The 122,279-nt window shown below is 43.5% G+C and overlaps 1 protein-coding gene across 1 annotated transcript; it reads left to right on the top strand.

The window, feature by feature from the left end:
* The first annotated feature begins 13,328 nt into the window (after window positions 1-13,328).
* Window positions 13,329-118,960, top strand: znf385d (zinc finger protein 385D). Its single transcript, XM_030102034.1, has 8 exons — window positions 13,329-13,560; window positions 25,024-25,166; window positions 65,429-65,536; window positions 85,710-85,878; window positions 104,841-105,203; window positions 107,768-107,949; window positions 113,336-113,437; window positions 117,931-118,960. Exons 1-8 carry the CDS (start codon window positions 13,539-13,541, stop codon window positions 118,183-118,185), a joined length of 1,344 nt encoding a protein of 447 aa, XP_029957894.1. The 5' UTR covers window positions 13,329-13,538; the 3' UTR covers window positions 118,186-118,960.
* The last annotated feature ends 3,319 nt before the right edge of the window (window positions 118,961-122,279 follow it).

Raw genomic sequence — 122,279 nt, forward strand, 5'->3', positions numbered from 1 at the left:
CTCGAAGTGCGCACCAACAAAAGTCGTTCTGGGCGCTCGCTGCCATTCATGTTCTCACCGAGTCGGTGTTTTGACTTTCCTTTCTGGACGGCCGGTGGCTTCATCGCCGGGTTTTTGATTGCAGTCTTATGCGTCCACGTGAAGTCCAAACACATCAGGAGGGAAAGAGCTCCGCCGGCGCCGACTTTCACGTCTCAGAAAACTCTTCCTGCCTCCTAATCTTTAAACTTTGATGCCTCTTTTTGTCAGAGCACTTTGGTTAATCTCGTCTCTTCCGTCAGACGTCTTTCGAGCGGCGGTAAACATTTATCTAAGGCAAACTTGTCTTTTAGTCCAGTGATGAGCTTTTGACATCAATTTGTGTTCGTTAGACTGCAGCAATTCTCCCTCCCCCTGAGATCAATACCTCGACTCGTCTCTTTCTGCCTGCTCGGCTTTACAAGCTGTAAAGACAGATAAAGTGAAAAGAAAGGGGGGAGAGTGGGAGACTGCGAAGAGAGGGAAATTGAGGTGGAGGGAATCACAACAGCCGAGCTGCAGAGTCAATCTGGAATTGGTTTTATTGCTGGAGCATGACTTCCCTGATGTTTTCAGCTTGGCCAGTGTTCAGATCAATGTTTCTGGACTTTCTGCACCGCAGTAATTCCATAAAATAAATATTATCGACGAATGTTTTTCACTAATTGGGATTTCTGAGCTGAGGCTTCATCTCGAAACTTCTTTCATGCTAAAACACGAATGGTTCAGTGTCTCTGGTAAGAAAACTCTTTGAAAGTCAGACTAATCTAAGTTTTTCTTCTGAGATTAGCAGCTTTTCAAAGGAGGGCGACCCATATATTGTCCGATAAGGAATCTCTGCAGCAGATAAGGCTTTTAAATGAAGGGTTCCAAAACATCCAGTTTAATTGAAGTCTCCCAGACTGATAAAAGCACTCAGCTGAAGCGATGGGAAGGGAAGAGTGTCTCTTTCTGTCTTCTTCGTTTAAGCCTTCGGCCCATTGTTTTAACTGCTCTCATCTGTTTCAGTTCCGCTTCGTCGCTGCAGACTCGGCGTCTTCCTTCCCGATATGAGCGAACAATTAAACGAACAAATGAAATGTGTGCTGAAAATTAGATTTTATTTGGGGGCTACGGAGCAGAACCTCCTGTTGTATCAGACATTATTGACATGAAAAGCTGATAAAAGGTCACTGTCACATTTTAAGCCTGAATTACTTCCTTGACAAACTCACTGCTGCAGATTTTAGGACCAAATCTTAAGCTTCTTGCTTGAGGTGCAGCATATGCTCCGATAATCTCTGCAGCTTGTTTGCTTTTTTTTTTTTTCATTACTTTGATCTCTTTTATCACTCTTTTACCAGCTCGTACTGTTACTACTTTGTCTGTTTTACTTCGACTCAGTTTCTGCTCCAGTTCTCTCCTTTTTGCAGATGATGTTGTCCTTTCGGCTTCATCGCATGACTGCCTCCAGCAGTCTGCGGATGAGCGCGAAGCAGTTGGGATTTGGATCAGTCTCAACTTCTTGGTCCGTCCTCTCCAGGTGGGGAGGTGGAGGCACTGTGAGTGTCCTGGAGATCACCCACAGGGTGAAGGTTTTTGAAAAAATTTCACTAGTTTTGGATTTTTTTGAGCAATAATATCAGCCAAAAAATGTGTTGCTCGCTTTAATGCTCACAGTGGTTTCTGTGTGTCTTTAAACAGCATTCAAAGCATATGAAATGTATTACACACTCGGCAGAAAAAAAGGGATAACATCACTATTCGCATTGAAGTGGCTAAAGCAGAAAGGTCAAGGCAAAGTCATAAATAAAAGGAACATCTCTTCACTTCTTGATGTTACAAACACAAATAACGACTGCAAACTGAATGAGAAGACGCAGACTGGCTCTTATGCACAGACGTCCAGGTGAACTGCATCAACAAATGACCCTCCCTCCAGCTGACCTTCATCATCATCAAACACTGAGGCTGTGTTCGAAACCACATACTGCCTACTACATACTTCCACACCCATACTGTCCATACTGCATACTGCATACCCAGTCCATCAGACAGTATGCAAAGCGTTTACATTACAGCATACTACATAATAACCCACAATGCATTGCACTCCGCCCCAAGCAGAAATCGACAGGCTAAAGCTGATTTCACTTTAGCTCTAAACTCTTCAAATGTATAACTTTATCGAGATTTTTTTTTTAAATTAGGCGACAAAGTGGTCGTTTAAAGCCCGAGTGTGTCGTTTATTTGTTCGAATACCAGCCGTTTATGATTTTGTTCGGACGAATTCAGCGAAATTTAAACCAGCCGCAGTGAGCAATGCACTTCCGGTTATTTTCACAAAAATAAAACACCCCTTTCCCTTTCTCATGCAAAAAAACCTCAGTGATAAATCTGTGCTTTTACTTTGAAAACAAGAAGCCAATATTTCAGCAATATATCTCGCTTAGCATCGCTGTTTGGACCAGTGTCCCAGTAACGGACCAGTTACGATGCCTTACCGACGGAGAGTTTTTTCAGCTCTTCAACGAAGATTGGCTCGCCGTCTTCTGTACATCATGGTCGCTTTCAGCATGGACTTGTTGTCAGATGTCAGTGTTTTTTGTTGTTGTTGTTTTTTTTTTTTTTACTATTTTTAATCAATGTAAATCCAATCAGAAATCTCTAACATAACATACCTACTAGCACAAAAATTGGAGGGAAAATTATATCTATAACTATACTCAGCTTGGTAAATATACATCATTAGGAAACAGTCATTGTGAACTGAATAAAGTTTATTAAAATAAATAATCCATCATGATGCTGCTGCTGTTGTTGCTGCTGCTGCTCCGTGCTCATCGACTCCCACTCTCCCGCTGTCCGTCACATTGCATCTTGGGAAATTTCAGTATGTCTAGTAAACCCACGATGTATACTCAACATTTCTGGCGAATGCAGTATGCATCCAGGAACTTCTCGCATACTGCCAGTGTAAACGCACTGCATACTCAATAAGTTAATATGAGTTGTAGGTAAGTATGCGGTTTCGAACACAGCCTGAGTCAGAGTGAGGGTGAAGCGCTCAAAATCTGCATTTTCCCCCAGGGAAACCTGCATTTAAGGTTCTGTCACAATGACATTTTCTAAGACTTATTTTAGTTTAAAGGCCGATTTAATAACTGTGAAGATCACTGCTATGTTTTTTGTATTGTTTTGCATTATTCTTGCCCCCAAAATCATGACTTATTTAATCCCAGCAGATGAATATTTGTGTCAACTTGCCCACCCTGACATGCAGCAGCTGTGCAATATGCTGTAATACTCTGCAACATCTCACACTGCCACACCTATCGAGCGCAGTCGAACCGAAACGTCATGACAAGAGACATCGTGTGAGGGGAAGGGGGAAAAAAAAAAGGGGGAATTAACAAGCTGAAGTGTTCAGTTGTATCTGCTTTTGATGGAGGACCAATTATGAGTCATTCACGGAGAAAAACACAACCGCACAGCTCGAAACTCAACACCAGATGAGAGAGCTCTGGCCCAGGCTGACCCGACCGCAGCGAGCGCTCCGCTGATGGCCGGCGACGATGATGGAGCGTTTATGAACTGCGCGGCTACATTAAACTGAACCATGTCAAACGCGCGACCCGCGTACGAGCGCCCTGAAGGCACCGCGGCCCGATCCCTCCCCACTAAGCCTTCTGGGACCGAGTCTGGTTTCCCACAATTTCCCCTCCATGTGTTTTACATCAGGCAGTGAGCGGAGGGAACAGATAACCGCTCATACCTGCGGGGTACAGCTCCGCTAAAAACAGACGAGTCGGGGGAGCTTTCGTTCTGAAATCCGAGATACATCACGGAGAACAAGTGGCAGCAGTCTGAGACCGACTTGGCACGGGAGGGAAGCGCGTAACTGTTTCCAGTTACCGCAGTGAGTCATGAGAAAAACCTCCTCGCCGAGAATTGTTTTACTTTTCGAGGATATCATCAGTGTTATGCGAGGAATTGACTGAAGGTATGAGGCACCTCTCTCCCCTGTGAGCATTAGCTAAGGGTGAACAGCGGCCTGCGGCCGTTAAGGAGTAAAATGACACGAGGAGTCGCAGAAGTAACACTTGCAGTTTCTGTTCGATTGGAAATGGGGTTTCAGGTAATCAACCTTAAAATGCTGCCGCTGCATATACTGTGAAATGCTCGGCCGCTCACGAAGCCGTTGATCTATCTTCCATCCTGTTTTTTTTTTTTTTCAGCTCTCTCTTTTTTTTTTAAAGCCTTCAAGTTTCTCAGTAGAGAGGATCAAAGCATCCCTGCAATGCTTTTTCAACATCCAGCACCACACCAACCCCCTGCTTTTACCCAGGGAAGTAATTGGAAACAGATAGCGGAGTTACGGCGCTGCAGATAGATACAGTGATTGTTACCAAAGAGATTTCGGAGCAGAAACAAGAAACCAAAAGTACAGTGATTGCAAAGCGTTTGAAAGTTTCCCACTGACTGCCGGGTGCTTGATTTTAACATCCTAGTTAGGGGAGGCTTTGTTCAAGCGTGGTCTTCGAGTACTCACATTTTGTATTCCTCCTTTTCCTTCCTCGTATGACAAGGTGAAAAATGATCAAAGAGGAGAATATGCAAAATGATAGAAATAAAAATCCTGCTGCGATAAGGCCTGAAACTTTTTGTTTTCTAAGTCAGTATAATGTCAGTTTTAATGAAGGTTTGCATTCACAGTGACAATGCATGGATCTGTTAAATGTGTATATTTCTGAATAGAAAAGAACGGTTTAAAGTATCTCACAGGAATCTTGAAATTTATTTCAGGTAAATCTTAAACTCATCTTGAAGGCAGTACCACTCCCCCTCCCCTCGTTCTCAATATTTCAACCAAAGCTTTCTCTTCTTTTCTTCAAGCAGTAAAATAATTTTGCCTGGATACATCAGAGTTTTGAGAGGGAGAAAGCTAGCATGAAGGTATTCAGAACTCCGTCTGTGTGAAGTTATTCAAATATTTTGTCTCTCAACAGTGTGAATGTTGTCGTTAGCACTCTCATCTCATTATGAGAATGGCAACAGTTTGAGTCCTGATTGGCTTCTGGGGTCTTACTGGGTGGAGTTTGCATGTTCTCCTTGTGGGCTGGGCTTATTTGCAGTAGGTACCTAAGGTCATGTTTACAAAGCAACAGTTTAAGCACAAACGGTTGGTTTTTGTTTTTTTTGTCAGAAAGTTTCACACTGTACACATTAACAGTAGTGAGTCACTGGCCTTCGTATGGACAGATGATTGGTTTGTTATTCCAGTGATTCTCAACAATAAAACAAGTCTCAGGAGTCACGACACTCTGGAGGGAAGTATTTTTCTCTTTGTGCTTCTACTTGTGCACAGAAGAACGATTTACTGCCACCATGGTGTGTTTCGGAAAAGTTGCGTTTTCGTCCATCTACACAGAGACGAAGTCTAAATGTTACAGTAAGTTTCATTTTTCCCTCAATCACACAGAAACAAATAATTTGCAAAAGGTTCCACCGTGGGAACCATTTTCAGTAGCTCTGATCACTGTGGCCATGTAAACACACACCTAAAACGTAACAAAAGTTTTGCGTTTTCACTTGAAAACGTCATTGTGTGAACGGGGCTCAGTTTCCTCTTATAGTTCAAAAGCAGCTTAAGTGTTGACTTTCAATTGCTAATAAGCACAAATGTGAGCATCAGAAGTCCAGAAGTCCAGAAGGTAAAGGACGACAGTGAGTGTTGGTTGTAAGAAGTGTCTCAACATGACTGCCTGGGTTTAATTAAAACTTTCAGAAAACTTCTTCTATTTGCAACAAAAACAAAACTCTCTTCTCTTCGGACAATCTGACAAGTTGTTGTTTCTTTCAAGAAAAAAAAAAACAGTGTAGCCACGATTTTCCGACTGAACATTCTGAAAACAGATTAGTACAAACAGGCAACACGATCTTGGAAGGAATTATTCTCTAACTGACTCCGTCTCACACCGTGTTTCTGATTGAGGGTCAGCTGGTTCGTCGGCGGGTCGAAGCCCCAGAAGAGTCTGATTTGTTGGAGGCCAAGACAATCAGAGGGTCTCCTTTGATTCTCCAGGAGCCCGATTCGCCTCGTCTCTGTCTCTTCTCAAACCCCCGGCTTCTCCCCTGCCTCTCTCGCTGGCGGACGGCTCTGAAAAGTGGAGAGTGTGCCTGTTGATCAGATAGCCCTATAACTAATGAAAAGCGTCATGGAACTGACAGCAAGATTAATGAAGTATCCCTGGCTGCACTCGCACGCCGCGCGCCGGGGCTTTTCCTGCAGGGCTGCCGCCGCTGCTTAACCGCTATTTATGGTGACAAATAATGCCCCGTTCTGCCACCAACACCTGCGAGTCAAGGTTAAAAAACACATTCTCCAGAGGCGGCGTGCGGCTGAAGAGGACGGGAGATGGAAGGCAGGGGGAGGACAGAGGCGAAGCATCGGCGAGGGGGGGGAGCTGCCATCTCAGATAGAGAATAAACTTATTTTCTGAAAGTGGGCTCAAGGGGGGTTCGGGGGAGGAGGGTGGGAGGGTGGACAGGGAGAATGGGAATTCAGGATTAATTGAAAACATCTGTGCAGTGCAAAATGGCCACAGCAGAGCAGCCTGAAGGGGCTGATAGCAGAGAGGAATCTCTCTCCGCTCACCACAACATTTATTATGTTTGATTCTGGATTTCACTGTAAAGAAGACAGCGTGTGATGTCCCCGACTGTCTGCCGCTCTGGATGGATAGATAGTGTGTGTGTGTGTGTGTGTGTGTGTGTGTGTGTGTGTGTGTGTGTGTGTGTGTGTGTGTGTGTGTGTGTGTGTTCGGGCAGACATCGCTTTGATCAAGAAAGTGTCTCATTTGTAGTCGATACCGGCGGCCAGAGCTCAGGAGCGGTCAATTCTGTCTGACCTTCAGCAGCGGCGTTACAGTGGACCAGCCAGACCGTCTGTGTGTGTGTGTGTGTGTGTGTGTGTGTGTGTGTGTGTGTGTGTGTGTGTGTGTGTGTGTCTGTGAGCATGTGTGTTGCATGAGCCAATATGGAGGTTTAAACACGTGTGGGAACACACACAAACCGGGCTTACACAGTGACAAGGCCCAAACACTAAACAGTAAACATACACTCACACACAAACACACACACACACACGCACACACACACTGGGAATGATCCAGCTGGGATCTTAATTTAGACCAGAGTTGTGAAGCTGCACAAACACAGCACATCTGTGCAGGAACAAAGGTGCTAATCTATGCACAGATATTGTTTCTTACCCAGAACGAAGGTTTTTCTCGTGCGTTCGTTCACATTCCTGTTCATCCTCCTGAAGCATCGTTTATTTGAAACAAAGTGTTACGAGATCGCTGTTTTCTAACTGTGGTAGAGGATGTTGCTCCACTGCAGGTACAGAACTCCACTCCATTGCATCAGTAATGGACGATATCATTGAATTTTTCGGGATACGATCACCAATACAATATACTGATGCTTTGTATAAAAGCCTGATACGTGAAGGCAGCTCTCAGGGGGAGTAGCTGAAGGTTTTCTCCATTAAATTTTAGGTGTTGAAAATAAACCTCTTGAGCTCCAGCAAGCTTTGACAGAAAAAAAAAAATCATTTCAACACAAGAATTTACCTGAAAACAAACATAAGTGGTCAGTTTGGGGGTATCAACATTTTGACATCGATCTGCACATCACAGGTTTGTGTGTTCTTCCTGTGTATTGAGTTTCCTCCAACAGTCAGAAAGATGCATTTGAGGCTAATTAGTGTCTGTAACTCATCCATAAATGTGACGGTCTCTGTACCTGCCCTGTGATCCACCTTCATTTCTTCCTCAATCAACCGCATTGCCTTGACTGCCCTGCAACCCTGAGCTGGAAGATAGAAAGAAAGTAAATTAATCATTTTTTTTTTACCATTAAATGAAGTGAATAAAAAGCCTTGCTGGCATAAAACTTCAGATGTACTTCGTTTTACACCTTAACCCGAGTGTGTGGATGTTAATTGTATTGTCATGGTGACATTCGCACGAACGTTTATACATAAATATGGTTTGATTTGTGGTAAAAGTAGAGAAAGGGGGATGTTTTAAGTGAGAGGCGGGTGGATAAAAGAAAAGGACATCAGATAAAAGAGCAACAGAGTTCAAAACTGATATAAATTTTATTGAAACAGAGCTTCAGAGGTTTGTGTTTGAGAAAAAGAAGTCATGTAATAAATGTAATGATGTAATACAGAAAAGAAAAGATGCAACACCATAATGGATGTTCTCTATCGAGCTGCCCTCAACAGAAGTCATTTATACTGCTGGATCAGCTGGAAAACAGGAATTCAGCTTGTACTGAGACAGATGGTGTGTGAGGAGAAACACTGAGACTTCAGGAGAAAAGATGTATTTGATGTGTTTTTATGTCGCGTCTGCAAGTGAAGTATCTTTATTTGCAATGCAGGATGGACAAATGTCATGACAGTAGTAAATAATAACCAGAAAAGAGAGATATGTGGACCAGAGGAGGGCTTGCCTTGGGTCATTGTTTCTTGTTTATTGTGTATTTTTGTGGTAATTTTGGACAAACATGGAAACTTCATCGTTTTCAGCGTTTCTGCACTTTCTGTTTGAACGTTGCAACATAACATTTCTGAAATGGAAATGCAAAAACGATGCATTTTCCCTGAATTGTTGACATGTAAATGTGGCTAAAGAAAGTTTCATCTGTTGACGCAGGTCAATTTAGCAATGGAAAACAGTTTCTTCAACATTTCAATATTGTGAATTGCGTCCTAGCCCGGTGTAATTAATGCATTTCTTGCGGGTGATGGGCCACTGAAGCTTTGAACGAAGGCAGGTTGAACCCTGAACAGGGAACCGGAGCATCCCAGGGTAAACACAGAGAGACAGACATCCACACACCCTCTAAACACCTGAAACACATGGGAGAACATGCAATCTCCACTCAGAAAAGCTCAGATTCAAATCATAAAACAATATGCATTTCCCAGAATTCAACAATGGCGATGCATGACGTAGTGATTGCTGTGAGGCTATTGCTTCTTCCATATCTGTCGTGTGCACCTTTCGCCGCTGTCCCAGCGTGTTTCTGTCACCATTAACGTCTCCGAGTGTGTGCAGCGGGTAATTCATTTTGTGTTGTTTTGCGCCGGAAGACCCCGGGTGCGTTCGTGCGCTTGTGTGTGAAGGCCAGAGATAGAGCTGGAGCGCCTGTGGGTCTCCGGGCTGCAGAGGCAGAGCAGCAGTCCGATATCACCTCCTGTTGAGTCCGATCGCAGCCGCCCAGAGAGCAGAGCACAAACAAATCAAAACGGGGGAGAAAGAAACAAGAAAAGGAAAAGAGAGAAAGTGACTAATTGAAAACAAGACAGAAGGGAGTGTAACGCAACAGTTAAAAAAAAAAAAACCCAAAACATTCTGGGTGTGAGCGTGTGAGAGAAAACAAACGCACGAGTGTCATCAACAAAGAGTGGTGTAAAAGAGGAGGGTGAGCCAGAAAAAATAAATCATGTAAGGTACTTACATGCACTGGTGTGACTGTATTACCGTCACCTCGCTGCGGTAATTGGATTTCCTTAACGTTATGTAAATAAGCAACCTGGTTTCTGTAATTGGGGTTGGTGATTAGGGAAACTTGATTACCCGTGCTGTGTTTTTCTTCGAGACATCAGTCTGAGCGAACCTCTGTGGGAGAACGAAGACTTGAAGGCTGTTTTTCGCTGTTGAATCCTGCTTTTAAAATGATTGTCAAATGGGGAAAGAGGGGCAAAGAGCAATGGATGGAGTGTGAGAATAATTTAAATTTTGTAGTTAGAAAATAAATGAATGGAGGGTTTCGAGCCCACGACGTCCACCGGCTGCTCCAGACTGTTTCCATACGGCGAACCTCCCCGAAGCAGAAGGAGCTACGGAACGTTCTCAAAGCTTCTCACGGCCGGGGAGGGAAGTTTGGAGTGCGGCGCAGACGCGGCGGCCACGGGTCAGAACTGTCCAAACACTGCCTCCAGACAGACACCATGAAGACTGGAGCTCTGGAGTTCCTCCCTGTGGGAAGGTTCGAGTACGCCAGCAAGACGGACAGACGGGAAGTCGACGCCATAACAGAAGAATAAAGAAAACATACTTTATTAATCACCTCGGGGAAATGATTCCACTGCTATATGTCGACACACTGAAGCTATTTTTTGTATGTCTGGATTATTGTCTTTATTGGTATTTCCTCTGATTGCCTCATGTGTGAATATGTGTAAATAATTGATGAATGAGAGCAGGGTTATGATTTCAGCATCACATGAACAGGTGGGTTGAACTGATGTGTCTCATGGCTGGACTTTACTGATTCCTCTTCCTTCCTGATGGGACGAAGGTCGTCCACTGACACTCAACATCTGACCCCAATTCAACAGGACACAGTGGCAACACTGGTGTCAGTTCCTTTAATTTGCATGTTTTATGGGAGCAGGTTATTGACCCACCGCCCAGCCCCCAAACCTGGAGGGCCGAGGAATTACCCTTCGTCTGGTCACGACCCTTTGACCTCTTTGGCACGGTTGACCCTACCAGGAATACGATACACCAACCGACACAGTCCTGGGGACACACACACCCTCCCACCCTGGTGAGGCAGTGATCCCATCAGGATAGACACGCTAATAAAAACCTCTCTGACTCAGCTCTAAATGGAAAATTCCTAGTAAAACCTCCAGGAGGCAAATATCAGACTGAAAGCAATTGAAAAGTTTTAGAGAATTTCATTTGGAACCTTGCAAGATGAGACAAGTTGAGAAATACAACCTAATGTGAGGCCGTCCAGGATTCTCTGATTCTTCCTGAAACTTCTCAGCTTCATCGACTGAAGTGAAAAAAAGATTGATTTTCAAAACAGTGCAGGCGCAGATACATTTCTGATTACACAGGATAAGTGGAAAGTTATTATTTGGTGTGCAATATGAGCATGAGTTGAGATGTTATTGTGTTGGTTTCACTCTCATTGTGCGAAGGAAGACAGCTCTGATTTAAAGTCCATCCATCCTTCCGTTTTGTGCCACTGTGAATACAAGTTGCAGCCTCCCACCAAACACTATTACTGTGCCGTGAGTCCAAATGGTCAAACACAAACATGGGTTGTGCAAATACATCCGGGGATACGGAATAAATCTTGTTGCTGACCTGCTACATGTAGACATGTTTTCCTTTACTCTTGAACGCCATGCATGGCTTTCATTTCTGCAAGTAAACAGGCTACGGGGGGAAGCTGCAAATTCAAACAGCTACACAAGTACAAACACAGTGGGAGGTAGATAATCTGCTTTGGAATTGAGTGTGGAAAGAAACATAATATAATAAGAAAAACACAGTAGAAATGAAACGTTGGAGGCTCTCTGGTCAGCCGGAGAGGGCGCTCCTGGAGGGATGTGCTGGCGTTGGTCCAGATTACGTTCAATCAATCTGTATACTGCGCCTGCATGCGGACTTCCAACATCAAAACTCATCTTGTTTTTCATTCATTCACCTGTCATTAATGCTCATCGTCCAACTCTTTGTGTGCCAGATCCAGCTGTTGTGTTTCTACAGCTGGTCAGTCAATCTGCGTGTTTCCAGCTGTGTGGAGGTTTAGACGGACGGACAGCTGGATCATTTCTTCATCCCGAAGGAAAACGAAATCGCGAGCAGCCCTCTCAATAATGAAATTAAGAAAATTACAATTGAAATTAAACTTCATACACACAAAGAGAATAAATATGATACTAAAGGTGAAACAAAATCAATATGATTGCATAGGAAATGATACAAATATGAATAGCAAGTATGTTTTCTTTCCATGATATTTGCAAACAATTTGATAAAACAGGGTTTAGTATTCTACTTTCATTTTTAGACACATTTTTTATTGATATTCTGGTGATTTAGCTTCAATGCAGTGGAGGTTACTTTCATCCTCTCTGTGATAAATCTACTTTAAAATGCATAGACCAGAGTGAAGCGGATCCCTCTTTAATCCAGCCCGGCAAACAGCATCCTGTTTACTAACGTTTACAAACAGGTAGGAAAACTTGTAAGCCAAACACGTCAATGTACCACTGAACTATTGTGTTTGATTATCACGCACAGACAGTTTACTTCTGTTGCAAAAGCTCTTAAAGTGTTTCGCCGCGTTTAAAATGTGAGTCGATGCTTTCCCGGCCAATGAAAGCTGAAATGCAGCAGCTGGGTAATGAATCATTAAGTGTTTACCGTGGAGGACGAGGCTCGGGCTGAAATGACCAAAAACAGGCAAGTCCTCTCACAAACAATGAGCTGAAACATTGCAAAACACCGAAGAGTCCGAAACAATGACAACCACCTTCAGATGTCCGATATAAAACTGTATTGATCCGTTTGGGAAGGTTAAGTCAGGGGAATTATGGAAATAAACAGCAGGTAAAAATCACCAGAGCAAATGAACAAATCCAAAACATGACTGGAGAACACAGAATAGGTGATCTGGTGTAAGATAAGTATTTACATATTAATGAATCCAATATTAATATGATGGAAATTTCCAATTTTGATATATTGTTGGTCTAAAAATTGCAGAAAAAAACACCTGTTTGTTGGTTTTGAACTGTATTCTTGATGCCTGAGTACCTAAAGTATTCATTTTTTCGATAAATGATCTCCTACAGAAGCTGATTCCTCCCAGAAACATGTTTTTCTGTTTTTATTTTTCAAATGCATGAACAACGACATGAGTGAAGAGGAAGAAACCGATAAGAGACAGAAAGGCTACGTGAGGAGAAGCACTGAGAGAGGAGGAGAAGAAGAAGCAGCAGCAAGGATATTTACAGAAGTGGAAACGTAGTGAGGAGGATAACGAAGCGAAGGAACTGAGGGAAGAGTCGGGATGGAGAAAAGAGAGAAAGGAGCGAGCTGGTAGATGGAAGCAGGGAGAAGGGGAATAAGATCAAATAAAGGAGAGACAGCGAGGGAAAACAAGAAGTGAGAGGGAGAGGGGGAGGCTTGGTTGACACATAAAACAAAGATGAGACAACTACAGAGAGAGAGAAAGAGAGACGGAGAGAGAGAAAGAGGCATTTGTGGAGAAGAGGCTGTTACTGGAAAATGTAGATAGACACCTCGGAGAGAGGAAAGAAAGAAGCGAAGGGATTCAGTGTGTGGAGGGGCCAGCGGGAAGGAGGAGGAGGAGGAGGAGGAGGAAGACAGAGGAGGAGGTGGGAGGGGAAGAGCTAAAGAGGGGGGGAGGGAACGAAAGAGGCAAGGGAGGACCAGTACGAGAGGAGAGAGAGAGAGAGAGAGAGAGGGAGGGAGGGAGAGAGGGAGGCAGAGACGGAGGTCCACAGACAGCAGCAGCAGCAGCAGCGTGCAGAGTTGCAGCATGCAGACTGACCACTGACGCTGCTGTCGGATTGAACACACATGCACAGGAAACACACACCCCTGAGGAGTGTATGAGACATGTCCATGGACACACACACACTGGCAGGGCAGCAGAGAGGAAATACAGCGAACCCCCGAGCCTGAGGAGCTATGGAGAGCAGCATGTTCTTTGGTGAGTGTTTTATCTTCACGTGTGCTTTTCTTTTTTTTTGTCACAGTGTTTACATCCATCATTTCAACCTTGCATGTCTTTGCACGACTCTTCAGCCGTGAATGTGTGTGATCCTACTTGTGGATGCTGGAATCGGCAGCGGCGGGAGCAGAGCGCTGGCTCCCACTGAAGGAGAAGAGTGTGAAGTTGCACACCTTTTTTTTTTCTTCTGTTTTTAAAACGTGTGTGTTTGCTGCATGTTCCTCATCACAGTCCAGTGCCGAGGACGAGAGCGGCTCCTCTCCTCGGCGCTCGTGCACTCCAGCCTGCCTGTTACTTGTTCTGGAAACTGAAGAGAGAGGCGGCTGCCCGAGACGTGAAGTTGCTCTCTAAAAACTGTTGAATGAACCTGCTCGCCAGGTATAAAGTCCCTCCTCGTGCTGATAATCCCACACGACAGGGCTGCTGGGAATCCGGTGCTTTGGATCTCACGGTGGCTGTTTAACCAGCTGACAGCCTGCAGGAATCCAAATAAGCCGGGAGATGCCAGCCTCCAGAAGCACTTGATATTCTACGTTGGATATTTAGGGAAATGGAAGGAAAGGCCCCGTCCATTAGTTTTTATGAAAGAGACTGGAGGGGGGTGGGGGGGTGGGGGGTTTTGGAAGACTTAAAGCATGAGCGGCTTCCAGTCAAGTGCTCCTCTCACGGCTGGCTTACAGTCACATCGCAGGAATAATTACACAGGGATCCAGACTTCTGAGGGGGTGATTTGTTAAATGAAAGACTCGATTTTTTTCATCCCGGGGATTAAAGCGATCTGAAGTTACAGACCGTGGCTTGTAAGAGTGAGAAGGATTTTCTCTTGTTATGCCATACACACAGCGAGGAAGGGTGGAGGGGGGGGTGGAGGTAGGAAGGAAAAGGGAGCCGTGAGCTTATAAATGAATAAGCTGTCAGGTGCACCGACAGTTCCAGCTCTTTTGAGATCCACTGCCGGCGTCGGTCAGGTGTGAAAATGCTGGAAAGCAGAAGAAAAATAAAGGTGTGAGGGTCTTCTGGGATGGATGGCTCTTCAGCCCGGGCCCGCTTAACCCACCGAATCTCCACCAGCGACAGGCCCCTGCAGCTGGAGACGCTTGTTTTGTCTGTATTCTTGTCTGACAAAGTACTGGGAAGTTCCTTATCTCCGCACCTCAGCGTGAAACAAAACAAAAGAGGAGCAAAGGTCAGCGTCTTCGCTCGGGCTGCGCATCAGTTTAGCATTTATGGTTTGCCGTCCTGAGTGCACTGCACAGGGAAAATAGATAGTATCTCTTAAAAGATTAATAACGCTGTTTGTTCGCCGGCTGCTGCTTTGCTGCTGTTTAACTGGAACATGCTTTCGATTGAAGTCATTTACGCGGAGCGGCGGATCCGGCTCGATCGCGATGAAACACCCCAATCGATAAAAATAAACAGAAGCCTTCAACTCGCATGCATTAAAAAGAAAGAAAGAAAAAGCAGACGGCAAATGAACTGTGACCAAACTGACTAATAGGTGTTGAGCGTGCGCTGCAGTCGTCCGGGCCATTGGGGTTGTTTTAGTGGAAGGCCCGGAGGAGAAACCGGCTGCCGTGGCGTCTTTTTGGTTAACCTCAGATTACAGAGCACATGGGAAGTGATTGTTGGAGCCAACACTCAAAGGCAGCTGTGTTTATCAGCGAGCTACGACGGCAGACAGAGCTTCAGCGCGCTAATCTGGAGGCGATCCTGTAGCTCCGAGACAAATGCAAACCACACGCTGCTGGGATTGATGGAACTTTAAAATAATACAGAGTTTATACAGTAAAAGGTTAATGAGAAAATCAGGGAGAGAGAGTAGCTTTCACAGTCCCAGAATGCTTTAAGTTTAGCCTCTTGTACTCCCCGTGTTGGCATTAATAGGGGTGAAATGATTTTTATCCTCCCCTCTCGAAGGGAAATGCTGATCTCACAGCGTGTTAAGGGTCACAGAATACAATCAGCAAACTCCGTGAAAACACAGAAGTGTTAATCACATCTGCAGCGTCATCGGCATATGAATGAGCTTGAGTGGGATTCAGATTTATCTAATAATTGGATTTGTATTTGACGAAGGGGAAGCGGCTGGAGCTGGCCGCTCGCTCAGCCTCTCCGGGCAGATCTTATCGGAGGATCCAGCAGGTCCAGGACAGCAAGAGGAGGGACGGGTGGAGGAGAGCAGCACAAGATGATTCATTATTAATGCCAGTCGGCGTCCTCCAGACATCGTTTTTACCCTCCACACACTGCCGCAGGAGCGAAAGAGCCTGAGCCCACATATATGAGTCCATCAGGGAGGGCAGGGCGGAGCATCCATACGTCCAGTCGGCCGCTCGGAGCGTCTCATCGCTGCATCATTAAACACGCCGTCTCAAACTGAATGAATAAACAAAAGCCAGTGGGTGAGAAACTTTCATCAATTCAGATCTTCTTCAAATGTTTCCAGAAGTCGGAATCACATCTCAGTCGTACATCATTACGAAAAGAACGGGGGGAAAAAAAAAAGAGAAGCAGCTTCTCTGAAAAGAGCCCCGGGCTCGCTGCGTGTCAACTGGTTTGTGCTTAATTTGATTCATTTACAATTATGCTTAATAAAATAAACCCCTGGAGCATGACACGGCAACTGACATGATGAAGTTGTCAAAGCTGCGTTCGGCTAATGTGTTTACTGGAGATGAGGCCGGTTAAACGGCAAAACGAGGTGAAACGTCTGAGGATTTGGACGATCGACTCAAGTTTTTAATCATCTCTAACAGCATTTTAACGAGGAAGCGTGAGGAAGCGTGTGTGTGTGTGTGTGTGTGTGTGTGTGTGTGTGTGTGAGTGTTTTGTCAGGCGCAGCGTGAAAACAAATGCGTGTTTTGGGTCGGTGAAAACACGGATGGAGCTGTGGAGATATTTCCCGCAGGTGTTGCAAACAGTCTTCGGCCTCATTTACACAACGTTCTCGCGTGAATGCTGAAAACTTTTGCAGCATTTTGGGGGGTTGTTTACTTGAGAACGGAGCAGAAAACTTCTTGAAAACTGCTTCCAAAGTGGGACTTTTTGAAAATACTCTGTCTCCTTAGAAAAGAGGGAAATCGTTCAAGATTCATTTTGACTTTTGTATTTTGGACGAGCAAGGTCTCAATACTTGTATTGTTAGTTCAGTGAATATTGTGCATTGTTACATCTACCATTCAGTGCAGTGGAGGTGTGCAGGGACACAGTAAATCCTGACAGAAGGAGGCTGAACTCCTCTGTTCAGCTCCGTCTTGGTCTCTGAAAGCCCAAGAGGCAGATTTTGAATCTCTCCTCAAAATTTTCCCAGCAAATCACATCATGTTGTAAAATAATAAAGATCAGATCAGACAGACACATTAAGACTCCAAGCATAAAAATATATTGATGCTGTAACAAAGTGAACTAAAATGCATGTATTAGTGTGTCTGTTTAGGGCGGTGGAGTCCGGTCAGTCGTAAAACTGTAAAACAAACAGCCTAAAGAGCGTAAAACTGTCTTCATGATCTTTTCAGAAGCATTATAGAATTTTTATCTTCACCCTCCTGGGACCTGAATGAGATCCAGTTTCTTTGATATTTGTGATAATACCTTTGGTATTTGAGCGCCATTTGTGCCACAATAACCTTTAAATTCAAACTATAGAGTTTGTCTTTGTTGTGTCGCAAAGAATAACCGATGGAAATGTCTCCTTTTTCTTTTACACATTTAAAATCCATCTTGGATCTCAGCTTCCTGTGTCATGTGCAGCATGTTTGCGTTGTCTATTATCAGTTTCTTTCCAAACCAACAGGAACTTCCTCAGAATATTCCACATATCTTCCTCTTCCTTGTTTCCCTGCAGGCGAAGCCGCCCCCGCTCTGACCACAGAAACATTTTTATGCGTTTTTATTAGAATCCGTGCTGCTTCCAGGTTTGTTGTTTGAGAGCTAAGTAAGCGCTCTGCAAACTTCTCCGTGTGGCCTGAATCCCAAATCTGCGGTCTGATTTTCACACAGCCAAACACGATCCAACCCCATCCTCTTCTGAATCTCACATTTAGCCGCTGCATGCTCGGTGTCGAAGAGACTTCCCCTCACTGTGTAAACAGTTCAGCACTGGAGAGATTGTTTGGAGGGGTACCATGCATACAATCACACTCCTTATTCCAGCGACCTTCAGGATTTTTTTATTTGTTTGGCTCCGGCTTGTTTTGATTTGTTTGTTTTTGAATATATCAACAAATGCTGCTCGCTGGGAAAAATGTGCCAGCAGGGCCGGGCTGGAGACAAAACCCAGGAGTCTGCAGCTCTCCGGCCGGTCATGCACTCTCCAGCTAGTTATTTTAATGACAGCGACCCGCTGACCTCTCGACGTGGAGCCGCTCTCCTGACTGACTCTTATGCAGAGTCGACGGCGGCGTCAGCTGATGAGACTCAGGCCGCGTTTTGCTGGCAGAGCCGAAACCGAGAAACTGTCACCGTAATCCAAATATTAACATTCGGAGCTGAACTAAAAGCTAAATATTGACAGACTTTTACAAAGTGATAATCATGTGTGGCATCTGTGTTTGCCCGTAGCTTTTTTTTCCGTCGGCGTGCCGGAGGAGTGTGCAGTCAGTCAGACGCTCAGGGCTCGGGGTCAAGGTTCAGTTTACCAGCCATGGACCCGTTTACCCCTTTCAGCCTTGTAATTTCTGTCTCCGCTGGTGGTGACAGATGCTGCGGACTGGAATGTGTATTTGTTTGGGCATGTTGGCTGGATTGTTGCACTACCTCTCACAACAAAGGACACAAAGGGCCTGATTCAGTCAGATCCTGCATAAAACATGCCCACGCACATAAGTGCACTTTTTGTTTGGGTGCTTTTATGGGTGATTTACTAAAAATAACATCCTGAGTGACATGGTGCTCCACTGGGGAGATCTCAATTGTATAATTCAGAGACTGATTACATAAGAAAGATCTGCTGGAAATGGTGTCGTTTTGGCCCACGGGCCTCATGTTTAACAACCCTGATCTAAGATATCATCTGTCAAAAAGTCAGAAAAATGACCTAACAATAAAGTCTGCTAATAAAAGCTGTGGAGAACCAGCAGAGGCTTGCACCGCCTTTTCAAATGTGGTAAACACAGAGAACACAAACATGTTGAGACGTAGTAAATCATGTGGAACAAAGTTCAGTTTGCAGGCTCTTATTTCAAGCATTCAGCGCATCTCAGATCTGCTGTTCTGTATTCATGAAGAAAAAGGCTAAATCGACAGTAAATCAGCTTCTACATGAACTTTCAGACAATGCTCAAAATATTCACCATTTAATTGTCTGTTGGAGATTTAAGGATGTGCATGAGGTTAGAAAACTTTTGAACTGGTAATTAGAGGAGTTTACAAGAGCGGTTCTTCAGCACATTAAACTTGTTGTAACCCTGTTTCCGGCTCAGCCACCACAGTTACAACTCATTTCTTCAGCGTTTCGCCACAGAGGCGGCGCGACTCCACTCTGCGATCCACATTGTTGCTTTTGCTGATCCGCCACCGAGAAATCTCAACAATTACTATAGATCAGCTGAATTGAAATCAAAATGCTTTATAATCTCTTGACTTTTTGTCTTCCGTCGCTGCGTCGTGACGCGCCGGCTTGTTTTCATGCCACCAGTCTGTATTTGCTCATGACTAAGTGGGAATGCAGTTTTACCAGTAATGGAAAGCATATGCGACTGCACAGTATTTGTTGGAGGGTCAAATTATGAAGAATTAGATTTATTATTATGCGATTTACTGAAATATTCAATGTAATTGTAGGCAGATTTTGACTCACTCAGTGAAGTTTTTTTTTTTTTTTTTCAGAAAATGAAAAAGGAGAGCGACAGATTGACACTTGCGGTTTGGAGTGAAATTCTTTCGTGATTGGATCAGTTGCTATAAAATTTGGTTTAGGCTGTGATAATCCCGGCTCTGCAGGAGCTGTGGCAGCTTTGGTGATCGCTGTACTTCCCCCTGAGTGCCTCCATCAGGACTTCATTTCTTTTTCACGGATACTTTTGGTTCCTGACGAAACATCTGCAGAAAAACTGGGGTCATTTACAATGACATGAGCTGTTTCCCTGTGCGTAGTAAACATTGTAGCTGCTATGAACACGCTGACGCAAGGTTTAGCTTGTGGTTTTTTTTGGCAATTACTTGTTGGAACAATCAAGATGAAGACTTTAAAGGAGATTAATGGATCGCGTGTTTTCATCTCCACTAATCTGTTAACCAAACAAGTAGAATTTTTCAGCTCGAAGTCAGCTCGGCTACATTAATGCTGCAATTATGCAACTGGGAACCGGGATACTTACCAGTATGTAAGGTCCCATTTCCCAGTGTTCATTAAAACAGACAAGCAAAATGGCCGCCTGCAGCGGCACCGCTTTATTGCAGCTTCATACATCAACCAGGACGGGGATGGTATGAAGCTCAGGAGGTGCGGTTTAGGGACAATTCATTTTCCACACATTTGTTGTGCAGCTTGTAAAATATTCAACAATTACCAGAGCTACGGAGCTTGATCGTTACAAACGACAAGCTTGTTTCATTAAAATGGAAAGAGGGGAAGTTGTAATTCATGCCTGGGAGAATTTTGTGAGCGAAACCATTTCTTCACTTTGATTTCTTAAAACTGCCTTAAATGACATTGAATTTGCATCTGGGAATTCTCACAAAGCTCCCTGTTCCTGGTGGGAAACTCCTAATTTGGCCACGTTCAGGAGCATTTTTCCCTCTTGGAAGTGGAGCATCATCCACCTCAACCATTAGCATTTTTTTTTTTTTTGTTTGTCGTGTTCTTTTTGCATTTCCTATAACACAAAATTCACTTTGACTGCATTTAGATAAATCCTTCTTGTCATTCTTGTATTACCTTTATTTTTGAAACTTTTCACCAGAACCACCGCCACGTTTGGTCACTCAGGCCAGCTTCCCGGAGCTCTGTGAAGATTCACACTTCCCCAGTGGGAAGCTCACAGTGTGACGCTGTTCAATTTCCCCACAAAGACACAGAACCGTTCTCACCTCCCACTGCTTTTCACCATGCACGCTTTTGGTATTTTTGTTTTCATTATATTTTCATCGTCGTACTAATCTGATGGATGGATGGATGGATGGATGGATGATAAATTCCTGATGTCCTCCGAGTGTGTCATTGTCTGTCTGACGTTTGTTTCTGTGCAGCACACCCCAGTGAGACCATTTGAATGATAACTGAACCACAACAGTGAAGCAATCGAGCTGTAAAAACCAAAACAAAGAGCTGCAAGGCGATCAAAGGGTCTTGACGGTCTTTTTTGAATTTAATCTCAGTGCGAATGCATCTTTTCTTCATTACACACACATTTTTCTGTCCTTTATGTTTCACTACATTTGCTCCAGTATGGACGGATGAATGGATGGATGCACTAAATCCTGAATTCAGCAGTGGAATTAACTTTTTTTTTTTTTTACAATGAGTTTCTTGTACTTCTCTTGCACTTCTTTTTGTGCCTTTCATACTTTGACGTTTACCAAACTTCAGGGCGCTTGCCAGCCCTCGTAACACTGTCTTGGATGAAGCAGGTACATTAAACGGATGGGTGAAAGCATTTAACAGTGTTTTTTCTTTTCGTGGTCAAACAGTAAAAACCGAAGGTTGTGTCACAGATTTGATTTCACAACAGTTGAAAAAGTAGTTCACATTAGCTTGAAGAGGAGCAGCCGCTCCATTAAAGTGCCGCTTTGTGGTAAAATGTGTTGATAATTCAAAAGTCTTTGGTTCAAAATGACGCTCAGAGGCTTCATTGAAGAGAGTCTGAATACGCAGAATCTTCAAAACAGTTACATTGCGTAATTTCATCCCCTTAAGTCACCGTGTCAGGAGAATAACACGACTTTATTTTGATTTCTCCTTCGCTGGTGGAACAAATAAGCTCCGTGTGATGTTCGAGCGTCGAAGAAATCCCAGACTTTCAGCTGTGACACGCCGGATTTCATCTTCCATCAATCAGCAAACCAAACATGACCCTATCAAGCAAATTCGCTTTTCAGTGTGCGGCTCTCCACGTCGCTGCAGACTAATCCGCCACATCAGGCCCGGTGTGTTTGAACTGGCTGTTCTGAGCGAGCACGTCGGGCTGACGGATGGCGGATCTGGCCGCGAGCGAGGTGAGGCGAGGCGCGCCTGCGGGCTGACGTCAGGCCGGCATGTCGAGCGACGGCACGGTCGGATGAGCCCTGCAGAAGGACATGCTTTGTTAAAGTTGGGACGAGGACGTGTCTCCACATGAGAGACGGCATGTGTTCTTTTTCCAACAGATGGCAGCGCTCCGGCGACTGCAGGGAGAAGACAGAAGACGGAGCAGGAGAAGAGGGGAGGGGGCAGTCTGTGGTTTTTCCCATTTTATGACTTTTGCTTTTTATTTACCCCTAACCACTGCCTGGGGACTGAAACGTGGCAAATCTTGTTTTCATTTGTCCCGAGACAGCAGTTTGATACTGTATCTGCTCCGGCTTTAGAGCCGTGCTGGCCCCGACTCCCACTGCTGTTAAACGTAGAGCGGCATCGAGAGAGGAAAAAAAAGTCATCCCTCTGGTTCTCATTATAGCTTTTTGTGAAATAGCTTATTTAATTCCTAATGTTTTGGAAGACTTGTGACAGTTTTTTTTTTCTTCTTTTTTTTTTTTTCATTCCCGCCGTGTTGAAATCAGACTTGTGCTGTTTCCAATTGGTGGTTTAAATGGCGCTCTGCTGGCGTGGCTCGCTCACATGACAATAAAAGTGAAGTATTTACTTTTGTTTTTCCTGGAGATGTGTGGGCCAGGCCCCTCTCTCTCTCGCTCTCTCTCTCTCTCTCCCTCTCTCTCTCTCTCTCTCGCTGTTGAATCATCCCGTGAGACACACTGTTCCTGCTGCGGGTTATTCCACGTCAGCCATTTGTGGCGACAAATTCAAAACAAAGTAGAATCTGGTTTTCGGAGCGATGAGTATCATCACTTGGTTAAGTGGTCATCTGCACCGAGGAGCTGCTCTCAAAGGACAGGTTGGGTCTGACGGGGGAGATGGGAAGAAGTCAAATTCAAGCGTGTAACCACTGTTCGCCGTGTCGGTGCAAATCTTTATTGGTGGTCGAAGTGTTGAAATGTTTTTCGTAAGTGCAAATAAGTACAAATGAAAACAATACCAGTCACTCAAATCATAATATTACTGTAGTGGTTCACATGATCTCAAATCTGAGTCCATTCACACTTTCTTCAAAGTTTACATGTTCTACCTGTGGGTGCATTGATCATTACACTGCCTATTAGTGTGTGTGTGTGTGTGTGTGTGTGTAAAACTCTGTGTGTTTGCCTTCTGTTGGAATGGAAACGAGGCTGATGACACTAAGTTGGATGAAGCAGTATAGAAGATGGATGGACGGAAGGATTGATATAATATCCCATCATCAGAAAGCAAAGGTTACCATTGATATGGATCGTATGAATTTTCAAGATTGATGACATCTGTCAAGGCATTTCCAAAATTTCTGGAACCAAACGACACACTCTTTCCTCACCCATTGAGATCCCTGCAAAATTCAACCCAGTCGTGTGATTAAAAAGCATTTCAAGGCTTAAAATCGGTGCAGAAAAACAACTTCACATGTATTTTGAGTTCAATGTCTCTTGTGGAGGGACGACTCAGAAAGGAGGGACCCAGCAGGTGTCAAGAAAGCCGCTCTTTTATAAAAGAACAGTGAAACACAGGGAACGCAAGAACAATCGGAACCTTAGCGCAATCGAATGAACTCAAGCAAAACATCTCAGAGAAACACAGACGAACCACAAGACGATACAGAACTCATGGACAACACATCCTGCCATCACCAGGTGAAGATAGTCACACAATCAGGAGGAAACACATCAGGGCAGCGAGCAGCAATCAGACACAGCGGGGAGGAGGGAGAGTCAAGGAGCCTGAAACAGGAGACGGCATGAGAATCCAAATAAACACAGGAAATGTGCTGCTGGACAACATTAAACTAACCAAAATGACCATTTCTGTCTCAAATACCCTCCAAAATGAACCGATTTCTATAAAATGTTGACAACATACATTTAATTTCTACATCGTTCTGCTGGTGGTCCTTTTTAATGGCCTGTTTGCAGCAGTGAGGGTTAAATACTGTAATTTGTTGCTTTTATGTGAACACTGCCGATGTTCAAGTATACTTTTTTGAAATACAATTTTCTTCATTTTCTGAAGGTAAATGCGTTAATAAAGGGCTCTGACTGGGAGAAAAGATGCTTTGCCAAAACAAAGGAGCAAAATTAGCCTGACTGCTTGATTATGCGTATTATGCCATCAGTTTATAATCACATGTTTGGAAGAAACAGGAAGAAATGTGTTGGTTTCCAAATATGACCACTGGCCCTGTAGCGGACCAAAGAGGAATACTGGAATTAAAAGCAGTTTGGACAAAAACAGTGTTACTAAGCGAAAAGAATTACACTGATGATCTCTTTAAGATCTCGTTCATATTTCATGTATGATCAAACAGAGTTTTAAAGTGTGGAACTTGCATTTTCACTCTCCCTGAGCACCGATGTCCTGTGAAAAGAGAAGGAAACTGATGAAAATAAAGCTTATCTTGTTGTGATATACTGGTGACCTGTGTTGGGTGTTTCCTCCGTTTTTACCAGTCGTCAACTGGAATCACCTCTGAATGAGTTGAGGCTGGAGATAAACCATACATTGAAAAAAAAATGATGGATTTTACTCTCGAATGTGACTTGAAGTGAACCCTGAGAGCATGATTAGTTTTTTTTTTTTCCCACCGTGGGATAAAATGAACTGAACTCAAGGTCCACTTACTGGCTTCATCAATGCTTTTTTACCATGGTAACAGTCTATCAGAGTCCTCATCAGCTGAGCTGTGTTTAAGAGGTCCTAGGTCGACCTTGTGGATGAATAATGTAATCACAAATATTAAGTTTTAAATCATGGCAGTCCCAACATAAACAAAAAGTATACTCTAAGCTTTAAATATTGCTGCGATACGATGGAACATTTTAATTTGTAAAGATGGAAACCCCGCTTATGGAAAGACATTCAAGGTTTCATCTAATTTTATACCTCTAAAACCAACTGAATTCGATTTTGCAGGGTTTCCCATGATACCCGATGAAGTACTCCTCTAAGTGCCCACAATTGTATTTCAGTCCTGGCTTTGGTTTAAATCAAATCACCTCGACCTTGGAGGTCTGGAACTGATCTGAGAGATTGTTGTGTTTTGGCGGTCTTGGTGGCACAGGTGCTAAATACCGAGGAGGACGACGTAAACGAATCAGAGGTGGGGACACTGCGCTGCTTTATTCACAGACTAAACAGGCACATGTTCAAGGTTCGCTGTAGGATTTTTGGCTTGAGCCTTTCTGCCTGCTGATCATGTTGCCTTTGCTCTCCCCCCCCCGCAGGTAACACATGTCAGAATGGCCTAATGCCTGCTTTGGTACGTCCCACCCTGCCTGCTGTCCAGACGTCGCTGGGAATGAAGCAGCTATTCCCCATTCCTTTGGATACAGCCTCAGCGGTCAGCCTCTTCCCGGGATTCAGCACGGTGAGTCTCCTCTGCGGGTTCCCGGTCGTCACGCGATCTGCTCGCCAGCTTTGAGGTGTCCGTTTGAGCTTTGCATCATGAGACATTCATGAAATTGGAGCAATCGAGAAAAATACTTGCAAACTGCTGAAGTTGGATTCAGACACGGATCATTTTTGAGAATCCAGTTCTGTCCATTTCAGTCTTATATACAATCATTTCCTTGGAGTTGTGGTTCTTGGAGTCTAACAATTTGTTAGTTTTTCCTTTACAAAAATGTCTTCCATGACTTTTAACCATTGATCCTTTGCTTCCTGTTTCCCAATTTCCTATGATTGTTTTCTTGTAAGCTACTTTATTGGATTTGTTCATTGTGTGCAATATTTTTATTTCTGGGGGATTGTATTTATGTACATTTATCTCAAAAAAACAAACTGTGTCATCAGCATACTTGATGATAATGTGATGACTTGCTCTTGTTTTTTTCAGTAACATATATGCAAACCGAATCATTCCAAGAAAATTACCTATTGAATTGGTCTGTTTTCTGCATATTTTACTGGCAGATTCTTCTATTTTTCTTTGTGTCTCTCACAGAAATGTAGTCCTTTATAAAGCAATGACACTCTCCTTATATCCTTTTCCTTTTATGCTTGACTTATTATTATTAACAATTTGATTCACACCATTCAACTCTCTTCAATCCAGTTTCATTTCTATGTAATACTCACAATATCCTATAATAGTCAAGTGCTCTTTAAAATTCACATATTTTTAAAAGAAAATCTCCACCTGCTTTTCTTTCATCAGGCCAAAACGACTCTTTTCACATCCTGCATGTAATACCTATCCATCTGAAAGACAAATATCTCTTAAATCTGCCCGTTCCTCATGACCTTTGTTTCATTTGTTATTACTGCCTCAAAGCGGCAATATGGGGCTTTTCACTGCGAGGCAATGAGGTCCAACCTCCCTGTTGATGCAGCTGTCTTTTTATTAAATGATGTGTCACACAGTTGGCTATAAAACATCCATTTCAGATGACTCTTATACAACTTCAGTGCGAGAGTTTGAAATGGAAGGAGTGTGTTTTTACGGCGCAGACACTTGGGAAAAAGACGTTTCTATGGAGAAATGTATGTTTTCTTCTGCAAACATTTAGACTGCCTGCAAGTCTGCAAGCCGATCTCTCTAACCGCTTCTGCGCCGCTCCGTTATTGAAACCATACATTTTCTGCTTTAATCCAGCAGCGACGCGGAGCTGATTCGTCGGGACAAATGTGATTATTGTGTTTACTCTGCGGATCGTTTGCATATTCCATTTCATCCACGCCGACGTTAAGATCTCGGTTCAAAACTCATAAAGTTGAACACAGACTGTGTCACTTGGAGGAATTTGCCAGCGAGTATAGTATAGTAAACTCCTCTCCTTGTTAGCATTCACATCTGTTTTTGATTTTTAACCCAGACATGAAAACGCGCTGTGGTTTACCTTATAAATAGTTGAAAACAAGCTTTCGATCCACCTGTTGCAAAGTTCGACCAAAACATGACTGCTGGGCTGCTTAAAGATGCCGTTTAAAAGCAGTTATGGCAGCATGAAGATCCATCACTCTATCTTTCTCTGTGCAACTTTTAAAAGCTATTCTATACATATAGGATTCGCAACTTTAGCCCTCAGACAGAAGACTTTCTGGAGTTTGCATGTTCTTCCCGTGCGTTTTTCTCTACGTACTTCAGGTTCCTCTTCCCACAGCTTAAAAACATGCACTTGAGTTTACTTGGCGGCTCTGAAAGGTGTGGGCTTGTCTGTCGTTCTGTGTCCTGTCCTGTGATGGACTGCTGATCCGTCCACCGGAAAGGGGTCAAGAATTTGATAGTATATCAGGAATCTCCCTAACTCTCTCTCAGAACATACAGACATAGTAACCAGGGTTCCTACCTGAGCTCCCCAGAGTGTCTCGAAGCCAAAGTGTCTGATTTCCTCACACTGAAAAAAATCGCCAGAAAACTCCAGTCTGTTTTAATTAAAAGTAAATTTGCCTCCAAAATCTTCTCTTACATTCAAGACTTTTGTTATTTCGAGGACTCCGGTCTCTTTTCTTTGGTTTTTACCTTCTGTGCTTCAAGCAGGGTCTCTCGCTATAGTGAACAGGTTTCTCCAACTCCATGGCAGCTTTATTGAATTTGCAAGCGGTGAAGAGCTCGCTCTTAAATGGACCTTTCATCCAGCGTGCACTTACTGTTCTGGGACGCACGCACACTTGCTATGGATCTATTGATTTTCCTTTTTTTTTTTTTTTTTTTTTTTTTTTTTGAAAGTAGAAAGTAATTATGAGGAAATATGTGGCCTCACGAGGCTGGATCTGGCGAGGTCATCAAAAAAAAAAAAAAAAAAAAATGTGATGACTCCTGGATAAAAGAGAATCCCTGATAAACAAAGGCCTTAAATGGGTTTTCTTTCAACACCCTCTCCTGAATTACAAGGATGGCTCAATTCAAAACCAGCTTGATGGAGGGAGGCTGAAATGTGGACTGCAGCTGGATAAGACATGAAGGTGGGAGTGAAAGAGTGGCTCCATCAGGGGGAAAAAAAGCCTGCGACCCTCGGGAGGACGGTCGGGTTTCCTCAGGGAGAATTTCATGAGAAAGTTCAGGAATCCTGCGCTCCTTCCCTCCCCCCGTTCTAATCTGTATTTAACACACTTGTCTGCAGATAATGAGAGATTCGCTGGGAAGCCTCCAAACGGTGGAAAACTGATACGAGATTAACACAAAGTAATCACCTCTCGCTCCCCGCCTCGCGCTCATCCCTTCACCTCTCCGCCGCCTCTTCCCGTCTCCATTCTGTGTCACAGTCTTTCCTGTGAGCTGCCGATTTCTTAATCACCGGCAGGATGCGGTGCGGTGCGGCTTTTATAAAGCGGGAGTTGTGAACAGAAGCTTCATAAAAGGGTTCATGCTACTGTTCTGCGCTGCCTATACAAGCCCCTCCGCTGTGCTTTCACTGCCGCTGTGTGTCTGATTTCAAGGGTGCAACAAAGGCGCCTGTTTGCTAGCTTGCAGGTCTGGGTGGTAAAGGTGTTTTTCAATTTATATAGCTGGTGCTGCAAAAGTCAAATCGGGGCAGAGAAGGAAAGTTAACTCTGGAAAAGTTTTTTTTTTTAAAAAGGAAATTCTGATCGAGATTGATTTTTAGACGACTGTGATGTTCATTTTTGCTGCTTCATCGTGAGCCGGAGTTCAGCTGCAGGAAATAGGACGACGTGACATTAGGTGAAAAAACAATGATGACGAAGATGATGATGGGGATGCATTTGAAGTTTGAACATTAATTGATTTTTATCCTTTTGTGCCATCAGGCGAAGTGTAAAGCTCAAATAATGATAATAATACAATCTACTCAACACATGTTGTAGCACAGTCACACACCTGATTGACCAAACGGATGTAAATATTAATCAATGGCATTAATTAATGGTACTTTCAGTAATAGAATCAACAGAAGAAATCACCAGCACCATGGACAAAAAGAAATGTGCAGCTGGAGTGTTCACAGACCTCAAAAAGCTTTTGACACGATCAATCATAAAATGCTTCTCAAAAAATTGGATCGATATGGTATCAGGGGAACGGCTCTACAATGGATTAAAAGTTTTCTCAGCAACAGACTGCAGTTTGTGAAAATGGGGGGTTTTCAGCCGTCATGTTTGGACGTCATGTTCGTGGTGTCCCCCAGGGGTCAGTACTGGGACCAAAACTATTCACTCTGACATCTGCAAGATTCACAACACTGCATTTGCTGACGATAAAAATGCACGTTTTCAAATGTAGTGACTTGATAAAGAGTTAAAAGTTCGTATTTGAAGCACATCTGTTGCTGACAGCGACACGTTTTGACAAATTTATTAACTTATAAACAGATAAACTAAGGACAAAGCTGCATGTGTGTGTGTTTCACCGCTCCTCCCTCTGTGCGAGCGTACAACAAATATTATTCTTGCGCTAATTGTGCTCCAAACACAAAAACAATCCTGCTGACTTTAGCTGCGAAGCTGCAGGAATGGCAGTAGTAAATTGCGTAAAAAGAACGTTCTTGGCTTGAACTGAGATGTTGTTTTTTCCATGTCTGCACGATACGGCTTCACTCAGGCAGTTTATTAGGATGTGAGGATCTTTGATTATAATTGTGCACAGAAACCACACAGCTGTTCGATTGAGGCGAGCAGATTTTGTGATTTACAGATCGGGCTGGAGCTCGTTTCCATCTGCGCTCCCGATGAAAGCAGACGCTTTGTATCTGCTCCGACGGGGTCAGATCTGCGTACGCGCCTCCGGGGCTCAATAAACATTTACGCTCCCGTATTAAGAAAAAATAATACAAAAAGCGAAGTGATCCTATGGGTGACGACGATGACGGCTCTTCCATTAACACACCGCAGCAGTGAGAAGGCACTTAATCTTCAGAAGAGTCACATTACTTGATTCATTTTGCACACAGCAAGAAGAAATGAAAAGCATGACAGCATGAATGAAATGAGAAGAACACCAAAAGCTTCTGGTGGAGGTTTTGTAAAATCTGAGTCAGTGACACAGCCAGGAAGTCTTTCGCCTCGGGGTAAGGAAAGGAAATTATTTGTCTCTTTTCGTCTTTCTTCTGAATTGAAGAAAAAAAACACGGCTTCAAGTCAGTGAAAGACGCAGCATGCATGTTGCTACGTGTGTTCAGAGAAGTCTTCCAGGCATCGTTTCGAGTGTCAGATGATGCTCGATGGATCGATGCAGTTTTCTTTCTGTCGCAGCTGTTGTGACATTTAATGAGCTGAGTGTCTCCGCAGTGAAAAGCGAGCATCGATTTCAACATGTGCTGAACATTTATGAACTATCTGTGCTTTTACTTAATGCCCTGATCCTCTGGCCAGCGGTTTGTGTTCTTGGTTCACAACGAAAATGTTGTTGGTTCTAATCTGATGAATCACAGGTGCAGTTTGCATGTTCTACTGTTTTATGCAACAATGAAAAGGCATCATTTCATTCATATGGAAGTGAATGAAAACCTGAGAACAATGCAGTTTTCACGTTGGTTGGCTGTTGGGCAGTTGGTTGTGTTTGTGACACCACACACACACACACACACACACACACACACACACACACACACACACACACACACACACACGCACACACACACACACATGCACAGAGAACAACACACTGCAAACATTAACAATGGGAGTAGTAGAATACAATAGCTGCATTTTCTTCCACAAAAGCAGAATTTAACCCTCTTCAAAATGTGGTTTTCAGTTGCTTCAAGCACCGTTATCGTGTAAATGAAACCCTGAAATACTAATAAAGTTTTCCGTTTTCACTTGAAAACGCCGTTGTATAAACGGAGCCTCAGTTTAACGGTTTGTCTCAGGTATTCATGAGTTGTGGATTGTGTGTCTCTCTGTTTTTGTCTTGTATTGTACCTGTGACCTGTCCAAGTTACGGTACATTCTGAATTAAAGGGGGTCTAAAAGACCACAGCAAGACATCAGTGACACCAAATATTGAGTAAAAATAGCTTTAACTTTAAATTAGAGAGAAGCGATGGATGATGTTTTTTTTAAAGATGACTATATCTGAGCAGATATTCACTCAAACATAACATCAGAAAGCTCATATCTAAATCTATATATAAACCAAGCGTTTCTTGTATGAAGTGAACATTAAAGCACCCAGACAGCACACACTCAGCATGCACTTACTGTGATCCAAAAATAACAAATAACATCTGTCTGCTGCAGAAATCGATAATGTGAGAACTAAATGCATATCAGAGACAATAAGCAGAAGAAATATCAGCATGTTGAAGATCTAAACAGCAGTGCCGAGTCCCAGCAGCTCATTTAGATTTCATTATCTATGACAGAACAATGTTCAGTGTTTGTCTTCGCACCGCATTAATTAATTTGCGAGCGCAAATTCACTTTTTTTCCCTCCTTCTTCGTCGTGACAGTTTTATCGGGCTCCCAGGCAAACAAATATTCCCATCTGGAGATTTTATCTTTCAAGAAAATAACACCACAATCATCCTAATTTTCTCGACCTCTTTGAACATATGAGGGAGCGTGAAATCCCTCACAGCAACTCTGACATGGAGATAAATATTTTACTAACACATCGTAACGACGTTAACGAAAACATGTGGTGCAATGTGAACATCCGATCGGCTAAATGAACAATCCTCTGGATGTTTTCCACGATAGCGCTGATGAGGAGAGAATTAAAGGATTTAGAATTAAAGAATTGAATCGATCGTGTTTGGTATCACCTCAAAGCCAGAGCGACTCCGTGCAAAAACAAACATTTGGGGTTCGTTTGTGACTGAATCTGACTGTGACTGTCTGCCTTTGAACAGAGTGACAAAATGGTAGCAAAATGCAGATATCAAAACACAGAACTTCCCAACTTTATTAGAAAATGAAATCAAAAACGAAGCAAAATGCAGCAGCATCAACATTTGTGTCCCTGTTTGTCTTTTGGATGTCTGCTTACACCACAACGGTGCGCAGAGTCACTGAAAACACAACTTTCCTCAAGTCCCACTGACAATCTGACCTCGAAGAGGTCTACACACACTCCTAATACACTCTGAATACACTCCATAATACATTAGAATTCAACTGGGCTAGGTTTTCTTTTTTTTTTTTCTTTGAGTGAATACATGTTTATACTGTGTCTTGAAGGAGGACGTTGATGGAGTGTGAGCCCAAGACTCTTTAGCATGCAGCATGTAGCACGGCTAACTCTGCCAGTGATTAAGTTACCGGTGTTGCATGAAGTGTCTTTCTCCTCCTCAGGGTTAACTTCAGTTACAGTCTGTCTTTCTTTTCCCTTTCTCTTGAACACTAAGGAATCTGTGGACATCACTTGACATCCCTTGCATAAATGTGAGCAATGTTGCGGACACATGATGCTGATGCCTGGGTTGTTTCAGGGATCTTCATCCCAGGACGACTATCGCAACGGTTTGTAGTTTTTCACAGAAATTTATTGTGTTAGTGGTGAAATATTACCTTGATCTAGTTAAAAAGCAGTGGCGGACCGTGCATTTCACACTAAGGCCTTCAGAACAGATCCGCCTGAACCAATCCACCTCTCAATAACTATTTTATGTCTATAAAAAAAAATCTTATTATACAGACATGCATATAAAGAGTTGCTGCACAGCAGATAGATACTCGTGCAGCCAGAAAAAAATGCCTTTGCTGAAGTGCACATACAATAAGCATCAACAAGATAATAAAACAGCAATATTATTTAGGAAAAGAGGAACATTTTACTCACCAAAATCGCGATTATTTGTAAACAAAATCCATCCTCCTTTCCTTCCTCAAAAAGAGTTCAATTGCTCTGTTATATAGATTATCCGTGCGTTTCAGTTCCATCAGCAGATCCTTCTCCATTGCCACCAAAGCCAGGGCTGAAAGTCCAGCTTGCCCTGTGGTATTTCTGGCCTAAGTTTTATTTCTCCTCAGGTCTTCTTCTTCTTCTTCTTTGGAATAATTGCGGGTGGTGACCAACAACTTAGGTGCATACCGCCACCTACTGTGTCTCTTGGTGAATGTAAATCAGAAGGCCTGGATGTGCTGTTGTTGGCGTACGCTAGCTAGAAGGCGCTGAGTCGCCAACTCGAAATCTGATTGGTTGAAGCAGCTGTCTGCTTGACGCTTCACTTTACTTCACTGCGCCATCAGGAACGGACTGTGAAGGCCTGGGCAGATTTCTTTGACCCTAGCAACAGATGATGCCTGAAATCTGATTGGTTAAATGATTTAATATGAAAAAAACATGTCTGGAAGCAGCGCAACCACGGAAAACTATGAAAGGAAACAGAACATACCGTTTGGAATCATTTAGTAAGTATTCATTCATGGACAAAATATAATTTACATCAGTCTGTAATTCAGATACTTTTTAGGCCAGCAGAGAAGGCCTTGCAGGCCCTGACGGCCCACCACTGATAGATAGATAGATAGATAGATAGATTAAATTGTGTTCCCAGAGGTCATGAGGAAAACTGCAGTATATACAGTGTTTCCATCCACTGTATTAGTTTGGACAGGTTACCACACACACACACACACACACACACACACACACACACACACACACACACTGGGACATATTGAAGTAGGTCTACAGTTACTTTGCAGGAAAAACAAGGGCAGTAAAATCAAGAGAAATGGGGTCTTGAAGAAGTTTGGAGGATTGTGCTGCAACTTTCAATTGATTTGATCAAGAAGGAGTTATTGAAATTGCCACCTTGAAAGAAATGGAGCAAACCAGAGAAGAAAAGGTGGGAAAAAAAAGAAAGGAGGGAGAGCTCAACAGGAACAGGAGAGTTTTGGAGTGTAATGAAAGAGAAAAGTGAAAAAGGGGAAAAGTAGTTTTCAGTTTAACCGAGTGGAAGGCTGTGGGTGTGCAGGTGTGTGTGCGTGTTTGAGTGTGTGTGTGTGTGTGTGTGTGTGTGTGTGTGTGTGTTTCACTTGTCTGTTTTTGGCCCTGAAAATAAGATCCATCTAGCCTGGAGCCTACATTTGTCTTGGAGAAACAATACAAACTCCATTTCCCGCTGCAGAGTAATCAGGAATGTGATTTATTGATCCGGAGCTCCGATCTGCACGCTACCAGATTGCTTTGTGGTCGTGCAGCCGCGGCGACACGCCGGCCCCAGCCTGCTCTCCCGGCCGCCATCGCGGTGCAGACCGGCCCTCGCTCAGGCAGTGGCTATGATGGAAATCCGCTCCCTGACTAAAACCATGTCGGAGCAGCTCCGAGGAGCCGTGAGTCAAAGTTCAGTTCATTTCCTGCCTAAAACATTCCAGGTGAGCGACAGGCGAGACTCCATCCTGCAGTTCTCTGCAAACACCCCAGCTTCAGTCAGTCATTCAACAGAAAATAGACGTCAAGCAGTCATGAACACAATTAACGGGACTGGAAAATGTCTGCTGTTACAGCAGGAAGGGAAAAGGGAAAATATTGATTTGCAGACTCAGTTTGCACCAGAATTTTCAGTTTTTAGATCTTACAGTTTGCTTCTTCAAACTCTTTTTGCCACAACAGTTGATTTAATGTACAATAATCCCTGTAGATGTAAAACGCGCTGGACCTTCTTCAGAAGACACATAAATCACCGTTCATTTACTGTTTGGTACGGTTGATACTGTTTAATTTGTTTGTTTCCATATTTTTTTGATCACCTTGGTGCATTTTTTTAACTGCAAAAACAGCAAAATCAGTTTCTGCTTTTTTCTTGCCATAATGCAACAAGAATTACTCCTTAATCTATATTTTCTTTTTATTTTCTTAAAGTAGTTTGCAGTGTTTTTCTGATGTGTGTGGAATTATTGATTCAGTGCAAATGTGTAAATGTTTATGATTGACTTCATGTGTTATTTTATTAATTGTTTTAAATAAATGCATTGATTTTTCTCTATTGTTAAAATAACTTTTAAAATACGTATTTTAATTAGGGCTCAAGTATGACTTACTGACTTGTCTATTTTTCTTTCTTTATTTAATTTTCAACATCTTTTTTAATTTCCCTAGTCCAATAATTATTTAAATATTCATTGATTTATTCTCTCTGTCTCTCTTTTTGTACTTATGTGACTTTTAATGACAATAAGATTCTCTCAGAAAAAAGGTTACTAAATTTCTACTGTCAAACTATTCCTGGAAACTGTTTCGATCCCCTTTCTCCTCAAACAGTAAAGGCACATATTTCACCCCTGAACGCGCTGCTCAGGTTAAAAGCAGTGCCACATTGAAATGTGCAAATCAGATTTTTTATATGAATCACTGTACTTTAAACTTTCTATCGAGTCACTGAACCTGATTTTAACGTAATAATAACCAACATGAAGAAGAGAACAGCATCAACACCAGACTGCTAAAGGCTGAGATTAAGACAAATGCATGTTCTTGGAGAATAACTCTGTTGAACATCGTGTAGTTTGGTTAAATTCTGAGACAGGGTTTGATTATGAGTGTTCGGGTTGAACATGAGGAAAAAACATTATTATAATCCTGGAGGCTGCAGCCGGATGGCACTGTTAGAAAACACTTCATTCAATATGCCCAACCAGTGATGGTGTAAAACAACAACAACAACAACAATAACAACAACAGCAGCAGTGTTCAGTCCGTTAGTAATTTGCTCTTGTTTTAATGACTCAGGAGGGGTTCAGCTGTAAATGTCAAAGGACAAACCAGTTTGTATACAAACACAAATTCAGAATTTCTGCAGCATTTTCTCCCACCTCGTTGAAATCATTCAACTTCTACAATGTTTTTTTTTTTCTTTTTGAAGGTCACAGAGCGCCGGAGCCAGTCAGGAAAAATTACATCGACTTGCTTTGAACTTAAAAACATGAATAAAATTGAGATTTAAGAAACACAAATAAAAGTTGGCGCTGAATGAATACGAGGGAAAAAAAAGGTTTTGTGTGGACATTCTCTTATTTTCTGAAAGGTTATAAAGAACCTAAGTGAACACATAATATATACAATTTTAACGAACAAAAATCCCAACATGGAGTGAATCCTCCAACTAAGTTGAGATAAATAACACAAGAATAAATAAAAGATTGAAAAAATAATTTTAAGTTAAAAACAATAATCACAAGTAATTAAGTAAATAAATAATTCAAATGCTGTTATAAAATAAAAGTTATCCTGAAAATCACAAACCTACCATTGCATCTTTATCGGTACAGCACTTTAAAACATGAGACAACCTAAGAAATACCGCTATAAAATACAACAAACATCTGGATTAAAGGTGGGGAAAAAACCCAGATGAACCAACAAAACAACAAAACAAATCAAATCGGATCAATGTGATGAGGTGAGAGCGGGACGCATCCATGCAGGTTAGCTGAGACCAGTTTATATATCAACAGCCAGACGGTGACATGGAGTGTGAGGTGTTCAATTAAACAGTAATCTGATTAGAAGGAAGACATGTAAACACTTCTATCTGATTAAATGAGTCTGATGTAGTTGAAGTTTTGATGGGATCAGAGGAGGATGATCAGAGAAGAGTCCGTGTAAACGATTCACGGCATTACTTCCCTTTCGTCTGTTAATGGAGTTCACTGATAAAGCACTTTTTCCCATCAAACCTGTCACCATCTGACGCTTCTGGAGAAAAACGGCGAAGACAAAGAACAACCGTTCAGTTCAGGAGACGACGACGCTCCAGAAATATTCTCGCCTCTTCCCGATCAGACCCTCAGTGAGGAGAGTGTTTCTTTGGCGTTCCCGTTAAAAGAAACACAACCAGATGGATGTGGGATCGTGCAGGCGTGTCACGAATGGCCCAACATCCCTGTGCAAAGCATTATGGGATTGATCTGCTCTCCGCATGCGATGATGTTCTTGTTGCATTTAAACCTGAACATCAATCTGATTGCGTGATTCACTGCACGTGTAAACGGGATAAACTGATCCCTCACCTGGAAAGAATTCCGATTCCCCAAAAAGTGTAAACAGCGATTCGATTCTTCAAAGCGTTTTGGAGTGTTTGAGCTCATTGTTTCAGTTGGTTTATAAACTCAACTCCAACAGGGAGAGAATTAGATGTTATCTCATGAATACAGTAAAACTCGAGGCGTTTGTGAGTCAGATGTTATTGTGCGTCCCGCCAGATGTTTGAAGCGCCGCATTGTTAAGACATGCGCCGCAGCAACTTTATAAGGTGGTAATGGGAGCTTACAGCTCCTACCGAAGGGGAGCCAAATTAATTTAGCTTTAAAGTTCACTTAGAAAAACAAAACGCACTTAAAGACAAAACAAAGTTTTTTAAAGCGCAGTGAGAGAAACGAGCCAGGAAAATGGGACTAAACGTTCTTGTCGTATCAGGTAGTTGGTGAAAGTTTAAGATACGGAGAACAGAGAGTCTGAACAAAGTGGGGGGAAAAAAAACAGAGAACATGTACAGATCTGACTACCCCGCCCAATCCGAGGCTTTATTCTGTCTTTTAAGGTTGACTTTCAAATGACAGATGATGGCTCAAAGCATGCTCGGTACAACCATAAAATAGAAAAGAACAAAGGGTGAGCCCGGGCTGCTTCGCAGGCCCTCGTTTGATTTACACATGTCTCATAAACATCTAATGGACTCTATAAATTGTATTCCTGCGGGAAGCGTGCGAGCCCACAAACCGGCGGGGAATGATCAAAGGCGGAGAGCGAGCGGACCACCGCCACGCCGGCCGCCTTCCTCCCCGGGAGTCGCACCTGCTGGCCGAGGACGGGAGCGAGCGCCGGGCCCGGATCGTTTAGCGAACCGGGCGGAGCTCGTCCGGATGCGTTCTCCCACGGTGAGATTTCACTCTCACCTGGACAGCCGCCAGCCCGCCGCTCGCTCTGCGCCGGAGTGCGGGGAGCCCGGGATGATTCTTCATGGAGGCGCTCGGTGCCAGCTTCCCAGGCGAGAGTCTGAGTCGGAGCAGCAAACCTGCAAATCAGGCTAACAGCTCTCCCAGCTCCTCCGAGTCTTTAAATCCGGTGTATAAAAACCCAACAGCGGTGTGATAATTGATGAACGCCGGGGTTCTGAGCCGAGCTTCCTGTGTTTCAAAGCGTGCTCTCAGAGGTCTGGATGAGCGAGCGAAACGGAAGACGGCGGCAATCTGTTTTCCATTTGACAGCGGTGCCATGTGCTTTGGGTTGCTTTGAGGCGATAACAAAAATATGTCATCTTTAACTGCCCATCTGGTCGTCCTGAAACATGGAATACCGCTCAATTTGAGAATTTAAGACAGTGTGTAGCAGTTAAGAACAGCGGAATGTGTTTCGGATTTGGCTTCGGGACGAACGCGTGGCCTGAGAAACTTTCTGGATTTCCACAAACAGCCGTGAAAAACAAAAACATAAACACACCCCACTGGACTTTCTGGATTTACACAAAGTTTGAGTTGTGTTCAGTCGCACGAAGCTCGTTTGTGCTCGACAGAGAAACATGCGCCGTCTGTTTCCTCCCAGTTGTTGCATGCATGATCACAAATGTTGAACAGATTATTAGGATGCTGACGCAGCCCGCCGGAGAAGCTTGAGCCCATTATAGCGCATTAGTGTGACTTCCCCACCTCCTCCCCGGCTCTGAGAGCGCCATTAAGCTTTAAGGAGGCTTTGATTGAATTAAGTAATGATACTACAAAACTCTCACGTGGTGGATGAAATCTCTAGTTTTTTATTTTAGTAGACATTTGATGGTTCAATTAGAAATAAAGCAAGCAAGACAAATCTTAGTCTAGCAGGGCTTGGGAGGATGTCAAACGTGAGGCTTGTGGGCCAAAAAAAGCCAAGCAAGGGGCTCCAAACAAGCTCGAAAAACCACCAAGAAAATGGTAAATAATTTCAAAGAAAATATGGATTTTTTTTTTTTTTTACATATTTCTTCAGAATACTTGACATAACAGAACATCTGAACTGAGAAATCAGTGAAGCTGCCTCGAAAGATATCAAACTAGCACTAGCTTTAAGGTCATGCTGTCAGGGGGAGTTTGTAAAAACAGGCACAAAGCAACAGTTTTATGGACATTTTGAGTGTGTTTTAACCAAAAGCTTTCTTTAAAATTGAATTTATATTGAGATTGTGTTCATTTTTTGTAGTATTTTTTGTGTGTGTGTGAAAATACATACGTTTTCATCCCATAAAATCTGCTCTACAACACAGAAAAACCTCAAAGTTTGGAAGTTGGAAGTCAGCAGAACCAGAGTTATCGGGTTTATAGATGGTGGCAGTGAACAACAGACAGGAGGCTGAGATTGTCAGTGGGAGTGGGCAGAATGGACAGGATGACGCATTAGCTCATTGGAAGCACTTCTTGGACAGTTTCATGGCAAAGTCAGACGTATGAGGCGGAGATGGTTGAAGCGATGTCGAGAAACGGATGAAGACGATGCGCAAAACAAGAGGAGGGAAGCATCCCGTGTCCTTAGCTGCTGGGAGAAAACGATCAAGCGTAAAAAAAAAAAAATCCACCTCTAACACCTCAAAGTCTTGTGAAACCTGCTAATTGAAGGGATCAGAGTCCAATAAAACCACAAAGCCCTGACGCAGACGACTCCAGAATGGTATGGCTGGGTTAAATTTGGAGCTCGGCTGCTCACCAGATTAGCGTAGTGACTGCATGCAAGTCTGATTAAATTTCTTCAGCTCACATGAAAAGCATTGGTTTCACGGTATTTCTCTCTCGCGCGTCAACACTCCGTCTCACTGGAAGCCACAATCTGATGCTGTTCAGCCAGATCTCGCAACGAGGCTGTTCAAGTCAAGCAGAGATAGATTCTGTTTATACCGTCCCGACTTCAATGATCTGAACTCTGCAAACACACGAGAAATGAAAGATGGAGGAGGAGCATGGTGGAAGACGGCTGTCTCTGGAAGGAGAGTCATCTCCAGCTGGGATGTCCGTCCTTCAGTCATCTAAGTGTGTGTGCGCGTGTGTGTGTGTTGGGCTTGACCTCGCGCTGTACCGTGTTTCACCGTCAAAGCAGAACCAGCTGGAGGAAGTTTGCACCTGCAACACCATTGTTCCCCTGATGGAAAGCACACCGGTCCCGGGGGGGAGGGGGGGATTGGACGGTGTCTTTTCTGCGGGGAGACGAGGCTGACCTGAGGATTTACGAGAGCGACAGACTCCTCGGACTAAATCATCATTTTGATGAGGCAGCCCGGGGCTGGCTCTGCCGCGTGCCAGCGCTGCGAGTTGGATGGCGTTGATGTAAAGCTTTCTGTATTGTATGTATTTTTCTCATGAACAGCGTTGTTGTTGTTTTTTTTTTTTTCCATGAGCTTACATAAATGCGTCCCCTGTGTGCCTGGAGAACTCAAACAAGGGTCAACCATAAATCATTCATGCTGCAGAGCCCCCAGAGGACAGTGGCAGTCGCCTTGCAGTTAAAAAAAAATCTGGGCTGAAACTCAAAGGCTTGAATTCCCGCTTTGGCTGGAAAAGTGTATGCAAAAAAAAAAAAAAAAAAAAACTATTAACTGTCACCGTGAAGTTTGAGGAGCGGACCCACCACAGGGAAACCTCAGGCTGGAACCCGATGAGCGTATCAGGATCAGAAGCTCGGTGTATAAAACCTCTAGTTTTAAAGATAGTAAAATATTAAACGATGTAAGTGTACACGTGTTGACCCATTCAGTGGACCTTAAATCAGGGGTGTCAAACATAAGGCCCAGTGTAAAAATATGGTTTTAACAGTTTTTTGAAAATTTCACAGTGTTTTGCACCTGAAGGCTTCATTAAAACTGTGTTGAGATTCTAATAGTTTACTGTAGTAACTGCCCGATTGGTTTTGGAAAGATATAGACATTTTTATCATGCATACTCCATACCACAACAAAGAAAACTTTTACATTTTAAATTAAAGGTTATTTTCGGCATTATTTTACTCGTACGGCGTGCTCAAGGTGACTCTGGGCTGCATGTGGGCCCTGGAGTGTAAAGTGTTTGACACACCTGATCTAAATGAAGACTGATTTCGTGTCAGGTAATAATTAACATGCTGTCGCCACACAGTTAGGACTCACAGCGGGGAAATCACCGGTTGGAGTCCAGCTTTGAGCAGGCTTTTTGTGTGGAGGTTGCATGTTCACCCTGTGTGTGTTCTGCTGGGTTTTTTTTTTTTAATGGGAAATTCTGGTTTCCTCAAAAAGTCCAAATACAGGTACAGTAAAAAACACAACCACGAGGAGTTTTTAGTGAGGAAACGAGTGGAAGCTTGTCACCCTTGAGGAAAGAAAAAGTCTTTTAATCTCTTGAAAAAAATCCACGGAGAGGTGAAGTGGTTTGCACTCCCACCTCACAGCGAGGCTGTCTCTGGTTCAAGTCCCAGTTTGAAGACCTTCATTGTTCAGTCTGGTCCCAAAAATAAATGTATTTGAGGTTGAATCATGACTCCTTATTGCACGTAGGCATGAATGTGAGTGTGTTGTATAAAGTAGTATAGAAGATGGATGGAGTACTTTATTTCTAATATTCCTCTATTATTTGAACCAAGGAGCAGGGAATCGGGGGAATGAGGGGCGTCATATACCAGGATGAATTATTTCTTTCTAAAATGTTGTTGTGATTATGCGGTCGACTTGTGTTTCTCTGTGTTTACTCAGTGATTGATTGACAACTTGTGTTTGTTGTCTCCTGCCCACAGTCGGCTGTGATCGACTCTACCGCTCTACAACACCGATAAGACAATACTGAAGGTGAACAGAGTACGTAGGAGGATATGCAATTTGTATTTAACGGCACGAGGCTTTATTGTAGCAGATAATAAGTGTAAATGTGTGTAACTGGATAAATGAGAAGCAGGGAGCTTTGATAAAGAGCTTCCCTTGCTCAGCAAACTTTCATTTCATTAAGTGAAGCTAAAAGAAGAAAAAAAAAAAAAAACAACAGCAGTGAAGGCAGGATTAGAAAGTTGAGTCCCTGCAGGGCTTGTGTGGGAAACTCACAGGGAACACGCCGTATTCGTTGCATTGTTAAAATTCAGTGTTTGCAGGTGGCTCATGCATTTTTCTATCCGAGGGCATTGATTTTGGAAATCCAATAGATGGCCACGCTCCTGCGGCTCCTCTCTCATTACCACAGAATCAGCCTTGTTTGATATTCATGGTGGAATATTATGGGAAGATAAATCGTTTAATCTTAGTTTTTATTGAACCCTGTCATGAGCGAGACACTCCCCTTCATCCTGTGGGTGTAGCTGCAGCGCTTTGATAGAATGATGGATTAGAAATTAGCCCGTAAAGGAATTTAGCAAAAAACACTATCGAACTGCACTTTCAGGTTCGGTGATTTATATGCAAAAAAAAAGACTTTAGATATCCTGATGCGGCACTTTTCAGAGCTTATTAACGTGCATGCTTCAAGCTAAATGTGAACAGATTATAAGTATGTGCGTTTAAAAAAAAAAAAAAACACTCTGTGTCCATTACTATCTCCCAGCAGCTTTGGAACTGCTGCCTTTCTAACCAACAGTTTGCTCTGCTATCAGTTATGAACTTAAAATGGAGTGTTGCACATGGACTGTCTGCATGTTTACATTTAATATCTCATGAGGGTCTGATGTCGTCACAAATCTGCTGATAATACAGTCATGTTTGTGTTTTGTGGTTTTCACGTGATCTTATGGTCAGAAAAAAAAAACCATTAAACACTCCTGTACTCATTGAAATGAAGCATTTCTGGATTAATAACGGCTACGTTGTGTAACAAAAGCAGAAGAAGAAAGGTTTGTGGTGATGGAGGTGGAGGTTTGAGGAGTTTTTCTGGAAAACAAGTTGCACATAAGTGCAAGTCACGTCTGTGAAATGTGCATGGATATGAGGAAAAGCATCAGACTGATGTATAAGTCAAGAGACTCACATCAGGACAGGAGGAGGAGGAAGTCTGGCTTTTCACAGCGACCCGCACACAGACACGGGGAGACGAGGCAGTACAGCCTGGAACGTGGTGCTTTAGAGTTTTATTTCAAAGTAAGAAGTTCTAACTAACCACCCGTTGACAAATGTCATCTATTCAAAGCAGCCACAGTTCATTAGAAAGTTCTAACATAATGCATCAGTATTCTGGGTCTCTTTGTTAGTTTTCATGGTTATCTCAGATATAAACCATTATTTTTGAACACGACTGGTGATGTACTCAAGAGCGGTCTTGGTCTGATATGTTCTGGTCTTGGTCTTGATTCTGATTTGACCCTTTCAAGTCTTGATCTTTTCCAGCTCTTCGGACTTTCTGGACTCGATCTTGATTTGATGTCAACCCCTTAAAATCTTGTTTCTTGTCTTAGTCATGAGATTCTCTGGTCTCAGTCTTGACTCAGTCTCAGGTTTAGTGGTCTTGAGTACAATTCCATCCAATATGCAAAAAGTCCAGGCAATTTACAGACCCTTTCAGCTGCTCCTCTTTGGGGTCGTGACCTTGGCTCGTGTGATCTGAATGTTTGATTAGGCACAGTTTTTCGCTCTAATGCCCTTCCTGACACAATCTGAGGGAGAACAGCCTCGTTCAGGGACCCCTGCTGAACTGTTATTAGCACAAACAATTATATGAAATGTAGAAGTTTGCTGACAAAATGTTTTGAAAAATTAACTGCAATATTGCCAGCAAATGTCAGGAAGGAATAGTCAAAGGGTATTTGCAGTTTAGTCAAGTAAATGTAGCTGATTCTTTCTGGTTAATAATTAATTTAGCCAGATTATTTATTCATCAGCCATTTCGCTGCTCGATTGACTGGATTAATTTAGGCTTTATTGCTGTAGAACTGTGCAAAAAATGAGCAAAGAGTGAGTGTTTCTTCAGACTTTTTCAAGATAACCTTCAGTATCTGGCAGGTCTGCGATAAAAAAACGAGTTTTCGATGGTTACAAATGTGTTTTCTGTTATTGGGATGAAGTCTGGAGGACCAGTAGAAGAGCAGAGACCTCTGTTTCTGTACATTTCTAGATGTTATAAATACTCCTGGAGTTGTATTCATGAAAAGAAAGTATGCCAACTCATCTGAGTGGAAAGAGAAGGGTTAATTTGGAAAAAAAAAAAAAAGAAGAAAGGAGGGATTTGATTGGGAGGTCAGCCTGTTGGGTTCTCCAGTGTCCATGGCCACAGGAAGGGCCTTCAATTAGATCATATTCAGAGATAATTCCAGAGAGTGGTTGAAGGAGCTGATAGCAGGAACACTGTGATGAAGCTGAAAGGGAGGACCTGACGCAGGGAGGGGTGCGGGGGTGTACATTTCTATCTTTTATCTCAGCTGGACCGGGGAACAGAACAGAGTGTGAGGCTGCCAAATGCCTTAAGGGAGCTTTCTCGGTTCAATATTTCATCCTGATGGAGCCCCGGTACTGTGAGAGGGGTCAGCGGCGGAGAGCAACGGGAAACTCTGGAGGGAACGAACATACCTGGTGAATAACACCATGTCTGCTGGAGAGAGGTGCAAAAAGAGGAGAAGAAAAGGAAGTGGGGAAAAAAAAGACACTCAAAGTGTTGGAAAGCTGCGAATATGTTCAGAGAGATAAAAATAATAAAGGATATGACGAGAAGCGCGAAACACTAAACTCTCCCCATAATGGAACAGATCTGTTTGCCTCATGTAATACCTTTTTTAGTTGTTTTCTCACTTTTTTGGGCTCTTCATGTACATTGTAAAGGTTTACAGCTTAATTCCCACCATTAAGCAGCCTTGGATTTTAAATATAATGAGATGAGTTCATGGAAAGAAACCTTAAACGGCCTAATGATTCGGATATTTCAGACCTCGCCTCTTAAAAGCATAAAACTAAAGTTAACCGTGAAAGTGAAGAAAATACTCCGACTTATTTGAGTGTAGCATTTCCATATAAAGGGAAAGCATATAAACAAGTCTGGTCGTCAGTGGAAACAGACTCTCCCCTAAAGGCTTTGGAGGGAATCTCCGACGGGGTCAAACAGATCTTCAGCAGCTTCTCTCAAAAACCATGAGAGGATGTAAAATAAGCTTGAAGACAGATTTTATGAATTTCATTCAGGGAGCAGTGTGAATTTTCCTGTTCATTGAAGCCCATAATGGTGAGATTGCTCTCATTTGCCATTCATCTATCTACAGTATCGTCCCTTCCGTCCCCACGTGCTCAATGTGTCAGCTGGAGTCAAATTAGCCATTATGCATAATTTTACACTTGTGAATATAAACTGTGCACAGGAAGTAATGAAATTTGTGCTCATTGGATTATTTCTTTGTTGTATCATTGAAGGTTATTGCATTGGAAAGCCTGCTTGACATGGCTGTGACCCACATGCTCAATGCTGATGTTCATCCCACAAATGCACATGACTCAGAAATGTGGCACCAATGAAATCATCAGATGTATTACTGAGAAGTAAGAAAAATGAATGACCAAACTCAAGTTTCTTTACTTTTTCTTTGTAGTCAAATATCAATAAAATGAGAAATAATAGAATGATAGTAGCTATTCAAAGCTTTTTAGCAATTATGTTAAAAGTGGTTTAGCTGTTGTTGGGTGAAGGAGGGAGGACATAGCTCCCTTTGCTCTGGTTAATAATGATAAACCAGCAGACCTTAGAGAAACAAATGTTAGGTCCTGTTTCAAAGACGTTTGTTTTTACAGAAATACTGAAAGTGATGTAGTTTTCATGTCGGGCCACTAGTGGGTGCTGTTGGAGACACAGTAGACAATAACAATTTTCTTTCTTTTTTTTTTTTTTTACAAGAACAATAATATAGACCAACCACCAAGTTGGATTGTTACTATGGTGACTGTCAACCCTAAAACTACTGGGCCGAGGAGAATCTGGACTGAGAGTCACGACACTCTGGAGACAAGCGCTGCTTTGTCCAGCTCCACATGTGCAGAAGAACTGCTATTGAAATGCATTTTCCAATGATAATGCCGACACAGAGTCTGAATGTTTTCAAAAAGTTGTTTTCCTACATGGAGACACTCAGAGCTCCACCTCAGAATGCATTTTCAATCCAAATTCAAAAATTTTCAGTGACTCCAAGTGCCATTGTCGTACAAACAGGTCCTCGGGGGAAAGCAAAAGAAAAAAAGAAAAGTGAACAAAGCAGAGCTGGCACACCACTCACACACTGGGGTGAAACTTGGTAGTAATGTTTACTTCAATCATTTTAATCACCAGGCAATAAATGACATTTACAGGAGGCTTTTACTTGTTTATTTTCACTAAGACATGAAGTTGCAACAAAATTGCAAAGCTCAGGGTTTAAATATAATTCATATTTAAATAGTCTATCACTCTTTTATCCTCAAGTCAACCCTGATTATATTACTTATGAAATGTATCTTTGCTATAAACTTAAACACCAAATCATTGACTTAAGTTGAGGGATATAATAAATGTCAGGATATCAATAAAACCTTCCTGTGTGGTCTACAGTCTTTAAAGTTTCAGACAGTTGCAGCACTTATTGGATCAAAAAAAAAAAAAAAAAAAAAAAGGAAAAAACATCTGCTGAAGCCTCTGGCAAAACAAATTGTTTACAGATGCTGCACACACACACACACACACACACACACACACACACACACACACACACACACACACACACACACACACACACACACACACACACACACACACATATGGATTTATGAAGACCCTATGACGTATATTTGTTTCTTGGACATATTAAATAATTAAAAAAAAAATGCATTCCCTGAGCTTTGAATGGACGTAATTGTTTTGTTTTGTTTTTCCCACCGAGCATTTTGTTTTCTGGTCTCTTATTAAAAACATAATTCAGTGGGTGTGTCCATACATGAGTAGAGAGCAGAGGACACTTTATTCATGTATTTTTACAATCCATGTTGAATCAGTTGAATTTGGGGTTCAGTGTCTCCTGAAGGACACTTAAACACAACGCGAGATGGGAATCAAACCGCTAAACTTGATATTGAAAACAGCAAACCTTTGTTGCTTTTCGGTCTTTTGTTTGCACAATAATGGAATTTGAATTTAGAAAGTCACAAGTTTTGCTTTATATCCAGAGTGAATGCTCCACGTGAACATTGTGGTTAAAGAGTTTTTACTCCTTGAATTAATTACAGTTTCCCTCCAACATTCACTACATCATCATCGGCATAAGTGGAGACTCGTTTCTTACATACAGTAGAAACTGAGAGGACCGATACGACAAAGAAAGACAGTTTAAAGGCGCTTGAATATTTACATCGTACTGTACTCTGCATGCACGAGTCATTAAAAAAAAAAAAAGTAGATAGAAAAACAACACAGCACCAAATAGTAGTGAGACATGCAAACTTCAGCAAAACTTTGCTTCTCAAAACTTTTCTGCAACGAAAACACAGAAATGACACTGTTTTCAGTCGATGGTCCTTTCACATCACGTCTTTATCTCAGCATCTTCTGCTGGTGTCTGAACACCTGGAAACTCGCTCATTCTCCTGCTCATTATCAGCAAATAACACCCCATTCCTCTGCACCCCCCCCCCCTTTAGATTTCACCCCCTAATTTTCTGAAGTCCTTTCCGTGTGGCAACAATCTCCGAAGTGGGCTGATGATGAACTAACAGACTGGGTCAGGCGCTGGAGGTAATTGGGAGACACATAGAGGGGAGGATTACATTTGACAGGTCATTTATCCCACTTTAGTTAATAGTAACGGAGCCTGGCGACCGTGAATACAGCATTTAGACCTCAGCTGTGGGGCCCTCATTAACCAGTCATTCTTTCTTCCTACGTATATATTTGGTTAGAAATGAATGTACGTTTAAAGCCGGACACGGATTCCTCATACGCCGGGAGCAGGCGATGGGAACGCCGAGTGTAAACACAGTCATGCACACATTCAAATATAGACTACACTGTGTATAACACATAACACGGGCTTTTGTTGGGCAGGCATGTGTGCTCCAGCAGCTCTACCGTCTCACACAGAGCAGGATGGCGTTCGTGCACCTTTTCAGCAGATGTCATTGGAAAACCTCCAAATCTCACGCTTCTTTAAAGAAAACACATAAAGAGAGAAACTTCGTATATTGTGGAGGATATGTGTTTTAGCTTGGCTTTACCTTTCCAGGTGGGTTTCTTTCTAGTCTTGTTTTCAAATAGAAGATTAAAAAAAATTGAGAAAACATTTTTCTTAACATCCATCCATCCATCCATCCATTTTCTACCGCTTATCCGGGGCCGGGTCGCGGGGGCAGCAGTCTCAGCAGGGATGCCCAGACTTCCCTGTCCCCAGACACTTCCTCCAGCTCCTCTGGGAGGGTCCCAAGGCGTTCCCAGGCCAGCCGAGAGACATAGTCTCTCCAGCGTGTCCTGGGTCTTCCCCGGGTTCTCCTCCCAGTGGGACATGCCCGGAACACCTCCCCAGGGAGGCGTCCAGGAGGCATCCTAAACAGATGTCCGAGCCACCTCAGCTGGTTCCTCTCGATGTGGAGGAGTAGCGGCTCTACTCCGAGCTCCTCCCTGGTGACTGAGCTCCTCACCCTATCTCTAAGGGAGCGCCCAGCCACCCTACGGAGGAAGCTCATTTCGGCCGCTTGTATCCGGGATCTTATCCTTTCGGTCATGACCCAAAGCTCATGACCATAGGTGAGGGTGGGAACGTAGATTGACCGGTAAATTGAGAGCTTCGCCTTTCGGCTCAGCTCCTTCTTCACCACGACGGACCGATACAACGACTGCATCACTGCAGCCGCTGCACCGATCCGCCTGTCAATCTCACGCTCCATCCGTCCCCCACTCGTGAACAATACCCCAAGATACTTGAACTCCTCCACTTGGGCTAGGGTCTCTCCACCAACCTGGAGGGGGCAAGCCACCTTCCTCCGGTCGAGGACCATGGCCTCGGATTTGGAGGTGCTGATCCTCATCCCTGCCGCTTCACACTCGGCTGCGAACCGCCCCAGTGCATGCTGTAGGTCCGGGTTCGATGAAGCCAACAGGACAACATCATCTGCAAAAAGCAGAGATGAAATCCTGTGGTTCCCGAACCGGACCCCCTCCGGCCCCTGGCTGCACCTAGAAATTCTGTCCATAAAGATTATGAACAGAACCGGTGACAAAGGGCAGCCCTGCCGGAGTCCAACATGCACCGGGAACAGGTCCGACTTACTGCCGGCAATGCGGACCAGACTCCTACTCCGGTCATACAAAGACCGGACGGCCCTTAACAAGGGGCCCCGGACTCCGTATTCCCGGAGCACCCCCCACAAGACACCACGAGGGACATGGTCGAATGCCTTCTCCAAATCCACAAAACACATGTGGACTGGTTGGGCAAACTCCCACGAACCCTCGAGCACCCTATGGAGGGTATAGAGCTGGTCCACTGTTCCACGACCAGGACGAAAACCGCATTGTTCCTCCTGAATCCGAGGTTCGACTATCAGTCGGATCCTCCTCTCCAGTACCCTGGAATAGACTTTCCCGGGGAGGCTGAGGAGTGTGATCCCCCTATAGTTGGAGCACACCCTCCGGTCCCCCTTTTTAAACAGGGGGACCACCACCCCGGTCTGCCAATCCAGAGGCACCGTCCCCGACAGCCACGCGATGTTGCAGAGACGTGTCAACCAGGACAGTCCCTGCACATCCAGAGACTTAAGGTACTCAGGCCGAATCTCGTCCACCCCCGGTGCCTTGCCACCGAGGAGCTTGCCAACCACCTCAGTGACTTCAGCTTGGGTGATGGACGAGTCCACCTCTGAGACCTCAGCCTCTGCTTCCTCCACGGAAGACGTGGCGACGGGATTGAGGAGGTCCTCAAAGTACTCCTTCCACCGTCCAACAATATCCCCAGTTGAGGTCAGCAGCTCCCCACCTCCACTGCAAACAGTGTTGGCGGAGACCTGCTTTCCCCTCCTGAGGCGCCGGACGGTTTGCCAGAATTTCTTCGAGGCCGACCGATAGTCCTCCTCCATGGCCTCCCCGAACTCCTCCCAGACCCGAGCCTTTGCCTCCACAACTGCTCGGGCTGCAGTTCGCTTGGCCTGCCGGTACCCGTCAGCTGCTTCGGGAGTCCCATGAGCCAGCAAGGCTCGATAGGACTCCTTCTTCAGCTTGACGGCAGCCCTTACTTCCGGTGTCCACCACCGGGTTCGGGGGTTGCCGCCACGACAGGCACCGGAGACCTTACGACCACAGCTCCGAGCAGCTGCTTCGACAATGGAGGTGGAGAACATGGTCCACTCGGACTCAATGTCCCCAGCCTCCCTCGGGACATGAGAGAAGCTCTCCCGGAGGTGGGAGTTGAAAGCCATGCTGACAGAGGGTTCCGCCAGACGTTCCCAGCAGACCCTCACAACACGTTTGGGTCTGCCAAGTCTGTCCGGTTTCCTCCTCCGCCAGCGAATCCAACTCACCACCAGGTGGTGATCGGTCGACAGCTCTGCCCCTCTCTTCACCCGAGTGTCCAAAACACGCGGCCGGAGGTCAGATGACACGACAACAAAGTCGATCATCGACCTCCGACCTAGGGTGTCCTGGTGCCAAGTGCACTTATGGACACCCCTGTGCTCGAACATGGTGTTCGTTATGGACATATTTATTAAAACAATTAATTGAACTCTTTAGGATAGATACCAGCTTGTAGATGTAACAGACGTCAGGGTGCAAATTTATTCAGGTTGAAGGTGCGTTAACCTTCAATGTATTTTTCCAATAGAGTTATTATTTCAAGCTGTACTGTATATACAACATGTTGGGGAGAAATCTGCATGTGGAATAAGTTTATAACATCTAACGCTGCGTGAGAAAGTGAAAAACTGGATTCCAGGTTCCAGAGATCAAAACACGACACTGTTCTTTCAATTTTTTTCTTGATTGTATAATTTATTATGTGTTATTGTGAAGTCAAGAGACTAAACAGCTTAACGATATATGGGGTCAAATTGCAGAAACTTTCCAAATAGTGAATCTTACATGACAGCTTTTGAAGTGAAAACGCTTCTTTTTTTCCATTTTGTTTCTGAGAAGTTTCACTTTTCAACAATAATGCTTTGAAAAGCTTTAGATTTTTTGTTTTTTTGTGTGTTTGTGGATAATGACAGTGAGGGTCTTCTGAACTGATCAGGGTGTCCCCCCTGTCTGACCTCTGCTTCAGCCTCAGTCACGCCGGTTGGGTCTAAACAGATCGGCTAAGTTGAGATTAGCGTGCCATGAGGTTTCTCATCCGTCGCTCCCTTTAAGGCGGAGTGACGGAGAAACCATCTCTAAGAGCGACTGACCCAGACTGTTTGGCATCCTGCCTCTGATCAGAAATGTTATTCGGCGTCTGAACGGGGTCACGGGACCTGGAACGTTACTCGACTGTTGATCCTAGATCTTCCAAAACAAAGCCTTGGCTCACGTTTAAAGCAGGGTTTGGACTGTTTGAGTTCGTAACGCGGGTGTATTATGTACGATATTTGTGGCAGAGTTCCCTTTGAATAATTCAGACAAAATTAGTCAGGCTAATTTCACCCCATCCAGTGGATGTAAACACATAAAAATATACATTAAAACATGCAAAAAGACAGAGGGTGTTTTTCTCAACTCTGATCTAGAATACACAACATTACTGAGTCATGGAAATGGAGAGAATCAAGTCACAAGTGAAGGAACTTCTTCTCTCTGCCCTTTTGCTATTAGATTGTCAAGAATTATTTTGGTTCCTGGTTTGCCATTTTTCAAGATTTTGCCCCTCTGATTGACAGTGACCAGAGATTAGCGGCTGGGGCTCGTCAGCTGTTCGCAGCTGCTCTTCGTCTCTGTTCCAGACTGCTGTTGACTGATACCTGCTCAAACCTCTCTGTTGACCATTCCTTTGAAACGTTGTCACGTCTGTCTTTTATTAGAGTCATATATGAGAGAACAGCTGCACCGACACTCTAAACAGCCTTAAAATATTCAAATTCTTTAAGTTGCTGATACAGTCAAAGTGTCGCGGGGATGCACCGACTCATGAAAAACATTTAGTCGAGAGCCAAGAAAGGAATCACACCGCTGTAATCCTGTAGTGAACTGAGCTACTACAACCAACTTTTATGTTAAATCGCTGATGTGTTGCCAGCCCGAGAGTTTCCTCTCTTTTAAATCTAATTTGGACGATTACCATGAGAATGACTCTGGAAACTAACAGGTTCCTCATCTGAATGCGCCACGTTGAAAATTGCATACTATTTGTCACACCTCGTAGTCGTCCTTTAAAAACCTGCTATCAGTGCACCCATACAGATAAACTATAACAAGGAATTGGTGCAGTCCAGTTAAAGGTTGTTGAGTTCAGCTTTTAAATAAAATGATGAACTGGATTGTAAAAAAAAAAAAAAAAAACTATCAGATGTCTCATTTAAAAGATCAAAAGTAGTAAATTAAATTAAAGTTCCTGTTTTCCATGTCCAATTTCTCCAATTTCCTTCAGTCGCTCTGAGTGAACAAAAAAACAATCAAACAATCCAACATGCAAATTGGCCCTGTGAGAAGCCTACAGTAAAAATATATCTGCCCACCGTGGTTTCTCCATTAAAGTGAAGACTCAACGGCAATCAGCAATTTAAAAGCCGATTCCAAACTTTCTTTAAGAACAGCTTGACATATAATCGAGAACGAAGTGCAATCTGTTAAAGAAGAAAAAAGCAGTGCTAAAGAAGAAAGAGGAACGAAAGCTGCTTATGGATGGTTCAGACTTCAGCCTCACAGCGAGATAACCTCTGGTTCGAGTCCAGACACAGAGGCTCTTTCTGGGTGGCGTTTGCATGTTCTTCCCTCTCTCTCTCTCTCTCTCTCTCTCTGTCAGCTCTGTGATCCAGGCTCTATCAGGCAGCCTGGACGGTTCAGAAGCAGACATGATTCAAGATGTTGGGTTGATTTTGTTTCCTGAGATCAGAACAGATGAAGTAAGATCAGGTTTGATTCCTGTCGTCGGTTACGATTTGCCTCCATAATAACATACTTAGAAAACTCCCTGAAGTCTCTAATGCTTAAAGTTTCTGTTATGTACCCTTTGGCTTTTCTTTTTAATCCAATCATCCTAATCCTGAAACTTTATGTTGTGCCTCACTAATGATTGAACTAGAAAAACTTTCCATCTGCAGCTTCGCTGAATCCATGTTTAAGTTGGACGAGGTCGATTTTGGATGAAAACTACAGTGACAACGCAATTAAAACTTGCTTCCCTTCCCATTTGTAGCTCTTACAGCCTTTCCACTCCATGTATTTCAAACTTGTTTACAAGACTGAACAGTCGCAGGGAAAAAAAACCCCATCATTTTTCTCGTAACAAGGTAAATTAAAACTGATGGCCTCAACGTGAACCTGAAAGATTGTTTCATGACATCCGAGCGTCGAAAACAGCAGCGATGAAAACTTTTAAATTAACCTTCAAAATGAAGAACGAGCTGCAAATTTGTTGAGATTTCAGAGCGGATGGACTTCGAAACTTAAAAAAGTCTCTGGTGTCTGGCCTTCCTGGCAGACACAGGTCTTTTCAGAGTTCCCAAACATAGACGAACCGCAATGGACAGTCAGGGTTATATTAATAATTAACTAATACAAGGCGTCTAAAAATATTTGCAAATCCATGTTCTCGCCAATAACTGCCAATATTTACACATACTTACAAAACCTTTCTGCAACTGACTGTTGAAATTAGACTCTTTGCGATACTTTACTTGCACCATTTTGAACAATTTTGTCTCCAAATAAATAATGGTGGAAAAAAAAAAAGATATCTTTTACTCCTTGGTACATTTTTGATTGTGCCATGCTTCATGTTTCCTCTCTTGAAATCTGAAAAAATAAAACGATATGATAAATATTGGCTTCATTAGCTATAAACACGGGTTACAAGTGTTTTCTGTGCCACACTGAAAACAGTTTGCTTCCCGTGAAACAACCACCAATCTAATTCTGAGCAGAGGGAATAAAGCTTCATTAGGAGAACTACTGAATCCACTTGGGAAAAGAAAGTAGAAAAAAAAAAACCCCACAGAATGTACCTACGGCCACAAACGACTGCCTACATAGACACAATTAAGGCAGCAGTGCTGCAGCTCCTGCTGCTGCTGCTGCTGGCAAACTGTGAAGGAGAAACGAGAGAAGGAGCTGGAGTCCCTCCACCTGTTTATTGGTTTCTGATGAGTCGAAGAGACCTCACCTGAAGCGCAGAGGGAAACTCAGCCTGCACAGAAAGACGAGGAACGAGAAGCCGCGGTACGAGGAGGAAGGGTCGGCGTGTTCCCTCTTTGTATGCTTCATGATACGCACCAGTTTTATTGTTTGAATGAAATATTGAAGATTTCAGGATGATTCCTCTCCTCTGTTAAACAAAAGCACCAGGCAGATGAGATTTGTCAAAGTTTTTATAGGTACAACTCACATTCTGAGCCCTTTTCTCCAAGTTCGGTCTGCTAGTAAGAATTTATTCGACTTCTCAATTAAAAATGCATTGTGTAGTTTTCAGGTTGGGCCACTAGTGGGTGCTGTTTGTTGTTTTTGTAATGAAACCACAGTAAAATGCATACAGAGAACAAAATGCTGTAAACATTACCAATAACAAATATGTATTTCCTGAGTACCTGGATGTCGTATTGGATAATGCTGTATCCGTCGTCCCCTTCTGATCAGTGGAAAGTGGCATTATGTGGTCAAACCCATGTCGCCCATAGCAGCGAATAAACCAATAAGACAGTTAAAACTGTGCAGTCGTTCTGAGCGTTGAAAGGAATTAATTCAAGTCACGTTTGGAATCATGTTTTCGGTCAAAGTATGAGAACTTGTTTCTACTTGTGGCTGGGTTTCAGCTCCAGAGCGACTTCGTCCAGCTTTCTGCTTTGGAAGCAGACCTTCCACATCTCCCATGCATCGAATCTGTAATTTGTTTAACTGTATAAATTATGCATATACGCTCTCATGCATATTGAAAGGGTTTGTCCCCAAAACCGCCATGTGTTGTGTTTATGTGATGATCAGGCAGAATGTGCACCTGCCTCGCTGATGTGAATGAGCCGTAATCGCTGCACATCTCAATCAAAGCAGGTAAATAAGGTATCTCAGGTGCCGGCTGCCAATTTAACAGGAAAAAAAGCAGGTTCTCCTCTATTTAAATGAGTTTTGATGAAACATGGATTGCGGCGTTTTGTAAACATCAGATTCTCACCTCAAATTGGAGCATTGAAAGACTTTTTACAGCTACATTTACAGCCGCTGGTTTGCTTCTCAGACAAAATGTTCTGTTCCAACAAAGAGACAGAAAGAGAGGGAGCCCGTGGTGGAAATGTTCCTCACAATGGCAAAGCCCCCTGCTAAGTAATTATCAAGTTATTGGTATTGATCAGCCGATTCCTTTTATTCTGTCAGGCGGCAAAAAATGTCACTCACTGCTGCTTCCAAGTGATTTTAATCTCCCCGAAAACAGTTCGGAGAGGCGATTTAAACCGAAATGTCAAATAATTGATTATGTGACGCTGTTTGTGTGTTTGTCTGCAGCTAACTCCTGCTGTCACACACACACACACACACACACACACACTCACACACACAAACCAGTGTTTGAGGCAGAATGGCATATGAAGGCTTCTGTGACTAAAACAGACATCACACACTGAGTGTGTGTGTTTCTGACCCTTTTTATCAGCCGTTTGCTGTGGAAGTCAGCCGGTCTCAGCCCATCACTGTCTCGTCCCGTCACATTATCCGGCGGCGCCGGGCAGGGGAGCGTCGGCTGAACCGGGAGACGGACAGGCCTTCTGTAGGCTGTCAGATAGCATCCAGCACACGACCTGCTCACTCTGCCTCGCCGTCGACACTCTGCCGCGTCTCCCCTGACGGGATCACATCAGCGGGAATCAAAGACGGGCCGACGAATGAGAGGAGGCACCACCACACCGAGCACGGGGGGGCAGAGGAAGGAGGGAAGTGATTCGCTTGGCTTTTTAACACACTTCAAATTTGAAATCTTTTCTGAAAACATCATCTCTTTCCTGCTGTCTCCACGTGGGATTGCAGTGTCAATGTGGAGAACAAAGAGGCTCAGATGTCCCCATTTCCCCCGACTTTCTCCACTTCCTGTGGTGGGACCCCGAAACAACTTGTTTTCAAGTGAAAACAGAAAACTTCTGTTGCATTTTAGTTTGGTTTGTTTACGTGACGACAACTTTGTTAGTCTCTGAAAATAGAATTTCTTAGAAACAAATTCCAAACTCACTGGTCTCCGATATCGGATAAACATCGAACATGCAACTTTTCTGAAAAAGTCAAAGTTTAATAGTTTCTCTGTCAGTCGATCAATGATAAAAATGGAGGATCACAGGTTGTTGCTCATTTCATAAAACGTATCCAACACCTTGGTAAATTTACTCCGTGGCTGTTCTCTTCATTTCATCCCTGGGAGTGAGATCCACCATCCTGCACTGAAGCAGAGTCCATCCAGCCACCGTGATCTGATCGTTTCGGACATTCAGGGTGGTTCGTGAACAGTGTGAAGAGTGACAGCTGCCACGACTTAAAGTTACAACCCATAATTGATGAAAAGCGAAGGCTGCTATTAACGTGTCGCTGTAATATTTTGACTGCGGAGTCACTACAGCATCATTGTACTGTTCATTTCTTCTCCTTGCTTTTGTTGGCCAAGTTAATTCTTTCCATTTGTAAAGAGGGTTCATTTGAATTCATTAGTTTCCACCGTCAACAATAATATTTACTCGGACGTGTCTCCTTGGTTACTTGTCCTCCTCAACATCTGCTTCTGCGGTGCAGTTTGTAAACTGTACAACAGAACACGGAGCGGATTCGGCAGAGCCTGACAACAGACACACTGTGGTGCAACGTCCAGTTCCTCTTTATTTGTTGTGAAAACATACAAACCATTTTCCTGATCAGATCAGGTTTTGACTCTCAGATTCATTGTTCTTTCAGGATAAATGAACTGTGGGGGCTCAGAATGATGTGAGGTTGTCTGTCTAACTCCGGGGTTGGCGGTTCGATTTCCCATGTGGCCTTCCTGACAGTAGGAATGTCGAGCGACGGGTAAAGTGGCAGTTTTTGCTTCGCTGCTAAGTTACTGAAAATAGACCGACAATGATAAAACATAACGCTGTGCTCATCTGCAAGCTTCAAAACACGCATTTAAACGAGACATTATTGTGAATTTCCTCTGAATGCTTGGAAGAAAAGCAATGTTTGGCATAAACACGACAAATAATCTCCACCTCACGTTGAGCTCTCTTTGTGTGAGATCCCGAACGCTCTGTGTTAACCTATCATAGCCTTTTTCGACTATGTCTGGGATGTTTACATAACTACAGGAAGTGTTCAATAGATCTGCGAACGTTTCTTTTCCTCTAATTGCACATTGCCCATCTGCTGTCGCCTGTCGGATGGTGTGCGGTGGCTTTATGACTACCTCCGCCCGGGGCGAGAGGCTCTTCCACGGCAGACAGCAGCTCATCAGGATGATTGACAGGTCTTGATGCTGGAAGTCGACCAGCTGAGGAGAAATTGCACATTAGAGCTTTAGGAAAGTGATTTGAAAGATGACACTGAATCCGCCCGAGACAGTGCGCGGCGCACCGCTGCCGGCGCTGGAAACGGTCATGTGATAGATGCGCTCTGGCGTGTGTGTTTGGGCGCGGGATTATCTGTGTGTGTTGCGGCACATTTGCTCCGGCGGCGGCGGCGGCGGCGTTTGGCTCTCTGGCAGGCGTGGCCCGTGTGGCTCAGTGGGTGGCTGATGGGAGAGCAGCTCGGGGAATAACATGTCCCTGGCAGTGCAGCTGCTCTCTGCAGCGGAGGCCTGCGCACGCCGTGTTGCACAAAACACTACGTGACAGGGGATTTTCTTTTGACGAAAAAATGCATGGAAAGACGCGCTCGGGGTGGTGTGGCGTTCAGCGCTCAACTGTGGACAAAACCTCATCCCTGCCAAGAAAAGCAGAGCAGAGCGAATTCAAAAGCGGAATATGGAACCCCCTTTCTCACCACATGTATTCCCGATGATTAATGACATTTCCATGAATAAGCACTAAAATTTCTACTGACCGTTTTGCTGGATTGTGCTCGGGGCCGCCTCTGGCCAAATGGAGGTCCAAAGCAATATGAAATTATGAGGCCCCCTTTGGCCAAAAGCCTTCAAACTGTCATATAAACAGACTGCAGTACGCAGCGTTTTATCATGTCATTAATAGCAGATAGAGGACATTCAATACTGGCCGTAGCTCAGTTTATAAGGCGGCCGTCTTCCAGTCCGACGTCGCACCTCTGTCATGTGTGGAAGTGTCCTCCTTCAAGACACTTAACCTCCATTTGCCCTCACTGCCGCTCGTGCACCTTGCATGGCAGCTGTCAGAGTCGATGTGTGAATGTGGCGGATTGCGTGAGGCTCGATGACTCTGCTACGGACACACACCTCTGAGTGAAGCTCCTGTGTGTCTGTATTTCTTTCTTTTTTTTTTCCCAGCATCTCCTCAACCTGCTCTGTTCTCCCATCTGGACCCTGATTGGTCGGGTGTGGACTGTCGATCACTGCAGCGGCTGCGTCTCGGGCAGATGACGGGCATCCTTTCTCACCTCATTAAGTCTCGTACGTGCTTTGCAAGCAGCCATTCGGGGCAGTGCGGTGTGCGTTTGTTCATAAGAATGAGGCCTCCGGCTCGACTTGAGGCCGTCCACGCCGCACGTGTTCTGCGTCGGGGAACCTGCGGTCCTGATTATACCATTTAATGGGGCCTCATCGCCGCGGATTCGTTTCACAGCACCTGCACAAGACCGAGGGAGGAACAACATGTTTCCCAGTGCGTGTTTCTGGTAAGAGGTCAGCGCTGCTCTCTCATGGCCCAGATGTTTCTCGCTGGCGTTCGTTCTCCATAACTCAGGCCCCACTTTCCCAGCGGGCAGCGGCGAGTCTGCTCCTCTGCTGTAATGCTTCTTGTGTGCCAGCGAGCTTCGCCAGCTCCATGTGTCATCCTCTTTTTCTCTTCCCAAAAGCTTGGGTGAGATTTACAGTACAAAGGTGGACTCTTGCATAATGCTTCACCTCGCTCCAAGTCAGCAAGTGAGTGTGTTTGGGCAAATGCAGAGGAGCGCCCCTGCTGTGGTAATGCAATGCAGGGCTTTCAGCATGGACTCTCTGCTTGTTTCACTGCGCATCATTAAGTGCGGCGCAGACGAGGCAGCACACTTTGCCTGACATTGCCTACAGAGCGGCGTGTTTCATAACACTGATTGAGCTCAGAAAAACAGATGTGGTTCATTTGGAAGTATTGAAAACCTGAGATTTGATAGCAGCCAGTCACTTCTGATGTTCTGCACTTCACTCCATTTGTATCGGCCACATAAAACAATCTGTTTTGTTGAATTTCCTCATGATTTTCCTGAATTGCTGTCTTTTGATAAAGAGCTAATTTTTCCATCTGTTGAGTCGGTGTGTCAGGTCAGTTTACCCACGACTAACTGCGGACACTTTAAAAGCTTCAGTCACTCAGCAGTCTGTGCACAGTCACGAGCCGGGCGGCCCAGAGTGACTGCACATTCCCGTGTAGGTGTACACGTTCGTTTGAGTGTGTGACCTTTGCAGCAGTTTGCATTTCATTTTTCCAGTTAATATGAAAGCTCCTTGTCAAACTAAACACACTCAGATGATCGTTTGCGGCATGAAGCAGCGGTAATTGTTTTTACTTTGACTCTTTGGGAGCAGCGAACACTCTGTAAATACTACAGACAAACTGTATGTCACCCTATAAATTCACACATCAAACTATCAAGAAGCATCAGTTCGAACGTCTGGTGATCTGATTAAGTCCAGTTTTCTGCGTCTTTATTTGTCAAACTTTACGCCATGAATGTTCATACAAGTCATCAATATTATGCAACAAAAACGTTAATTTTTTACCAGAAGTAGATGTTTTTGTTGTGCTCTCTGCTGGTTCTGTCTTCCTCTGCACAGTAATGGCTCCTCTGAAGGTCTCAGTCCCTCCCTTAAGGGAAATCAGTTAAATGCAATTTACTTTTTTTGCTGGGACAGGGCATGATATTTAAAAAGTACATTCATAGAGATAGTGCAACACAAGCAGCATCAGTGTTTGTGATGGAGATTTCTTTATTTAAAGTAGTATTTTCGAGTATGAAACAAAGAGTCTGCAAAGACTGGTTGGATATATTTGGGGAAAAAAAGCGATTAGAGAAGAAAACATTTAACATGTAGTTGACAAGGGCAAAAACCAGAAATCGCAATGTTTTCTTTTTTTTTTTTTAACTTTTTGGTTTTCAACATACTTCAACAACACGTTACTCAATCATTTTTTAGACTTTTACTTGGACATGATAATAATCTGTACATAATCTGCAGAGTGTCAACTTTCTGTGTTGGAGTAGTGTCCCAAATGGCTAGTGTGTTGAGGATATTATATTGATGGATTTTGTTTATTGGATATGGATATTATATTTCACTTGCTGAGGTTCTCCAGTTTAACTTGATGCGTAACTCCACCGTGCTTCATGATTCGTTCACCATTTTAAGCAGTTTGTTGTAGAAGTTTCCATCTGTCCCCAGTTCACTGGCTCACCTTTCGAGGTTCAGATTCTCACCGTTACCTGTCAGTCACGCCTGTGGATTGTCCGTTCTCCACGGTCTTCACTGCCATATTCAAACACTGAACAACTGAATTCTTTCCACGGACGTCTACTTTCATGAAGTACACTGTCTTTGCAGCCAAAAGTGCATCTTATCTGCAGCTTCCTGTTTCCACTATAAGTCACAGAGCAGTGTAAAGTACAAAATATGTTCAGCTATAAATACTGTGAAGTTTATAAATATATATTGTACACAGAGATAAAATACACGGCACCTGTTCCAGACTATGATAAATACGCTACAACTGGCACTGGTTTCATGCACTTCTGTTGAGTAGATTATGGTTGAAGCAGTTCACAGATCTGAAGTCCATAAATAAATCTGTTCTTCAGTATTTGGGTCCTGAACTGAACTAATCTACTCATACTTTATGAAACCCTTTGGGGATATTTCTTTTTTAGGCACTGACCTATCGTATTGGTAGAACGTGGAGGTTCAGCCACATTACGGCACTCCGAGGAGCTGATGGGGGTCAAGGGTCTTCCTCAGGGATCCACAGCGGTCACACTGTCCAAGAGCAACAAATGACCTTCTCAGCGGTTCAGATGACCGTCTGTAGAGTCTTCCTGTCTGAAGACATCAAGCTAATAAGCAGGCAAGAGGCTGGAGCCGTGGACTACTGTGTCAGTAAAGGAACACTTCTGGTATTGCTCTGAAAAATCACGATCAGATGGAAAGTATTAAACTCTGAAGTATGTTGCATAAGGGATCTGCCTTTGCATAAATCTCATGAAAACAGTGTTGTTCCTTGAACTGCAGAGACCCAAGTCCAGCGGAAACGAAGGAAGAGCGTTTTCTTTTGTAGTATAAATTACCGGATTTTAGTTAAAGTTTCAAATGCCGAAATATTTTCCAAATAAAATAGACTCTTAACTCTGAGATCCTGCAAGAAGGTGCAGAGAAACCCAGCACAGAAGAGAGAGAATATATGAGACATATCAGTGGCAAGCAGTGGGGAAACACTGAGTGCTTTGAAAAAAGTTTTAATATATAAACAAACCTAAACCTGCAGAAGTTTAACTGAGAAAATGGTCTTTGGTGTTCAGAGAACTGAACGTAATCTGATGTGACAGATCAGTTTTGACATTTCATGAGCTTCATCCCAGACTGGTTCAAACCACTGAAAGTCACATGTAGCTTTGTCACATGGAGCTGCACTGCGCCGCGCATGTTTTCAGCGCACGCTGTGAACACATGTCCGCTCAGAGATATTCCACCAACGCAAGCCTCACCGGCGACCGCCGCCGTGGATTACAATCAGAAACACCCACTCACAGGACTACTTTGTGATTCTTTATTGCGTGAACATAAGAACTGTGAGCGATTCATTAGAGGCTCGCTTCATTTCTGTGACAACTTAATCGCTGTAATTTTATTCAGTCAAAAGCACATTTTTTGATAGTGAGATTTTCATTGAAAAATCAAGAATGTTCGCCCAGGCAGAAATGACTGGGCTGTTTCGAAATCACATGGAAAATTGCTGACTTCATTACAGACAAAAGATGCGTGAAAACGCAGTTTGACCTCAGTCCCTGACAAGAGGAGCGGACCTGCTGATGGAGAGCGCGGGAGTCTTCCTGTGTTTTCCCTCGCGGAGTTAATCGTTTTATCTCTGTTGTGGTTTCTGGCAAATGCCATAATCAAAACCGCGTTGGGAGCGCATAATTCCAGAAACTCATTACAATGGTCCTGCTTTCAATCAGTAACAGGACCCCGACTCTTCTCCCAGTCTGTCACCTTTGGCTAAACCTCAAGCCGCCACGGCTCCGGAGCCGAATCCTGCATCGAATCACAGCACATGGCTTCAGAACAAAACAATGTTCAGCAGCTCGAGTGGGCATTTTCAAAATAACATAAAGATTAGAATACATAATAGAGTTAAATAAATAACCGTTGGTGTTTCACTTAAAGTCTTGAACAGAAACAGTGTGTGTGTGTGTGTGTGTGTGTGTGTGTGTGTGTGTGTGTGTGTGTGCGTGTGTGTGTGTGTGTGTGCTCGTTCTGCGGCAGCAGTTGGGACCTCAACCATCGTGGGGAAAAAAGGTGGCGTTCCCCATGAAGGGCACGACACATTATGAGGTGAAGACGTGTTTTACGGTGAGGTTAATTCCAGGATGAGGGTTAAGCAAGTAGTAATGAGAGTTAGGTTTAGAATGTCTCTGCAGGAAATGAATGGAAGTTAATATATTGTCCCCATAATGCATTGAGGCATAGTGTTACATACACAGCGGTGGACTTGACAACGTCTGAAGCGAAAGTGGATTGTTTTGGCTTTTCTTTTTTTCAGAAAAGTTTCACATTTACAGGGAAATATTTGGAAAATTATGTCTGTTTACAATAAAATATCAAATGCTGAAAACTGTGCAGTTATCATGTTGTGCCACTAGTGGGCCAGTTTTTTTTGGTAATGAAAACACACATCAGTACTTTATGAACATGAACAATGGTGAGTCCACAGACATTCGGATTGCTATTATGTTATTATTATCAACTCTAAAACTACAAAGTCCTCCTTTTTCACCGGTCCGGCCCACTCAAGATGAAGTCTGGCTGAACTGCAGTGTGTTTGACTCCTCTGATCCAAAGCGCACAAATGTCACTCATGGTGTCATTCTTGATCAATCACTCTCAAAGTGCAATCTGTTTTAGTGAACGCGGAATTGAGCATGCAGGATCCTCGTAAATCCGTCCAAACTCTTGATTTTTGGGAGTATTTTTCAGTCCCCTGACAACCTCCATATCGTTTCTGAAATTTCCCTCCGCCTGTCTGGTGTCACCTGGCCTCTCGCCGCCCTCACGGCGTTTACGTCCTCTTGAGATTACTTGAACCTGTCACCCTCTGATCCAGCTGCTTGTCATTCGGTCACTCCAGCCCGAGGAGCCGTCGTCAGCCAGTCTTTTTCCCCCTCATTGTTGCAAAGCTGCTGTAGTACTACAGTCTCTGTCATCACCTGATTGCTCATAGAGTCCTGCCTGCCAGAGGCTATTTGTCTGGATGATTATAACTGCCTGTTCAGGGAAGATATAAACCCCAGTTCTGTATATTCATCCATCCATCCATCCAACCATCCATCCATCCCTCCCAGCTTTATTGGCTGTGTCTCGAGTGATGCAGCAGGTTGTTTTCCAGTCCCAAGACTGTCGGTTTAATCATTGACTTTGGCTGCGTGTGTGTTAAACTCTGAACTGTGGCAACCATCGCCATTTTAAATGGCAATTTAGAGCACCGTGAAGTTTTTCAGGTGGTGCAATCTTGCTTTATGGTTGAGATTAAGCTACCATTTGTCTAATTTGTGGTGGTCGGTAGAGCTAAAGTCAATCATCAGCTCATCAAAGGATCAACAGGAACAATGTCATGCGTTTACGTTCATACCGGGGGACAACTGCTTTCTTACTTATTTCCCTTCCGTCTTGATGGAACGTAGACCTTTTCCTCGCTCTCTAACGCTGTTTTGTGCAGTATCTGAGTTTGGATTCTGGTTTTATGGATCACTCTTCATCTGGTTTCTACCCTCCGACCTGTTCGGCATGTGCAGCGCCACCAGGAGTCTGATACTCCAACCGACGTGGTTCTAATGGTCCAAGAGACTCACGAGCTGTCCCACCACTTTAAGGGAGAATCCCATCACTCAAAGATACATGTCTTTGGATGGTGAGGAAACACAAATACATAGACAAACCCACACATCCAGTCAGATCAGCCCTGATCCTGTAATCTTGAGCCTCGCCGTGAGGTGAAAGTGTAAAACCACGATGCCACCGTAGAAGTGTATTGTTTGGTCAAAAACCACAAGTAGTGTTTAGTAAGAGCCACAATCTCTCCCTTTTTCATTCAGTGGGGTGAATAACCAAAAATGTCAATGACATTTCTCCACCTCTGCCCACAAACGCCTTTGAAATCCCGAGAAATGACTCAGTTCAGCCGAGCGGCGAGCACAGAAAGCGACAGCACAACACCATTGTGCCTGCTTTCCGCAGCACAATTGTCAAGGTGGGTTAATCCTCCCACGCAGAGCCGGCACCTTTCCACTTCCCCCAGCCGAGAGCTGCCTATTGAGAGTCTTTCTCGAAGAAGCAGATGGGTTTTGTTCATTCCCCAAAGCTTTGTCACCACACAGAGGGAGGCGCGCTCCGAACAGACAGGCGGTGTGCAGCAATGCAGCAGCAGCAGCAGCAGCACCACTCCCAGCAAGTTTTACAGCTGCTCGCCGTGCCAGCGCACATCTTTTGTGTGTATATATATACATATATCTGTGCATTTGGGACAATGATCTTCCATATCCTGTCAAATGAAGAATCGGTGTATGCAGCTAAAGGTCATTATCCTTGTGGGCACAGCTTGAAGCCACTGATGGTTGAACAGGCGTCCTCTTCAAAATGGAGCAACTGCATTTCCCGTCTCCCGGGATTGGTCCTCCCAGGGCTGTTTTTACGCTGATGCGCTAATGTACCACACTCTGAAAAGTCACTAAATATAAGTCGAGTAAACTTTCAACGGTTTTCAAGTGAAGGAATGAGCAATAAAGCAAAGCAATCCCTTGTTGTTTATATTAGGACAGCCTCCTCCATATGCATTTTCACTTTTGGCATCTGGGTCAGACCAAACATCTTGCAGAACACGCTGACTCCATCACATTTAAATCAGGTCTTTATGGGGGCCGTAGCATCTGTTAGCTAAGGCGGATTATTTATGACTGCAGAATGAAGCTAATGAGACGCTTCTCTGATGCTACCGACACACACCCGCACTGACAAGATGTAAACACTGACTGCTTCGCAGCTTGAAAAGATATTCAGAACAAAGCTTAGCTGTGAGTTTGTGAGACAGGTATGCATTCTGTGACTTCGGAGGTGCGCTTGTTTTGTTCGTGTTCCGTTTGTGGCCAGTGTTAACACAGATAGAAACTGTGAAGCCACCGGTGTCCTTTAAGTGTTCCCATGGGGGGATTCCACCGCGACTCGAGTTCGGTGACGCAGAGATGAAATTTTGTACTCAAGCCAAGAAAAGTCACCCGTTGAAGTGAAAGCTGTCTGGGAGGTGCTCCGTCTTCACCGTCCAGTGAGCGGCAGTTTCCGGGATCGGCTTCGGCGCGGTTTTAACTGGCCTCTCTGGCTCTGTCCCGCAGATGGACCCGGTGCAGAAAGCCGTCCTCCATCACACCCTCGGCCTCCCGCCCACCGCCAAGAGGAAGCACGTCTCCTGCAGCGTGTGCCAGCTGAGGTTCAACTCACAGGTGAGACGCTTTTCTCCCCGAGGTCTGCAGAGGGGTGGGGAGGGAGGGAGGGAGCGGGGCGGACGGGAAACGGTCCGCACCACATCACAATCAAAGAATGTGTTTGTTTCTATCTCCACCCGCTCCGCTCTCCGCCACATCAAAGCCGCTGCTCAGTGCCAAACATGTGTTGTTCCAAATGCTATTAAGAAGGTACAAACGCTGCAGCGATGCAAATAACCAAGTAACGACATTTATGTCAGATTGTTTTTGTGCACCTTGGCAACATCCGAGGCCGTTTGCAGGACGATGTTTCAGGAAAGGTACACGTCTTCCTCAGAGACCCTCAGTAATGAGCTGTCCGCTGCGGATTCGAACCCACAAACTCGCCACCTTTTTGAAAAAGTTCCACTCTGTGAGCTGTTTCAAAAAAAGCTGCATTTTCAAGCACCGTTGTCATCTAAACAGACACCCAAAAATTCCTAAAAAGTTAAATTTTTCATTTGAAAACAAGGTCTTGCATTGTAAAATCTGTCTATTCCTCTTCTAAATGAAGACAGGTTTGTAAAAAATAAATAAATAAATACATGTATTTGTGTAATGAGCTGCTAAGCACTGTGTAATTTTTCCTCTGCTAATGAAAATATTGTGATAATTACTGCTAACAAAGGAGCAATCAACCATACACACTTTTTATTTGGATCATTGCAACTTGTTGCATGTTTTCGTGCAAAATTTCATTTTCTGAACACTTTTAGTAGAACGTTTATAACAGACAAGGGCCAAGAATGAAAATTCCAAAAAAGGTAAATGTGAGTGATATGAAATCATCAGAGGCCTGTTGACTGATAGACTTACTTTATATTTGGCATAAATGAAAGCTAGAGTGAAAATTTCCAGTTTGTGAGAGTTTCATCGTCGTCAAAATGTTTGTTGGTTAAAAACAAGTCATGCAAACAGTATAAAGACTGAAAAAAAAAACCCTAAGAACTCTGCATCTTATTACAATAAAATAATCCATTTGTTCTTAATTCATCCTACTTTGTTTTCAACAACATCAGAGCTTTTCTACTATTTTACTGTTCGACATAATTTGCTGAAAGATGCAATGCGCTTCAAATAAAGTCCAAAATTTTGCAATAAATTAACTTTATTGGCCTTTAGAGAGAATTAACTTCAAGTTAAAAAGTTAATGCTTTCTGATTTTCTTTAAAGTCGTTCCAGGTGAAATCAGTATCATTGCTGCATATTTCACTAATCGTTCATTGATTTCTTTGGTGTTTTTAGTTTCTCAGATCTGAAGGACTGGAAAAAAGGGTCTTGGTTTGGAAAAATAATTTGTTTTTCAAAGGTATTCCTTTATTTTTTATATACATACAGTATGTTCTTAACAAATGACTGTAATAGAGTTTCTGACACTTTAAAGAACAGGTTTGTGTTTGTGAGGATTCCTTAAAGGCAGAATGAGCCTCATCCTGTCTGAGGAGTTTCCACGGAGCCATACTCTCTCAATTATTTACAATGTTTTAGACTTTCTCAAAATGTGAACTTTTAATAGGTACATTCCTAAGTCACTGTGGAGTTGTGGTTAGCTGTCGTGTCTGAGTCTGGGCTTTGGGGCCTTTGTGGAGATTGCATGTTCTTCCCACAGTCCAAAAACATGAGTGTCATGCTGTTTGGTGGCTTAAAGGTCAAACATTATGGCTGTGTTGAGGCGCCTGAAGTGGAGAACGAGTCATCTCCCTCACTTGCCCCTTTTTTTTGTTTTTTTTTTTGTGAATGTTTGTTAAAACGAAACAATTCAGCGATTTTCCTTTCCTAACGTCATGCGGGGCCTTTATCCGCCTTCACCGTTAGCAGGAACTAGAGTTACTATTTGATGGTAACTGGAACAACACATACAACCAAATCAAGTAACGCATTCAGACACACAATACTTTTAATATTTTCTTTTTCTGGGCCAGATTCCATTTCAAGCTGTTGTGGTCAAACGACAGCATTTCTACGAGCCATGGCGATAATTCCATTTTCAGCTTCGGCACCACGAGTGAAGTCCAGATCGGACTCAGTGTTTTCAGCACAAACCTCAGTGAAAACCTGCCCAAATGTCAGCCTTGGTAGAAACTCATGCTAAAACCGTAAAACTATGATATGTGTAATAAAGCACACATCATACGCACACAACTGCACCAAGTAATGATTGGACACAAACATTAAACACTGCTAAGTTTCATCCAGTTTCATCCAGTTTCACCAGTGATCCATCGTCCTGGATGGCACATCGTGGCACATCGTCCTGGCGATATAGCAGTGAACTACAATACAGCACAATGTATCAGCCTGTAGACAGAGTTTATGAGTTCCAATTTGAATTTTAATTGTTGTTTCTTCAATAAAAAGACAAGATGAATTAATATAAGCAGAAAAGGTTCTTTTCCAGCTCCTGGTTGGATATGATGTCACTTATAATGTGAATCAAAAAAAAGCTCACTAACTGAACATTTATACAGACTAGGTCTTGGCTTGCAGTCTGAATAAACACTGTCCAGAGGTTTGCTGTTGTTCGCAATGATTTTTAACCTAAACCTCGGTAATCACGGCTGGGACTAAGTTTGTGTAATTAAACATCTTTGCAGCTCGTCTCCCATGTGGGAACAACCTGTAGATTTCTGTACCACACCTGGTGGAAGGAAATGCCTCTTCGCACCTCGTCGCTATCTCCATTTATTCTCTAACGCAATTAAAATCCTCACAGCCTTATTAGGAGATAAAGCGCCGGGCGTTAGAGGGAGATAAAGGAGGGAAAAGTAAGGAGGGCAGAGCTTAGAGCGGCGGTTATTGTGGGCACCTTGTAAGCAGGAGGGATGGAGATGTAGATAAAAGTGTGAGCGACACACAGCCGGTGGAGGCTAACCAGCGCTGAAACGTTGGCGTCCGCGGTGACAGAATCTGACAGAGACGTCATGAAAATCAAGGCCGTTTGATTTGAGCGGGAGATCCTCTGCAGAGACAGCTGTCTGGCTCGCAGCGGCGGGGCGTCGATCACCTCGCAGCGGGCGCCGGCGACGTGCCGCTGCTGGATTTTTCTTTCCCGCCCGCATCTGAGTCCACAAAGGCTTTTTCAGGACAGACAGGCGGGAGGCTCGTCTGGAGGTTCCGCCCCGTCTATTGATGTATTAAAAGAACCGGATGTTTTTTTTCTGTTTGAGATTAAACCGAGACGGTTCTGTGAAGCCGGGGGACCTGATGTGGGCAGTCTGAAGCTATTCGGAGGGAAGTTAAAGGAAATCAAGCGATTTGTCTTCTAATTTCAGAGTTGGTGGTTTTGGTCGAGATCTGAATGTACTGAAATGTCCTTTTCAGCTTGGAATAATTCCATAGATTAGAATGTATGTGTCTGTTTTGGCTTGTCAGCCATCGACTCTGCTTCGACACGTTTCCACCATGTTCTTCTGTCTTCATGAGAAATGGAAGAACATCGTCCAAACATGTCAAAGGTATGTTCTAAAAACCGTCCTGCCCGAGAAGAAGAAAGTAGATTAACAGTTTTCTAAGTTCTGCCATCTTCTTTGCTCCTTTAATGAGTCAAACATGTGCAATGTTGGTCAACGCTACCCCTACAGGTCACCAGTGGTATTACGGCTTCTCGATCAGCATAGTTTGCCTGAAGTTCATTAAGTTTGTGATTAATACTTCTTTGTTCTTTAAATCGTTAACTCTCATTCTTTCCGGTTGGGATCTGCAGCTATTGGCAGAGAAAACCAGCGATACAAAGCTAAAGGATGTTTCTGAAAACACAGTGACCAAAACGAACAGATACTTCTGTTGAAAGGTGGCAGAAAAATATAGATACCAGAAAAAGAAAAAGAAAAAGCACTGAAGCTTTGCACAAAAGTTTCACTTTTTGCTATTTCCCAGCTCTGCCTCCCTTCATTCGCTGCTGCAGGCATTTCCACTGTAGCTGTCTCCTAAACTAGAACTGCCTCGTGGCTCCCGGTTTCTTACCACTGCCACACAAACACTTTCCGCCACTATTTCTGCTCCCAGAAAACATCACATATTTATGCTACTGTCTATACTGTATACATCCCTGACCTATACGCCATACATATTTATCCTCCTGGCTGTGCTGTTCTGTATGTGCACGACGTAAAGAGTGGGGAAAAGATCCCAGTCTAATTCACATGCTGGATTCTTTTCATTGAACAGAAGGAATAAAAGTTATTTCTCACTCGCCAGCGACGAGTCAGGACAGAATGTACTCTAAAATGTACTCCGAGGCCCTGTTAACATTAAAACATTCGACTTTTCTGAAACGCCGCTGCTGCTCATTCACACCACGTCTGCAGCGGATGGTTCTTCTGCACATGTGCAAATAGAAGAGCAATAACGGTATCATGACTAGCAGTCAGTATTCCCCTGGGATTTGATGGTTTTAAAGTTGAGAGTCACCTGTTACAGCAGTCTGAATGTCTGCGTACTCACCTTTGTAAATGTCTATAATGTATTGTTTTCTGAGCATACGTGTGTGTGGTTTCAGTACAAAAGCAACCAAAGCACCGACTCCTTGTCTGAACTCAAAGCTATCTAATAAGAACACCTATATAATAATATTACTCACATTGTTAAATAATGGATTCTTGATCCCAAGTGATTGACTCTAATGACTGAAATACGGTGCAGTGTGAAGTCTTCTTTTTTTTTTCTTTTGGACTTCTGATTAATTTGATTGAAGATTTATTTGGAATTTGAAGCCATCAAAACGACAAAAAGATTTAAACACATTGGAGCGTCAGACCTGCAGTTGTTGTTTTTCCAACTTTAGTTGGTCTCACATGATGATGGGTGAAGACAGATGAAACCATCGTGCTCATTTTCACACCCACTGATGATTTCTAAAGTCTCCAGTTAACCTAATACCCCCTTTCCCACTGGCCAAAAAACCCGTGTAAACCCGCTAACTATCGGCTGCTCATGGCAGTGGGATAGGGCTTACCCGGGAGTTCGACCCGGGTCGTTCGACCCGGCAATCGACCCCAGTAATTTGCCGGGTGAGTTTGTATCGGCTTTTAGTGGGAGGGACACATCCGGGAACTTACATGATGACGTCGACGCAGCGCGGCTACATTAGCGCGCTAGTTGTTGTTTCTGGACACAGCGTGAGAATTCCTAGACCAGAGAGCTTCCCCTGATCCGTGGGGAAGAGAAGATGTGTCTACAGGTAACGGGGACTGTGTTCTGCTGCATTGTTTACTTTCGTTTTGCTCCGTCGCGCTGATGATGTCATCGACGTGGGACACCATCAGCGCGGGAAAACGCAGCGTCGCGGCTCGCCAGCAGGCGGCTCGACCCGCGTCTGCATGCGGTGGGAAAGGAGTCTTAAAAAAAAAAAAAGCAGATCGTTAGCGGGTCGAAGACACGGGTCGACCCGCTAGTTGCAGTGGGAAAAGGGTATAAAAGACACAGTACACGATCGCTGAGCTCATTTATAGACAGTGACTAAACGTAACTGCTTTCGTATTCTGATTCATGCATGCACAGGGAGAACATGCAACCTAACCCATCTGTGCAGCATTTTGCAGTCTGCTGATGGCTTCACCACATCTGTTCCAGCACTCGCTCTCATTTTCTTTACACTTTACTGGTTAAATTGCTTTAAATGAGTCCTGTAGCAACCCAAACCGTAATTGAAAATGTCAACGTTTCGAAGATAACGGGATCCGTTGTGCTTGTGTTTGTCACCACAACACTCAGATTCCATAATACGGCGCATGTGTGGAAAAATAAATCAGGGGAGTCTGTATTTCCATTTTCATTACCTTACATCTTCATTCTACCTGGTAATGAAATGCATGCTGTTGATATTAGCCTGCTAAATCTAGTTGGCGGACGAACAAGTAAACCAGTAGATGAGTTTCGACTCCCTCCCTCCGCCCCTAATTTTCATTTTCAATGTAATCAAAAAAAAAAGATTGAATAGAAAATCATTGCTCCAGCAGTAGGTTGTTAAAGCGGCTGCATCCCTAAATAGCACTGTCATGGCTCTTTCAATAAAGCAGTAATCAATCCATTTCCAGCAGTGAATGGGTCAGTGATTACTCAGGATGAGATTATTATGTTTTACACGGGGGAATCTATCTGGCTTTGTATTTACAGTCCATCAGCTGCTAATTTTAGAGCTTTATTAGACGAGGCCAGCTCATGTCGGACTGTCAGTCAACAGGTAGCGCCGCCAGAAATGGAAAGTTCAAATCACCAAGGGGCTGTTTTTTAATTTCCTTTTCATTTCAGCCTCCTGTACGCCAGGAGACTGTTTTAAATTGTTGCAGCGGCAGTCGATCACGATGCAGCGGCGCCTCCTGAGAGGTGACGCAGAGCGGCATGCTGGACATGCTTTTGGACTTCTGCTAAATGCCGTCTGGTTCTAAACGATGTTTCTTCTTTACTCGAAGCCTTTGTCAAACGCCAGTGAGTCACCAGATACGGCTTCACTTCATTACCTGTTCACGCACTTCTCTTATCTATTTACCTTCGCTTGAGACATTTCCCTGTTTATCTGAGAGGCCTTCTCCAAGGCGATTCCTCTTATGTGCATTTTTCTTTCAGTGAGCATGAAGACGTCTAAACACCCCTGACGGCAGCGTGATTAACTGACCGATTGAGAGACCCCAGTCTTTAATTATTGACGTACACGAGGTTAACGCTCAAACCGTCTCACACAGCGGCGTTAGTTCATTAAATTAAAGCAGCGCCGCCAAATCAAGCTGTTATGTTGCTTCATTCTGTGTGAAAACCTCTGTTTCCGCCCCTGCAGCCGTCTGAAGGACACATGCAGATAAATCTGGGCCGGGAGGCGTCCTTGTGCCAGAGTGCAGGGACTCTTTGCACAACTGTGTTTGCTTTTATTAAACCGATGCACGGCGCAGATAAATCTGTTTTCTGAGTTCGCCGCAGCATGGAAAATTGTGCTCAGCGTGTGCTCGAATATTACTGACGTGCTCGTATTTGAAAGTTGCAATAATAAATGACATTCTCTTCTTTGTCCTTTTTGAAACCAGAAAAAAAAAATCTGCTGTTATAATTTGCCATTTGATTTTCTCCTGAGTTACTCCATCTTTTCTTTATTATTTATTTATGTATTTCCTCTTATTATTATTTAATTTTAAATAATCAAAATCTAAATTATTAGATTTAAAACAAGGTTTATTAGATTAAAACAGGGATATGTGTCTACCAACATGTGTGCAAAACGCTGGAAACAAGCTGGTGACACAAAATTCTGCGAATCGGCAACAATTTGGTCATTTTGCATGAACGGGACGCAGGCTAAAGAAAACATTTGGTTGAAAATCGGTCTGGAGTTTGGATGCGCGTCCCGTAACACTCTCTCCACATCGGCGTCAGACTGTCTCGAGAGCTGCAGGAGATTATCCAGACTCATGAATTTACTGTGTGGCGGAGAAACATTGTGACAAACTGTCACAATTAGATAAACTTGTTTGACTTTTTGGTTTGACTGTATGTCTAATAAATATGAAATATATGGAAGTGTATATTTGCTGGTAAATCCGATGCTTGTGGTCCTCTGGAGATTTGTTTCTGTCTCAGATATCTTGAGATGTTTATTAGAAGATGCGTTGTGTTGATCTTGTGTTTCTTTCCGCCATATATTTGAGTCAGGCACTCAGTCGTATTTCTCTGTCTTCTGTCTTTGAGGAACTGCTGTATGGTTTTGGGAGTGTGTGTTGGATTGTTAGCATGCTGGAGTCGTGCCGCGTCGCCACGAAGTCGACCTCTCAGCCACTGTTTTATATTCACGGCCGTTTTTGGTGGCGAGTAGAGATGTCACCTTCCAGTCGTCAGACTCACGTCTTCAGTCGGAGCTGAATGCATTGAATATATCAGCTAATTTAACTTCAGACTGACTCGACTGCATGTGAGCGTCATGAATTAAAAGCCTCACTTCTTTAGATATTCATCAGGAATCAGCTGCTTTTCAGGTCGAACTTGCAGTTTTATGAGAAACTGATTTCTATTTTGTGGATTGCTTCCATATGATTTGAGGGTGTGTGCTGTTCTTTAATCAGAAACTGTCATTTACCCATATTCCCTTTGGTTCAAAGTCTGATTCTTCTTTCTTGTGCAAACACTGCATCATCTGTGGCATTTTTTGAGGACAAACCCTCTCTGTCGAATTCTAATTGTTGCAACAATGTTTCAACTCTTCTGTATTCTTTTTCATGTCTGTCAAATAATGGATTTATTGATGCGGTCGAGATGTTGGATTCATGAGGAAAATAACAGCACTTTCATCAGCAAAAAATCCACTGTGCCTGAAAAAAAAAAGAAAAAAGAAGAAAAGATCAGTCAGTGGAAATCATTACATCCTCCCAGTGCAGAGGAACACAACTCCTTTTTATCATTCATGACAACTGATTGGGCAAATTCTTGCAAATCCTGTAAAAACCTACTGCGTTCAGCATGTGAGCAAATACAAATTAAATCAAGGTCCCAACTTAATGTTCCCCGCACTCATTACCGTCATTAATTAAAGCTTTAATGGCAAAACAAGTTTTTAAAAGCCTTGAGTAACACAGTCCGTGAGCTATCGATGACACCCTCTTTTCTCTGCTGTTTTAACATGTTTAATTTACTGCTCTGAAAGGTTTCCACATCACCAGAGATTTTTCTTTTTTTATGGGACTTTTTTTCTGTGTATCTACAATATTATGTCAGAAAATGGAAATAAAACAACAATCTGAAGCCTGCGCCTGTTTTCCCTGAATGCCTTCCCTTATAAGGTGTGAGTCACACTGGATGGATGATTGCGATGGGAATAATGCTGCCAGACAGGTTCAATAACAGCAGCAACATGCTTTTTTATTCCCTTCAGGCCGGTTTTTATTGACCTTCATGGTCTCTCTCCCTCAAACCCAAAACCCAAGGCGTTTCCAGCCACTGGGAAAAGATCCGACTCACTCGTCATTTTGTTCACTTATTACTTAGTACAGTTACCACATTGAAGATGCATCGTGGTGGTGTAGTGGTTAGAGCTCTAGTCTCACAGTGAGAAAGACTCAAGTTTGAGTCCATGTTATGAACTTCGCTGTGTGTGTGAATTTAATTTTCTTGATGTGTGAGTATGTTTTTGTTTTGCCTGGGTACTGTGGAGGCCTCTGAAGCGTCCCTCCATCCATCCCTCCCGCCATCCATCCATCCATCTCCAGGTACAGGAACCTCCAGCTCTTCTGAGGAGACTCCAAGCAGCTCCAGAACAAACTTCTCTAGAGTGTCCTTGTCCGATCTCAGGATCGCCTCCCAGGCTGAATATGCCCAATAAACCTCTAGCGGGAGGTGACGAGGGGTCATCCTACTCAAATGAACCACCTCCACTTGCTCCTCTCGGTGTGAAGGAGCAGCAGCTCAGCGTTGAGTCTCTAGTAGAGCTGATCTCCTCCAGTATCATGAAGAGTGACGCTCGCCACCCTGCTTAAAGCCACAGTCTCATTCTTTCTTTCAGTCTTGACTCAAGGTTCTTGACTATCGGTGACAGTGAGGATAAATGGAAAGGCTCCTGTGAATGTGAATAAATAATAAATAATGTAGCAGAAGACGGATGAAGGCATTTCTCACTGTGTTTTCCCTGTGACTGATTCTGTTCTGGAGGCATCCTGCCAGTCGGTTCAGGCCCAAAACAACAATACAATGGATGGATGGATGAATGGAGGGATGGATAGATGGATGGATGAGTTTCTACATCCTGTGACCAATCCTAGGGCAGCCAGAGTCGTCTGGAACCAGTTCCCCCATCCCTTCAACCTTATGTTTTAAAGCTGATTGGATGTCATAATAATAAGAACATACAGTTCAACAATCAAACTTTTTTAATTGAATAAAAGAGTTAAAGCACGTAAGTCAATCTTAATAGTAAAGATGTTTGCACAAAGTATCTAATTTGCAATTCAGTATCAACAATTGCACTTTGCAGATGTGCGCAGTAAACTTCACACTCTCCACTTATGACTTGTCAGTTCAAGACTTCAGGATCAGCAACGCTGCGAATCATGTCAGTTTACATTTACTGTAACAAAAAGACAGGTTTCTAGGAAAATTAAGTGTATTCAGTGAGAGTCACAGCCTGTACTCTTTGAATACTTCAATTTCAGCATTATTTTTGGAATTTCTGTTGACAGACTTGAACTCCCTTGGCATGAGGTATGCCAGTTGCAAGAGTTTCTGAGGATATTCTGCCATTTTTAGACTTTTTTCGGCTGCTTCTTGCCAGAGGCGCTGTGCTGCTCTACTTCTCTCTCTCTCTCTTTAAAGTGCAGCGAAGGTGCTCGGTTGGATTCAAGTAAGGTGACACACTTGGCTAGGTCGTACTTTGCCGTGTGCTTCTGTCTTCTTTACAAAGTTTCGTATGATTTTGGCAGTCTGCTCTGGATTGTTATCACGCTGGGGTTGTACTCGCCGCCAAGCTCCAGCAGTCCAGAAGACGACCTGTCGGGCCAGGATTTCATACTCACCAGCGTTCACGGTGACGTGAACTCCTGCACTCCCACTTTTTAGTGCTTCACTGTTGGGATTCATGCAGCAGAAAAAGCCTGTTCAGCTGCATCCAAGCCCTGTGGGTTTATCTGACACTGAAAAAAAGGTGCTTTCTGAATGCCAGTGTTTATTGTCAGAGGGACCAGGTGCAGTGCAGCACTGCAGGAACCAAAACCGCCACACCTTATAAAGTGGTCTTGGTGTAGGCTCCTAAAGTGGAACTTCCTGACACCAATCCCTGCCGTCTTGCTACATTCGCTGGAAAATCCACTTGCAAGGAAGCTGAGACAGAGGGTCTTAAGTTGACCAACGTTCGATGATTTGATCCGGATCCGAGTTCAGGGGAGCGTTCACACACGCCCAAATGAAGCAGACTTTCACAGAAAGTCTCTGAAGTGATCTGTGGTCCGGATCCAACACGGCTGGTATGAATTCCCCCTAAATCCTCTCAGATTGACACAGGTTAACTCATGGTGACATAAATACAGCCCTGTTTACAGGACAGCACATCGAGTGTTTTTCACTTTCTTTCCAGAAAGGTTTGAGGTTGTCCATCTTCACCGCAGAAACACTGAAGTGAACTACACCAAGTCATGTGGATTTAACCTTTTTAACCCCAAAACAGATACTATTTCAGGGTGGTCACACCTGCATTGTTTGCACCTGCCTCGTCTGAGCTGACCCGGGTGAGTTTTCAGGTCGAATGCAGTGCAGACGAGCAGCGTATCAAAGCAGCTTCCAGCAGTGGCTCGAGAGGAAACAACCACACTCGGCTGCTTCCAAGTTACCTCACTTATTCCACAAGTGTTTGGTTACATGGTGAGAGAAAGCATGAAAAACCACAGGCACAACTTATCCCGTCAGCCGTCACGATATCCGTCCAATGAAGACTTCATGAGGCGGAGAAAAGCGTTTCAGATGCATTGCATATGGAGTAGTACCACAGACGCCACCGTGGGGCAGTGCTGTGCGGAATCTGTCATGTGGAACCAAACAAAAAAGACAGAAACAGTTGAATCTCTTTGAGGAAAGATGGTGCAAATGGATGCAAGCAAATCCATGAAATTACCTTGAATGGGCATCGAGATGAAGACCTGCTCACCCTTTATATTGCTCTACATGAAACTGCAAAGCCCGCTCAACCAGGCCAATGTGAAGGATGATGACAACGTCTGAAACTGACTCACCAACTCGCACGCATGACAGGAGCAGAAATGGGCCTTTCAGGTTCATCAGGCATCGTTTCTTTGTCTTTAGGAAAGATTAACTTTGAAGTTTTGGGTCAGAAAGTCAGGAGGACTGAAGAAGAAACTGTCATTTCTACTGGAAACCTCTCCAAAGCGTCTGAACTGCTGTTTGTGACAGCTTGTGTTTCGTATCGTATGTAAGAGGAATGTTGAAGATTAGGTAACAAAAAGAGGAAAACAACCAAGATGGTTCATGGGTGCAGTGAGGGAGAACATGCAGAAATTCTGTCTGGACAAAGGGTGTTCAGAAATGATCGAACGCAGCAACTTCTCATGGGAAAATAACCAACGAAGACAAAGGATAAGCCCGTTACTAATGTTCTCATTTCAGTCTTTTGTTGTTAACATGCAACACAGGGCATTATTAATACCTTCAATCCTAGTAAAAGACAAAAATTCATCACAAACCTAAGATTTAACATGTGTGCTCAAGAGGAAAAACATGTTTTTTGACATGACATTGCATCATGTGTTTCAGTCTTCATGTCAGATTGTCAAAAACAGACGATGCACTGCATAACAGCTGTTTCATGTATCTCATAACCCCTACATGGTCTTTCTGAGGGGAAATGTCCAGGGTCCAGCGTTACCACTTCCCAAAAGTCTGTCTTTGATCCTCCACCATTTCTTATCTCCTGCTTTGATTCACTCCTTTAATTTGCCATGCAAAGTAAAATTCAGGTAATTGATTTGTTCATGCTTGTGTGAAAACGCAGCTCTATCATTGGGACCACCTGTCTCGTACTGTCCAGACCCCCATCTGCAGCTGAAACATGTAGAAACATGAGCGGCTCCAGACCTCCAGAGGTGTGCCGTCACTCAGACCTTCACAGCAGATTCTTCAGTCCTGAAGTTGCACTTTGGGGCCTCCGGTTGGACCACCTGCATCAGTAATCCTGACTGACTGGAGGTCTGATGCTCGTTTACTGCATTTCTTCAACGTGAAGACATTTTTACATTTGGCCATTAATTTGTAGATATCACTGGAATGCAAGAATGATGCAAGCAGCTCTAATGGAGGACATGCTAATGCAGCATTTCAAGGTAAAACAGGGACTTCGGCTCCGTCGGGGTCCAGTCGAAGTGTCAGAGAAAAGCTCAGGGTTTATGTAGATCACTTCATGCAGCAGCCTCTGATCAGTGAGTGCTGAGTCTGATCCGCAGCAGCTTTTTCTTCCATGTCACCGGGAGTCTGAGCTTCCTCAGGAATGGTCCCGACTCTTCTTAATGGAATTAGCTCCGCTTGGAAAAGTGTTTGTTTACGCAGTGATGAGTGTCTGCCTCAGGACTTCTGTGAAATATCTTTTTTTATGACTTATTATGACTATGAATCGGCTTTTTCCATGTAGTCATGTTGCTGAAAGACGACTTGTTGGGTTCAGACCTGACCCCCGGAGTGGAGAACCTGGGTTTGAATCCCAGTTGTGGAAGGAAGGTCAAGTTGAAAATCGAGTTGCAGTGGTCAGCACTTTCATGTCATAGTGAGAAGACACTGGTTCGAGTTTGGTCTATAAACTACTCCGTTTTTCTGCTGCAGTCCAAAACCCTTCATTTAAAGCTCAGTTTTAGAACACTGTGATGGTGACTGTGTGTGGTAGTCCGTCTCTCTGTATCTGGCGACCTGTACAGGGTTTACCCTGCCTTCCCCCGTTGTTTAGCTGGGCTCGACTCCAACGCCCCGCGACTCTAAACTACATGAAGCAGGATGGAAGTGTGATGGATGAATATACACTGTCCTGTTTATTTTACAATACAATAGAGTCACATTCCCACCTCTTACAGCCCGCTTTAATCCAATACTGAACAGATGACTTTGACGTGCAAGTGGAAAAAAGGATCACAAAGTTTCAACTCGAGATGAAATATCTATTCTTGAACCATAATTTCATGAGTAAACATTTACTCGGCTCTACCCACAAGCCCTTCAGCAACATCTTATGCAGGAATAAGTCGATTTGAATGTGATGTTATTGGGGGGGGGGGGGGGGGTAAACACAAATATTCTCCACTGCGGCCTGCCTCTGTCTGCAGGCTGATACCGGGGAGAAATGTATTTTAAGAATCAGCCTATTTCCATGTGCCTTAGACATCAATCACAACACATTTGAGTCACACAATGAATCAGAGTGAGGGGCTGCTCCCCCCACGCAGACTCCCGGGCTCCCATACGGAATATTACAGGTTACAACAACAGCCAGTCGCTCCTCTGTCGTGTGCAGAGTCGTTTACCTGAACGCAGAATGTGGGCGGGTTTCAAATTGGAAAAGGTGAGCCCACCGAAAATCAACATCACTACAAGGTGAAATTTATCTACTGCTCCTCTTAACACCCCTCCTCTCTGTGACTTGTGTTCTCCTGATAATATTGGCTGCACAGTTTTATTGCTCTGAATCTGGGTCATAAAGATTTATGGCTGGCTCAAAACCTCGCACTATGAATAAAACTCGGGGATGGATCCAAGTGCATACATAGAGAAGGGCTGAACTCTACAAAAATGTACAAAAAAAAAGAAAAAAGAGACCAAGGTGGATGTGTCCTCCATTACATTAAGTGTTTGGATCTTATTTTATTCAGGTTGAGGTTACGCAAACAGCTAAAGCCGTTCCCCCATGTGGAGCGTTGAGTCAGCCCTTGAATAATCAGGAAGAGTTTGTTGTTTATGGAAGAAGTGGGTCATCTTTTTATTTAAATAAGCCAGGAAGTCAGAACTTTTCCAACACAACAATGCGCCTTGCTGATGACTTTTCGGGGGAATCCTCCTCAGAGTTTCCAGATCTGCGAATAAAGCCTTCATTCATCTGAACGATACGTTTTCCAGTTGGTGGCCTTTGCTTTATCTCTTGCATTTCCAGTCTCATCACATGGTTTACATGACAGCCTTTCAAATGAAAATGCATAATTTTCTTTTATGTTTCTAAAAAGCTTTGCATTTAAGTACTAAAGTGGGAGCCGTTTTCAAAAAGTTGTGTTTTCGGTGCCTCTGAGCAGCACCGCAATGTAAACAGACACCCAGAATGCAATTAAAGTTTTCCATTTTCACTTGAAAATGATGTCGTTTAAACAGGGCACTTGTTTACCAGCAGTTTCATGAGTCATCAAGTTCGTCAGCCGTTCATATTTTCGTAAATAAAAAAAAGATGCCACTAGAAAAAAAATCTGTTCATTGCTATCGTGCGTCAATATCCTCATGAAATTAGTCAAGTCTAAGCTTCAAGAAGCACCTTGAGTTTTCCCTTTTAAACAAAAGTGCAAAACCATGTCCTCCTCCTTAACCATCCTAAATACATCACTTAAAGGGATACTTCAACATTTTGGCAAATTGGCCCATTTAGCGCAATTCCTTAGTCATTTCGAACAGCGTACTTACTTTTTTTGTGAGGGCGAGCTGTTGTTTATTCAGAGGCGAGTCGGGGAAGGTTTTCGGGACGGACACAATGGAAGTGAATGGTATTTTTTGTTCCCCCTGTCAAACTCATCAAATACACAATCCAACAAAGCCAAAACACTTTGGTGGACACGTTATAATCCGCACATTCACTACACTGTGGAACACCAACAAATGATATTGTAGTGTTACGACACTGAAGCAAATACTGGGAACTACTTTTTCTTTTGAAATCACTACGCCCAGATGCCATGTTTAGTAAGTAGTTCCGTCTTAGCAATCTTTTCATAAACAACTCAATCTCGTAATTGTGCATTAACGTTTCAGAGCGTAGTGAATGTGCGGATTATAACGTGTCCACCAAAGTGTTTTGGCTTTGTTGGATTGTGTATTTGATGAGTTTGACGAAGGGAACCAAAAATACCGTTCACTTCCATTGTGTCCGTCCCGAAAACCTTCCCCGACTCATCTCTGAATAAACAACAGCTCGCCCTCACAAAAAAGTAAGTATGCTGTTCGAAATGACTAAGGAATTGCGCTAAATGGGCCAATTTGCCAAAATTTTGAAGTATCCCTTTAATCCTAATAAAGTCCCCCTAGAGGTGGAAACTTGTACTGCACCATCAGTCTGATAGCGTGACCACCTGTGAGGGTTAAATTAGATAATCAGGTGGATGGGATGGCAAACATTTTTCAAAATACTTGGCATGGTAACTCCTTTATTTTGAAAAAGTAGCACTGTTATACTATATTCTTGGCAGGTATTGATAAGTGATTGTAAAAATTGAAAAAATAAATCATCTAGCGTGCTACAAATCTAATTTATTCAGGGTCATGGCTCATGGGAGGGAATCCATACTTGTAAAATAATAAAATTATTCATCCTGTAAAGTTCAAATAAAACGCATCATAAAGCTGAAGGTATTTCTAGAAGTTATGATACATTTAATTAGAGGCAGCAGCGGAGAAAGATGTTTTAACATTCTACAACTGAGTAAATGTTCCGGTAAGATACTCCAGAACCCACAGTTACATGCATCAGCCCCAAATGCATGTCAGTGCGAGCAATTCTTTCCTATGAGTGATCATTTATTGTATTTAGGACATTATTAAGGCATTTATCTGCATCAGTGTGGTGTGACTACTGGTTCAAACTACTACTTTATATGCAGTTAGTTAGATTAATGCTGGAGGTCCAGAACCACCACATAAATCTCAGGTGGAGGGAAATGATTTATGAGAGGAAAAGAAGAAAAAAATCCTTAAACCCTAAATCTGTTTTCATTTCTTTAGAATAGTTCTGTATATTTACACTTTTGAGAAAATGCTGAAATCTGAAGCGTGTTTAGGAAAAAATCATAAATTCACCTCATAATTAAAGCAATTGAAATACATACATTAAAAATAGAAGGTGGGAGTGTTTTTCTACATGAATATCATTAATATGCCCATGGTCACCCTTTAGAAATATTCTGTTAAAATACTACAGATTTAAACTGTGTCTTCAGTGCGGTGATGAAGGAAATTTCTATTTAACAAAAAAACTGAATTGGATTAGTTTTTGAATTGCTATTAATTTAGCTTAATAAAAAAAATAATAATAATAATACAATTTTTTGCTTGGATGTACCAATACTGATATCGAGTCTGATACTGCACTAGTATGCATATTCAGAAAAAAATACTTGACGCGACCCGGTGAGTACGACGCTCCATCAGGACACTCCAGTGTATTTTCTCACAGATCTTTGCTGTTTAAAGGTTTCTAATGCATTTAAAACCCTCATCTGAATACTCCTGTTTGCACGTAAATGGAAAATGGATTTCACTTTTCCACTGCTTGACCAAAGCAATTTACACTGTTGATCACCAGCATCCATTCGCACACACACACACACACACACACACACACCACACACACACACACACACACACACACACACACACACACACACACACACCACACACAGTCACACACCAAAGGAAGCTGCTGCCATGCAGAACATCCAGTCCATCCATTGGAAGCGGTTTGAGGTTCAATGTCTTGCTCAAGGACACTTCAGTAGGGGACAGATCAAGACATGAATGAGTGAAACTGAAGGTGCACTATGCCTAAACCTTAGCTGTAACTAGAAATGGTGATATATAATTAGTGATATCGGATAATTTTACACATATTTTACGGTTTGACTGAATAATTTAATGTGACAGTGTCACTTTATTCTGTGGTTGTTCGTATTTTTACCGTTGTAAACTTGAAAAGCTATTCATTACACTGTAAACAGTCATTACAGCTTTCCTTCTACGTTTTGCAGCAGCACATTCATCTGCACGAAAATGCCCTCAAGATTTCTGTTTCACAACAAAATGTACTTTCGGCTCTTCAGACTGTTTTTTTTTTAAACTGACTCGGACATTTATTCAAGCATGTGAATCTCCGATTTCTCGGCACTGGTGTCTTCAGACAAAACATTAGTGGAGAACGTCAGCTGGCGTTCCTGTTTCATTTCGCTGACGCTCGGCGGGGTTAACTCCAGGTGCACGAGGGGGTCGACTTATTTATGGCGCTTGATGGATACGCTGGGATTCAAACCGTGACCTTTCTGTTTCCAAAAGCCTCTCTAAATCCCGGCTCGACGCCGCGGCGCTGGTCGCTGTGATGTCTTCTCCCCGCTCGCCGAGCACCTGAAAGGAAAACAAATGGTTTCCTCCCCAGTTTTAATCATGCATGTGCCAGAGCCGGAGCTGGGGCCATTCTTCCACTTGGTTGCTCTAATGAAAGATGACTTATTGCCGCGGTTGCATTAAACACCCATCCACATCACCTGCGTCTCATGACAAACAGTAAGTTATGTCCCGGGAACCCGCGGGGTGATGAATGGGACTCCAAATGAATAGTTTCGTGCCAGAACAAGATGTGCACTTGGTTTTTTTGAGAAAGTGATGCTTCATCCAGAAATGACACGGGGAATGAAAAGGGGGGAAAGTGTTTCAGGCACTTCAGCAATTTCACCACCTTTCTGCCAACAGAATTACTGAACTGTGGATTCCTGGGAACTTTATGCCTGCCGTGTAATGAAACCTCTTTACTTGTCCCATTCTATTAACTTGTCGCAGACTCTCGTGCACTTTCTCAAGTCATTACCCAAAAGTTCACAATCAATGCGGCGAATAATTACAGCACTTCAAGTCGCATGCGTGCACGCCCAAAACAATATGGCCGGAGAGCTTCGTGATGGGAGCGGGAGGTTATTGTCTCTCTTAAAACAGAGAATAAAGAGAATAAAAAATGAAATCTCATGAACCGACTGGTGAGATCTGATCCCAGCTGTTCAAGGCAGAATACGTCAGTACGGACATGAACATCATTCATCCATCCATCTTGTCCAGCAGAGCGCTGGAGCCAATCCCAGCTGACTCTGGGCAAGGGCAGGATGCATCCTGGGCAGGTCGCCAGTCCATCGCTGACCAAACACACACAGACAGACAGCCACACACACATTTACATTCCGTTAACCTCACATGTATGTTTCTGCACTGTGGGAGGAAGAACATGCACACAGAGAGGCCCAGGAGGGATTTGAACCCATGACCTTCTTGCTGTACAGTGAAAGTGCGAAACACTGCTGCACCATGCAGTCAACATGGATACCAATCAACCTGAACTTTATGTTTGACTTGAGGAAGGAAACCCCACACATGCACAGAGAGAACATGCAGATTAACTCCAAAAAAAAAACCCAAACCTGGTTTCAGACCATGTTTTCACTGTGAGGCGACACTGCTAACCACTGCCCCACAGTGCATTAAGAGGCCACAGAGAGTCTGGCGTCATTCCCCAATCATCCGTAAAATTAATGTATTAGACCAAAAATTTTAGTAGTTTAGTGCTGAGGTAGAAGTTTACGTTCACTTTAAAAACATTTAGGGGCGACTTGGAGACTCGTCATACGTCCGGGTCCTCGGGATGCTGGGTAAATCTGTTGTGAAGGTGAATCTCGACGTGTCTGGACTTTAAAAATCACGCAGCCGCTCCGGAAATTGAACTTCACGGGTCACACTGGTTTGTTTTTTAACACATCCAGGTTTTCTTATCAATATTCTCATTAGCGACAAGTCCAGGCGGATCGCTTCGGACGCACGCCGCATTGAGAAAAAAAGAAAAACAGTTGGTCTCTTCACTGAATTTGAGGGAAAAAAAGAGTACGAAAAGCTTTCTGAGCTACGTTTCTTTTCTTTTTCTTTTTTTTTTTTACTTACAGTAGTTAGAACTGTCATCTCACAGTCAGGGTTTGAAACAAATTCTGTTGCAGTTTGCATGTTCTCCCTGTGCGTCTTTAGGATTTTCATTGGAAACTCCATCTTCTTTCCAAATTCCAAAGACACCAGTGTGACATTATATTTGAAACTCCATGGATTTTATATCTGGACTGGATTAAATTCATCTCACTGAGAGTGAAGCTTGAGTAATGAACTAAACTCAAGTCACACCAAGTATAAAGTTTTGGTTAAATGAACTACTTCCTGTACTTGAGAATGAAATTCTATGATTGTAGCAGGCAGATATAAATGCAGCTAATTATATTTGTTGATAACTAAAAGCTTTTGAAAGAGAAATGTGGCTGAAACATTCAGCCGTCTTCAAGTGAAAGCTGAAAACTCTCATGAGTTTTGTGTCTCTGGAATTGTCGTTGTAATTGTATTGATTTCGTACATATTGTTATACTCTTATCGATTGATTCCGTATTGATAAAAACATTCTCCTTTGTGCCTTGATCATGAATCGTCCCTAAAAAGCTGTGTTTGTTCTAACTGGTATGAAAAAGCGGTTTTCTCACTAAAATGCAATAAACAGAGTTAAATTTCCAATAAAGACTCATCAGCTGCCGGCCGGTCAGCTGTGTCCGCCCGGCCTCCTGCATTCTGGTTTTTCATACTGGGTTTCGTCGCAGCGCCGTTTGGAGGTTTCTTCCCCATGTTAAATGGAACCTGTGGTTATTTGTTCTCCTCACAGAGCCAGGCCTTGGCCCACTACAAGGGCACCAAACACGCCAAGAAGCTAAAAGCCCTGGACACCCCGAAGAATAAGCTCAAAGTGTCGGTGATCGCCAAAGAACCTGCCAGCCAGGAGAGCGCCAAGGGCATCAACAGCTCGCAGCTCCCCAGCGGTGCCGACAGGAAAGGTTTGTCTTTCTCCCGCTCGCTTCGGTTATTTTCTCCATCCATCCGGCCGCCGCCGCCGCCGCTCGGCCGGGGATAAACGCACTGAGCTCTCAAACCCGCCTCCTTTTTTGGCAGTTTATATTTGCTGCACACAAGTCGTAATTGCTTTAGGACCCGGACAGACTCGGCGTTGATTATATCAACCGGGTTTTGGCTGGTCCGGCGGAGGCTGGCCGCCGCCGCCGCCGCCGCCGTGCTGCTGATTTATTAAATCTCGCCGGTGGAGAAATGTGGGCAGGACACACAGGACGGTCAGGCATGGAGGAGGAGGAGGAGAGATGAGGTGAGGCTGGAATAGAGAAGCATCCTGATACTGTTGGAGGGAGGAAAGCGTGAACTGGACCTCACTGATGCAACATGTGTGCAAACCAAGACAGACCCGTATCAAAAAAAAAAAAAAAAAAAAGAAAGAAACTCTGTGGTGATCTGAATTAAAAAAAAAAAAAAAAAAGTGATTTGGTGTGTTATCAAGGATTTTGTAACATTAGATATTCACTGCATGCGAGAAAAGATAAAATTATACAGTCATGAGTCATAAAATGTTGAAGTGTTTCTCTTTCATCCACCAACATTTGTAAAACACGGTGAAAAATTTAATGAAATGATGAATAGTTCTGTGGAGGACTCACTTTTTTATGTAAATTATCAAATGTTCTTGTTGAAAAATTGAATTAAGTTGTGAAAATTCAGGAGAAATTTTCCAAAAATTTAATTTGTTGTCACTTTTATTCCCAACCACAGTGAATTAACTGACAGTTTATTTATACAAGGCCACTTTAACACTTGTTGAAATATACCGTGTGTGAATGTTGCGTCAAAAAGGTCACACTGAACGGACCGCAGATAATTCATTCTTCGATAGTAACGTGGATAATAGCTGTGCTCAAATAGCATTTTCTTTACGTCATGAGTTTTTCACGCTGTCTGCAGATACACAACCTGAAACAGAGTGTAAGTTGTTATAAATGAGTCATGCTGAGGAGTTTCTGGACTCACACACCCTAAAAACTTCACCGCATCTGAGTTCATTTTAACCACAACAAATGTTTGATGCTGTTTTTCATGAATCACCGAGCTTCATAAAAGCTCCAGACTGGTCACACATCGCTGAACGCTGGACTCTCCGGTCCGTCATGATCCAGACTCTGGTGGATCTTCATTTATTCTCTGCTTTATTCTCCAACATCACCAACAGTCTTCATCACCTTCAGCGTTCAGGCCGTGTCTCGATGGGACTACCTGGATCAATAAAGGTTAATTAGATAAAGTAATTTTCCAAAATCAAACCAACATGGATACATTTAGACCGGCCGATACTTTTGTTGTAAATTTTGATTCAGCTTCTTCTTCTTTTTTTTAATTTCTCCCCTATCCCCATATCGCAGCGCAGCTTTTCAAATGTTTGACAGCCTCGGTTTAAGTGTTTAACAACGAGGTGGAAACAGGTATGGCGTCCAAACAGCGAGGCGCCGACCAAACCAAGCTTCAGTTTAAAGTTCCAAAACAGTAATGGCGGGAAAAAGGGGGAAAGTGAAACTGTGTTCCGAATGAGAAGTAAACAGGCGGGGATGACGAAGGCCGGCAGTCTCAACAAGAACGGCCGAGGGCGCTGGAGAAGACAAACAGCGGCGATCTCAGACGCCGACGAGCCGGAGGGGGGTGGAGGGGGGTCATGTGACCGTCCAGATGTGGGAAGAGAACGTAAACCCAAATATAAAACACGAGAACAAATACCAGAACTCAAAACACGAGCAGTGGAATCCACTTTCAAAGGCGTGTGAAAAACCTCAGAGCCTGTAAATAAAGTGTGTTTCTCACGTTTTATCCACCTGATTCCAGCGGATCTGTCACCGTCAGGCTTTAATGGCGCCCCATTCATTTCAATCTGCTCCACCGGAGCGAGGAAGCACTGAAACAATACGGAACCGGAGAAGCTCTGGCCTAAATTCCCCTTCTTAAGCTCTCTTCGCTCATCCCTCACGCTCTTACATTCCTCACTTTTTGTTGGTAAAACGGCGAACGTAGGCTGTGAGTCGGCGCCGCAACAGCAAAAGAGACGCAAAAGGAGGGAGAGCGGGGACGATAAACCGTCAATCCAGTTTGAGTTGTTCTCAGAGCAGCTGTGCAAAACATTTGATCAACTCAACAGATAAATAAAAACCTGCATACATGGAAGGAACTGCGTGAACATGGAGGTGAAAATACAAACTTGTGTGATGCTTTAGGCTCCGTTTACTGTCAACATGCAACTCATCGCTCTTTACTGAATAAAATATTAACATAATGATAAACAATGGTCGAACGAAACTATTAAAAAAAGATAAAGGTAGAGTAGAACGTCCATATGAATGTGCTTCCTGAAAGTCTTCTCCTGATTAAAGAGTAAAAATGTAACTAACACATGACTGAATCCTCAGTGGGACGTCTTGTAACGCCAGCTGACTCATTTCTATCACACTGAATGAAATCTTCTCGCTCGTGTTGCCTTGCTGGATATTTCACCTTCCACAGCCTTGTGCTTCAATTCTTTACCCTTTTTTTTTAAATTGCAATTCTTTTTAGCACATATACTGTTTGCTGAATCTTTGCAACTTAATCATGTTGCTTTAAACGTGATGATCTCCGCCAGGTGTCTGCCAAACACGCTTCTTATTCTCTGCTGTATTTTCTCGCTTAAAACGTGTTTAAAAAGTAAAGCGTGAAGCTTTCTGACGGCTGCCAGATGTGTATCATCACACCGGCTTTTACTCGGAAATGTGTTTGAGAAGCTTCACGTCTCTTATTGTGAACATTTGATGCCATTAAAGTTCATCTTTTACACTCTAATAATCCTTTTTTCAAAGATTCCACAAGCATTTAAACTTCATTAAGAACCGTAACATGTTTGCAGGCTTCAATCAACTGAAACATGTTTCCCTCTTAAAGACGTGTCACCAAAATGTTAATAGAGATCTCACAAAAATACACCGAAATTCCTCATTTAATAATTGATTTCTGTGTTTAGAAGCGGAAAGCGCTGCCGGTCCGTCCGTCTGTTCTCCCTCCACGCCGTCCCTCCTGACTGCCGCTGCCAGTCAACCGAGACAAACGGGCCACAGCCAATTACGTGATTGACAGCCTGCGTTTTTCTGACAAAGGGCCGAGACGGGAACGCCGCGGCCCCCGTCATGGAATGTGTCCTCGCCCAAATCAAACGGAAGAAAATAAGTTGCAAAAATGAAAGCAGACGTCTCCAGTCTGGCGCGATTTCACGGCGTTTAGAGCGGAGATGTGATCAACATGGTCTGTGACTGAGTTACCAATGGAGACGTCTTACATAATGAGAAATCTTCCGAACATTAGGATTCATCATGTATTCCATGCTCTTAGTTTCCAAAGATAAAACTCCAAATACTAAAAAGTTGGCACATTACTCTAACTCTGTTGATAATTTACCTCATGTTTACAGACCGTCGCTTCCTGTTTCCTCAAACCAACAATCTGAGATGAGCTCAGAGTAAAATTCTCTATTTTCGACATCTGACAGGGCTTAAACCATCGACTGTCAGGATCTACTGGTTTTATGTAAAGTTTTGTAGTTTAGTTTCATTAATGTCACCAGATTAAAGTAATTCTACTTTTTTATATATAAATTTGTGATTTTATTCTTCCTGTAAATTCATGCGATCACCTCTGCTGCTGTAAAATTATACCCACTTTTTAATTTTATATATTTAACATTTGACTCTGAGTTGCGTCCAAGACATAAATATTTTATCCAGGTAAATAGTTGGATTTATTAATTTTGTATTTTGTTTTGTTTTTAATATGATTTGGTTTATTTATGATTGTTATTCATTCTAATTAATTGATTTAATTAAATTTTGATTTTTTTTCTTTCATTTCATGCTTTGTGCATAAAGCAAAGGAGGTGATTTTATGTTTTATTTAGAATAGAACATAATTCATTAGTCCCAGAGGGAGTTTTTTACCCCTTCATAATGTGTATAGATGGTTCACGGACTTTGCGTATTGTTTGTTTAAGCAGGATGAATGAAGCTTCATGACTTTACCTGTATTGGTTCTCAGTAAAGGTTAGTACTCGTCCTTCAAAACAAAAACAAAATTGTCCTAATATTTTTATTGAATAGTGGCAGGAACGTAACTTTAAAGTAAGTTTCCTCTCCCCCTCTGTACTTTATCTTCAGCGCTTCTGATTCCGGGTGAGCCGAAGACGCTGGTGTTCATGAACTATTCATCTCTTGTATTTGTTAAAGTTCACATTTACATCTTTTCCTCTGCGTGGCCGCTGGTCGTTTGTTTTGTTTCCATGAAACTCTCTTTATAGTTTCTTTAGAGTTCCTCCTCATGGGACTTTCAGTGGTTTCAGTTAAAATGAACATTTCCCTCGTATGGTAGCACAGTCGTAAACTCAATAATCCAGATTATTCACTCTTCAGACTATTTCCTCACCTGACAGAACAAACGATATTCTGTCGGCTTGAGCTCAGTTTTAACCCTTCAGCTGGTGGGCAGAAAGGAAGCTGAATATTCACATTAAAGAGGAGAACCTCAGCTACAGGAACAATTAAGTCACTTTGAAATCCTCCAATCATATAATAAACTCCGTGTAGCAAAATTCCATAATCCTGTTATCCCCATTTTGTACATATCTCACAAGTCTTTTGCTTGTTTTCAGAATTACTCAAATACAGTATATATTTAATATTAACCTAATAATGTTAAACAAAGATTTTTGTTTCCACAGAAAAATAATACTGATGCCAGGAAAAGATTTTGCTAACATGACAGTTTAATTATGTCTAAATGCCAACTTGTAATAAATATCAAAGCATGAATAATAAATGAAATGAATCCTTTGGACATTATGTGTACATCTGCAGCAGGTTTATTTTAGTGAGGAGGAAGAATATCTTCATTTAACCTGAAAAATATCTTCATTTATGATACTGCAGAACAATGCAGACAATCACGCCCCTGTTATTTATGCTTAGAATAGGATTTTACAGTAATTATGTTCCTCAGCTCAAATCTAAAACTTCACATCAGATATATAATCAAACCATGCAGACGTGTTAATTTGGATTTGCAGGAGCTGTTTAAATACATCACGACAAAAAGAAAACATATTTCTGTGTATTCTGGGTGCAATAAGTTCATCGAGTTTCTTGAAGCACAACTTTCTCAATGTGAGTTAAAGAAAGCAGCACGGCAGCCATGTTGTATTTTTTTTTTTTTTTTTTTCTGTACGAGAAACTCCAAGGCTGCTCATCAAACGGGTGGGAATCAGCCGCTGACCTCCTCCCACTGTACCTGCACCCGGATAGCGATCTGTAATGGATCCACGCCGCCGTGACGCTCGGCGCGGCTCGGGCCTTGAGAAGACTGTAAACACACATTACACACCGGCAGAGAACTCCGAGACCCCAAACAACAAGCTGTCACACCAACAGGCTGACAAATGGCCATTAATCATTTTAAAAGCATGAAAAGACACAAACACTCGGCCTCGTTTCCACGCCGTCATATCGGCGGCGTGTGGGGGAGGCGGGATAATGAATATTAATGCCCGCCGCTTGTCAGAAGAATTAATTGTCGAGGCGGGTAAACGCTGCATTATCTGTAAAGGCTGGAGTAGTTGATGGTGTGTCGGGGGCATCAAACCGGCTCTAATGAAAAGCCAGATTCAGGAGAGAATAATGGCGAGAGCAGGTACGAACGGCGGGGAGGCGACGCAGCGTGAAGTCGCAGAGTGGGCTTTGAGGCAGTTTGTCGAGCTCTAACATTACCGCTAAAAGAAGAAGAAGAAAGAAGCAGATCTGATCTATTATGTTCATCCAAAGTGAGAGAAACTCACCGGGAACAGACCGACTTTTCATTTAGTTCCGAGAACAGACGGTATTGTTGGGTATTTTTATTTTCCTTTATTGGAAACAGGTTGAAAAACACTTAAAGTTATGTCGGCTGATAAAAGTACACATGCCAAGACAAGTTCATGACTTCTGAAATGTACTTAGGAACACAAATGAAGAACAATTTTGGATTTTTGCACAATGCACAATGCTTTATTAAGAAATAGAGTGTTGGGGATGAAGTGGTACAGTAACAATATGACTTTGTTACCCCAAAAAAGTAACGCTTTGCACTTATATCTGTAATTAAATTGCTTTACCAGACCACAGTTATGCTCTTTTCTACGTTCCTCGAGCTGTTTGCCTCTGTCTAAAGTCCTTCCAGCCTGCACTGATATAAGATAACCACAATTATCATTTCATCTAGCTCCTACCTTTGTTTAGCACTCGCTCATATAAAAGATCATTTATCACTCACCTGAACACCAAAAGTTCTCCAAGTGAAATCCTGCGTAACACCAGTGATGGTGCCGCTGTTATATTCAAGTGACATGATATTTTCTTCATGCGTGTGACAGGTCGTCATGTGACAGCTCCTGCTTTTCTGTGTACACAAACTTCATGCTCCGCCCCTTTATTGAGGCTCCACCCATTTGCTGATGCCCCACCCCTTTGTTGTGACAGCAGGACCATGGAGGTGGAAAGTGTTTGACTGAGTAGAAATGAGCTGAAATGCAGTAAACATCACAGCTTCTACCAAGAACAAAGAGGTCTCCACTGATCAGCTGCACCCCGATCATTCTCTCCACCCATCAAATACTTGTTATATTGTCCCTTTTCCATGATATATACATATATATATATATATATATATATATATATATATATATATATATATATATATATATATATATACTATAGATACTTTCCCCTTTTAGCAGCTACATGAGGAGACTTTTCTGTCTTTTCTGTCTATTTAATTATAATTAGTTGCATTCTTGATTCCTTTTGATGCTTTTAAGTGTATTTCTGTGTTAATTTTACAGGATAAAATCATCAGAACTTTGACCATTTAAAAAATGTTTTTTTTTTTTTACATGAATCTAAAGAAAGTTTTTTGTGAGGATTTTTTTCCTCGTGTTTTCAAAAACCTGCGTTCTGAGACTTGTGAGCCTCTTTCTTCCCACAGTCAGGGATATTGATCTTTCCTATAGTTGTACATTAGACAATAAACGCGATGTGGACAGGATCAGTGATGATACCGCGATGTGTCTCCAATTATCGACACGGTGAATTCAGAAACAGTAAAGTAATGAGTAGTGAAATTATTTTTTAAATACATAATTAGAAAACAATAATTAGTAAAGCCATGTGTAAAAATTCATATATTTAGTAAGTGTATTTCGCTACATATATATATTTACACACACACACACACACACATATATATATAAATAGGTGGTTATACACATTGCTCTGTCGTGCTGGAGGCTGTGAGGTTTTTGGAGATGTGTATGGTGTCAAGGCAGTGCAGAGGTGATTCTTAACCTTGGTGTATCGTGTATGTTTGGAGTGTGAATTAGGCTCTATGGCATTTAATAAGTACTCACATCGGTGCTCGGTATCGGCAAGTAGCTCAAGGTCAGCACTCATACTCTGTAAAAGTAGTATTCCTGTGGCCCTAAATCATCAAGAATATCTTAAACATGAAAATGTTTCATAATTATTCAATGTAGGTCAAGATGAGAAGGAAGTGTCACTACAATAGAGAAATACAGAGTGTGTGAGAGTGTGTGTTCACTGAGCAGATTCCCTCAAAATGCTCCGACCCCACGTTTCCTTGACTTCATCACTAAACTTGCGAGATGGATGGGCAGCTGGACACGGTGAGATAGTATAGATTAGGAGGAAGACTCAGCGGCCGCCTGTCAAGTTTGTGTGTGTGTGTGTGAGAACGTGTGTGTGTGTCTTTACACCAGCTCCAGAGCGAGTGGAGCTGGAGAGAGAGAGAAATGCCCACAGCCCGGCCGCCATCTCTCAGTTCCAGTCCAGTGCCCGAGGAAATGTACCCTGATATTAGCTATTAAAGAGCAGATTGTCAGGGGAGCCAAGCCAGCACTGACAGCAGCTGTACTGCCGAGCCGGCTGCAGGGGTGGGGGGGGGGTGGGGGTGGGGGGGGGGGGGGGGGGGGGGGGGGGGGGGGGGCAGGAGGAGGGGGTGGCAGGGGGAGGCAGGAGGAGGGGGGAGGCAGGGGGAGGAGGGCGGAGGCAGGGGGAGGCAGGAGGAGGGGGGAGGCAGGGGGAGGAGGGCGGAGGCAGGGGGAGGCAGGAGGAGGGGGGAGGCAGGGGGAGGAGGGCGGAGGCAGGGGGAGGAGGGAGGGAGGCAGGGGGAGGGGGGGGGAGGCAGGAGGAGGGGGGAGGCAGGGGGAGGGAGGGGGAGGCGGCAGGAGGAGGCAGGGGGATGCAGGGGGAGATGGGAGGAGGGAGGAGGAGGGGGGCAGGGGGAGGCGGGGGCGGGGGGCAGTTGGAGGCAGGGGGAGGGAGGGGGAGGCAGGAGGGGGAGGGAGGGGGAGGCAGGAGGGGGAGGTAGGTGGAGGCAGGGGGAGTCAGGGGGCAGGAGGAGGCAGGGGGAGGGAGGGGGAGGCATCAGGAGAAGGAGGGAGGAGGCAGGGGGAGGAGGGAGGGAGGCAGGGGGAGGGGGGAGGCAGGAGGAGGGGGGAGGCGGGGGGAGGAGGGGGGAGGCAGGAGGAGGGGGGAGGCAGGGGGAGGCGGGAGGCAGGAGGGGGAGGTAGGAGGAGGCAGGGGGAGGGAGGGGGAGGCATCAGGAGAAGGAGGGAGGAGGCCAGCTCTGGGTTTTTTTCCTCTTCCCCTCCACAGGTTCACATCCTCCAACCCAGAAACACCCGGACCCAGACGGCGGCGGCAGTCAGCCTGATGAGAGCGTGATTAGACTGGCTCCGTACCTGCAAAATGTTCTCATTTCTGCGGGATTTTTTTTGGAGGGCAACGAAACTTCCCAACAAGAAATTAGTCGCGGATCATTTGCCTTCAGATAAAACCGGCGAAAACATAAATCAGCATGAACTCCAATCAATAACTCCTGCTGCTGGTAACCATCCCCGATAATGCTTATTATTTTTATTTCAACCTCCCCTGAAAAAAGACAGAAAAAAGTTGACTGCGTGAGGCTTTGACGCACTTCTATTTGTGAATGCAAATTTGTCACCTTATCAGTCTTTTATTCCAGGGATATTCAACCGTGACTCTTTCCTCATTCACTCACTCTGAATACTGACAAGGAGGCAGGAACGGAAAAGAGAGGGAAGAAGATCATGGACGGTGAATGAAATTTGACAGAATCAAGAGTCCCGGGGGATTTCTGTCCTTTAAGTTGTGACAGCATATAATAAGGCCCAATCGTTTTAATTAAAGAGCTTAATCCGGCTTCATTGAGGAAGGTAATCGGGTCTCCGGGGAGTCCTGTGATTGCCTGGCAGCTTAAGCGGAGTGGAAGGGTTTCCGAGCCGCGTCTCTCATCTCTCGCCACGCCGGGTATCGAGGGAGGCGAGGTACAGAGGGAGGGAAGAAAGGAGGCAGTGTCCTCTCCGGGAGGGGGGGCAGCACCTGTCCTGATCCCCGGCCCTCTCCGTCTTTGTTGCCTCCACCACTCCCACCCTCTCAATTTCGCTGCCTTTAATTGTGTCCCATACTCGATTACTCTCCTTCTAATGTTATCTCTTCCCTCTCACCTTCTCTCGCCCCTCACCTCTCCCCTCTCTTATTTCACAACACTCTTGTGGTTTTTTTCTGCCTCCTAAAACTTCTGCAGTTTCACTTTCATTTAACTTTTCTCTATTTTTCTTCCAAATCTGTCCTCTTTCTGCGTCCCATCCTTCCCCATTCTTCCTCACCTGGCCTTAATCTCTATCTCCCTCCTTCGCTCCCTCCCACCTTGCTGTCGGGCCGCCGCTCGCCCATACCAACTTTAGATTGATCACAGTCATTACCTCCATTAATGAGAGGGGATTGAGTTCTTAACTGGGCCTTGCAGAGCCAGTTAGGTCACTCTGACTGGGGATATGGATTACTGGAGGCTTCCCAGAGTGCAGGGCGTCCTAGGCCGGCCAAAGTACACTTTAATCACCTGCCCTTCTAACAGCAAATGGCTCTTTAATGACACCGTGCGAGATGGGTTCACCCCCAGCACAAGGGCAAACACATGCGCGACTGGATCCGGGCGGGGGCGGGGGCAGGGGGCAGGGGGCGGGGCCACCCGCGGCGCTCCGCGGCACGCACCGAGACAAGGCGACCGGGATGGTTGTTGTTGTTGTTCTAAAATCCTCTGAATGTTCATCATGTGCGATTATCGCATGTAATGAGGTTAAATATGGATGAACTCTGCTGTCTGAAGCCGAGTTTAATAATGGCTTCTGTGCAGCGAATCAGAGGCTCGAGCTCCATCAGCACGGCGACCCGAAACAGCGAGCGGCGCATTTCTATTACAACAGTAAATACTGTATTAAACCCTTACATGGATTGTTTGGGACAAATTCATCCTTTCAAAATCAAATCAGTAAAAATAACATAAAAGTACTGTTTTCCTCTTCAAATGAGATGACTTTTCCTTAAGTGACCCAAAATTTAAATATGTTTGTAAGTTAGGGGATTGGTTTGGCAGGTAGGCCAATGGCTCGGTTTAAGGTTGTATTATACAGAAAGTATGAAACAAACCCATGTGTGTGTGTCTGTGAGAGAAAGAGACATGTGGGCTTCCAGAGAAAGATCTGAAATCCTCTCTGCCACAGTCCATTCATTCTGCACATAATGTCTATTTCTGCATGCATGTTGAAACAAATCCACCTTAAAACGATGGCTTTCACATAAATACCACTCGGAGCTCATACCAATTCCTCTGCTTGCGTCGCCTCTCAGGAAAATGGTCCGATCCCCAGCGCCTGAATCAGAAACAGCAGTTTTATTCATGAACCCATTGAGGTCAAGCCAGTGGCCAGTCTGGACCCCTTGGCTGGCTGGTTTTGGCCTGCATGCCTCATGTTTGCCACCCTCTGGGCTATGGTTTCTCTGTTAGCACAGTATTTCTGTGTGTTCGCAGTTTCCGAGGCGAGCCAAACAAATAAATACTGTACTGAATTCAGCGGGGAGAGATGGGACCGATATCAATGTTGCTGGAGGAATCGGAGCAAACTGCCAAAATGTGAGAGGTTTTTCCCAATAATGGCGCTCTGTGATGTGCCATTTCTCTGACTGATAGAGCTATTTATTCTAACTGATGCTACAAACCAACAGCTCGCATGATTTTCTGCTCAAAAAAAAGCAGGTTGGGTGCAGAAGCGTCTCTGGCTGTGGATGCGTGAGCACGCCGCGCACCGCCAATGCAACGGTGAATGAAGTAAACTGTCACCTGGGCCTGAAAATGACTTGAAATGTGCTCAGATGGTGCATTCAGTGGAGCTCTAATTGTGTTTAGAAAAAAAAAAAAAAAAATCAGTTAAGTGAGAACTCAGAGGCAAAGAATTGCTGGCGGGCATTACCGGAACAATGGCCGGCGCTGCGCGGCGCGGCGCTCTGCTGGATCCTGGCCCCGTCCCGGTCACGGTGCCACTGAAAAGCGGCCCAGGGAAGCAGGTGTGATGGCAGCGCGAGCGAGTTAATCGCTGTGATTTCAGCTTGTTTGGGTGCTTGGCAGCGCCGGGCCGGGCGGGAGTAGGTGGTCGTTAATTGCGAGGAGCGAGGAGGTCGCCGCCGCCGCTCGGCTTGTGGCATAAACATTACTCATCCGGAGTGACAAGGTCAGCAATATCATAAATAGTTCACAGATTAATTATTGTCCGTGTGGTAATGGCCTCAGTGAAATGTGGAGCTACACCCGGGCTGATTATCGGTGTTCAGCCAAGTCTGAGGACAACTTATGTTTGTTAAATTACTTTAGACGAACACAAACATCAGAATTGTCATGAATTTTCCATTTTTGGTTCCTTATGGGTGAAATGTGAAAGAAATAAATAAAAAATGATGCCGTTCTTCCTGCTGTTAATTCTATTTCCTGGCTCTGGCCTGCAGGCAGCTTTTCTGCCTCAACTCAAATAAAATAGAATATAAATTACCCGCCGCTAATAAGTGAAGCCACTATTCATCCTTTCAAGTGGAGCCCACAAGCTTTAAATAAATGTTCCAGCCTGGGAATTGAATGTAACAGACTGCGAATAATGGCTTTTTTCACACCAGATGTTCTTCCTTAAATCAGCCCGAAACGCATCTGCAGGCTGGAGAGAGGCACGGCGGCGTCCAGGTGGAGGTCCTTCAGCTGATCCGCCTCCGAAGCTCAATCAGCCGCCGGCCGCAGCGATCAATAGGCGCCCTTGCTTCAGGTCAGGAGATGGACAGATCTGGTCAGAGTGTGAAAATGGCACAAACGAAGTGAGCAGCAACATCGAGAAAGGAAAGAGAAAATCCACAGCGTCGGAATCCCTCCGTGTTGAAACGGCGGTTAGAAAGTGAGTTTCATGTGCGTGTCGCTCAGTCAAAGAACAGTATGGACTTGTTTTGTTTTATCACTCAATCGGGGTCCAAAAAAAGGTCTTTTTTTAGAGAAGTATTGCGGTTCACACAGCAACATTTTGAAAAGGATTATACTGTTTATACAGAAACAGCACAAACACTGATAACAAAGCAAACAGGAGCAGCCTTTCCGAAAGCTGCATTTTCAGCCACCTGAGCGCCGTCGTCCTGTCTGCCAACACCCAAAACACAGTGACAGGTTTCCATCTTCACCTGGAAAGGTTGCAGCCATAGAAACAGATCCCCATCCCAGTGGGTGTTTTCCTCATTAATCTGGTGGCCCAGGGTGGGGAGAGGGAACGGATACACAGAAATGTTGACAAAATCAGTGCAATGCATCATTAAAGATAAATGGACATGAGTGAAATATTTGCATTGAGTGAGACGTCGCTGACGTGCATTCTTCTATGTGCCTCAAAAAATACAAAATTAGGATTTTCACAACCATGTGCTTGTAGCATCATGAGAAGTGCAAAAAGTATAAAATATCAGCAAATATGGCGTATTTACTTGAATTGGTCTTAAACCTATATAAAACTCACAGTAGGAACAGTAAAGATTTGCATTACAGTGTTGGAACATGCTGGCGGCCAGGTGGAACATGGGCTAATGGAGGCTGGAAAAGGAGTGGTATGAACCAAAAACATCCAAAACTGCAGAAACTGAAAGCAATTATATGAGCTGGCAACAGGTCAGCAACTGAGTGAGAATGAAACGAGCAGACAACGTCCACCTTGACCTTAAATGTGTGGAACAACAGAAAGTTCCTTCAACATAAATCTGTTAACATGTTGATTGTGCTATTTACAGTAACTGAATTAAAATGTCTTTCTATCTGCTCGATCTGGAGCACAAACAACATGCCAGCTGAGTTTTGTAAGTCATTAGGTCCAGGTTTTCTGGATGTATCACACGTTGTTCCAACTTTTTGGGGAACTTGAGGGAGTAAACTTAGATCGTCGGGGAAATTGCATTTTCTTCTGGCGCCATAATCAAAGCAGCCGAATATACCTACAGCACAAAGCCAAATTCATGCAAATCTTTCCACAGTTCCCAGGTAAGATTCACAAGAGCCTAAATAATTGGATTAGGTTTCTGGTTGCAGTTTATATCTCTCAGTGTTTACTGACTGAAATAGCATCTTTTTTAACGAGGTCTCCAAATGTGCCTCTGCGCTGCAGATGAGGTGAAACGTGCACGTTTGTGCACGCGATGCAGGGTGACTGGAAAACTTGATTCGTCCTTGAAATGTCTCTGATGGAGCGGATTCTGTCCTTGGAAGGACTTCTAACATTGGAGCGGCCTTTGATTAGGGCGAGAGGACGTGGCATCCTTGAAATGCAGTCTGCTTCCAGTCCGTCCTTGTGACTGTGAAAAACCCAGCGAGTCATTAGATGTGTCCCGGTTCGAGGGCTGCGTCCTCCCGGGCTCGCTTTTTAAGGACGCCACACCGTGGGACAATAAAGGCTGTCTGAATTCGCAATTCCTTGAAATGCTTCCAAGATGACAACAGGTGTTTCCTCTGAATCCCCTCATACCAGCACATCAGTAAGACAACGTCCCGATGTGTCCCAACAAGTCTCCTGCAGCTTCTCCTCCCTAACAGGAGAAATCTGGAGTTTCTCTTGCAAAAGTGCCACCAAAAGAGAAGCAAACCACCTCTGGCACTCTTTTCTGTTTGTTCCTGTCTGCTGTCACAGTTGCTGAGCATCTCGCTGCAGCGACGGGACCAGAAATGTCTCACGGATCACTCAGCGCACATCGAACCTCGACAATAATATTATATTCGACCGAACTCTGCCGCTCTACTAAACAGCTCCTCATCTTATGTATGTTTCCTTGATGACGTTTCTGATGAAGCCTGAAGCCCGCCGTTGAACCTGACTGAACGAGAGCGTCTCCTCTCTGGGTCTGTTGGACTCTCGGAGCTGCTGTGTTGAATTCCACACCAGCGGGAAACGCAGGTCGTCTTCGAATCACGAGCTTGGCTCTTCGATCCCCCGTCTCATCAGTCATCGTGCTGATCCGTCCTTGAGCGAGACCTCAAACCTCAAATTGCTCCCAATTATGTTCCGTGTCATTTGTGATGCCTGAATGTTGTGAGTGAATGAAATGAAATGAAATGAGGTCTTTGAATCACTTCCACACATAATATTTCTTCAAATACAGTGTCGAGTAAGGAGCTATGAAGTGATGTATATCACGGGTTTGGGGGGGCTTCACTGTTTGGAGTTTTAGGTCCAAAAACCTGCATTTGAGGTCAATGGAGATCTGTGTTACTTTTACCTAAAGTTAGCCAAGAATAAATGACCCTGAACTGGATGGATGGATGAATGGATGGATGGATGGAGAAGGGCTACAGCATCATGGAGACATTGTATTGCATGTTGTATGTTTATTGAGGCAAAAGCAGACATAAGGAGATCCCTGTTGTCTTCGCCCTGCTGATACCGGTTGCCCTTTCGCTGCAGTGCTGGAGCTACATGCTAATGCTGTTAGCTCTCTACACATAAAAGAGCTCATGAAATCTCAACTCATAATCTTCAAAGCTGTCAGAGTTCAGACTTCAACCACAAGAGATTAAGTCTTCTTTAACTTCTGTTCCTCGTCTCTGGGAGCAACTTCAAAGACGACTAGAATCCACTGTTACTTAATATCAATGTGGAGCTTGAGAGTTCAAAAATGGTTCTCTCTCAGTAGTCAGAGTGATCAATCCAGAGCTCCTAATCTACCATTTATAGCCGTATGTATGAACGGCGGCCATCAGCTTGATGCACGCTCTTGAGTAAAGTCTCAGATATGAGATGATGAGAACATTGCGCTTTTACTCTGAGACACTGAGAATAAAAGTAAAAGCTGGAAGAACACAAAACACTCAACAATCCTGCAAAGTACCGACTAATATTTCTAATCATGTCTGCTGGCAGAGGTCTGTGAACGTAGCTTTTCCATTATTTTCTCCCTGAGCTAAAAATTGCTGCTGTCATAACTTCCATCTCCCTTCAACGCCAGAATCCCCGTGGACACAGCAAGAGGAGGTCAGCATATTTTGTCCATTTTTTTGTTTTTTTCTCTGCTGCAGAACATAGTGGAAAATCAGCATAACCAGTGTGCCTGTTGTCAGTCCCTCCCCATTGGAAATAATAGCTTTGTCTGTGTGTGAAAGGCCTGTCAGCGATAAGGTGATGGGGGTCACAGATTGGAGTGATGCCCTTTCGCGTTGACAGGAGGTGGTCGGCGTTTCTAATCAGGATGACTCCCGGCTGCTTTCCTCTGCAGGTTTCACAGGTATCTCAAAGACAACACGGCAAAGAGTTTAGGGATTATACCCGGCCCGAGGAAACCCTTGGGGAGAGGGGGTTACTGCGGAGAAGACAGTTTAGCTTAGCTTGGACGCCACAGGACAGTTGGATTTTGACCTATTAGGAAAAAGATTTGGGGTTTGAATCCGTGCAGAAACAGATTCAGAAAGTGGTGTGTGTGTGTGTGTGTTTTGGCTTTCAGCAGTATTTTTCTTACTGATTCAGGGAAGGCAGAACAGCTAGTGCGACTAGAACAAGAAAATTGGTGTGTTTTCTCTTCAAGACTTTCCAGATTACCAACTGTTACCCTCACTCACATAAAAGCCTGCTGCTATTTTAGATCTGAAATAAGATGCTGAAGTACATATTCTTCTGTTTACCAGCCAAGTATGAGATGATTGAGTTCAAAAATATTCACAAGCAGCAGCTGATAATCCCCATTTTCATTAAATACCTACATCGTCTTCGTTTCGACTATGTGGTTTCCTAAAGCTGCAAAAATAACCCTAATCTATAAAACGTATTCATTTTGACACATCCTCACCCTCACTGAGCACATGCTCCATTCTGCACACTTATCTACCTGCCGTGTCGGTTCATTACTGTAGAGATCTGCATTCGAAACGTGCAGCCACTTTCCTGATTGTGCTGCAAATTTCATAGTTGGAGTCAGTCAACTGGAAGAGGAGAGTATTTTAGCTATAAAATGTGCCTCAAACCCATTTCAAAAGGTTAATGGATTACATGAGCACAAACTCTGAAGTATATAAAGAAAATAAATAAACTGTGCATATATTACCATACAGTCAAAGCATTTAGGTTTCATCCAGACCTCCAGTACAAAACTGTAGCACCTCACACCGATCATAGACTTAATTTATCAATCGTCATGTTTTTAGCAGTGAAAAAAAATAAACAAAAAGCCAGAAATCTGTTCTTCTCACATTCCTTCCCATTTTATTTGATGGAAAGCCATGGTGTAGTGGGCAGTACCCTCACCTCACAATCAGACTAACTTTGGTTCAAGTCCGAGCTTGGGAGCATGTGTGGGTTTCCTGAATGAGGGAACCAAACCACATCAATCGGAAAGATCTGAGGAAGTCTTGAAAGGAAGTTTCTACAGTTTGCTCCACATTTATCAAAATAATGGAAAAAAATTAAATTCATTCATCACTTTTGGGTAACTCCTTCTCTTCCCAGCCCCGAGTCTGCTTCTGTAACATCTAGACCACCACTTCCCCTGAAGGGGGACCGAGGTGAGAGCAGAGTCTTCCTGAAATACTTGAGCTGCTGATCAAGGAGTTTGAGGATGACGAGCCCCGGTTTACTCAATGAGGACTTTCTGATGACTACATAACATGCAATTGTTGACTGAGCTTACTGAGTGTGTGTTTCTCCTGGTGACCCGTCCAGACTGAACGCTGCTTTCATCCAGGAAAGATGATAGATGGTTCCTTTTTCTCTTATGCAAAAGGTGCCTGAACTTCTTTCACTGCTGGTCACGGCAGAAATATAGCTGCTGCTCTCCTTTCTGATTTATTTCTCCACCTTTGGCTGAGGTGATCCCGTGGCAGTGAAGGTTTGACGGGTTTTGTGGCGCCGGCTGCGGACGCCTCCGTTGGGATAAATAAGACCCATATATAAATGCTCACAAAAATAGCATGACATAATTCACTATTGATTTGCTCTCTTGGCTGGCTGATCTTCATTTCATGACACCGGGACTGCGGAGAACTCGGAGGCATCGGCATCGATCAGGTGTAGCCGCCAAGGCAAAATTTCATTTTCGTAAATGTGGCAGCGGCCGTCTGTATTCCGAACACTGACACGTGCTGTTGTTTCATGAGTCAGATATTATTGATTCACGGCTGTCTTTGTTCCTAAAAATATCAGAGTCTTCTTTCCCAGCACTGGAGCTCTGTGTTCGTGTTCGTGTCATTTCATGTGCTGATCGCAGAATAAAGGTTTGACCACTTTGCAGAGCTGTACATTTCAATAACGCAGCCGACGTTCGCTTGAGGCACAAGCATAATGTGGCGTGGCATCAATAAAGCTGCTGTATAGCTCATCTTATAAACATGTTAATCACCATGAAGAAAAACCAAGGCTGCTCGTCTCCGGTCCAGAAAGTCAACTCTGATCCGTTGAGTCGGTCTTGACAGCTCTGTGTTTTTATTTTTTTTCCGCCAGACGTGTCAAATCAATCCATCTGCTTCTGCGGGGATTGAAATGTTTGTCATTTTCATTTCCGAACTTCAAATGACATAAACAGATCATTTGTGCTTCATATTTATGCAAATCAGTCACAACATGACGGCCACTGACAGGTAAAGCGAATAACACTGATTATCTCTTCATCGCGGCACCTGTGGGACGCATCAGTGGACATGTTCGTCCTGAAGTTGATGGGCTAAACGCAGGAATAATACGCCAGCGCGAGGATTCGTTTGATTAATTGTGATGGTTGGAGGACCGATTAGAACATCTTGAAAACAGTGGTCAGGATCCATCAAATGTTTTGAAAGGAAGGAAATGTGGTCATTATGACGAGGGAAAAATGCGGAGACTAAAATATCACAGGATGCTCTTGTTGGTCCTCATTTGTTGAAGTTTACATCAGATTATGGACATTCAACACTCCTATAATTTAATAAGATGGTAAATGTCAGTTGTTGAAATTGAATTTAGCCTCAATATCAATTAGTCAAAGCCTGTAATGTTCAACAGCTATTATATTTCTGATGTCGAGGTTATTGGGGTGAGACCATTTCAACAATTCCCGTGTTTTTAGAACTGTCAAAAGGACGATTCAAACTCCAGACAGAAAACCCCAAAGACCTGGGCTTGAATTGGGAATATTTTTGCTGTAATCAACTGTTGTCTTGTGGTGTTTTCACCATGATCCGGTCCTCTCTGTGAGTTTCTCAGTCATAAAACACTTCTTCCTGCTGCAGTATTATTCACCTAATTGTGAGTCACGGCTTGCATAACATTTCCTATACAGCGCCTTGTGTTTTTGATGATGATATTTCGTGGAATGAAACCAAACAAATGGAACAGAAACGATTCCCTGAAGTGTGAACAGAAAGATGTTCTGCCACCTGTTCGGTGAAGATTACTGGAGCAGAACATTTGTCCGCAGACAGCGTTGGAAGCTAAAGAGTTCTCAACAAATTTCTCCTGTTGCAGATGGCGTCCCTGGATCGGCGCCGCTGCCGCTGCCCCCGCCCGCTCTCAGACCGGCGCAGCCCCCGGCGGCCTTGGCGACCCCGACCGCCGTGCCGGCGCCGGCGCCTGCGGCCTGCGTGAAAGTCCAGAGCGCCGCGGCAGCTACAACCCCAGAGACTACTACCTCAGCTGCCGCCGGGGGGGACGAGACGCCGTCCAGGCTCCCCCCGCCCTCGGAGCCGGACCAGGAGCCCGAGGCCGAGCCGGAGCCGGAGGCGGAGACGGACACGGAGACGGAGGAGGAGAAGGCTCGCCGCCTCCTCTACTGCTCGCTCTGCAAAGTGGCGGTCAACTCGGCGTCGCAGCTCGAGGCTCACAACAGCGGTGAGAGCCGCAGACTGAACACGGTTCAGAGGGTTCAGAGCTTCAACCGTCACACCATCAGTCTCACACCAAGTCGTCACTTCTGATCAAAACGAATATAGTCCAGAGCTTTCTGAGAGCTTTCTGCCTGAAGCAGTGAAAAAGCTCTCGATGAATTAAATCCATGAACCATTTGGCAGAACATTACCTCTCACTTCATGCTCGTGGCTTTACGTTTAGCATCGAGTTGACACCAAACACTTGAATTATTTTGGTAATATGTCAATTCTTTGTTATATACTGAATTTTGAAGTTTTTCCAACCAACAGTTCTTTAAACTGGAACTTTTCATCAACGGGACCATGCTGCTGTTCTGAGGCGTCTCCTACACACAGCTTTATTTTCTCTGTACAAACAGAATGCTCATTGACGAATGCACCTTATTAGGAGTTGAGGTATAAGTGTCGCTGCCGGAAGAAAACTCGTTTTGTCCTCCAGAGCGTTCATTTATGTTTAGGGAGGAAATTTTCTCACATTTAAAATTTCCACCAAATTTTTCATGCGGTTCGGTTCGTGATAAATGTTGATTCTGAACGTTCTCCAGCAGACCATGAACGTATATATGTCTAAGTTTGTTGTCAGATGGTGGATAGTAGAGGTAACTTTTCACCCTGAGTGTGTTGGATGTGGGTTCAAATCCCAGTTTCAGCGTAGAAACCATAAACTACCTTAAAAACTAGTCTACCTTTGAGACTCAGTCAAGTTGGATTGTTGAAATCTGTTAGACAACAAAAGAGAATGTCTGTACAACTCTTCTCAAAAGATTAAAAAAGCCACAATGAAACTGTGTAAAAAGTTCCCCTGATCCCAAAACTTTCATCCACCCAAAAACTTTCTGTAAACCACCGAGTTACTGTATCGTTACAGTTCATAAACTTCTACACTTTTTGAACAAAGTGTTTATTTGCTGGTTTCCCTGTGTTTTCGGCCATGTTGTGTAATTTCCATGACAAACGCTCGCGAGCGTCGGCGCTGAAGTGATTTTCTCAGTGAGTCACTGCGTTTTAGGGACACGGCTGGATTTCCTCACCGCTAATCACTTGTGAATTGTTCGGGGCTGTCTTTAATCGCTGCGCGCCTGAAAAACTCAAATTATTTGAGAGGCTTTGTAACCTGGAATCAGACTGTGATCAGGTATTGTGAGACATTCTCTCTATTGAAAACAAAGGACTGAGCTCTGAATCACGCTGTCAGAGTCATTTCTATTCTCCAGTTCGCTGACAGTGTGGGATGTGGCGGCGCCCTGAGTGATTTTTTAAAAGCTTTTTCAACATTTAATAAAGCCTTTTCTCTCAAGTTTTGTGTAACAGAATGACAAACATGACCGAAAACACCAATTCAGTCTTAAACTCTGATATCTTCATTAGCAGTGTTGATATTGAGTTATTTCCTCCGAATATACCTTTGATACAGAGCCAACTGCTGGTTTTAGAAAAAGTTCTAAAAAAAACAGAGTAGATTGTCCAAAAAAAAACAATTAAAATGCAAAAATCCGGAGCCTCTGCAGACTGATTTTGGCCCACGGGCCTTATGTTTGACAGCCCTGCTTTAGTGGGTCATTGTTGTCAAAGCACTGTTGTTACAGCTGAAATATTCCATTTGCTTTCAGTAAAGAAAAAAAAAATCAGAGAGCCGGGCTTCAGCAGGTGAATCCAATCTCCAATGACAGCTTTGCATCAATTCTTTATTCGGTGCATCAACCTTTCGGATATTACAATACATGCAGAATAAAATAGTGACTTCCAGCCGGTGAGTGGGTCGTAAGTGGGTCAGGTTCGTCTATAGAGGTGCATTGAATATCTGAAATAGCTCTTTTGTGTTGCAGAGCAGTTTCTTGCCTTTCATTGAATGGCAGAGATTTACTGCGCAGTACCATTAATGTCTGCTCCGAAGGTCATGTGACCATGTTTCTAGAGTATTCCTGGATGCTTTCGAGATCCAGGTCATCCAGTGTTGGTCCCAAAATGTAAATTGAAGACAGATGTGTAGAGCAAACAATGGGGAAAATGAGGAAATATTGATTGACTTCCATTGTGTTCACACTTTGATTTCCAATATCTATTTTCTGATATTTCTAACACAGCTGCACACGAAAATGCTGAATTCTGGTCTAAATGCAACAAAACACATTTTGGATCATTTTAGTGGCCATTTAAAAGATTAAAGAGAGCCAATAAACAAATGAGAAAGTAATGTTTCTATCATTAACTTTAAATATTTTTTCACTTGCCTGGTGGAATTCAGATTCATTTTCACCAACGAAAAACCATCAACCATCTATTTTGTTATTATCTGTCTCAGGAAGGGTTCCTGATTCGGTTTCAGCATGTTGAACATAACTCAGACGGCTAAATACCTGTTTCTAACCGCGGAGGTTCAGGAGGTCCTGAACTGTTTTTGATCTGTGATGTTTAAGACCCATTTACAAGCTGACCTCCGTTTTCCCCCCCAGAAGAGCTGCATTCCTCTGATTTCAGCCGTCCCCTCGGAGCGCTCGGTAATCCGCCGCCTGTTCCAACCTGCAGGTACGAAGCACAAGACGATGCTGGAGGCGCGGAGCGGCGTGGGCTCCATCAAGTCCTTCCCCCGGGCGGGGGTCAAGAGCAAACTGGCCACCGCCTCCAAGTCGTCCACGGGCCTGCAGAACAAAACCTTCTACTGTGAGACGTGCGACGTGCACGTCAACTCGGAGACGCAGCTAAAGCAGGTGAGGCGGGGAGACGTGGCTGAACGTTTTTGTGGTTTCAAGCACGATTGTCATGTAAACGGAGCCATAATTGAGGCTATTTTAAACTTCTTACACTTATTTTCTGGCATTTCTCTCAGTTCAAATTGTTTAATCAATCTAATTAGTGCAAATATCATCTCATTGTTCTGCAAAGCAGCAACTGTACACAAGAAGAAATCAAAAAGCCGAGTGAATCCGTTGGAATTTTCTACTTTTCTGCGTTGTTTGGCCGTTAAATGAGATCTAGTCAACATCTGAATCACTCGTAAAGATATTTCACGTCTTCAGTTGACGTTAAGCATTCACAGTTGTGTTGGAAAAGCGGATGAAAGGCAGTTCAATGACTGATCTAACCTTTGACTCAAAGCTGATGCTTCTTGTGAATAACAGCCGAAATGTGTGTTTCCACCAGTCAGTGCAGCTCGATAACTTGGCTTAATCACATTTTATCGATCCGACTGCAGGTCCTCTAACTCCAATTACATTATTTTTAGATCATTAGCCCTAAAATTCACAAGCTTTTATCACTAGTAATGCGAACATTTCAAGGAAAATAATTATAAAACAGTACATTTGTTTGTGAAATACGAGGTTCTGTTCTGTTCTGTTCTGTTTCTGTCTATATTCATAATTTAAATGAAACTTGGACCAAATATATCTAACATAGTCTCTTTACAAATAAAGACATGAAACTTAAAGTGTCTCAAAAGGAGCAGAAAAAGAGACTAATGTGTAAAAGCAGTTCAGTCAGACTGTCCTGTTGTTCTCCTCAGCGGCGGCAGCAGCTGTCGGCCTCCCAGTCAAACACTCCCCATGTATTTTTAGACGTCTCCCTTGCACACCTCCCTCGCTTCTCCCCGTTAAATCAGCCGGAGGAGGATATAGATGTAGTGAAATAAAACGGGAGCGCGGCCATGCGCCTTTCAGATGTAAATGACGCATTTGACGCCTGACATCCAAATACAAGCCTCCTACCAGGAATCCGCTGCTCCGATCAGTCAGCTCACATCAAATCTCATCGCGCAAACGTGTAAATACGGAGGGGGTAAAAAGGACCGCATTCTGCGTAAAAACTGCTATTTTTGATAGATTATGAGACATAAACAGACCTGACAGGCCTCACAGGAGTTGGAATTCCAGCGTCTAATTTCATTGTCTCTCACTTATGTGTAGAAGCCGACCAGACAGCAGCATCACGGAGAGAAATCACATTAAAGCTGCAAAAAACACAGTTAGACTGAGTCCAATAAGCCTCTTCCTGTAAAGCCTGCATTTACCTGCACCTGCTGGCTGATCACATTTCTCTCCATCACGCTTTTATTTAAAGCATGGCCGTAGTTTTTAAAGCATATTGATGCTTTGTGAAGCTGCAGGTTGCAGATTTATCTATAGGATTTAGATTTATTATGCATTCATAAAGCACGAAATGTATCTGAACGTTAGAAAGACTTTGCTGATCATGTTTGAAAACCCACCGATTCGGATTTAAAACGGAGACACGTGGATTTTTCCTCCTTTCATTTTGTTCCAGCAAGTGTTTCTCTATTAAGTCTTTGTCGAAAGAATTCCTGCAAAGAAAAAGAAAAAGCCTTTAGAAATCTCAATGAATGGCAAAGAAATTAGGTTTCCGATTCAGAATTAAAGCCGATGAAAGAGAAGCTGACATAATGTTGCGTGTTAAGGCGAGGTTAAGTTGAGTTACTGTAGAGCTCCACAAAAGGCGATTCTGTGTGTGACTCAGCCGAAATCTGCCCGCCGCTGTGAGGCCACTCCACAAATCTCTTTTCTTCTCGAAGCGGTTGATCATTCTGTCATGGGGGGGTGGAAATGTCACCCACAACACCTGAAAACCGTCCGGGCGTTTCTTTTTTTCTGTCTGAACTAACCTTGAGATTTCTCCCTGAAAAACAGAAAGACGGGGCTTTAGATGAATTTTTCATGCCAGGACTTTTTTCATTGAGTATCTCTGAACAGGAGCTTTTTCTGTTTTGTTTTGTTTGTTTTTTTTTTTTCCTTCACCCCCGTCCGTAAAAAGAATCCAGCATGACAAATTCCAGTTACAGCTTGAGAACCAGAAGACGAGTGTGATTTCTAAATCCTCTGCGAGGGCTTGCGGAGGTTAGACGCTGCCAGAAAAGTCGCCTTTTGTCATCGACGTGTAGCCACGCTGAATTATTTATTGGCTCGGGGTTAGAGAGTATTTCTGTACGTGGCAGGTCGGATCGGTCGTTTTCTGCTCTCTGCTGTATTTAACAGGGGCGTATAATGGCCCATTTAGCAAAAAAGCTCTTTTGACTGCACTGCGCCGAGCCACGGCTGCAGCCATTTTCACCGTGGGGGGCTGAAAACACAATGGAGCAGTAATCACCTTCACCTCAATACACAAGGTGTATTTTTGGTTCCTGCTCCCCTTTATTTTTTTTTCCCCCTTGAGTTGCTACCTTAAAAAAGAAGTTCTGCAAAGCACTGCCATCTGTAATGTTAAAAACACATTTTTCTGTGAAAACCTTCTTTTATGGATGAGTTTATGAAGCAGTGTGTGTGTGTGTGAGAGTGTGCGTCTGTGTAACTCCATTTCCATCCATCTTCATTAAGCACTGGAGCTGATCCCAGCGGACGTTCAGGGGAAAAAGTAGAGTGAACTCAAGAACTCATCACATTTTGAACACACGGAGTCACAAAATCCCTCCAAGCTTTTTGTCTGATTATGGAGAAGATCCAGGGAACCAGAGGGGAAGCCGTGCACGCTCAGGGAGAACGTAACCGCGCAGAAATGAACCCAGCAAAGAATACAATCTTCTCACTATATTGTTCAGATGACATTAAGCATCTTTTTGATCGTTTGCTTTACATTGCACCAAGATTTCTGTCTTTCTTGATGTGTTTTAACCTCACGGCTCAAGGAGAACATAATCTTTGGCTACAAAAGCAACTGTCTTTAATCTTTGTTGAGTTGAAGGAAATTAAAGTGTTGAACTCTTAAATAACATCTGAGCCAGTGGCAGAAGGCATATTTTAAAACAGAAGTGGGCCCAGGACGAAGCCTTGAGGAACTCCACAGTGCCAGTTGATGCAAAGTCTATCATATAAATCAGGAATAGAAACTTTTTAAAGAAGGCCAAGGTCAAGGTTTATTTCTATAGCACATTTAAAATACAGAAAACTCTGCCCAAAGTGCTGCACGTGTTGATAACACCATAAAAAATAGAAAAATACAAAAGTTTAAAAACCATAACTTGCAAAAATGAAGATACTATATGATTAAATGTGCAGAGATGCTGTATATTCAAAAGATTTTGTTGAGCAGAGACACCTTTCTCCCTTATTTTAGAATTTTTTTGCCTTTGCATTTGTTACATTGCCTTTTTTTTGTAGCATGTCTGTAAATTGTTTTGAACCACTTTACACAGAAAGACTCTTGTCCAGATTAAAATGTGAATGGATATAACCAGACTTCAGCATCAGTCCTCAAACTTGCATCCACATATACCAATGAAACTACATGAAAGTATTTTTTGAGTGGGATCAGGTGTTGTAGGCCTGTAGCAGGATGGATGAACCACACCCAGAAGGGAATAAAGGTCAGGTGGGGGATTTGGACCAAACACAGTAAGAAACAACCAGCAAATCCCCTTGAAATGTCAAAGAAACCAAAGTCAGAGAGCTCAAGAAACAGAACAAAGGCAGAGCAGAGTTTATATCAAGGAGATGATTGATGATTTACAGCAGGTGAGGTGGGAGGGGCAGCGCAGGGAAATTGAGGAGCGATGGTGATTGGATAGGGAAAGAAAAAAGGAGCAGACGGAGGAGAAACGCTGAATATCAAACCGTTCTTGGAGGGAAGCTGTGACAGAAACAGCCTGAGACGTCTTCCTGCTTTCACACGGCCGACTCAGATGACTGCCTTATCACAGAACTACAGCTTTGATAAGGAGCGAGTCGTCGGATTGGTTGAGCGGGAGCAGGGAAACATCGGCGGCTGTATGCACAGCTGTGCCGACTGTAGTGAATCCAGGAAAAACATAGATTTCTTCTAGTTCGGCTCACTTTGCTCTCACACCATGAAAGCATGTTGGGGAGTTTTACAATAAAAAAAAATAAAGTACAGAAGAATTAAATGTAGCCCCCTCCCCCCAAGAAACTTTCTTTTTAAAAAGTCTGAATAGCTACATAAATAGATTTCAAAATAAGCAATGAACTGAGCAATGACTAATTGCGACTCAGAAGCAAGAAAAAAAATAAAGGTAGTGTTCGTCTGCAGCAAGAACAGTGAGCTAGAAAGTTTCCAGGTTCAATTCAATTCAGTTCAATGTAATTCAGCTTTATTTATGTAACATCAAAAACAACACATTGACTTGACTTGGGATTAGACCGTCATGAGACAGGTTAGTTTTACCCTACTGATGTTGTGTTGTTCGAATAGTAATCCTAGAGTTTCCAGGTCAAGGAAAATGTATTTTTTCCATATATCATCCACTTTGCCTTTGGTAATTTTTTTAAAATGTGGGAGAATCAAAACACTTCTATATTGTTTTATATTCATCTGATCCGATCACATACAAGAGACTGCATATATCACAAATATAAATAACATATGGATCTGTTTACAAATATGTTAATACGCTCATCTAAATTTAAAGATAAAACACATAAACATGTGAGTGTTTGCAGGGAAGTGTGGAATTTTGTGTTAAAAACCAACGGGCTGACTGAGACCTTAAATATCCGTTTGACAAACTGTGGGGATGAGATCAAGTGCAAATAGGCAAACACATTCTGGAAACAAGCCTCTAAGAATCACATCTACCAATATTTGCGCATGATTTTCCAGGGACAAAAAAAACAAGCCAAATGTTATTCATAATAAGCAGACGTGGCAACCGTGGTCTTCAGTCTGTATTGATTTGGACGTCCCAATGAGGCCCGTTCACACCACAGATGAACAGAAACGGAGAAATCACACCAACATTCTGTCTTTTATGGACACTCAGATTCAGGTTATAGCCTGAGCAAAACCATTTCACGCCTTCTGGTATTTTTAAAACTGCGATTTCGGAGGTGAGGCAAACGGCGAAAATAAATAACTTTGCATTTCTGAACAGCTGCAGCTCAAGCATGTAGAGAAAAAGGACAAAACTGATTCAAAAAGTTCATATAATATTGGTTAACAATTGATTTATACCCCAATTCATCCAACTTGAGTCCTTTTAGTCCGACATTTCATCACTGAATCAAAGCAGCAGAAGCCACTGATGAGGAAAAGAGCCACAAGCTGTTGAGTTCGCTGTGAAGCAGAGCGGTATCAACGACACGCTGTAACTTCCTGTGCGTCCGGCCTGACGTCTGTCCTCTGTGTCGCTTCCAGCACATCAGCAGTCGGCGTCATAAAGACCGAGCGGCAGGTAAACCAGCCAAACCCAAGTACAGCCCCTACAGCAAACCGCAGAAAGGCCAGACCAAGCAGCCGGTGAGTCACACACACACACTCACACACACACACACACACACACTCATCTTATCGGCAGCTCAAGTCTCGGTGTCGACACAGCAATCACACACACTCACATCTAATAGACTCTTAAGAGGCAGACTTATCAACCCGTGGGAAGCAGTTTATGGTTTGATATTTGAAGCTGTGATCATTGTCGTTCTCTCCCTCCAACGCTTTTATCTGTGAATAATCCCGCTCATCCCTCCTGTCTGTACTGCGGCAACGCAGCCTCCATCCACTCCGCGGCTCCCGATTCACTAAAATGTCAACTTTCATAACCGGATCACTTGTTACACGACTTTTAATAAAAATCCTGGGACGGGAACAATGTGATTCAATTCATCCAAAACGGCTGATATTGTATTGACAAAGTGGCTCGTCTGAGTCATTTGCTGGAGGAGGAATGAAGCCGCGTTTAGAGGTTGATTGCAAATGTCAGCTTTAACTTATTGGGGCTGCCGCAGCAGGAGGTCTTTAGAGTCAGACAGAACTTTAAAAACACCGTCCCGAAGCCGTTGTTCGACTCTCCGGTTCTCGTTGTTCCCGCTAGAAGACCGAAGCCGTTGTTCCCCCGCAGGCGCTCATAAACAAACGTTAAAAGACATTTCAGACGGCACGGGTTCGGCGGGATGAAGGAGGATCCATTGTGGTGAGGGCCAGATTAACTTTACATGGTGCAGAAGGCATCCGAAAGCAGCCATCATCACACCCACTGTTTGCAGAGACAAAGCACCGGGGTTACCAGTGTGGGGGAAATGGCTTTTTCCGAAACCCATCATTGACTGAGTTAACGGAGAGGAGCCTCTCTTGATGAGCGCAGAGTAAAGAATGCTTCCCACCGGGCTCCGACGCCCCAGCCGCTGATTGATAACCCAGAGCAGCGGCTGCCAGAGCCTTGCTTTCCCATCACTGACACACAAGATTAAGCCGGATAACTTTGGTGACCTTTTCACCCGATTAGGCTGTGGTTTGGAATCCAAACTGCCCTTGAATTTCTTTTTAATCTGAACTTCTGCCCGACAGGCTGGTGGACTGATTACAGCAGATTGTGTGGTGACGCTTCTCAAGACATCTGAATGATATTTCAACTTCACACAAAGATGCCTAGTGATTTAAAATATATGCTTAAAGTGTTCCTCTTGTGTATGGCCAAAAAAACTCACTTATATAACACAATATGATCTTTCTAAAATCAAACACCCAATTTCAGAGAGTTTTCACAGGTTCAGGCAGCTTTATTTGAGTTGCAGCATTCATACACAAGGCAGTTCAAAGTGCTTCCCAAAGGCAAAGGAATACATAAAAATACATTAAAATCAGGCGAATAAAAAAAGATTAGGCTGGTTAATATTTTACCTATATTAACATATCTTAAAGAATCAAAGGTACCTGAATGATTATTGAAATAAAAAATGTCTTGAAATAAAAGCTGCCACTTCTGCATCTGTTGCACTGCGTCTCAAATAGTTAAACTGGGAAGTTGTTGTTTATTGCCTCTGAAAAGCAACATTGACCCTTTGATATCTGACCGAAAAGTCATTCAATTTTAACTCCCCACACAGAGGGCTCTCCAGAGAATACATTCCTGTGAAGAATGGCATTGCAAAGTGTTAAAATCACTTAAAAAATAAAGAAAAAAGGGAATTTGTACCTTAATGTTTTTATTCCAGTTAATGCTGCTGTAGGCAGGATTTTGCTAGTCAATGCTAATTTTTCTGTGTTTTCTTTGGATTAAATGTTAGAGTATCCATTGATAATCCTTTAGGAGTGTAGCATAATTGCACTACCGAGAGGGCGCAGCGTTTCCATCTGTCTCTGTTCTGAGCTGAAAAGGAATCTCTACCCGGTATCTTTGACCAATCAGAAGAGCCCATGAGGCTCTAACCATGATTGGTCGGAGGGTGTTCGTCGCACGTTCTTGTGGGAGGGGCTTAACTTGCGTAAGGTCGTGATTTCAGAGAAAACAGGACAGGATTGGCTGTGCTGAGTTTCAAATCGCCATCTTACTTAGGTAACCCTAAGGAAGATGGCGGAGATGCGGCATCCTGCCTACAGCACCTTTAAACTGACTGCTGTTTCTGCTTGATTTACTGAGATTTACACAGCCATTTCATACCTAGATGGACTTTTGTTCACATTAATCTCAAGGAAAAACTTGCAGAAGGAACACTGAGTCTGATGCAAACGGTAGAAATACATTTCCACACTGTACTCACCAAGTGTCATATTTAGGGTTATTTTACACACACACATACAGAGAACAGTATGCTGTAAACATTAACAATGGGAGAACACAGATATTCGCATGGACAAATGACGGCGTTAGATTGCTATTCCAGGTGGTTGTCATCTCTTAAACTGCCAAACTCCAGGAGAAAACGGAACGAGAGTCACGACATTCTGGAGGAAAACAGTGTTGTTGTCCATCTGCTTGCTCACATGCAGAACAACGGCCATGGTGCACGTGTGCAGCAGTAGTGCTTCAGAAAGGCTGTTTTAGCCAGAAGCAGAGTCCAAAAACCTGGATTTCTCTCCTTTCTGTGGAGACTGAGACCGAGCCAGAGCGTTTTTGAAACGTTCCACTTGGGTTTTAAAAAAATTAACCTTTTCAGTGACTTTAATCACCTTTGTGGTGCAGACGGACGCCCAAAACGCAGCGACAGTTTTCACTTGAAGATGACATGTAAACTGGGCCTGCATTAGCAGAGATTTATCATCTCAGTTAAACATCAGTTTAACTTAATAGTAACTGTTACAAAAAGGGAGAGAGAGAGAGAGAAAGAGAGAGAGAGCTGCTCTGTAAACGTTTCACATACGACACGAGAAACGGTTTCTGGATTGAAACTGCGTTTCAAATTCGCTGGAAGAGGAAAAGACCAACGTGCAGCAGAAGCAGCGGCGGGCATCTGTTTGTTATCAGCCTGACAATAATCACCACATCCAAAGGGTTGAAGATAATAACAGATATCCAAGAAAAACAAACTACTCTGGTCATAGAAGGTAAAAATAATGAAGGGGTTGACATTTCCGAGGCCGCCGCTCACATCCTCGCCGCCGTCTTCCACATCATTTGGAGGAGTTTTACCAATTAGCAGCTGATTTCTGGCACCTGTCTGATGCCCCGTAAAGCTCCCAGCGTGTCATCAGCCACCCTCTTTTCTGTTTATTCCAATTTCTTTTCGCGACAACAAGTTAAATCCCTGTTTGTGGCTGCAGGACGCCGCCGCCGCCGTGTCACGGAACGGGAAGAAAACAGACAAAGGTCACAGATTTAACTCACACGACGGGTCATGATTTGCATTTAGTACAAACAAGACGCGCAGAAATACTTTCCGACATAATAAGGGGGGCATCTTTCAGTAATCCCATTGATCTGTTGACTATTAAATGAAATGTCAGGGAGTGAGTGGTCATCACACACGCACAGAAAAAAGGTGGTTCTGTTCTAATGAACATCAAAAGTTGGCATTTAGAATCTCTTTTAATATGCCGGTTTGTTTTGGTTTTGTTCTTTGATCTGCGACTTCCTGATTAAATCCAGATTTTGGCTTTTTAATTTTTAATTGAGGGGAGGTTTCCTTGCAGCTGTTTGCTCGCTGCAGATATACATCCACTTATAAATCATAAAAAAAAAAAAAAAAAAAAAAAAAGTGTTTTGGAGAAAATGTTCAGTCTGAGGATGCTTCATAAACTTGTTTCATATTTTGACATGGTTGTGAATTTCAGGCTTTAAACTGCAGACATAGTTTGCAGCATAATTTTTCATGATCAGTGAATCCATTTATTTCCCGGAGTAATTAATCGGTTGGTTGGGTTTTAAAATGGACAGCGGTGATTCCCAAAGCTTCCCACACATCACAGTAAATGACCACCATGACATATTCACTTTCTCATAAAACATTAACTCAAGAATTTTGGATCAAATCATATAGTTTAAAAAATATTTCTTCAATCCAAGAAATTTATTTGAATACATTTTTAATTGTGTACTAAGCCACATAATTTTCATCCTAATTTTTATAATTATATCAGTGATTTTTCTGTTTAAATTAGTTTAACTGTTTTCATTTGACACAATGGTGTACATATTTACAATCTATTATAATTATTTTTTGGAAATCAGACTTTTATTTGGTTCTGCATCCATACAAATACAGTTTATATTTTCTCTCCACTATTCTCATTAGCATGTATTTATCATGATAATTATGATAATACAATTATTTTCAGTTTTTCCTGTTTGTATTTTTTATGATCAGTGATTAAAAGAAAAACCTGCCAACCGTCAGTCACACAGTGAGGAAGTTTATTATTACTGACGTTGAATTTACCTGGAGTTTTGGAAAAACTTGTACAAATAGTCTCTGGTTATTGGTGGAGCTCTTTTGTTCCACTTGTTGTTTTTGTTAGAAAAAAATAAAAATAAAGTTTGTCCTTTGAATTAACAGTATTTTGTATTTGTCCTGCAGATCAAGCTGATTCTGGGGAAGGAGCGCCCCTGTCAGCCCCTGACCACTCAGATCCTCCCCGCCCACCTGGCGGCAGTGGCCGCCGCCGCCGCCGCCGCCCTGGGCAACTCCTTCACGCACCGCAGCAGCCCCGCCTCCAGCCACGCCCCCAGCCCCGCCCTCTTCCAGACACAGTCGCTCCCCGCCGCGCTGCTCCGCCCGGCCCCCGGGCCTGTCAGGACCTCCCACCCGCAGGTCCTATTTGCTCCGTACTGACCTGTGGGACGCGGGCGGCGGCGCTCAAGGACCAAACCTCCAGGCCAAGGAGTCTCAGCACCTCCTTCTATGCATCCCGGATATGAAACATCTCCACGCCATGACCGGACCTCCATCCAAGCTTTCCTCCTGCTGGGTCTCTAATCTCACTGGACTGTACATGCTTTCTGTGCCACCCCACCCACCCGTCCGCCCCCACCCTCCCCGGACTCGGACCTACATCGTACCGCAATAATGTATAAGACGAACCCTCGTGAACTATGCAGTGTCATTACTTCATGTCGCCGTTGGAGCTCTGCTTTCTGACCGTCGCTTTAGCGGAGGATTCCCCGTCTGTCGTCATTCCACAGGTTGCCGCTGGTGGCGAGCGCGAGCGAAGGCCCTCCTCTGTTCCTGTATGCACTTTAAGCCCCTCCTCCGTCGATGTCCACATTAGATGCCTAGACTGTGTTAGATGGTTAGTATGTGTCGTAATGTGTGTTTTTTGTACTTGTCCTTGCATACTCGTCCGTGTGCCTGGGTGCGTACTTTTTGCATGTGTGTTTGCGGGTGTGTGTGGGTGTGGGTGTGGGTGTGTGTATGTGTGTGTGTGTGTGTGTGTGTGTGAGACTGTGACTGAGAGCTTTCCACCCAGCATAAGCCATCCCAGTCGATATCCGGCACACATTCTCACTGATCATGTCTGGGGCCAGAGGGACCACAAAGGCTCGTCTGTGTTTAACTGTCAGTGTGTAAAAGGTGAAAAGTTTCAAATAAAAGAGCCCTAATTTGTTCATGCTGGTAGTTGTGGCTGATTGAGAGGAACATGGCGATGTTTCTTTATGGTTTCTGGTTCTGAATCGTCACCTCTGTTAGCTTCATACTCCCACCACAACGCTGGGATGTTAACGAAATCCCGTGAGAAAGCAGTGAACGTTGCAGTGTGAACGCTCTGAACGCTCTGGGACGGATTTTGAGTTGGGTGTCTTGCCCAATGGCATTTCAATATATGGGCGGGGCAAGATAAGGAATTGAACCACGAGCATTTGGATTGGAAGGCGACCCTCAGAGCCAAAGCCCTCACTCCAACAGGTTGATAAAAATAGAATTCCAATGGCAAAGCTACAAGCACCATTTTGAGTCAGATATTTTCATTTTCTCATGCTATTCAGTGAATAAATGCAACACAAAGCCTTCTTAACCGTTTTTGGCGAGGTGTTGGTGCCATATTCACAGTTTTCACTCAAAAGTATCATTTATTTTGACAAAATATAACAATTAACCTCATTTCTCCCTTTAAGTCAACAGTTTTTCTCTTTTTTGGATCAAACCGGTCTCAGAGAGGCGTATCAATAACGTCGAACCCGCGGCTTTGACCGCACTGTTGACCTGTAAGATAAATAACACATCCATTCATCTTCTGGATCCAGTACTCCTCTAACCAGGCTGCTTGTATCCTGGACGAGTTCAAGTCAAACGTGATGAAACATAGCTAACCGCTACATCAGAATCAGACCCGAATGTGTAAACAGGCGTCGTCTTGAACACTTTCATGGTATTTTTTTCCCAACTGAGCTTTCAAAACAGTGAGAAAAAAAATCCTGCACGCAGTCCTAAACACTCATTCATTGATGCACAAACATTTTCAGAGTCAAAACACTGCATTGAGATTCCCAGCACAGCGCCTCTTCACAGGAGTTAAAAAAAAAAAAGAAAAAGAAAGTGTTTGTGGAGGTTCACTCACTCACTTAAATGTGTCACAGGCTTTAACTCCAGTCACAGATCTTTAATCCTCAAACTTCTCTGATGGTAATCACTTCATTTATTTATTTATTTTTTAAATTGCTTTTACCTGCGGAGCTGATTTGTCACATCAGCAGCATAAAGCCCAGAAAATCCACTGCAGCAAATTTCACTCTATAATATAGACTGAAAAAAAAACAGTCTGTTAGAGCAGAAATGTGCAGAATTGATCCTGGAGGGCGGTGGTCCTGCAGGCTGTCGGCATTTAGCTGCTTCGACACATCTGGATTTAGTAAATGTGTCGGGAAACTTAAAACTTCCACGTTCACAGCGAGATACACTGAATCACATGAATCGAATAAAGTTTAGGCGTGAAGATGGCTGCACGCAGGCCGAAACGACGAAAACACACGCTGGATGCACGTCTACGATGTACGAGAGTCGACGTGGTTTCACAACAAGTCAGTGATCATTACGTCATGTCAAACTGCGTATCAGGATACTTCCTACAGTCGGAGCTTTGCTTCGCTCCCACTGTTCCCTACTTCGAATTTTCATCCACTGATGTCTCGTCTTTGGAGGTGGGAGAGGTAGCATGGTGATCGGAGCCAAAAAAAAAAAAAAAAAAAGCGACTCTTCCTGGTTAAATTTTGAACTAAGAGAACGTTTCTTTGATGTTGCAGTTTCAACATTTAAAAATCACAAAAGACAAAAGAAGCACCACAGGTGTAATAACTCAACTAATTCCATTTTTTTTACTCTGTTGGTCTTTCTGCGGGTTTCTGTGTGCATGTCACAAACGACAAATGTCACAGTGCAAAGCATCATGGGACTGATCCACTGGAATGAACCGAGTCACATCTTGGTGCACATGAATCGGCACAGCTTTGTTCAGTGTCCATGTGAACGCACTGACAGGATTTTATCGCAGGTTGTCCTTGGTCATAATTCCATGAGTTCTTTCGTCTGAGGCGGCTGAAAATCGCGATGTGCGGCGGCTTTAGGCGTTCGTATGTTGGATCCATGCAGGATCCACAGCGGACAAAAGACCAACTCAGACAGACGAAGACTTTCTTAATGCTGCTACGCTAATAAAACCGCTTCGCTCTGTAGTTTGAGGCAAATGTGACAAAATGAAGTGTTGGAGAAAAAACTATTTTCAGCCTGTGAATCATTACACATTGGCTGCTTTTTCACTTTGCAGCAGCGGAGCCACGTTTGCGGGACCAAGACAGAATAAACCGGCGGCTGTGTGTGTTTATGGTAATGAAGGAAGATGTCAGCCAGCGCAATGGTGTGTGTGTGTGTGTGTGTGTGTGTGTGTGTGTGTGTGTGTGTGTGTGTGTGTGTGTGTGTGTGAGAGAGAGAGAGAGAGAGAGAGAGAGAGAGAGAGAGAGGGAAAGAGAGAGATTCTGTTTTTCATTCAACACAACAAAACTAATTCTCTCCTTTATTCCTTAAGTCGGTTTTGAACCTCGTGCACTAAACAGATACACATGGCTCGGTTAGAAATGTAGAAGAACTCATTTCTCGTTTCCTTTCTTCTGCAGACAGTGACTGGTGCTGCATTATTATAGTCCGTTTGGAAAGGTTGAATATGAACTGAGCGAAGAAGATTCACATGCGAAGAGTAGACAAATATCTGTCTGTATATAAAGACAATTTACAGACGTATACACACACACACACGTGCACAGGCAGATGTAAATACAGCTGCACTGAAGAAAGCTTCAGTACATTTTTACCTCTGTCAAGTAAGTACACATAATCTTTAATGTTTTACAGTGTGTGGACTTTTGAGTCGTCAAATAGATTCTTAAAGTGTTTCTAAAACAACTTCAAGCCCACAAGATGCGAGGAAATGAGAATTATCTCCATTAGCTTTCAAGGAAAAACCTCAAACACTGAAAGAAATAGAGAAAACATCTTCAGATTTCGGGTATTTCATGTGTCACGTAGACTGATTTTGATGTCTCAGGGCAGCGGTGCTCCGTGTTCAGCTTCAGTCCTGAAGCAGACTCGTCAGTTTCTTCTCCTGGGAAGTTTCAGGACTTTTCCTGACGTCACATCTGATTGCGACGAGAATCTTCTGTCTTTGTGCCGATATTATCTTGTGACATAGGCGTGTCGAAGCTGGAAAACATGTTAAACATGCAGGACTACATCCCTCCAGGAAACGCGCTGCTTTAGAATAAACCACAGTTGATTTGTAAGCAATCAAAAGCTCGTTGGTTCATTTTGACTTCAGACCAGAAGTCGATCACACAACAAACACAACATGACTCACACCTAAACACACTTTTAGAAGCACTAATTTACCTCGAGTTAACATTTTTTTTGAACTGTAAAAGGAAATCAGAGCAACAAATAGA

The sequence above is a fragment of the Salarias fasciatus genome, chromosome 11 (assembly GCF_902148845.1).
Source record: "Salarias fasciatus chromosome 11, fSalaFa1.1, whole genome shotgun sequence".
Classification (NCBI taxonomy): Eukaryota; Metazoa; Chordata; class Actinopteri; order Blenniiformes; family Blenniidae; genus Salarias; species Salarias fasciatus.

Coding starts and splice junctions, on each gene's coding strand:
- znf385d (XM_030102034.1), top strand. CDS start 13,539: ATGGAGAGCAGCATGTTCTTTG. Junction 13,561..25,023: donor GGAGAGCAGCATGTTCTTTG/GTGAGTGTTTTA, acceptor CCCCCCCCGCAG/GTAACACATGTCAGAATGGC. Junction 65,537..85,709: donor AGCTGAGGTTCAACTCACAG/GTGAGACGCTTT, acceptor TTCTCCTCACAG/AGCCAGGCCTTGGCCCACTA.